This window comes from Phalacrocorax aristotelis, chromosome 7, assembly GCF_949628215.1.
Source record: "Phalacrocorax aristotelis chromosome 7, bGulAri2.1, whole genome shotgun sequence".
Taxonomy (NCBI): domain Eukaryota; kingdom Metazoa; phylum Chordata; class Aves; order Suliformes; family Phalacrocoracidae; genus Phalacrocorax; species Phalacrocorax aristotelis.
The window spans coordinates 28,684,689-28,828,867 of record NC_134282.1 but is presented as its reverse complement, the minus strand read 5'-3'; the positions used below and the strand labels follow the sequence as shown (position 1 = coordinate 28,828,867).

At 49.6% G+C, this 144,179-nt stretch overlaps 1 protein-coding gene across 4 annotated transcripts; it reads right to left on the bottom strand.

The window, feature by feature from the left end:
- Positions 1-45,570: 45,570 nt before the first annotated feature.
- Positions 45,571-132,703, bottom strand: EPHB1 (EPH receptor B1). Of its 4 annotated transcripts, XM_075099531.1 has the most exons (18): positions 132,439-132,621; positions 106,320-106,384; positions 101,339-102,020; positions 77,192-77,347; positions 73,699-74,034; positions 70,631-70,812; positions 69,284-69,446; positions 67,044-67,152; positions 66,769-66,833; positions 62,805-62,927; positions 61,494-61,741; positions 60,976-61,191; positions 58,665-58,814; positions 57,860-58,053; positions 57,204-57,359; positions 55,488-56,833; positions 46,497-46,573; positions 45,609-45,961 (listed from the first exon to the last, which is right to left on the bottom strand). In XM_075099531.1, the coding sequence occupies exons 1-16, from the start codon at positions 132,494-132,496 to the stop codon at positions 56,725-56,727; spliced, it is 3,012 nt and encodes a 1,003-aa protein (XP_074955632.1). In that variant the 5' UTR covers positions 132,497-132,621; the 3' UTR covers positions 45,609-45,961; positions 46,497-46,573; positions 55,488-56,724. The 4 variants fall into 4 exon arrangements, with proteins under 4 accessions (XP_074955631.1, XP_074955634.1, XP_074955633.1 ...); XM_075099530.1 differs by lacking the exon at positions 46,497-46,573 and having other exon boundaries at positions 45,571-45,961; positions 132,439-132,703; XM_075099533.1 differs by lacking the exons at positions 46,497-46,573; positions 132,439-132,621 and adding an exon at positions 110,380-110,399 and having other exon boundaries at positions 45,571-45,961.
- Between the last annotated feature and the right edge of the window lie 11,476 nt (positions 132,704-144,179).

Sequence of the window (144,179 nt, the reverse complement as noted above, 5' to 3'; positions counted from 1 at the left end):
GGCTAACCTCTTTCTCCCAAATAAAACATTTTTCAGAAGGATGTGATTGAAAACAGACAAAGCTGCAGCTGCTAGAGAGGGGTGGGTGGCAGTTTTCTACCTAGTGCTGTCTTCCCCATGCCCTGAATCTCTCAGTCTGACAGCTCAGCATGTCCAGCAGAAAGAGCAAATATAGCCCTGAGCAATCTCTTTTCATCCACCTTAGCCACTGAGGTCAAATAAGGAAAAATCTACTCACTCTTGAAGGCAGGGAAGCTGGGGCAGGGAGAGAAGTTGTTTAAATACTCTCCAAGCTGTAAGCACACAGCAAATCACACTGCAGTCAGTGAGACAAGTGACATATGGAAACCTCTCCCATGCCTAAGCATCCCACTGAGTGCTTCCCCTTGGGATGTGAGCAAGGAGGAGATGCACTCAGTCTAAACAGGCTCACTGTATTTTGGGAAGAGCCAAGATGGGGAGGTCAGAGGTCTCCATGTTCATCCCAGGATGGACAGACATGATGGTCCCATGTCTTGGTTTGGCTTCCATCCTCAATGCATCAACCAAAGCAGAGTCAGTCAAGAAGGGTATAATTTTCTTCAACAAATGTTCTGTGAGCAAGGGGGTAAGTTACAGCCCTAACTTGTTGCCTGCTCTGCTAGAGACTCCTTGGTGCAGCAGAAGCTGTTAGGTCAGGTCACAGCCGCTGCAGTGAAGGGGCTAATCCAGGAAAGCAAATCCTGACTTCATTCACACAGTTAAATGGGGAGAAATCACACACAGAAAGAACCTGACAGTGTAAGTGGAAGGATTATCGTCAAGCACAGGTTTCCAGAAGCTTCAGTGTATATCAGCTTTAAGTCCAGAGAGGATTGGCTTTGGTGTGTTGGAAAGGCCTTTTTTTGTTCCTGTTTTGTTTAGTACAAAACGAGTTCTAAATAAATCAGCAATGTACAGGTTGTGTACGGATCAAGCAACAGAGCCTGTTCCACAAAGGCACTGAATGGCTCTGTCTCCTTGGGGATATGGCAAACAAGCTGCTTCGCCAGCCTGCTTGATCAAGTTAATTTCTCTGCCCTTTTATTACAACCAGCAGCCCCTATGCTCATTTGTGGCATCATACAACAAGAGCTATACAGAATAATCTGGGCTTGGAGAATACTCAATATCCCTACCCTGGAACTAGGCAGCCTTATGGAGCAATATGGGAAAGACCTCAGGATATGACCAGCAGTAAAACAGAGTCCCCACTCCATGAGTCGTACCCACAGTCTAGCATCTGCGGTGCACCAAAATATTAATGAGAGCGCTATAAAATATGGATATAATTCTCCTAATGTCTCCAGCATTTAAAGGCTGATTAGTGTTGCTTCTAATATAGCTGGGCCAGGGACTGAAGTGGCACGAGACATCTGGCCCAGAATTTAAGGGCAGGTGTCAAAGGAGATGCTGCTAGCACAGAGGCAAGGCTCCATCCTCCTCCCTTTTCTCTTGGCTTTGACCCCAAGCCATCAGTAGACCCAGTGGCAGTTCATACACCAGAGACATGAATCCTGTCCCTGCATATCAGATCCTGACCTCCTCCATGCTCAACACACAGCGTCCTGCTAAGACTATTTTGCATGAGGGCAAGTTGTATGGCCAGAAATTTGAGCAGCTCCTATGAAGCCATGAAGGTGACACCCTCTGCCACCCTTGTACATGGAGGGCTGCCACCCAACAGAAGGTGCAGCACTACCAACCTGACCATGTGGCATGTGTTAGAGTAAGTCACACCTTGCACATGCCTGCTTGGGAACCAGTGAGTCTTTCTGAGCACCAGATCCATGCCTCTGGATACAAGAACAGACATCATTAGAGGGATTTGGGGTTTTCCCCTTCAGATAAGCCTAGAAAGCTAGGAAGAGAGCACAACACACAGGGCAAGAAGCACAACCAAGCCCATTCATGGAAACTGCTGCAGACCACACCTCCACCAACTGCAAAATACAGCACAGCACAGGTGATACTTGCCATCAACTGACACATCACCTGGACAAGTTTCTTATCCGAGTTGCAAGCCCTAGAGTGAAAACAGGTAAGCCACTTTGTTACTGGACAGAAAAAGGCCAGATCTGCTTCTTTCCAGAGTTCCCTAGAAGAAGAACATGATTTCATGAGCAGCTGCATTACAAAGTGGACAGCATTTGCTTTGGAGAGTCTCTCTGTTCTGGAAATGCATATGGCTGGCAGCCATCCCACACCTGCCCAAACATACATCTGCTCTGCATCAGAGCAGCAAGAGCTCAAACAGGTGGATTTGGTTTGGATCTCAATGACTGCCTGGGGATGATTTCCCTTTAAGAAGCCCCTTCCTACCTGCCATGGAAAGCTAAGGCCATGGAGCTGGGGTTGGCGCACCTCCTGGGGTACCAGTCATGGAACAACAGAACATGAGGTTGGAGGGCAAGAAGCCCATGCTCAAGGTTTCTGGTCAAGATTATTTTATCAAGTCCAAGGTTCAGCTGCTAATGCTGAGAGTTCAGGTTCTTGAAAATTTAATCCCTTGGTTGAAGCTGAATACAGAGTAAAAGCAGCCAAACCCTCTAACCTGAATTTTCAGAGCAGGGGAAGAAAATCCTTGCCACAGCCCTAATTGAGCCATATCCTGATCCCATAGAACAAGTGAGCACAGCCTGCCCTGCTTTGGTCACCGCCACTAAGGAGCTGGTCTGCCTACCCACACGGAGGAAAGTCACTCCCAACCACCGCCTCCACCATTCCCATCCTTTGTCATGACCAAGCCTCAAGCAACCAGAAGATAGAGTTATGTAGGCACCCTGCTGCATTCAATCACTTCCCGCTCTGATAGGATCCTTCAGTGCATCTCATCGCCAGTTGACAAAGCTAATGCAAACTGCTCTCTAGCACAAGTGCCTAGCCTGTGATTGCATAAAGCCATTATTCCTCTGAGATGCCAATGAAAGCTCTATTATGGGTACGGCCAAATTGGTCTGTCACTCAGGAAGGCAGGTCAGAGAGCTCAGGGAAGAAGAAGGGTTAAAACCAGAGCGCAGACATCACCCACAATCAAAGAAGCTATCATTTCCTCAGGCTTTTCTCCCTGGTATCCAGGGATAGGATGCATAGGGATGGTCCAAAGCTGCATCAGGGGAGATTTAGACTGGACAAGAGGAAGCATTTTTTTACCAAGGGGGTGGTCAGACACTGGAACAGCCTCCCAGGAGAGGTGGTTGATGCCCCAAGCCTGTCAGTGTTTAAGAGGCATTTGGACAATGCCCTCAATAACACGCTTTAACTTTTGGTCAGCCCTGAAGTGGTCAGGCAGTTGGACTAGATGACCAGTTGGATCACCAATCAGTCAGCGGGGGATGCAGCAGCAGCAACAGTAAGTTCCACAGCTGGGCACTAGACTGGAGTAGACAATGGGTTCCTGAAGTCAGGGAAACCCAAGGAAGAACAGAACAGCACGCGAGGTCCCAGAGGCTGGTGTGGCTTGGGCATTGCCAGGAGCAGCTGTGGGAGATTTAAATGGCCCCTGGAAGCACAAGTGACCAGGAGCTCTGCCAACAGGGCGCTGCACCCTTCTTATGGGTCCACAGCCCAGGGAAGTACTCTAGGTCTCTGCCAAAATGGTGGTCACTCACCTCACAGCGTGAAACCAGTGTTGCTATGGAGAAAGCCCCAGAGATGTCTGATGCAATCACCCAGCTGGAACTGGTAAGGAAGGATGCTTCAGTACAGGCGGTGGGTTGCAGTAAGTGCCCAGACACTTCTCCTGGTGAAAAGGACCTGCACAAGGTGTGCACAGGTTGATGATCTGTTGCGTCAGGTGGCTGAGTTGCAGGAAATGGTTAAAAGGCTTGTGCGGTATTTGTGGAGCCAAGACGGAGACAGATAGGTGGTTTTAGAACCACATTCCCATAGTGGACACTGCTGAGAACGAGGCACCTTGGACCCTGGTGACCCACAAAAGCAGGGCTCCGCTTCAGTCTCCACCCTCCAGCATCACTACCAACAACAGATATGAAGCTTTAACAGCTGTGGACACTCAGAGCAAGGTCTGCAAGGTGTAACTGTACCAGTAGCACAGAGCGGATATAGTAAAAATGGGGTCCAAAAACAGACAGGTGCTCGTAGTGAGTGACTTTCTGTTAAAAGGCACCGAGGTGCTCATCTGCTGACCTGACAGATAGTCACAAGAGTTTTGCTCCCTTCTGGGAGCTGTGATCCATGACATCACTGAGAGGGTGCCACAGCTTTTCAAGAGCACAGATCACTATCCATTGTTACTCCTCCATGTGGGCACAAATGGTGCTATGATCCAGAGCCTGGGCAGAACAAGGGAAGACTGTAAAAGCCCTGGGGGAGCAAGTGAAAAATACTGGTGCCCAATTTATCTTCTCCTCTGTTCTACCAGTTGAAGAAAAATACGCAGTCAATAACAGACAATGCAAATCAACTCTTGGCTACGTGGCTGGTGCTGTCTCAAGGGTTTTGGCTTTTATGACAATGGGACTTTCCCCAGGAGCCCTAGCCTGTTAGGAAGGAATGGAATCCACCTCTCTAGAAGGGGCAAGGGAATCTTTGGCAGCAGGCCAGCCAACTTGGTGAGGCAGACTTTAAACTGAAGGACTCTGGGGCTGGGGTCCAAAATGGCAATGCTAACGCCATCACATTCAACTGGGGAATAAGTCAGGCCAACCAAAGCAGCAACAAATATGCCTTAGCTGCCTCACAAGATGGCAGACCAACCACCTCAGGGGTGTGCATGGCTATAGTGGATCCTCAAGCACCCCTCCAGGGAAAGCTGCATGTTCAATTACCTCTCTAAAATGCCTGTACACCAACACACGCAGCGTGGGGAATAAACAGGAGGAACTAGAGGTCTGTGTGCAGTCGCAGGGCCACAATTTCATTGCAGTTACAGAGACATGGTGGGATAGCTCGCATGACTGGAATGCGGTCATGGATGGCTACAGGCTTTTTAGGAAAGACAGGCCAGCAATGCAAGGTGGGAGAGCTGCTTTTTATATGAGGGTGCAACTGGAATGCAGCTAGCTCTGCCTAGGGGTGGAGGAAGAACAAGTCAAGAACTTATGTGTAAAATTAAGGGCAGACAAATATGGGTGACACTATTGTGGGCATTTGCTACAGGCTACCTGATCAAGAAGAGGAAGTTGATGAGTCCTCCTACAGACAGCTAGAAGTAGCCTCACAATCAAAAGCCCTGGTTCTCATGGGGGACCTACCACCCTGATATTTGCTGGAAAAGAAACACGGTGAGGTGCACACAGTCCAGAAGGTTCCTGCAGAGCGTCGAGGATAACCTTTTGACACAGGTGGTGGAAGACCCAAAGAGGCAAGATGTGCTGCTCAACCTTATCCTAACAAAGAAGGTCTGGTTGAGGATGTGAGGATTGGGGGCAGCCTTGACTGCAGTGACCATGAGATGGCAGAGTCCAGGATCCTGAGTGGTAGAAGCAGGGCAACAAGTAGGATTACAACCCTGGATCTCAGGAGAACTAACTTTGGCCTTTTCAAAGTCTTGGAGGAATCCCATGGGCTAGGACTCTAGAAGGTAGTGGGGTCCAGGAGAACTGGTCAATATTCAAGTCTCTCTTCCTCCAAGCTCAAGATCGGTGCATCCCTGTGAGGAATAAGTCAAACAAAGGAGCCAGGAGATCAACATGAATGAGCAAAGAGCTTCTAGAGAAACTCAAATGGAAGAAGGAGGTTTAGAGTATGTGGAAAAACAGACTGGCCACAGGGGAGGAATACAGGAACATTGTAAGGGTAGACAGAGGTGCAACAAGGAAGGCCAAGGGCCACTTGGCACTAAACCTGGCAAGGGATGTCAAGGATAACAAGAAGGGCTTCAGTAGTAAAAGAAAGACTGGAGAAACTGTGGGCCTGCTGCTGAACAAGGTGGGTGCCCTGGCAATGCAGGATGTTAGAAGGCAGAGTTATTGAATCCCTTCTTTTCTTCAGACTTTACTGCTAAGACTGGCCCTTAGGCATTCCAGCCCTCAGAGGAGAGAGATAAAATCTGGAGAAAGGAAAACTTTCCCATGATTGAGGAGGATTGGGTTAGAGATCTTTTAGGCAAACTGGATCCTCACAAATCCATGGGCCCCAATGTGATCCACCCACGAGTGCTGAGGAAGCTGGCAGATGCTGTCACTAACCCACTCTCCATCATCTTTGAAAGGTCATGGAGGACCTGAGAGGGGCCTGAGGACTGGAGAAAAGCAAATGTCACTCCAATCTTCAAAAAGGGCAAGAAGGAGGACCTGGGGAACTATAGGCTAGTCAGCCTCATCTCCATCCCTGGAAAGGTGATGGAGCAGTTCATCCTGGAGGTCACCTCCTGGCATGTAGAGTGAAAGAAGGTTATCAGAAGTAGTCAACATGGATTCACCAAGGGAAGACCATGCTTGACCAACCTGATAGCCTTCTATGATGGTGTGACTGGCTGGGTCAACAAAGGGAGAGCAGTGGATGTTGTCTATCTTGACTTCAGTAAGGCATTCGACACTGTCTCCCATAGCCTCCTCACAGGCAAGCTAAGGAAGTGTGGGTTAGGTGAGTGGACAGTGAGGTGGATGGAGAACTGGCTGAACCACAGAGCTCAGAGGGTTGTGAGCAATGGCAGAGTCTCGTTGGAGGCCTGTAACTAGTGGTGTTTTCTAGGGTCTGTACTGGGTCCAGCCCTGTTCAGCATATTCATCAATGACCTGGACGAAGGGACAGAGAGTACCGCCCACAAGTTCACGGATGATACCAAGCTGGGAGGAGTAGCTGATACACCACAAGGCTGTGCTGACATTCAACGAGACCTGGACAAACTAGAGAGCTGAGCCAAGGGGAACCGCATGAAATTCAACAAAAGCAAGTGTAAGGCCCTGCACCTGGGGAGCAAAAACCCCAGGTGCTAGTACAGGTTGGGGGTTGACCTGCTGGAAAGTGGCTCTGCTGAGAAGGACCTGGGAGTGCTGGTGGGCAGCAGGCTGACCCTGGGCCAGAAATGTGCCCTTGTGGCCAAGAAGGCCAACAGTACCTTGGGCTGCATTAAAAGGAGTGTGGCCAGCAGGTCAAGGGAGGTTATCCTCCCCTTCTATTCCACCCTAGTGAGACCACATCTAGAGTATTGCATCTAGTTCTGGGCTCCCCAGTTCAAGAAAGACAGGAAACTACTGGAGAGTCCAGCGGAGAGCTACAGAGATGATCAGGGGACTTGAGCATCTCTCTTGTTAGGAAAGGGTGAGAAACCTGGGTTTGTTCAGCCTGGAGAAGAGAAGACTGAGGGGGGATCTAATCAATGCTTATCAATATCTGAAGGGTGGGTGTCAAGAGGATGGGACTGGACTCTTTTCAGTGGTACCCAACGACAGGATGAGGGGCAATGGGCACAAGCTGGAACACAGGAAGTTCCAGCTGAACATGAGAAAAAACTTCTTTCCTGTGAGGGTGACAGAGCAGTGGAACAGGCTGCCCAGAGAGGTTGTAGAGTCTCCTTCCCTGGAGACATTCAAAACCTGCCTGGATGTGTTCGTGTGCCCCCTGATCAAAGGGTACCTGCTCAAGCAGGGAGGTTGGACGAGATGATCTCCAGAGGTCCCTTCTAACCCCTAACATTTGGTGATTCTGTGATCTTTGTAGGTCCCTTCCAACTGAATATTCTATTCAGACTATTCTATTCCATGCAGCCACCACCGCTCTAGGGATTTTAGCACAAACCCAGAATAGCAACAGTCAGCGAGGTCAGCTAAACAATAACCAAGACATTGCAGGTTTGGTTTAGTCTGAATAAGCACCCAAGGTCTTAGTACTCACCTGGACCTTGCAGGGGAGTGTGCAGACAGAGAGATGGTAGTCAGCACTCCAAGTACACTGGAAGCAGGGAGTTTTGAATGGTATCTGGGTTCAGCTTGGCAAAGCTGGAATGAGTCTGAAAACCAAGCTAAAAACATGGGCCACATATCAGGGTTTTTGCTTTTTTGTTTGTTTGTTTAACCATTTGTTTTAAACACCTGGCCAAAGTCATCTTCTATATAACTGTTGAAGATGAGTGGCACCTGCCCCTAACCCAGCCCCCTCAGACTTAAATCACCACGGCTGTGAGACCCTGGAGCAATTGCCTCCTCTTTTCAGGTGCTGTGAGAGGCCATGAGATTGAGTTTGTATAAACCACCAGGAAGCAGTGCCCCAAATGTCCCAATCTGTGCTCAGGTCCCAAAGGACCTGACCTGCCATTTCTCCATAAAGCCAGTGCTTCCCTTCTAGCTGTTGCAGGTTCTACTTTCAGCTCAAGGTTCAATCCACATCATGATGAGCAAGGTGGCAGCTGCCATCACCATGTTGCAGCCAGCTAAAATGAAATAAATCTAGTGAATCACTAATATGGATGCAGGGCTAGAATTCATAACTCTGTAGACTGTGACAGGCTCCCCTCCTTCCCCAAACTGCTGAATGCTAAATCTTCCCCTATCTGCCATGTCCGTCATGCAGACTGTGGGCTTCAGCAGCTAGAGATCTGTTTCCTATAAATTTTCTGCTCAGTGCCTACAACACTTGTAGTGTCTCTAAAATAATGATTGGAGGGTGGATAGAGGAGAACAAACAGTTCAGATGAACAGTTTATCTGATTAATTTAGCCTCTTCTCCTGTTCCTGCAATATCAGGTGGACAAATCCAATTTCCTCAAATGCATTTGTTGTTTGAGTTTATTTGACAAATACTTCCTCAAACAATTGCCTCTACATTCACTTAGCAAATATTTAAAATATGAACTGTGCTGTTTAGTGAATCCCCTGGGATTGCACTAGTCCCTAGTAGAGTGGAAATGTTAGTTTTCCCCCAATATTAGTTATTTCTGCATCTCAGATTGAAATTTTGCCAGTTTTCATTCTTTTGCTGATAACACCAGATGATTTGGTGGTGCTTATTAGGAAAGGAGCTGGTCAGTTGTCTTCTGATGAAATCAAATTTTACTGGAAAGCAATAACCCATTGAAGCAGACACATTTCATCAGAAACACCTCACAGTCAAATGACTTGCAGCAGCTGAAGCAAGGATGCCTGTGCAAATTCAGCTCTCAGAAATCTCTGATGGTGGTTTTCCCAGGCTTTGGCTGTGCATTTGTGTCAGTCTCCCATCAGCTCCACATCTCCCATGAAAAGCTGGGAAATTTTGGGCTGATTGACATTCTTTGAGCAGGGGAAGTTCTGTGACAGGTGTGGATCAGGAGAACATACAGGATCCAGAATAATGGTGTCCCAGGCATTTTTTGCCCCATAAGGAGGCCTAGGGAGCTGGGCTTAGGGGTGCCTGACAGCAGATTTTCAGTACCTGTGTGGGGGTTACCAAGAAGATGGAGTCAGGGTTTTACCAGGAAGATGGAGATGGGAGACAACAGGTATAAACTGAAACAACCAGATGTAAAGAACTGGACATAATAACAATCCCCATGAGGACAAACGGTGGGACAGGTTGCCCAGAGAGGCTGTGCAGTCTCCATTCCTTGCAGGACTTCAAACCCTGGTCTGATCTCAAAACTAACCCTGCTTCGAGCAAGGTGTTGGACTAAAGACTTCCTGACTACTTTCTCACCTGAATTATTCCAGCCTACGGCCCTAGGAAACCCTTTACCAGTACAGCTGAAGCTAACAAAAATGATGGTTATACAGAGTGGCAGCAGAGTTTGAGGGATACAACATCATACCTTGGCTAAAGTTGGTTTCTAGAACTTCCTGTTCACAGCAAAGTTTGGGAAAAAAATAGTACCCATTTTTTGTTCCAAACTGGACCAAAACCGACATTTAAAGAAATGCTGAGGGACCAACATCTGCATTTCAGCAAATTCAGCTACAAAGACACATCATTTCAGACCTAGGGAAAAATCAATTTCTCGGCCCATGATTACAAAGAAAAGCTCAAGAGCCTTAAGACTTCAACCAGAACTGGAAGGCAAATAAAAGAAATCACAATTCATTATTCATCAAAATCTTCTCCAATCTGTTTTAAGACCATGTCAGGATATTTTAGCGCTGCAGGTATCAATAGTGGTAAAAAAAAACTCTGCAAATGTGACTTTGAAATTTGCTTTCCATTATTTTTTTTTTTCTTCTGCCAGTAAAAATCTCATTGCTTGAACATTCTTGGAAATGTACCAGGGAAAGGTTGGGAATATCGCCCAAGAAAATTCACTCAAGAATTCAAACAAACACATCAGGACACAATTTTATTTTTGTCACCCAGCTCTGGAGAGAAGCTGAGCAGTTGGGAAGAGGGCAGTAAAAGAACAAATGCTTCATTAAACCTGTTTTCAGGCAGAAGAACAACAGGCAACCTATTACTGGAGACAGCCTTTCCTACTCTTTAGTCAACCAAGAGCCTCTGAATGCAACATTGAGTTGGACAGCAGTTCTTCATATCCCTGTTCTTTATTTTGCAACTCAGAGGGACACAGCCAGGACAACCCATCCTTCTAAGCTGTGTACCAATGCAGGAGAGGGAGAAATTTCACATTCTCACTCCACAAACTCCCACTACTGCCAAGATCAGCAAACGACACAAGAGAATACCAGGCAGGCAGGCAGACAAAAAGAATAAAACAGGCTTTCTGAGACACAGTGAATTCCTTCCCTGATCACCAGAACACAATTTTCATTTAAAAACAAAACAAAACAAAACAAAACAAAAAAAACCCACCCCAAACCACAAAGTACCAGGTGGTTGCTCTGGCAGAGGATTTTTTTTAGTTTTGTGTTGTTTTTTAAACCTTCAGTCCGACTGTGTCAAACGTTCACTGGACTGAGTAAGGGGCAAGATGATGGTTGAGGTTTTAACTTGAAGCTCCACAGCCAGGGCTCACTTTGGATGCAGGTCCAAATCCCTTCCTTGCCTCAAGAGGAGGTAAAACACCGGCAACCATACTTCAAGAACCACAGAGTTTTTCTAGGTTGGGCTTTCAGGAAGCTTACCTACAGAAAGCTGGGTTGTCAGCCAGGCATGGACCAGCACCGTGCCTCCAGCAAGCACCCAGATCTTCAGCTGAGGGTGCCTCATCTCCAGGGAGATGTCATTTGAAAACACTTCCCACCAGCCCATCTCTGGGTCTCACCAGAAATGGGACCTATAGCTCTGAGAAGAGATTTTTCCAATTCTCTGTCACTGGGAAAGGTAATTTTTGTTAGGTGCTTCATAGAAGCCATGCTTTCTTCAAAGGGTCTGCAGTCGCTCCTGGATGTCCTCTAATCCCCAGCTCCATTTCTGACTCAGCCTGCTCTACAGAATACTCCTTAATGGACTGGCTCGCTCCAGCTACACTCTTTATATCTCTTTAGCTCCATGAGCAGATGGAGTCAAGGGACAGCAAGATTTATATTTCTTGCTTGAGTTGCAGCTTGGCTAGGTGGAAATAAAATATGAGAAAGAATGAGGAAATAGCATTGTAACAGCATTTACCTCATGGGCTTTGGTGCCTCTATGTTCTACCTGAGTAGTGTTTGCAGTTGTCAGTATTAATCCCATGCCTTCCTCCTGAGCTGAAGAGGAGGAGACCCAGAGGGATGGTTGTCCTCTCTAGACCATCTGATGGATGGAAGGGAGCTTCCAGAAGCGTGGTGAAATACTCAGCTGGTGAAGTCTATACGTCACGTGCTGATTTACACTGGCAGATAATCTGGCCCAGACCATTTCCTTCAGGGCATGCAAAGGAAAACCAGGAAATGTTTCTGACCTCTGAGGGCTTTAAAGGGAGAGAAAAGGAGGCAGAGGTATGAAAGCAGCCAGGGAGATTGACAAGGGCTTGGGAAAGAACAGTGCAATAGGCTCCTAAACTCCTTACCTTGCTCTGCTTTTCATGCAATCATAGAGGAAAAGTAAAAAGCAGGAGAGGGAGGGAATTATAATGAACAGGAAAGCTTCCCAATTAATTAATTACTTTTTTTATTTTGTGAAAAGGACTCTAGAAATATTCACATCTGCTCCACTTGGAAGGCAACCCTGGCGCTTGCTCCTAACGTCGCCCCCCCCTCGCCCCACCGGTGCAGGGATAATTAATCCATTACGGGATGGAACATGCCGCACTGCTGTAAAAGAGAGAGATCTATTTCTCCTTCACTTTTCCCCTCCTCCCCAAAGAGACATCTGAAACATATCATGTAATAAATGTTTCTTGGATGGAAGGAGAGGTATTGTTCTCCTGCTGTGGAAACAATCCCGTCGATGGGGCCAGCCAGGAGGGAGTGGGGCCAGATACTTCACTCGGCAGCTCTTATGATATCCTGTATGACAGAGCAGCCTCCAAAGCATACATTTCATTATATTCCCTCTGAAAAGCAGCACTCAGAAGAGGGCAGGGTGAACTGTCTGTAACCAAGGGAGGTGAGTGCAGGCTGCCCCCTGGGATGTCTCAAGAGTCGGAGGTGGGCTCCCCCCTGCAAAGGCATCCTTGGCACTGGTGGACATGCAATGAGACACCTCTGGGACCGAGGAAGTGACCTAGAGTCCATCACAACACACCTGAGAGAGTATCTACCACCAAGCCTCTCCATCCCCGGTTCCAGGCCAGTGCAAACAGCACAAACAGCACTGCCTTCTCCGTCATACCCTGACAGAGCAGCTGCTTTGCACAACTCTGGGCAAAGATCAGCCTTTCTACAGGCACCTCTCCTTCAGTTCAACACCTGCCTCTGATCCAAAGTACCTAGAAGAGGACTCACGGTTTCCAGCTATAATAGACTTGATCACCCTCCAGCAAGTATCATGATTTTTTTTCTGTTCCTAGCCAGCCACAATCACTGTCTGGGGTGAGATATTTTGTCCTAACACAGCTTTTTCAACCCCCCGCCTACATGCTATACTGCCACATACTCAGAAGGGCAGGAACTCTCTTCTATTGTGCTCAAATGGCACACAGCACAAAGCCTGCTTCACCAGCGTATGGATTTTCACATCCTCTCTAATTATAAATACCCCACATGCTGTGCGCTTCATGCTCCTTTGCCAGTATTTATGTGGAGCACAAACTATTCCATTAAAGGTTTCTTGAGGAGGATGGGGTAGGTTGTCCATTACCTGCCCAAGACCCTTTGCTCTGTGGTGCTTTGGTAACCTCAAAGCATGGAAATTGCATGAGATCAGAGCTACTCGTTGCTGATCTCACCCCTGATCCTAGAATCCAATTTGCCTCAGTTTATCAAAAACATTTATTCTTTCTGCTGACATCCAAGTATTCTTGCCATGAAGGCGCTGCTGACATTTATTCCTGAACTGTCACATTGCGGAGTTTTGGCTAAGACTAGCGTTACATAGGAGAGTGAAGGGACCTTCCTGGTGAAGATAAGTCTTCTACAGTCTATCGGTCTAGATTAGACTTGGGTCACTTCCTCTATTCATTTCCCCAACTGATTTTCTTTTTTAAGGCTCTTTCAAAGAAACACTTGAGCTCAGTACAATGTTCTTGATTGCAACCAGAACTGGTTGAAAAATGTTTAACTAATTGAACGAAATTTTCTTTTTCACTCCTTCCTCAAAACATTTCCAGGGTTTTTGGTCACTACTTGGAACTGTGAAACCCCCCAAGGCTACACTGTGCAACAGCAAAAGCTTTTTCCACAGCATCAGCAGCATTTTGAAAGCCTGCAAGTTGATCTTATGGCTGAAAAATTACTTCTCTGTCTATCAAAGACAGAGGGATGTCACAACACCTCTTATGTTTTCACCAAGACATCTCACACTGTCATCCAGGTTGTGGAGAACAATTCCCCCATCTTTCCATCAGTACATGGTCTGAGCAGATCCCAAAGTCCTCTAGGAGCAGTTAGCATCATTAGTCCTATCTGCCACATGGGGAAACTGAGGCATGGGGTGGCAGTGGCTCCCACAGCAGCAGAGACCTGCCACTTCCCAAGTCCCCATGTGGAGCTCCACACACTAAACCATGGCAGGGTCTCCTACCACCTGCTATAAACAAACCTCCACATCCACCTTTAAGCACATGCCAGCCAGCCCCCACCCCAAAGCCACGATGCACTGCAGAGCCTGGCAAGACCAGCTGTTTCTCCACCCCATTGTCTCCTCTTGAGGCTCTCATTGACCCATTCCTCCTCACCACCATCTTACTCCGTGGCTCCCAGGAAGACGACATATTTTATCTCAGACAAGAAGCAACACAGCCACCCACCCAAGATGTCCAGTCTCTCTGGCATAGGGGAGAGGTTTCTGCATTGCTTATTTCTTCCTTGTTGAATTAATGCAAGCTAAACAACCTCCTTTCTTCCCCATGCGTTTCTCCTCCAGGCAGCTCTCCCCCTTTTTCTTTTCCATTTCAGCTACCTCAAGCAGAAGGCCCTCTGAGGCACTAGCAACTTCAAAGACACTAGGCCCAATGTGCAGCAAGTGATAAAAACCTACACAGCATGTGTTGGGCAAATTAATATCCCCTCCAGAGCCACTGGCTCCTCAGTCCCAGCAGTACTATAATGAGATGTTATACTGAAGGGGAGGGGGAACCTGATGCAGAAGGGGAGATTTATTTAATGTATGCAAATTGACTAGCATGCAAATTGCCACTAAGTTAAAAATAACACATTGCATGAGGAGTCCATCTTCTAAAACATTTGTTTATTCATTAGGGTAATATCTGGTATCAGTCTCCTCCTCATTTCCGTCCACATCAAGTGCTCACTTTTAGGGAAGTTCGTGTTTTGCAGATTTGGGGGGCAACTGCAATTTCCCACTGATCTCTGCCCACCGCACAGCAACACTAGGTCCTTCCCCTTCCCTTTCCTTCCTTCCTGCTTGTAGGCTGCAGGGATTAAAGTCACCTTTCCTCATAGGGGAGGTGCTCAAAGAAAAGTTATGAACTCCAAGGACAAAAGCCACCCCAGCCACCCAGACCAGCTTCCACTAGCCAGAGCTTTCCCCAGGGCTGGACTAGAGCTGCGCAGCATCTGTCCAGGCTGGGTTCAGCTCAAGGTAGCCAAATCAGATTGAAAGCACAACGTCAGCCTCAGCTTCTGAGAAATCACAGCCTAAGCTCTCCACGACAGCCTTTCTTCCTGAAGGCTTGGCACAATTAGTTAATATTAGAGTCCTACCAGTGATGTTAAGCACTGGGATAGTTCCTGACAGAGGCCAGTGCATCAGACTGACCCTGGCTGACCTTCTCATGGCAAATCCCCTGCTGATAATGTCTGGCATTGCAGAGGAGCAACAGGGTCATCAAATTATAAGCATAGTAAAGCATGGTAACTTGCCATTTCAAAACAGTGGTTGCAGATTAAGTCCTACTGCCTGGGGAGGCATTCGGACACTAAAAGCACTTGCTTTGTCCAGCATTGTGATACTGAGTCTTTCTGTTTGTGGCAGGTTTAGGAAGGATCCCAAGTGGGAAGTATGTGTCTCCTACACACATCTAGAGTAGTTCTTCATCCAGCCTTGCTGGAGTATGTTAACACTTCGCAGTCTTTAGACACACAAGGCCTTGGGAGATAGAGGTGGGGAGTATATCCACTGGACTCAAGCACAGAGGCAGAGGGGGTCCTAGTGAGCTGCAAAGGTCTTACACACAGTTGATGGTGCAGAAGCGGACCAGCAACTAGGCAAAAGCTCCAGCCATCCCCAAACAAGGGAACAACACAGGCAAAACCCTGCTTTAGCTCTAACAAATGGGCCTGGGTTAGAGCTACCACAGCTGGACTGTTTCCAGGTCCGAAAGAAGCATGTTCTGGACTTCCTGTTTTGATCATTTATTATTACTCAGCCAAAGACTGACAAGTTACAGTGCTAGTACAACCCTCCAGCACCTGCCAATAAGCAGGAGATTCATTACTTCACTAGTTAACTCTGCCTCTCTCAGGAACCTTGTTCTGTCCTGTACATGGTAAAAGCTGCAAAATCATATAGAGGCTAGAAGGAGTCTAACTACAGCAATTATCATTACTCCTTTTATTTCAGCTAGAATCCTAAATCAGCACACAAACAGATATTCACACTGCCAAGAACCAGGCTTGGCAGCTGGGCAAAAAGGGAGGCTGTTCTGAGATGCTGGAGCAGCAGGGCTGGGGTCCCCTCTCCAAGCACTGCCCACTGGGAGCAGGCTGCTCCTCTGCCCCACCAAGGGACAGGCCTGTGCAGGGATGGTGATAGAAATCCATCCCCTTAGCAGTGAGGGTAGATTTAAAGTGATTGGGTTAAACTGCATTAACCTCTGTGTGGACATGGTCACTCCAGACTCAAGTGGCCATTGCTCAGTTTAAGGCAAGCCACTCCAATTTGACTTAATTTGCTACCTGAGTAAATAGGCCATACCAAATAAAGGTTAATGACTGTGAATAAATGCCTCCCTAGAGGAGAGGGGTCCACTCAGACTTTACCTATCAAGTCAACACAGATTAACAACAGCCCACTGACAGACACCATCTCTCATCCCTCGGCCTGGAGCTCCAGCTTGGAAGAGCTACAGTATCAGAAGAGCCTGCTGAGTCCTGCATGGCATCAAGACACCGAGAGTCAGGGGGTGACCGTTAATTAAGGCAGAAGCAAAGATCACAAGTCAGATCAGCAAGAACACTTAACCCCACTATACAACACCTTTCTTCCAGGAGCTCTTACCTAAGCCAAAAAGTTTAAGCATGCCAAGAGATGGGAATGGAGCAGGAGAGAGAGAAGATGTTCATACAGCCACTTCCCATACACAGTGGCATGGCAGAGCACCACACAGAGCAGCTCCCTCCAACTGTCAGGCAATGACAAAACTAGCTTCAGCTGAAGACAGCTGAAGTTCAAGACTTGTCATGAAGATGCAGGTAGCCCTGCAATGTTAGCGACCACCCTGCATCACCCAATCTCTTCACCTGGGGAAAGCTGGAAGAGACAGGCTCTTCATCCCTTGTACAGCTGCAATGCTACAACAGCAAGGAGTACAACAACAAACTCACCTGGGTTGTGGGTGATGGTAAATCAGCACCAAAACACAGGGCCACCAGGCAGCAAAATGAGATTAAATGGGTTCATGGAAGGTAGTTTAAAAAAACAAACAAACAGACAAACAAAACCGGAGTCTACAGGGACAAGGCAGAAAGATACCTTCGATACCCCTCTTCCAGTGACTGCGGATGCTGGTCACAGAGGGAACAGAGAGCAAGAGAGGCCGCATGCTCTCTCCACAGGGCACCTGCTGCTGATGATGACAGAGGCAGGCAGCTGGGCTAGATGAACCACTGGTCTGTCTCAGCGAGGCATTTCTGTCCCAAGTGGCCTGGCTTGCAGGCTGGTCTTCCTCATGCCATACCGTCCATAAACTGGTCCCCATGCACACATCCCCACCCCTGTGGCAGGCAGGAGTCTCTTTGCCCGCCTAGCCAGAAGGAGGTGGAGAACAGTACTTATGCGACAGCAGCTGCTCTTTCAACTTTCCCTGAGCTCATCCAAGACAAATGTTTCTTTCATGCACTCCCCAGGCAATCCCCCCCCCCCACCCCATGCTCCTTTTCCCGCAGTTTGTCATTCTCAGCGACATGCCCCCACTGGCAACTGAGAGTTGGTGGCTACCTCTTTCATCACTGAGGGTCGAGGTGAATGATCCTGCCAGGTGGTGCATTTTTTCAGAGGATGAATAGTGACTGAGCACAGCATGGCCCTGAATCCCAATGAGCTGCCACTCTCCCGCAAGCGTTCACTAACGTTTCCCCAGTGTCAATCACATGTAAATAGATTATCCTTCTCAGCCTGAAGCATGTGGGCTGCCTCCCTTTCCCATTCATGGAACCCCAGCAGCTGCTGGTGAGAAAATGCAGAATAAAGAGCACACTTGGACATTGTGTGGTGCTACACCTGCTCCCCTCACTCCACACTCAGGTTGGAGGTACCTTCCTGAATGTTGGAGCTTCTCCAGGAGCTCCAGGACAAAGCCTAATCCCATCACAGAACTCATCCAATCCAAAGGCCATTTAATGCAGTTTGATGTCTGGTATACCAAACCAGTTTGTTTAGCCAACAGTGACTAGCAAGAGCTGCTGTTGACCTGTCATGTGAAGACCATTCAGAGTTGCTGAGTAATTTGTTTCCCCATGAACTCGGTGTCCTCCAACAACTAAGTCCTGCTCCAATTCCTTGACCTAACACACAGTCAGCCAGCTATCCCAGGGCAAGGACAGACCAACCTCTCCGCTTCTAGATACATATTCTTGTTTTATTCTATTAGTACCAACGATTGCAGTCTTGAGACTTAAAAGTTATAGTATGTTGGCTAGTGAATTTGAGCTCATCCCAAATTAGGTAGCAGTATCAGGAATTCCTATTTTCTCTGCAAGGTCTGTTCTCTGCTAGCATCGCTGAACAGCCTGGATATATTCCCCACCAAACGGCACAAACTGGAATGCTTCCTAATTAACTGCACAGGAAAAGATAAAAATTCCCTGCTCTCCCCAGTGCTGCAGAAGTCAGGGGTGCAAAGAGAATTACTGCACAAGCCTGACACCAGGGCAGGGGAGACAGAGCAGCCGTGGTGAAACACATACCCACCAGTGTGACAATTTCAGCTTAATCATCTAGGGCACATTAGGTGGCCATTTTCACAAGGCGGAGCATGCCCACAGGACCAAATAACAGGGCCTGAAAATTATGAGCGTCACAGCTCAAAACACAGAGATATGCTCTGCGAAACTCTAATTGTACAATGCTGCAGTGGCAGGCAGGATGGTCAAACAGCTGGTGAAGCAAACCGGGTCACCTCCAGGCCTGCTGTTACCTGACCCAAGTGCTTCAGCCACGGCATCCTGTCCCAGATCCATTAATTCCTGCCAAAACACAACTCCAAAGAACAGGAGAGAGGGAGCAATGCAGCTTACTAATGTCCATCACATCCCAAGGCCTGCACCGAGCTCTCCACCAGCTCCACACCTAATGCTCAGCTGCTAGATTCAGAGAGGATCTTATTTTTGAAAGGATCTGCTATGGCATGTGACCTTTTGCTCGGGATCAGGAAGGTCACAGCTAAAGGAGACTCCAGGCTCCTTGTGGCCATCATTTTTCCAGCTCCTTGCTGAAGCCATTTCAACAGAGCTGCTCTGGTTGCAGGAGTCGTTGCTTGGTTCAGCTCACAGCTTTCCTTCCTGCTGTCCAACTGCAGCACACCTGCTATGATGGGGAAATCAAGGTACCACAGGAGTAATGAATTATTGCTCACAAAAAGTAAATCATGCCCCAAAGATCCAGGGTGAAGTGACCTCCATGAACATCTTCACACATGCTTCCTTTGAGGATTCAGTGTCTAAGCACCAAGGCTGCACAGTAAACCAGAGATTAATGCAGAGCAGAACAGAGTATTCCTACATGAGAATAGAAAGCAGAACAAAGGCTATCTTGTCATGTCTTCAGGTTTTTTTCCCATACTTCTATTTTATTTATTTTAGGAAAAACTTCTTATGTCCAACTCCCAGCTTTCAACTCTGACTTTGCAAAATGCACAATGCTGCAATAACCTCCCTCCTTTGCAGGAAAGAAAAGCTCCTGGATAGCCAAATCCCTAGCAGTCTTTCCAGGTGGCCAATGCAAGTTCCCTCATGCTGCTTTCAGAGGGTCTAACTAGGCAGAGTCACTCAGGAAATCTCATGCTTAGGCTCTGGCAATAGAGAGGGAGCTCCTGTTCTCTGCAGGTAGAAATACATCAAGTCCCTGCTGAAGGACAGGTGTCACTCCCAGGATTTTCTTTCCCTGAAACTAGAAACCCTTGTATCAGTCATATGGAATTCCTTTAACTGTGCTGGTTTTCCTCAAAACTTCTGGGCTTCACTCTGATGTCAACCACACAAGAAAATCTCCAACTATATAGACCCATGTTGGGGCTGAAAACTATGCCTTAATGCCAGCCATCTGCACCCAGGGAGTCCCACTGAGGTTTACAGAGCACCAGCACTGATTGTTCGGCAAACCACATTAACTACTTTGACCCTTAGCAGGAGCCAGGGAAAGTGTTTGGGTGTCACTGATCCACCCAGCTTCAAAAGACAGCCAGAGAAGCAGAGCCAAGAGCAAGGAAAAAAGCAGAGCCACGTGGTGGGGTTTCACGTTGCATCTTAGAAGGCGATTTATGCAAGTCCTTCTTGGCACATCCTCCTCTGTGCCTTACTCTGCTTATAAAACACTCTGAAGGCCAGTCAAAAGCAGTTGCTATAGAATATTGCTTTTCTTTCAGAACAACATTTTCAAGGTCTTCCCATTGCTTCCACACAGCACAGAATTATCTCCCAGAAGCTGTTAGTAGACCTTCGCAGTCACTGCAGCGACCCATGGCAGAAAGCTACTACCACACTTTGGGGGCCAAGCAAAGAGGGTAAATATATGCTGCCCAACAACTTTATTTTATTGAACTTCTCTCATACATGTTTCACGATCAAGTGCACTGCATGGTACCTATGGCAAAAGTGTTTAATTGAGATACAGTTTTTGAAGATTTTTTTATTTTTAATGGACAAGAAATGAGGTACTATTGCACTGGGCAGGTTGTGGAAGGTGAGGCATCTCTGGGCCATGTGAGGAGGCACCAGGATGAACACAGGAGGGCTTGCAGCTGCAAGGCAGGCTTTGGGACAGCAGCGGGCTGCAGCACAGGTTAAGCATTGGCAAGATGATACACCAAGAGGAACACAGAAACACAAATGCACTTGTATCTATTTTTTAAGTTACAGCAAAGGATAGAAAGCGTTCTTCTGAATTTCAGTGTCGGAGGAGCTGCCATACCAATACAACAGTTGGTTCTGACCTATTGACATTTCTGCTGGTCCACAGTTCATACAGGGGCGCTTTCACTTTAAATTTGAATTGCTTGCTTTTTCTATCACAACAGCCCGATATTTTTTGCTCATGAAGAATAAATATTTACAAACCTTAACTCTCGCCAACAAAGGCATTCTGTTCCAGAATTTTCTTGCGCTTTTGTTCTGTTTTTAAACAGTTTTAGAAATCATTGCCCAACACTTTAATTTCTGTTATTTAAACAAGTGACAGAGTAAAAAGGTATACGAACAAGGGGACAGACCATAGAAGCTCACTGTCAACATTCAAAGGTTTTCAGCAATGCCTTCAAAAACGGCTGGGAGCACTTGCAAGGAATGCAAAGGATAATAGCACAGCAACTCCAGGCAAGGACAGGTCACCAATCTGTAGGAAATACGTTTCCTTGGTAAACTAATAGTGGTTCAACAATTTCATGCAAGCAAACATGAGGTTGTAAACAGACAAAAAAGAAAAAATAAGATTCAAGACAAACACCCAATCAATGCAGCAGCACCTGTCCTCCAGTCAGAGAAGCCAAGTCCACACCACTCAAATACCTAGAGAGCTGCAAACAATGACCAAGACCAGGAAAGAAGCAATCAGCTCACCATTTAACAAGCATTTGTCATCCCTACGTACTTGACAACCCACATGCATGCAACATCATCTCCAAGTGCAATACACTTCACTGGGATGTAGGGATTAGTGAGCCCCATTTTGGGGCAGTGAGCAAAGGTCAGGGTAGACATCTGAATAAACACAAGCTTCCAGCATCAAGCTGAGACTAACCACACTTTCTCTGCCCAGTGGAGTTCAAAGGGATTTGTATTTCACATTGCTACCTGGTGCAGGCAAGAATACTGTGTCCAGTTTTTGCATTCACACTTCCAAAAAAAAAGTGTTAGAAATAGAGAGTTCAAATAATAGCTACATTAATGATTTAGGGTGTGAAAAACCATCCTTAAGGTGAGAACCTTGAGGAGTTCCATCAATATAGTTTCCGAAGAAGGTTAAAAGGCAGCATAACTTGTCCATGCATTCCTACACAAAACAGTTTCTGATATTAGTGGCTCTCTAATCTTGCTAACTGCAATCTAACAGCCAGAGGCTGGAGCTTGAAACATCCAGAAATGGACCTTAGGTGAAAATTGTTGCCATATGGGTCCATGAGATTTAGATGTCTTTCAAGAAGAGGTGTTCCCACTTGATTACAAGTGGTTAGCCATGCGACCAAAATTCAGGGACACATCCTCCTGCCTGAGTTATGCTGAAGCCAAAGCGGCTTTCCCTGATTTACCCAAAGCCCCATTCTTCACCCATCCCAGCTCCAGAGGTGAGGTGGAGCTAAGACCAGTTCTCACCGTACACAGGTTGCCCAACACAGGATGAGAAGGTCACCCAGACCACCCAGCTGCAGGGGCTCTGCTTTCTGGATATTTGTTGCAGGAACACAAATGGGCAAGCAAGGCCACAGGCACGGCTGAGCTGCTGTGAGACAGCAAAGGGAAACCCAGAAGGGGAGGAGATCTCCAGCATGTTTACTTTACAGTCACTGCCAGAAAGGAGCAGCCAGAATGGGCAACCTGGCAGCCTCTGTGGACAGAGAGATGGAGAGGCCAGGCTGGGAGCAATGAGATAAATACTGGAGATAGATGATGCATTGCATGCCCCACACACAATATATAGCTGCTTGACTCTATTAGGTAGATGGATGGCAGGGAATTTAAGAAGAGAAATAGATTTTTTTACTAAGCTAATTAGCTAAAAAGGCTTGTCTGGAAACACGGGCCCCATTGTGTCTGAAGTCTGCTGACACACGGCTCAGAGCAACATTTTTCTTCCCTGTTGTTACTCTGCCTCCCAGAGCATCCCTCACAGGCACACAGAGGGGGATGGTGATCCCTGCAACAAACCATTGGCACCCAAGCCACTGAACAGGATGCTTAAGTGACACAGTAAATACATGTGTGTATGTATGTGTACACATATATAGATGCATACACTTGCATCCACATATATACAGAAACATACATTACTTATAAATACATTCTATACATGTATATATTTCTACATAAAAATAAAAACCACTCAACAGCAAAGATGGCAATCAAAACCAGTTTGCTGCTTCACATTAGCCTGCCCCTTAATTTAAAAGCAAAACAGGGGGTATGTGATGAAACAGAAAGGCTGTAGATTTGAGAGAAATAAAAGAAAAATACGACCTGACCCAGTGCAGTCACTTCTGGAATCCACTACCCCAGGAAGTCCCAGAGACATGCACCAGTGGACCAGACATTTTAAGGGACTGGATAATTTTATGAGCATTAATAACATTTGCAGCTATGCAAGCTAATAAAATGTTACAAGGGTAATCAAACTTCATGCTTCAATGTGTAAGTTGATCACCTGTGAGCGCTGGGGAGGAATTTCCTCTCTGGTGCTCTGTTGCGCTGAGCAAGTAGCCAGCTGCACCGTGGTGGCGCCTTTTAAGAAAAACCAGCCAAACAAACAAACAAAAAAAACCAGTGTCACTGCTGCTGCCACTACGTCTTTGATTTGTTTTTCTCCTTCTGCAGTAGCTTGTATCCAAAGAGACTAAGCTCACAACATCACCGAGATGTTTGCTGTCAACCTCCTAAGGTTTCCTGGTGCAGTTCTGGGACAATGTATCTGCCACAATCCAGAAAATAAATATCACTTTACTCTTGGAGGGTTGTCTCTATATGCTGGCAGTAGGCTTGTACGAAGCTTAATCTGTTGTGCCAGGGCCATGGATCCCATGTTTACTCTTTACTACTTCCATACTGCATGACTTGGGTTGGCCAACGAACCACTGGCTCTTTCATTAGCGTTGCTCTGAGCCCCATTACGGAAGAACTCCAGGTAATACCAGGAGTAATTCCTGGTAATTACCAATTCAGAACTACCCAATATGTTATTTAAAACATCAAGAAGGAACCTTGTTATTTCCAGTGTTTGCTAGTCTCAGAAGTTAATGCACTCCTAATTAATGAACTGACAGAAAACATTGCAATCTGCTGCCCCAGGATTTGCAAAAAGATGACAGACTTTGCTCCTGCCCCTACCCTTCTGTTAGAGGGAATCCAGATACAGTTCAGCCAGCTGGGCGGGAGGGTGAAGGGAGGACAGGATATAGCAGAAGTGTCAAAATAGTCCTTCCACTTAAAAATAAAATAACTACCACACAGGTTTACAGACAGAAGTCCAAAGGGCTGAACAGGACTACTACATGCTGTCAGGCACTTGGTGGGAAAACACAAAAGGCACGGTGATGCTAGCCAGCAAGAGACCTGTTCCAGCAGCCATCCCTCTCCAAAACAAAAGTGCTGGCGTTTATTGGCAAAACATCTGTTCCAGGCTCTCCACTGGCTCGCTGTGGTCAGACCACAGGAGAGACTGGTGTGCTTTCCTGTGAAGTACGGTCCTTGGGAACACAGGATTACAGCCCCCTGCTGTACCCCCCCTCCATCCATCCATCCTGGTTAGAAACCACTCTTATAACCATGGTAACTGAATACCAACCTGAAACGTTCACTAAATCCGAGCAGCCTACGCCCAGGCCTGGCTTCACTGCTTGTGTTCCACCTGCCCTTGGGAGAACCTTTTCTTAGGTCCAAGAGTCAGGGTTCTTCTCTTTCTTCAGTCTTTGTTGGAAGAGCAAGACACTTCCCTAGGACAGGAGGAAAAAACATCTTATTAGATTTTAGAAGTACATCACTTCTCACCTGGGGTCTTTTTTATTCACTCATCCTTCATTTGAGCAGGAGAAGGTATGTTCCAATGAGAACCATAAAGATCAACCTGGCCGTGCATGAGTCTTGGCCCATATTTTTGTCTCTTTCCTGTTTTTTCTTAGAGAACATCAGTTCAATATTTCTCTGGGAGAGAGGAGGCAGAGGACTCAGGGATTAAACACGTTAGTCACCCTTTCATCCCCTATCATTCTCACCCTGACAGTGACCTCCAGGCCACAAAGCCCATATGCTTCTGAGCACACAGCATCTAAGAATGACAATTGCTGCCCTCCAAAGACCTTTCTGATTTACGCTCCTTCCTCAGAAGCGGCAGCAGTTGGTCCAGAATACAATACACCACAAGAAAGCTGTAACTTGCCCCATCAGGACGGGAAAGTGCTTTAAATCACAATTAGAAGAGCGCTGTCATCAGAGACCAGAGCTGACACCACGTGTGATGTCACGCACATGAACCCCAGCACGGTGACAACAGCCATGGGCACAGATAGATTTTTAAATTATAGGCAATAAAGTATGACATCATGATGACATCAGGGAAAGAGAAATTTAATTCACAGCTCAGAGGCTATCAGTTACTGTTTTATTCTAAAACCTGTCATTATCTGCATAAGCAATGAGCAGAATCAATCATTTCCATGGGTCTTTATGGCCACCATAAATTTTTAACACTTATGTCTCAGCCATCTTCTCAAACACATATGAACCCATCTGTCAGCTCCCACAATGCTCCCTCAACATCCCGGCACGACAAAACCCACAATCACATTTCAGGTATAATCACAGCAAATAAAATAAATTCACGTCCGGTATGAGATCACACACATTTGGCTTTGGGGTGTTCAGATACCTGTCAGCTCTGCACATGGTTTTCTTCACCACCACACTGACAAAGGTGTGTACACCGTAGACTAACCCTCCAACACTTACATGACCTTTAAAAAACATTTAAAAATCTGTTTTGACAAGCACTCTAAGACAGATGCTTCAAGAAGATCGCCTGTCGCAGGCTGCCCATCTCCACCCCCATTCTGCCAACACACAAAACAATATATGTTAATAAAGTATTATTTTCACATATATATAAAGCATGCAGCACAGCAGGTTACATCAGAGGCAGAGGTGAACGTGCTTTGCCAGTGAACTTGAAGCAGGTGGAATATTTTGGGTTGTTATTATGAGTAGATGATAGTAATCTGGCTGCTCCCACAAATACGATCTGGCTCATGTGGTCTTACAGACAGTTAACTCAGTCTTCATAAGTCCTCCAGCAGTGATAAGGGATAGATTTTTCATAAGTTTCTTGATATAGGAGAGGTGCCCCTTGTCTCTGCCTCCTTTTTTTTATTTCACCCATTCCCACAAAAAAAACAAAGCAATGACACAACCAATAGATAACTCCTAGAGTATCAAAGTATATCAGAGACGTCTTGAAAGTGTTATTTCCAGTCATAAGCTAGGAAACTTCTCCACAGCAGTGAACTGCCATTTCCAATTTCCTGACCTACATAGTATTAAATTAGGCCAAACAGTCTGATCTTTACCAGATACCTTGGAAATATTCTATTTGCTCCCACCCAGTTGCAAGATACAATTCCCCATATATATTAAAATAGCGGGACTGACTCATTTTCATCAGTTGCAACTGCATTTGTCCCACTAAATGCTTACACATCCCATGCAGAGACTTAGCATATACAAAAATGATCCCCTTATGTTATCGGTGTGATGGGGAAATGTTTGCTAGCCACTTGGGGCCTTTTAGATATCCTTCACTCATTCTCAAAGCGCCTGGGCAGGATGCTTAATGGTGGTGCCTTTAAGGGAGTTTAGCTGATAGGCAGCAAACACAATATGAAGTTTTGACACATTTTTAACTCTTTGTTGATGTATGGAATGACCTTGTTGATGCATAATCCCTGAAAAAAAAATCACAGCAATAGCTGGGCGCAAAACATTCAGCTTCTGCTAAGGGAAACCTCAGTAGCAGTATCAGCTGGATCACAACTCAGTGCACAGTTCACTTCATTTTCAAGATATTTCATAAGATAGTCTTTCCACAATCTCAACTCATTACTTCTGCAGAAAGATCAAGGATAACACTGGGTTTTGGAGATGAAAGAACTTTGCAAGTCACCTTCTCTATTCTCACAAGCAATGAATACCCCCAAGAACAAAGCAATCTCATTTAAAAAGGGCTGATGGACAAGTCACTTGAGGGAATTTGGGGGAGGCTGTTGGTATTCAGGGAGGGCAAAGACCTGCTAAAATTCCTCATGTAACAGCCCACTTCAATTCTCAGGTCTTACAGTCACAAAAATCACTGTATCATTTCAGAGCTGCACCTCTGATTACTTATGGGCTTTCTGGAAGTGTGACTTCACACTAATATACAGCATTGAAAGTGATTTTTAAAAGCCAGTGAGTTTTTCTTAACTCAATTTCCATGGTCTTCATCAGTAACATACGATTAACAGATAATTTTAGGCAACTTCTGAGACAGCAGCCTGCGTGCAACACTCGCCATGCTTAACATGGCTAACACACTGTACAGCTACACATACGCCAACCAAAAGATATAAAAATGGGCAAAGGATTGACTATATTAGCTAAAAGCTGCTGTATAAATGTAGCTCAGAGTTACATGTTCAGAGCTTATGTGAACATAGGGTTAGCAATTACTGGATTTGTTACTGCTTCAACTATGATGACAGGCATTGAAATAAATCTGATTCATATGACATACAGTCACCTAAAAATACTTTTTTTTTTTTTTAAATAAATTCTTCTAGGATGTCAATGTGATACACACGGCTCCATTTTGAGACCTCTCCAGACTGGAGATCAGGCAAGATATACAAGCCCTTCAGCCTGCCAAGTTTCATACTCGTTAAGATTAAGTCTGAATTCTGAACATTTTCTATACAATGCCTCCATGAATGAGATTAAGGAGGGCCTCCTGCCATTAAATGTTGGCTGAGTGCATGCAACACACACCCACTCGATTGCTGCTGCAACCTTTTAAAGCCAGGCGAACAGCTCCCTGCCTGCTGCAGTCACCAAGCGAACAGAATACATGCGGGGAGCGGGTAAGACAATTCGATTTCCTTCCCTGGCTACAGGAATTCAAAACCATCTCTCACATCATCCTGCAGGGTTGCCTAAAGGCTGCATTTGTCACTGCTGTGCTCCAGGAACTAATTTTGTATTTGCATCTGTAGCTTAGGTTCAGGAACTTTCCTTGGAGCATGAACCAGAGCCCAGACATTTCCCCTCCTTCTTCTGCCAATGCCCCAGTCATAATGGAGACAGGCATCCCCACCCGCCTACTGGTACCCTGCATCCCCATCCTCTCAGCACACTGATGCAGCCACACCAAGCCAGAAGACAGGGCAGGCCAAGGAGTTTCCTAATTGTCTTTGTCCAGGATGCCAGACCTCCCAGACTACTGATGTCAAAATCCGCCAGCATCCTCTGCAAGAGGTCCTGCCTCCAAGTTCAGGGTGGTTGCATTCCCGACAGACATGGTCCTAAGGCAATGGCTTCAGCGCATTACTCTTTCCTTAAATACCTAGGAAGGAGACATCATGGCAGATGCCTTAACTGGGACGTATCACATCTACCCACTAAGCAGCAAAGAAAACCACCTGTTATGTTCCTACATTTAAGTATCACGCTACCACAAATTACAGCTCAATTAGTTGTTCCTGGAATCAATCACACATCTCTGTAAGAACGTGGTCCCAGCTATTGTGCTCTCTTGGCAAGTTGAGGCAGTAAATAGAAAAGTCTAATTGGGGAAGGGGGGAGATGCTATTTCCTGATGTTAAAAATATCTGACACTTCCAGGAAATAATAGTATAAATAGAAAATCAAACCATTCCTCCTCCAAAAATATTTCATAATTACATGTCATAAAAATAATTAGGTTATGGTGAATTAGTACAAATGTTTACAACAAAATTGCCATGCAAAACATTATGGGTAATAACATGCTAATTGCTGTAGAAGCAAAAGCTGATTACGTTTCAGCAATATTAAAAGTTGCCAACTCGGCACTTCTATCCAAGCTTCAATATTTCTCAGCGGTATCTATGGACACAAGGAAAACTGGTGATGAGCAAAGGAGATGACAGGTAGGCAGGCCCATGCCCTGCTCTGCCAAGCACTTTCCTCCTTGAGTGTCGATTCCTAGAAAGCTCACACCGGATAATACTCACACAGCATGAGCTGAGTAAGCCTGCATCAGCCCTCGCTCCCTGGGTACAACTTAGTGAACACGGAACAACGGCAGCATCCGGTGTAGGCTGCAGTATGGTCACCTCTCCATCTGCTGCAAGGAGATTATCCAGGCTGGAGGCTGCCCAAGCAGGTCGGAAGTAGCTGAGCTAGCTCCTGCAGAGCCAGCTCCGATGCAAAGCAGTGCAGTCATTCCTGTGGTTGTTAGCTTTGAGCCGGTTCCATGCAGACACCATCTGAGCATCTGCTCCGCTCCATGCAGACAGCTCTGCCTGAAGGCAGGCAGCCAGCCTGTGGCCAGCACAACAGCAGAGCCAGCTCCTGAAGACCCCGTAAGCCTGGGCAACACCCTGCTGCAGAATGGTGCTGAGGCTGAGCTGACGTGGCAATGCTGGTCACGAGGTCCCTGCAGGGTGGATTACTCAGTCTCTGCACTGCCTTCTCCAGCATGTCACACTCCACTGAGTACCTGCTCGACTGCCTGACACTTCCCAGCTCTCCCTAATCTTTAAGGTGTAGGGCACGTTCCTCCTTTCCAGCCAAGAGCTGCCACACCACCTGCCCAGGAGGGACCAGACCCCTGCCACAATATGCACCAAAGGATGCTTTTAGCCCAGGGCTGATCCCAGGGCAACACTCTCCTCTCTGTCTGCTCCTGTCTCTGCTGCCCGGCACTCTGAGGCCTGGGAGGGTAAAGTGCTCCTATTTTGAGACAATCCTACAATCGAGTAAGAGCAGAGGAGCATGCGCAGCTCTGCATGATGAGAAACATTCTGCCAGAGGTGCCCTCTGCTCCATGGAGCATGCTGGTTGTTTGCTCAGGTGCACATCTGGAGCCTTCAGACATGACAACAAGCCCACAGCACCCTGCCTACCACCTGAAGTGTTCTCCCACCTGCTTTTAGGAAAAGCAGGACTTTCCACAGGCTTCCTCCCAACAGACACCATGTGACGAGGCTGAGAAGTTGACTGTTCCTTCTCTCAGATGCTCCTGTGCTGGCCACATCAGAGCAATCTTCTTGGTCACCAACAGGCAGCCAGAGGGTGGCCTCTGCCCATCAAGGGTTTGGGAGCTGCTTTTTTAGCCCAACATTTATTGCCTCCAAACTTCCACTCCACTGAGCTCCTGCCCTACAGGACCACAGGCTGCAACATGGTTTGCAGTAGCAGCAGCTGCTGCCTGAAGATGTGTTTTTGCACTGCATAGATGTCCTCCTGGAAGCTGAACTGTCTGGAGCCCGTATCACCAACCTGCTGCTCAGCTAACTCACATGCCTGATGCTTTTTTATGTGGATTCCCTTGATTTGAGATGTCTCAGAAGAATTGAGGTCTACCTATTTCTACAGCTTGGACAGAGGTCTTTCACACACCCAGATAAATCTGTCGGGTTTCTTATGGGTCACATTTGCTTGTCATCAGATGTGGCTAACCACTCTCTAACAAGGAGCACTAGGTAAAGTTTGGACATGTGAATTTAAAGTGGATTACTTCAAAGCTAGTAAATCCCTGTGGAATGCCCTCATTCAGAATTGAGGTGATATTAATTGGGTTTACCAAACTCATTTCCAACGCAAATTATGATACACTGGATTACATTTGAATGAGGGTGTTCACATAGAAATTTAGCACAGTTTAACTAATCCTCTTTGAGAGCAAATTTGGCTTAAACCCTCTAAGCGCCCCATATTCCAGTTACTCCTGCAGGGGAGGTGCTGAATTTTACCTTTGAAGACTTCATCATCTTTGTCCTTTTTTTTTTTTTTTTTGAAGTTGGAAACAAGGTGCTTTCCAAAAGGTAGAAATTCTTTGTCACCCTTTTACTAGTGCGCAGAGCCAAGGCAATTCTCAGACCATTACAGGAGTGAACGGTCCAACAGCAGGCAAAGCCTGTCTCTTATGAAGGGCTGTGGACCAGCCTGACACCTGCCCCAAACCCTGCATATCTCCACAGACTTCAGCAACAGGCCCTTGTTCTGATGCTGCTAAAGCACCTCCTCATTTTGGCCTCCCAAGTTTGCAAATACTGAATGAAAGCAGTCCTGGAAATGAATTTCAGGGTTTTTTTTAAACAAAGCATCGTTTCAGATGTTAATTCTGACGCTGGTTAATGAGAGGCTTTGCTGTGAATAGACTCAGCAAGTGGTTCAAAGCCCTGCCTCTCCCTCCCGCTCAGCTTTGCAGTGTTAAAAGTGGTGTTTCACAGTGCTGGAGCACTATCATCCGCTGTGCCCTGTTTCACACCGGGCAGCTCCCGGCAGAAAGCTAAGACGAAGGTAAACTAGTATTTGAAAACAAAGGAGTGCTCTCTCCATCCTAATTAGCGGCAGGTTGCAGAGTGCAGCGGCAGAAGGCAAAGGTCACTTCCCACAAGGCTCTGCTCAGGATTCCGAAACACCCACTTAATTCAAGCGGCTCAGCGGGCAGAGCCAGACCAGAGCAATTACTCTCCCTGGATTTCCCTGAGGAAGGTTTTAACAATGCATCTCCTAAAAAAAAACATGACTGCAGGAGCTCTTTATTCTACCACCTTGGAGCAGGAAGAAGCGCAGTCTACCCTGCTACTGACTCCGGGAATGGTGCTTTCTTTGTGCCTCTGCACCAGGAGGCAAGCTCAGAGGATTTTTTGGGGGATTTTTTTCCCTCCCCCTAAACAAATTAATAAGAGCAAATTTTAACATTAAAAAAAAAAAAAAAAAGACCGGAAAACCCACAAACATGAAGACTCTTTGTAGTGGGTTGAATTGCCTCTGAGCGCTCCAGATTTCCTTCCAGATGCTGCCAGTGAGAACTAACCTTTAAAGGAACCATCTAAGCATGAACTCCGGGAGCCTTCCTGGGAGATTCAGCTCCTCTGGCCTGGCTCAGCCCAAGAAGTCAGCTGTTCTGTTATATGATTCACTGTACCCTGGCCACCTCACACGGGCAGCTCTTCCAGTAGGTCAAAGCATCATTTTTAACCTCAGCAGATATTTCCTCCTTGCACACACCCTGGGTTATGTTTGTCCACAGCTACCCTCCTACTCGCACCTCTCACAGCTCCATGATGCAGCAACTCTCCCTTCAAAAGGATCTGCAGAGACATTGACATCTTCTGCTAATGGAAGGAGCATTTTCCAGAGGTGCTGCATAGGAACCCAGCTTCCTTCATCCCTTCCAAAGGCTCCAGAAAGGGGAATGCTTGGTAATTTTCAGTGGGAAGGGAAGACTGAGATTATTTTTTTTTTAATCTATTTTTAACCCCATAAACAAGAGATGCAGACACTATCTGGATCCCTCCTCAAACACTTTGGATACAAAATGTTGTGTAGACCCCTCTTCACTGGTCGAGCTCACAGCAAATGGTCGCCACCCCGCACTCTACAGGATCCACCCCAATCTGTCCTTGGATGGGAAAATACTTCAGACAGCAACTCTGCAGGAGGCAGAATCGCCATAGGTTTAGTGCAGTTTTCTTTAAATCATTTGTCAAATACTTCTCAGAAGACAACCTGCAGCTCTTTCTCTCTGACACACTACCTGCTGTTCAGCAATCAACTCCCAGCACCAAGGAGCCTAACAGACCTACTGCTTTCCAAGCCTGAGTCACAACTGACAGGTGCTGCATAAAGCCACCCTCTGCGTTGTACTAGCAACCCCAACAATCCAGGCAAAATCCTTTAGAGATGCAGTTCCCCCTTATTTCCTCTCCCAGCTACATCAACAGTAACTAATACTCAGCGCTGGCATTACAGAGGTTTCCAACTGTTTATAAGCAGCCCATAAAATAGCCAGCAGTGCTTGTGCATCATAGCTTTGTCCACTGTTTCCAGCAAACAGAGCTGGTTGCATCTTTGCTCTGGCACAGAGCTAGGGGCACCAGACTAATGGGCACAGAGTATGGGTCTCAACTGTGTGCCACCTCTCTTTGGTCACAGGCTGTAAAATCTTCATCTGTCCTGGCACATCTCATGGCATCAGGTTGACATTACAGATCTGGGTGGCTGGAGCTGAAAAGGGATTTTCTTGCCCAGGAGGTGTTTGCCAGGTCCCTTCTGGGAGTGCTAAGAGACAGTTTTAAGTGCAGGTTCAGCCAGGCCTGCCAGAAAACAAGAGTGATTCTCTAGGGTATGTGGGTTGGAGGGTTGGGGGTTTTTTGGCCACAAGGGATGCATGTCTCTCCACTAAACTGGTAACTCCATCGTACTTCCATCGTCCATACTAAAATGCTGAAGCATCCCATTTGCTCTCTGGCTGCACTCCCAGTCACCCCAGGCCACAACACTGGGCACTGCTCTGCTGATGGATCCTGTTGAGATAGCTGCTGCCTCCTTTCTATGGTCACCAAGGTTTGCTCTGCAAACACTTAAGTGATACAACATATAGTCACACAAAATATAACCTATAGTCACAGGAAAGCAACACAGGGCATCAGCACTGCTGTCATACCACCCCAGCACACAGGGCAAACGCTCATTTACCTCCTGGATCTCTATCAGTTCAGGCAGAAGTTAGCTATGGTCAAGAAATCAACACTCAACCACCCAAACTGCAACAAAAGCATCCACGTGCTCAGCTTTTTGCCTCTTCTCTGCGTTAAATGCAAACTCATAAAAGCAGTAAGTACCTCACAATCAGCAATTCAACAAAGTTAGCTCTCTCTAGCCTTCTTTCTCCTGACACTCACTACTTGCAGAGCCAGAGTGAAGAGCTGTTTACTTTCTCCTCTACTCCTCCTCCATATCTGCAGACCCTCCATTTCAATGAAGTTTTAGCTGCTCCCTTTTTTCCGTGCAGGGTGCTTCTTCGCCCATTGTGTTCCTGGTCCCACATGTTGTTGAGAGATCACTCAAGAGACAAGAAGCTGCTCTGCTCACCAAACCTCCTCTAAGCATTTGGCAGGGCATCTGCCAGTCCCAACACAACTCACGCAGTTGTTTTTAAGTACACCCCTCACACTTATCAGGTTTAAGGAGAGGGTAGAAATGGAGCAGTGCAGTCCAGCTCCCTCCCTTCCCACACTGCCAGGGCCAGGGCAGATCCCTGGTGAACTTCTTCCAAGGACAGATGGTGCTGGCAGGAGATGAATGCCAGCAAAGAGAAACGAGTGGCAGAGCATCCCCACATGGCACGGCTGCAGCACTGAGCCAGCACCACCACTCCCGGGGATGCCTCCTGCTCCTCAGGCGCTAGAAACAACCCAGGACTGTGACCTGCGCTCCCTATGGGAAACACTCTGCCTGCGGTCTCCAAACCCACAGGTGAGAGGAGATCCCCATCTTCAGTGCTCTGCTGACACCACAACCCTCCACCCTGATGGACCTTCAGAAACTCCCCTTCCCCTGCGCCCACTCCCCCCTGCAGCAATTAAACCTTTGCTGCCTTGGCTGGGCAAGATAAATGGTGTTTATTGGGATGGCTTTCCTGCATGCCAAACATAAAGCAAAATGCCAATCGATACAGCTGCGTCACCTGATGGTTTTATTTCTCTTATCCCCCCGCCCCTGCTTTTAATTTTGCTGTGTGCCTCAGTGGGGCTTGCACTGAGGTGCTAAACCAACAGATCCCCATTAACCCACACCCCGTGGGCAAGAGCAAGAATTCACCTTTTTAATCTCTCTTTCCTTTTTTTTTAAACTCTCCCTCTATCAATATTTGATGAGGGTAATTTCAAAGACTTGTTTAGTATGATCTCCACATAAGGAGTCCTTCGGAGTGTTTATCACGTTCGAGGTATAATTACATTCAAATCCTGAGACACAGTTGCCAGGGTTACAGCTGCTGGTGGTTCCTCCAGCTTTTGTGTATCTGGAGGTTCTCACCGCCCCCTGCGCACACCCCACGCTCTCTGTTCCTTTTGCTGCTGGGGTAGGAGAGGAGGATTATGGGCAGGTTATGGACGAGCAGTGGCCAGGGCAGGTCACATTAGTCATCTCCCAGCCTGAAGAAGAAGTCAGCATCACCACATGGGGCATATGGAGTGCAGGACTTTGATGCAGCCCTGGGTGGGTCAGGGATGGGGTAGAGGGAGAGCTGAGCAGAGGGTTGAAATTGCTAACAAAAATTAATAAGAAACTCAACAGCTGTGGAAGCTCCATGGAAGGAGAGATGGCAATATCTCTCCTTCATCCCTTGAATCCCAAGTCAGAATGAAATCTAAAGAGCAAAGACAAGAATTGCCATGCAGAGGGCTGCATAATCCCACAGGACAGGTTCAAGAGAGGCCAGCGCTGCTGCTGCTGTGCCAGCCTGGGACCTCCTTGCACACCTGGCTTCCCCCACCGCAAGGGACAGGATGACCACACAGCCCTGCCACAAGGCTCCTCTGGTCTAACCAGGCCAGAAGCTTTCTGAGAGGCACCTGATGCCCAGGGACATGCTTTGCATGCACAAACTCCATCCAACACATTCTTGCATGTATGCCTGGCATTAGCCTGGCTTAAAGCATATATATATATATGTAATGGCTATCTGCTGGAGACCTGGGCTCATGTTACCGGCCATGCAGAAAGGGGAAGGGGCTGCCAGCTGGGGTTCCCTGCCTTCAGCTTAGCAGATGCCCGGCTACAGCAAGGTCATGCGCATGAAACCAGCTGTGACCACCAGAGCTGGCAGCAGCCCTGGCCCTACTCTTAGCTGATGGTATGGACCTATTGAAATGCCCCCAAAACCCTACTGTACTGGAAGTTTTTAGCAAGCCAAAAAGAGAAATTAAAACGTGAGCATTTCCACTGCAACACCATGTCCCCTTCCTGCTACACCAACTACTTTGAGTTCTATAGGTCAACAGCAGTTCTTAACAGGACATTAATAACAACTATCACAACACAGGCAACTCAGGAAAAGCCATTCCCCCCTCTTTCCCAAGCTCTGACACTGAACAGAGGCTGCCCAGCCATGTTTAACTTCCTTCACTAGCCTCAGGACAAGCAGAAACTCAGCTCGTACCTTTTATTTCCTGGACAGCGTCAGTAAATGCTATTTTACCCATACAGCAAGGAACTAGATTTGAATTGCCTTTGTTCCAGTTCCAATTTTAAATAATATGAACCTTCGTACAATAGGCAGTGTTATCACTAATCCCCACAGTTGAGCCTGAAATAAGCTTACAAACCATACAGCAGTCACCGTGGGAAGAACAATTATTCTAACAAAGGATGGAGAAGGGGGGAAACAGCCATGAGCTCCTTGGGACATATGGAAGGTGAACACAACTGTTGTTAATTCACAATAAATAAAAATTAAAATTTTTTAAAAACCACCAACAAACCAAAACAAAAACAAACCTGAAATGTGAAAGCCCTGTAAAATATTTACAAATATTTCATTAACAGAAAAAGCTACAGTCAATAAGTTGTAAAACAAATTCAGATAGAAGCTATTGTTTACCCCTAAATCAGCTCTAATGCACTAGCAAATGTGATTATCAGCATTCTGTGGGGAACAGCAACATCAGCATTCATTACAGGTGTTCTCAGTAAAGGCTCTTTTGGCCATAGGTTCATTTGTAATTATTAAAATGCATCTTGTTAGCCTGCACTGAGCATGCAGCAAGTTCCAAATTTCTGGGCACCGGCATGCAGTATTTGCTTTAATTTATTATGTGTATTTTATGTATTATTTTACTGTGTCAACGCCACAGCACAAATGAGAAACCCCATCGTCAAAGGCACCAAATGGAATATAGCTTAGCATTTACATCACCCATGTACTTGGAGTTGGCACATACTTTGTTTCTAGGGGAAAGCTTTTACACCAAGGACAAGCATCCAGAAAACTGGCAGCAATGGTGGCTATTCTCACTGCCAGGCATGGAAAAGGGACTAGCACAGCACCTGGGTGTACACCAAGGGAAAACAATAATGTAGGAGCAGGAAAGCTATCTCCCTAAGGGCACAAACCAGACCGCTGCTGGTCCGCCCTGAGCAGCACTGTTATCCAAAATAACAGCAAATACAGAGAATTCATAGAACAACAGAAAGGAAAAGGAGTCACAAGATAATTTGCAGCACAAGAAGTGAGAGATGGCTGCAGCACGCCTCATCTCACTTACACAAGAGAAAAGCAAGGACAAAACCACTCAAGAAATCCTGGAGCAACAGTGCCTAACCTGGAGCCTGGGGCTTTTATGGAGAGCTTTCACTTGGACGCAGCTGCAAGGGAAGGCTTGGGTCTGATGATTAAAGGGACCAGCACAGGGACCACCAGAGTCACCGGGGTCTGAACATCTCACCCAAAAGCAGGGGCCCAGGCAAAGATCTGATCCCAAATATTTTCAAGTATCAGGGAGGGAGGATGAAGACACTGGGATGAAGGTCCACAGGGGCATATAAAGCACTGCTCTGTGGTCTTGCCTCAAGACCTTGCCTCTTGCCTGTGGTACAAGGGACACTGCTTATCACAGCAAGAAAATGGGAATGAGATGACCACCAAACATGTCTGAGCATTCAAATTACAAGCAGGGCTTGTAAGGGACAGGATCTGACATTTAATGCCTCTGTTTGTAAAGTGCTTGACATTCACGATAACAGGAGTGGCGCAGATAGGCAGCAAGGCCTTCTGTCTTTCTGGGAAAGCATGTGCTCTGCTAAAAACAGCCTGACTTTCCCCATTTGTTAGCTGGATCCCTGGGAGATGCAAACACAGGGAGCTGCATATGTTACATGAGCAACTGCAGCATCCCTGGGATGGACTGCATTCAGACTCCTGGAAAAGTCACCTCTTCCCCTTGTGCCTTAGCTTTCCTTCCCAGAAGACAGATCACCTATTCTGCTTGCAGGCTCTGCAGGACACGTACGACACTTTGGAGCACACAGCCCAAAAGAGACAGGTTTTGATCTTATTTGGGGCTCTGAGGAGCCATTATAAGAAAAATAAAGTTCAGCATTTGTTCCTCTCTTAGAAAGCTGTACATTACAGCAGACTGGATGGAAATAATTTATTTTAAAAGGTGCCTCATCTGACAGCACCTCAGAAATTGAAGTGGCAGAGAGGGAAAGAAACAGTTGTTCGTGTCCCAGGAAAGCCCATGCTCAGCAGAAACTAGAGCCCTGGAACTAGATTTAATGCAGGACTCAGCTTAGAGCCACGTAGTTGCCACCACTGGTGTCAGCACCTACTTCCCCAGCAAGGAGTCCCAAGTCCTGGGAGATGCCCAGCCTGTCTGCTCTGCAAAGGGATCTCAGTTTGAAAGACAAGATTAACCTGGTGAGCAAAATAAACACAGAACAGGAAAAAAGAAGATAGAGTAAATGAGATCATCTATCATGTAGGTTGAGCATCAGTGGTGCTTTTGGCTTCCCATCCCACCTAATGTTACTTCAAGGACTGCGAAGTGTTCCTACGGGATTTCCACCCCTGGCAGACACCGCTCTGCAAGCTGACTCGTCCTTTCCCATCCCCTTCTCCCAGCACAACTCCCAATCCCACGTTGGCCTCCAGAAGTTCTGCTGCCATGCAGCCAGAGAGCAGTCCACAGGACCAGACAAGTCTCAGGGGTGGTCCCCCAACAGTCCCAGGCTTTACAGGGCAGGTCATGGCAAAGCCAGGCTCGGGAAGGTTGGTGATAAGACTAGTTAGTATTGCCAAATAATAGTATAGGCACCACATGTGACTAGAAACATATTACTTCCGCGGTGTCAACATTTTGCCTGGCGAGAAGAAAGGACACGGGTGGCGACAGAGAAGGGAGCAGACCCCAAGGTCTCTGGAGCACAGCAGAGATCCCTGCTCACTAGCCCATCCATCTAGCTGTATCTTCTCTTAATTACATTAAAATAACACTCTCCCACCTCATTTTTTATTATTAGAAATGAACAGATTTAAAGCTTTTCCGGCTTTTCCCCTCAAATTATGGTTCACCTGAGTAGATAATTAAAAGACTATAAAGGAGATACATTTTTATGTGTAATTACGCCTACTTCTGCTGCTGTATCGGTGCTTCAAAAATATTTGCAAAACAGCTCAAAACTTCTATTTTGTCAGTGCAATAATTGCTGCTTGTCATGGCTATCTGTACAGGTGTCTCTGCTCTAATGAGAGCAGCGTCTCACAGGCAACTTTGCTGAGAGAGGGAGGGTGGGTGGTGGAGCTCTACAGCATCATGGGTGTGCTGATGGCATAACGGCTGTGCACAGTGTGACACCGAGACAGCACAGCCACAGGCTGGCCCAGAGCTCACCCAGATCCCAGGCTGCATTGGGTACGGCTTCAGAAAGGACAAGGATGTTTGTCTGCATTTTATGGGGAGATGGGGGGGTGGAGGGGAGGATGCTCAGGCTCTTTCCCTGAACAGTGCGAGGTCTGTTCCCCATCCATCGTGTTAGTGGGCACACACATGCTGGATCTCCTCCGCACACTGCTGGATGCATCTGGTTTTGTCTGGCACACTGAAGGTTCGATATAGAATTATAGAATGGTTTGGATTGGAAGGGACCTTTAGAGGCCATCTAGTCCAACCCCTGTGCCATAAGCAGGGCCATCTTCAACTAGATCATCTTGCTCAGAGCCTGTCCAACCTGACCTTGAATGTTCCCAGGGATGGGGCATCTACCACCTCTCTGGGGGACCTGGTCCAGTGTTTCACCACCCTCATTGTGAAAAATTTCTTCCTTATATCTAGTCTGAATTCACCTTTTTTAGTTTAAAACCATTACGCCTTGTCCTATCACAGCAGGCCCTGCTAAAATGCTCAGTAATACCAGTGTGGAACCTAGCTGCCACCTTCTTGGACAGGCTCATATCCCAGGCACATGAGGAAGAGGGGTAAGTTTCCCACCACATGCAGGCGTCTCCTGCAGAGGAGCTGAATCTGGCCCTGCGCGTGGTGGTAGCACCTACATGCAGCAGCCCAGGTGCATTCATTTTCCTGATGAGAACAGGCTGGAAATCAGTGTTTACTGCTCCTCAGGAGGCTTCCTCTGGTTTGGGGGATGCAGCACTAACCACCACTTCCAGCAAAGGGTATCAGCTGCTGATACCTAAGTCTGGCTTGGCCCCGTGGAAGCCACAGCTCCCTCCCGGCACCACCCAGCACCCTGCAGGCTTACTGCCTCACAGCACAGTCCAGCAGTGCTAATTAGTTTAGGCTCAGAGGCGACCTTGCCTGTCACTTAGGCTCATTAGCGCAGCTCAGCACCGCGTGAGCAGGGTTCAGTGCTCGTAGCCCCGAGCTGGTTCCCGGCTACTGCACACATCACACCTCAGTTCAGAAATCCTCCCCAAGCTGAAAATGGTGCTGACCTGAGATCTCCTGCCCTGGTACACACTGCTTCTCTCCACTCTCCTGGTCAAGTCAGTTGGGGCTTAGCAGGAGGGAAAATCTAAAAGAAAGGGGTCCAGCAGAGAGCTGAGCAGCGGGGCATGCACAAGGAAGCAAAGAACCGAGCACTGCAAAAAGATGCTGGCTCAGCACAGTGCAAGGCCACCTGAAGAACAAGGGAACGTGGAGAGTTGGGGAAAGCAAGGAGCCTGGGGGCACCAGCAGTGCTGGAGGGCACAGCACCCAGAAAAGAGGTCCAATGGAGTGGCAAATATTGTCTGTGGACCCTGGTATAATTCAGAAAGCAGAGAAGAGGGGAGGGAAGGTTATCTAGCAATGCATGCAGCAGCAAATGGGAACAAGGACCAGGTGAGGAAGTGATCCTCCTGCACCCCAGGTGGCTTTCAGTGCACCCACAGGCAAGCCCAGGGCCACGGTTACAGCTACGGGCAGACCTGAGCTTTGTGCCTGTGTTGGGGTGTTGGGGAGAGCATGTCCCAGACAAATAACCCATAGGGTTCTCCCTGACTTGTCCCAGGAAAAAACCCCACGGTGGTAGATGAAGCTGCTGAGGTGGTTTTATGTTTCGTCTGGTTACACCTGTTTTAAAAGACTGCGTGTGTGTGCTGTCTGGTGACCTTCAGCGATCAACACAGGAGCTACTTTAAGAACAGGCTCAGCTGCATCCCACCAGAACCCGGGTATTAATGCGCTGTAGTTGGACACGCGTATGGGGAGCTATTACAGACCTGGTTGGCGTTCAAAGCTGCACCCTCTTCTGCAGCATTAAGGCAGATGGGCTGCCTCAAGTGCACAGGCAGCAGTCCCATGGTGGAGTCACCACACATGATATTGCACCCATATGTTTGCAGAGCCAAGCAGTCAAATAAGTGCTCAATACAGGAGGGAAGGCAGGTCCCCTGGGAGGAAGGCGCTGCTGGGATGAAGGCTGAGCAGGGACCACCAGCATGGGGGCCAATACTGGGGTGGGCATCATCCGCCCTCCTCCTAGGACACATAGAGCTGGCTGAGTGCTCATAGCCACTGCAGGGTACACTGAAAATGTTGGGTGCCAAACACGACCAGTCCATAGCAAACCAGCACTCCTGGCCTCCTGGGGTGCCTACACCACTTTGAAGTCCCTGAATCTGTGCTCAAATTTGCTGTGTATAAAGAAGATACAATATCCCATCTCCCCTCTTAAGGGCATCAGGAAATAAATTCATTAGTGTTTATAAAGAACTAAGAAACTCTGATTAGAGAGCCATGGAAAAAGCCCACAAGGGAAATGAATAATTCGGTGTGCAGCACTGTGCTGGGAAGGCACGCGGTAAATAATGCATGGGCTGCGCGTGGCACCAGGAGATAAAAGGCTCAGGAGCAGTTCCAGCACCACGTGCCAAGCACGGCAGAGGTCCAGGGAGGGCAAAACTTCTTCTCAGCTGGAGTAACGAATGAGTACCTTGTAGCGCTGGGACGCAAGGGATATTTTGGGGTTTTGGAGAGCCAGCTTTGCACTTTCTGTGGTCCTTCGGTACCAGCTGGCTGGGGAGTGGGCAGCAGCATGTGCCATGCAGGATGCAGCAGCACAACAGGCTTCTTGCTGAGCCTCTGCATTTAGCCCTCCTGGTGCATGACCAGAAAAAGGCCTTGCCTATGCTGCTCCTGTGTGAGCCAGGCTGAAGCTAACACCGTCCCCAACCCCACCCGCAGCACTGCTTTGCCATCAGGCCAGGTGGAAAGGGGCTAGCAAGGAGGCACCAGCATCCCCAGCAGGTCCACAAGAAGCAGGGACAGTTCCCAAGGCTGGGGTGACAGCAGAGACAATTTCCCACCCAGGTTAATGCCAGCACCCTGGTGCACCTCATGGCAGAAAGCATTGCCCACCCTTCCAGGGCCAGATGGGTCCGAGAGGTGCTGCCAAAGGGCTGGTCCTGCAAGGAAGCATCCTGCATCCCCTCCATTGCTTGTGGTGGGGCAGAGGAGCCCAACTCACAGCAGAGTAGCAGCTCAAAGCAGTCTTCCCTCCTGCCCGAATCACAGGAGGTGCACCATTTGCCCAGTTAGCTTGGTGAGAGTGCATTTCTGGGAGCTTCACGCAAAATGCCCAGAAAAATCCTCTGCAGAGGAGAGGTGTTGCAAGTCGAAGCTGTTGCTATCAGTTTTCTCATTCTCTTGCTCTTCATGCCCATGGGCACTAGCACAGACAATGCTGTGGGCAATCCCTTTGCAGAGATGCACAGACGTCCTCACGGCAGAGCGTGAGCAGAAGCAATCACATCAAGGGGTTGCCCAACTGGCTCTGAAACAGGGCTGGGGGTTTCGATTCCCGGCGCCGGTGGTGACTCTGGGGGCAGTGGGGTGGCTGTGCAAGTTTAATCAAGGCAGTAACTGGAAACCATCTAAAAGCAGTTTAGTGAGATAAATCCTGCCCTGTCCCAAGCACCTTGGGGTGCAGGGAGTGTGCAAGCTGTGCGTGGCTGTGCATGCACATACTCGTTCATGCATGTTGCTTAGGAGGTTTGTGCGGTGTGACCTGATAAACAGAAGCAAGAAATTTGTCTGGGACAGGAGGTGGCTTTCTTGAGAGCATGCCCTAAAACCCCTCCCACAGGGCCTGGAGGAGATTTCAACACAGTGGAAGCCTCAGCTTTGCTCCATCTGAGCCTTCCTGGCTCCAGCACAGGCTCTCTAGCACCGCTGCAAGCCTGCCTGGCTTGTCCTCCAGGAAAAACGCAGCACTTTTAATAGGCGATGAGGCATCTCCAGTAATTCCAGCAGATGCTGCCATTTAATGCAGGTTGGCACATAACTTTATAATTTGACCATATTGCTCCAATTACAAATTAGCCAATAGTCCTCTTGGGCTTGTCTTTTATTTGTCTTTCATTGCCAAGCACAGGAGGGAGGGGAGGTGGGAGAGGGCTGGGGATGCGTGTGCCTCTGACCTCCCCCTCTGTCACTGCCACATCTCTTTGTGCGGCCAGTACCTTCCCAATTCCTCTCTTCCCCTGGGCCAGGGCTGTCATCAGGCCAGAGCTGTGCCTCATGCATTGTTTTGCAGGGAGTAACTTGTCCCAGAGGCCTCAAAAAATCACAGGCTGTCACAGGAGAGTGTTTTACAAACCTCTGAAAAGGCAGCTTTTCTCCCCTCGGCAGGGTGCATGATGGGGAAAGCCTATTCAAGCCGCAGTGGGCATCATCTTTGCCCTGGAAGGACAGACAGCCTAGACCATGGAGACCGGGTGGGTCCCTTGCTGAAAACTTGCTGGGTGGGTGGTCCACCACTGGTCCCCATTGCTTTGGCTCCTGAAAAGCCTTTCCCAAACAGAAACCACCTGTTGCAAGGCAGCATCAAAGGAGGCAAAGCTGTGCCAGCCCAGGCAGCTACCAAGCACAAGAGTCTCTCACCAGATCCCAGGGTGACCCTCCCTGGATTAGCCCCCAGTTGCACCCCACAGAACATCATGCCTTCCGGGGAGATGGCCCAGCAGTGCTCCTCCTACCTGCCCTGTGTCAACAGCAGTCCTGGCTCAATTTTCTGCTTGCAGTGGGGTAAACGGGGAGTTACTTTACTTGACAGTGATTGAGTTAGGTTGGCATCAAGCTGGTGTGCTGGAGTATCAGGTATATTGAAATTTCTGGGAGCCGCTGCAGAGTAATTGGAGCCAACACGCTGCTTCCATTTTTCAAACCTGAGAGCCATGAAGGAAAGATTTTTCATTTTGAGGGCTAGTCTCTATTCTGGCTGTGACAGCTGCCTGTATCTATATTCAAAGCTCAGGAAAACTTTTTTGGACTCTGTGTGGCCTTGGTAAATGACATGTCATGCAGGCGAAGCTGGTGACTGGTTACCCCTCCCGGGAAAAAAAAAATGCAGGGGCCAGAGCCTACAGCCATATAAACTGGCATCAGTAAAGTGAGGCTCCATCAGGGACTACCCTGAGACAGGCAGCTGTCCGGCCAGGGCAGGACCAGCTCAAGCTCTGCCCCAGCTGTGCTCTGCTAAGTGGCTCTGGGCTCTGATCGCAACCCCATGCAGCTGCCCAGGCTCCCCAGCCAACCTTCAGATCCCCATTAAGCCATAAAACTGTCAGCAGGGCTCCTCCAGACCCTATTAAAAGGCTATTCCCAGGCAAGCTACTTTGGGAATGTTAAGCACTGGCTATAAATGTCTTTTGGTTACTTAAGGGGAAAACCTCAGGGCGACCTCTATAAGGGGTCCCCCTCTGAGCCAATATCCCAGAGGATTCAAGAAACATGAATATACATTTAAACCACACCGGTAGCACATTAAATCAAATATCTACTTAATTAAGGATGCACAAACAGCTTCAGCTCTGCCCTCCATTAGCCACTGCCCATTTGCATCTTGCAAATGGTCCAAATACCTGCCAGGAGGCTGGATTTTATGGCATGGGTGCTCTAGCTTCATTTGTCAGGATGGGCTTGGCAGAAAAATAAAAAAACCAAATCCCCAAAACCAGTTACTCTGGGTCTGCAGTTCTCCCCCTGTATACAAAGTGTGAGGCAAACCTCACTGTGCATATGTGAGCCTGGGGCAGCAGAGTCCTGCCTGCAAGGACCTGGAGCTGTCACCGTGAGCATATGAAATTCACTTGCTCAAAAAACACTATAGCAAAAAACACCAGCTCTTAAGACACCCGAGATGCAGCAAGAACTCAGAAAGATCTCTTGATAGCAACTGTGAGAAAGCCCCACATCAGCAATACCACAGACCTGTGAATTACAGGGCAGCAGAGACCTCAGGGATGTGCTGGCCCCACCTACAGCTAAACCAGCAGACACCTCCCTCCCTGTGAGATCACCCCAAAACCACAGGGCATGGGAAACCTGTACCCCCCACCTCGAAAGCTCTCCCAGTAGCAGCTCCTCTTTCTGAACCCCAAATACCTGGGTAGTTGTTGCTATTTCTAAATCTATCAATTTACAAAACTTTCCCGTTTTAGCCGTCATCGCTGGCTGGAGGACATTCCCTGTGGTCACCCAATGCCGGCAGGGTCACCAACCCTCAGGTAACATCACCCAGTTGGGCTGCATGGTCCCACCTGGATAAAATGCCCAAGCGCAGCCAATACAAAAAGAAGAATCCATTTTCCTGCAATCATTTACAGTAATCCTTAAAGCAAGCAGGTTCAAGTTGAGCATCAGCCTTTTAATCAACAGGCTCCAGCAAGACTTGGGAATTGAGGAGCTGCTGTGCCCTCCCAGTGCAGACAGCACTTTTGTCCCAGTCAGCACTTCCAGCATGGCTTTCCTGAGCAATTGCACACGAGGGCTTTGAAACATACTTCGCAGAGAAACCCGTGCCAAGAAAATTCCTTCTCCTGGCTTTCTGCAGCAAGCAACCTCCGATAGGGATTGCTGAGAATCAAGTCACTTCATTTACAAACCGGAGAGCCAAATCTGATAGACATCAAAATTTGAGGTAAGTCAAGGAGCGATGGAGCGCTGCCAGTTCCCCAAATGAATATTTATGGCAAAGATTCACCCAGCTCTGAGCTGAAGAGAAACCAGCAGCGGGAAAGGCTACCCCTGGGAAGGGGAAGAAGAAAGATCAGGTTTATTTCATCATTTTTATTGAGTGCAATTTTCTCTTTAGTACAATATTCTCTGAAAGTTACTGTTACAAACTCCAACAATTTCAACACAATCAACAAATTAGGGAAGGGGGGTGGGGAGAAGGGCAAAAAAAAATTACAAGGGGTGAAATCTTTTACAGACATCTCACTGGTTATGTACAGGACAGGTATGGCCGGCTGGCACAGGGAATGCCGCGGCTCGGGGGCAAAGGGGCTCCCGGCGTGCTGCGGAGATCTCCCGGATCATCATCTCGTGGGTGGCAGAGGGGAGCAGTCCCGGCAGACCAGTGGCAACCCCTTTCCGTCGCTGCTGCCCGGCTGCAACGCTGGGCTCACGCCCCTGCAAGGCAAGAGGGAGGGGAACAAGAAAGGGGTGAGAATAAGCACTTCCCATGCTCAGAGAGGCAGCACCGAAAATGCAGGCTGCTCCTTCACAGCTGAGATCCACAGCAATGCCAAGCCCCACCCCAATCCCCTGCCCTGCGGCCGGTGGGGACTGCACCCCCCGAAATCCAAAGACTTCTTACGACACAGCCTCTCTCTCAAAAAAAAAAACAAACCCAAACCAACCCACACCACTAAAAGCAGTAATTAATTAATATGCTGTCAGACAAGTGACAATTTCACTGAAAGCTCCCAATTTTTCCTCAGGGGAAAAAAAAGAAATGGAAGAGACATGTTTCTTTGTGAAGCCAAGATGCTTTGAGGAGGGGAGGTTGAGACTTCATTGTGGGGGCGGGAGGGTTACCGTGTCCCCCAGCCATGAAGATGATTTTTCCCCTCCCTTCCACTGCAATATGAGCACCCCCAGGTCTAAAGCAGGAGCAAACCACCAGGCACCAAGAAATCACTCTTTCCAAAATAACAAAACCCACCCATTTTCTCCACTGCTGGGGTAAAGCAGGTGGTCTCCAAACCAAAAGAGCAGCCCCAAGAGCACCTCCTTCTCACCCTGCAACCAAGAAGTGCCACACAGCAGCAAAATCCCATTATTCAGTCACTTCAGAGAGGCAAAGCTGTTTTTAATATACAATTGCACCTTGGAAACATAAAGACATCACAATAAATAACAAAGCAATTGACCACTGCGTCCCTTTGCCGGGCCACCAATAACCAGGGCTTGCTGGTATAATTATTGCCAGGCATCTCTGTGCCTCTCTGAACATACCCATGCTTCAATAAAAAACTCCAGCTGCGTCTGACATTTTGCTCCTATTAAAATTCATCATTCTGCTGAATGAAAATAATTTTTTTTAGCAAACCCAGCTAGTAACGAAACTTTTATTTAGTAATTTGATGTTTGGCGGAAAAAGGGACATGGGAGAAAGGGTAAGAGAAATTGAGATTATCTTAAAGAAAAAAAAAGAGCTTTGGCTGTGGGAAGAGATATCACTGTGTATTTCTTATGCACCAGGGTCCATTTTCAGTGCCACACTCGGAGATTCAGTCCCATGGCTCCCATTAACATTAATGGGAGCAGAACAGCTAAACAGCTGGGGAAAAGCAACAACAGAAATACAAATGTTTTACGAAAGGCAGTGGATGCAGGGGACAGTAGACGATGCACTGAGCCGGGCAGATCCCCGGGGACTGGTGTAAATTAGGGTGGTTGCACCCAAGTCAGTGGGGTGACAGTGATTTATATCGGCTGCAGATTTGGCCACATTAAAGCTGAAGCCAAGCAATGGCTCCAGCCCCAAGTGCTGCTCCCAGCTCCGCCACCACCTTCCCCCATGGCCTTTCCCAGCTCATTTAGCCACAGCCATCCAACCTGCCTGGAAGCAGTGGAGCCAGGGAAGGCTTTTGGGGTTTTATATTACCCTGGGGAGCCTGCACCTTCCCCGGGGTGGTGGCTGCTCTCCCATGGCAGCTACAGCCCTTCCCTTTGCCCTGGCAAAAATGATCCAGGGGCAGCGACAGATGATTTGGGCCAATCCCAAAGGATCAGTCCCAAAGGACCTGATGGACAGGTCACAAGCAGCCAGGGGAGGACAGGGAGGGGGCAGCACGGTCAAGCATGCCCCAGGTACACAGCCAACGAATCACTACCCTGTCACACATCCTCATCCCTGTGCTCCAGTGTAGGAGCCCCTGCAAAGCAGCGCAGCGGGCTTTGATCTCAGCCTGTAAGTGCTGGCATGACACAAATAGCAATAAAAAGGCCACGTTTGTGAGATGAGAGGGCATCCTGTAAAGGAAGGTGTTATCAGCATCAGCTTGGCTATAGGGGAGCGAATGGCATGGTTGGGATGCAGGCAGCGTGCTGGCCCTGGAGCGCTCTCCCTTTCCATGCTCATGGGAATGGGGCAGTCAGGGCAGAACCCCAAATACCCAAAATGATCAGAGGATGGGCTGCACTGCCAACCCAGCTGCTATTCCTGAGCACTCCCGTGGAAAGGGGGAGCAGCAGGTGGGAGCGGGGGAAGGGATGGAGGCATGCACAGAGCCGCCCCTAGCTCAGGGAGTGTCTCAAAGCCATTGTCATATCACTAACCACTCCTGCGAGCCCTACCCAGGCACCAGCCTGGCTACGGCCCTCACCCAACCCTTTGGCAAAGGGGAGCTGCACCTCGCCGTTTCCCTGGGGCATCGGGGCAGGAGCCTCCCAGCAACCCATCCCCATCTGGGGTCAGGACACAGTGCTGCTGCCCAGGCACTAACCCCAGACAAAAGACCAGAGCCTAAGCCCCAGACCACTGGCAGCCTCCAGCTGTGGAGACCTCCCCAAAATATTTGTGCTCAGGAAACTGAAAAGAGTTCAACCAAAACGTGGCAGGGAAAAATAAACAAACTGATGTGCACATTTTGCAGTCGCCTGCCCGTGGAAGCCCCTGCAAGGCTCCAGTCCATGTTTCCAACACAAGGCTCACCTTGCTCCTTAGACAACACTTGGCATGGTCTGCGCCTCCTGCTGTCAGTCCCGCTCAGTGCTAATTAGCATTGATAATTGCACTGATGGTGACCATAATTTTCCTGCCCTTTCTCCCCACCTTCACGCAAGGGTTCAATTGCATAATGAGACCTCTGAGGATGATCATGGAGAGAGGAGGAGGTTCACCCCCACCGCGATGTCAGCTCCTGGAAAACGTGCAGGGATGGGTGAGCAGAGAAGGGAAAGCCACAGCCCAGGTCAGCAGATGAGGGAAAGCTGCTGAGCCTTGTTTACTTGGGGACACAAAGAAAAGTTTGCTCCAATTAATTTTTTTAAGTGGATAGGCATTAATCCCCCCTAACACTTATCTAGAATTAACGCAGCCTTAAGTAGATTTTGGCCTAATCCACTTCCATGCTGCCCTGAAAGGGCGCGTGCGCCTGTTTTGGGAACTAGCAGAGTTCAGATAATCCACTTAAAATTCAGGTGGCTGGTTTGTTCAGATTAACCTCCTCCAGCATTTCCCTCCAGAGATAGGCCAGGAGCCCTCAGCACCATCCTGCCTCTGCCACCAGCAGGGCCACCCCATCCACAGTCATCTCTCCTAGCAATGGCGCTGGTTTCTCCTCCACTTGCTGTCTGTGTGTTAGGGACAGCTTGGACCCAGCAATGTCCCTAAAACAGCCACTACAGCAGAGCCACACAACGGGGGATGGACAGCCAGGGGCTTCACAATGTTTTTAAATGCTGATAGCCAGAAAGAAGGATAGCAGATGCAGCAGAGATGCTCAGACACAGACAGGGAGGGAGTGAGTAGCTCTGCCCAGGCTGTAGGGATGCTCACAATGCTGCTCTGTGAAGGATGGCCAGCCAAAGCCCTGTGGTACAGGTGGCCCTGAGATACCATCCCCAGAGCAGCTCTGACAACCCAGAAAGGCCCAGGTGAAGGTCAGATGCATCTCCCTGCCCAGCACAGTGTGCTTCTCTGATGCAAACCAAGAGACCAGATTTAACACCATGGATGCTTACAGTCCCCAATGACACATGCCTGCTTCTCATCTCACATCTCTCCTCCCACCACGCACAGCAGAGAGAGTCCTCTCTTGACCAGAGCAGCTGTGTCTGCTCCTTTTTCCATGCCAAGCCTTGGGATGGCAATGCAGTCCATCAGGGTCCAACAACAGACACACACGATCCAGCAGACCACCCCCGAGATGTGGATTCAGAGCCAAAACCTAAGGGCATCAAAATTGGGAGAGCAAAACACAAGAGCGGCTCTCACACCTCCCAGAGACAGGTTTTGAGGAGGCTGAGCTCAGCTAGGACAGGCACAACCAGTCCCTGTCCTTTAAGGGTCCCTTCCAACCCACAACAATTCTGTGAAAAACAAGCCAAAACGGGAGCAGTGGGGAAACCACTGACAGGGTGAAACATGTCTCCACGAGAGTCCCATCGGCGTGGACTTTGCCTCTCCTCTGTCATTGCTCAGGAAGTTTCTGGCTCTTCCAAAATCAAGAGGAACTTCACCAGGAACTGCCAGAGAAGGTCTCCTTCAGGGCCTTTGAAAATAATTTGGAAGGCACCCAAGTTGTAATGAGACCAGCATCCATCCTGGTCTTTCATGCAAGAGCCACCAAAGCAGATGACGACACAGGCATTAAACAACCCTCTGCAGCTCCTCAAGCAGCAGGAACGTTATGGGAGCAGGAGACATGCAGCACCTGGATATGTGCATTAGCTGGACGTGAAGCCCTGGCCCCAACTGCCCGGCTTCCCATCTGCAGTTTAATGAGGACGGGTGGCCTTGGAGCTACGGTACATTTCTGAGAGCTTGAAAATATGCCGCAGGGTTTGTAAATCCATTCCTCATCTTAGAAACCCATTGATCCTTTTTTTTTTTTAAAGTCAAATTCAATGTTTAAGAGTAATGATTTCCAAATGAACACGGAGTGCCTCAAATATATCAGCCGCTTTTATGGATCAGAGGCAAAAGCCTTAGTCTAGACCCTAATGAACGCAAACGTGTCTGTCCCCATCGCAAAACAGCAGCATTTGTGGCAGTGCAAAAAAACCCTTCATCAGTGATGCCCAATGATTTATCCCATGCCACGAGCCAGCTGTGATGCTCCCTTGGTTGCCACAAGGATGTCCTTGGCCAGCAGGCAGGGATGCAGGAGGCTTTACTGATGACACCTCTGCAAATCAACCCCAAAACAACCCCTCCCTCCCTCTGAATCAAACATCCCGGAGCGGCATCCTCCACACCAGCTCATTGCCCTGCAAAGGAGTGGAAATCAGAAGAAAAGTTCCCTCAGGACTCAGGCTGGTGTACGGGGAGCTCCTGGAGCAGAGATGAAGGAGAGTGGAAGGGGAGGCTGGGGGAACAACAGCCCTGTTTTCTCCTAGGGAGAGGAGCGTTACAAGCACCGAAGCTGACAGGCTCAGGAATAATGGTCTGAGCTCGCTCTTATTCAAAAACTGGCTTCCTGCTGTTTTCATCACAAGCCCCACTCTGACTTGCAGCAACATTTAAAATTAAATATACATAAGTGCTTTCAAAGAACTGTTAATTTGAAGGTCATTAAATGGCATAAAATTATATAATTTTTTTTTATTAGAAAGAGGCACATAATAATGCTATTAATACATGCTCCTTTTCCACGTTCAAAAGCTCACTCTCACCCTGGATGTGCGAGTGGCTGAGCTCACCTTTGCTTGCAGCAGCACAACATCTCATTTTAATTACTACTATTGAGAAAGCTGCTGTCTCCTCCATTGCATGTGGCGCAGCCCGCCAGGGATGGCGTTGTATAAAAGACACGGCAACGCCCAGGGAGAAACAATGCAGCTGAATTGCTAATGGGGATTTTTTGGGGGGGGGATGAGTGGAGCAACACAGCAGGGCTGGCACAGGAGGACACAGAAAGGAGGGGGTAATGTGAAGCCAGTTGGCAACACCAAGTCCAGACGTGACCATGTTGCCCACCAATTCTCACACCAAGACCTTGGGCCAAGCTCAGAGCAGGGTTTTTGTAGCAAAAAGTCCCTTATTCATGTAATGCTACATGCAAAAAAGACAAAGCGACACAGACACAAAAAAAACCTCCTAAAAAAGACATGAAAGGGCGGAGGTTTTTGCAGTTGCCATAGAAATGTAGATAAGGAGCTGACAACTGTGAAGTGTTTCCGTGAAAGGACTGGATCAGGGGCGAGCGTGAGGTGGGCTCACTCGAAGGCAACCCAGGCGAGCAGCTGCATCCATGTGCCGCTGCTCAGCACAGAGGCGGAATGCAACCAGAGCAGCAAGATGCCACAGCCAAGCATCAGCTATGAGCAGTGGCCAGGATCTGCCCCAGTGGGGTCTACCAGCAAAGGGCACCTCCCAGCACCAGCACCTGGCAAATGAACCCACCAGGACCTTGCAAGGAACCCCAGCCCAGAGGAAAGGCCTGAGGTGCTGGTTCACTTCAATCAGAAATGCCTTTTTATTTTTTTTGCTGTGCAAACAAAAGCTTTGGGGGGGAAAAAAAATAATTTTTAAGCCCTCCCTTCCCCTTTGGGATCAAAGAAAAACTACAACACCAACCACAGCATGGATCAGAAGAAGGCATGAAATGGGAGCTTCCATTTCTAGACCACACTTAGCGGTTTCATTTTTCTTCTTTTTTTCCACTGGTTCTTTCCCCACATTTGGCAGAGCCCCACCACATTGGCAAAGCATCCAACGGACCAAATCTGCATCAATCCTCTGTCCACAAAAAAAAGCAGCAGTAGCTGTAAAGTAGAGCCTCCTGCCCCACGTCCCACCACTGCCTGCAGGTCCTGCCCCATCTCCACACAAGGCAAAGCCAGAGCATCCCAACAGTTTCTCCATCACATCACCAATGGAAGAGACTTCTTGAATGACTTGGACAGTGCAGCCACTTGGCTACAGCCAAGTGCCTGGGAGTTTCCTGCTGATGCAGAAAGGTGAATGTTGGCAACAAGCCTTGACCTAAGGGGCTCCTCTTTAATGGTGCCCTGCACCTCCTACGCTGGCGAGAACCTCCTCCTTGGCATCTGATGAAGGAAAAGAAGGGCCAGTCCAAGGACACGCTACCCTGCTGTCACGGCCGGGCAGAGCTCATGCTGTCACTCCTGAACAGAAAGACTTCGCAGTTTGGAAAACTTATTTTCCTTGAAATAAAGGGCTCCAAAGAAACAAAACAGTCCAACAGAAGTCTTTGATTTTTTTAATGTTATTTTTTTCAATAAAAAAGCAAAAATCAAATATGGCTACTTTGCACTTTCCTCATAGTTTTCCATTATCAGATCAGAAAACTGACAGCTTTTGGTGAAATCTTCCATTTCGGATGAGAAGCCTTTATTGAAAGACAGGAGAACAGGTGGCCTGTGATAGCCCTTCATCAGGTATCATCTTGACAGCAACCCCCTTGGCCAACTATGCCTCATCATCAAAAGGATGTGTTTGCACCACCTTCTGTCTCCTTGCTCAGCCCTGAGCACCATCAATCTGCTGCTGAGCTCTCGCATGACCCTGGAGGGGACATCTTCAGGCCCCTGAGCCACCGCTGATGGACTCACCCCACTGAGGCAGCGTGAGCAAGAGATGCCACCCTCATGCAACAGGCTGGTTAGAAGAGGTGGGATAGGGGAATCTCCTGCCACAACACAGCCCAGGAAACATCAGATGTTGGCAGGCTGGAAAAGAGCAGCAGGGTGGTGAGACCAACATCCCCAGCATTGCCAACTGTGGCTGTGTCATGGGTGAGCCTAGGATGGTGCATGAAGCTTCTCTGAGGCTGAGACTGGTCTAGGAGACACCACCTCCTCACCCAGCCCATGGAGCACCAGGGAGGCTGCATAAGACCAGCCCCGACACAGCCCTTGACTTCCAGCACAGTGTCATTTTCCTTGTTTTCCAAGCAATAAAGAAGACCGGGCAAGCACTAGGGTGAGTTAGCCATCTGAAAGGCCTAACAAGGGTTTGGAAGGCATCCCACAAATTTTAAGAGGTCAGGATGGACCCTCCTGTTCCTTGTGCTGTGCAAGTGCTGCACCATTCTCAGCTGAAAGCTGCTCCCCTCCTCTATTGGCCGTAGTCCTGGGGCCCAGATCTGTTTCCTTCCCACACTGGCAACCACAGCACAAGTTTCTCCCCAGCCAGAAATCTGCCAACAGCCATCCTCCCACGTGCACAAGAGCGGTGGCACTTCGTCCACAGGCATTTTGCAGCATGGGCAAGTTGACAGCTGGGGAAAGCAACAAGCATCATCTGCCCTGGGCAACCAAACCAAGACGTGAAGCAGGGCTACTCAGCATCTCTTGGAGCATCCAAGCACCTGGGCAGCTGGTTTATCGACTTGTGGGTACTCAGTCTGCTGGGCTGGACAGACAGGACTGAATGCTTTATATTAAAAAAGGGCTGCAGCGTCATTGCATCATCCTGCCAGCCCCAGGCACAGAGTGAGGAGGATGCTGAGCAGGGCTACAGGACCAGCTGCCTTGCAGGTGCTTGCACGGCTGGGCAACACGCAGCAGGGGAGTCATGAAGGTGGAGTTTTGATATTTAGCCTGTGTCACTGTCATTCGTTTCTTTAAATGCCTTTAGCTTCCTTCTAATAAAAGAGAAATCATAAAAAAACCCACAAAGGATCCTTCACTACCGGTGAATATCAATGTGGTGAGGTGGCGTATTAGTATGCATGGCGCCTGCTCCATCTGCATGTTGTATTCAGCGTGACAATATCCTGGAATACAGATTTGGGACGCAAGTATCCCGAGAGGTATTAGCAATCGTCTATCAGACAGGACGAGGAGCAGTCCCTGCTGTTGTAAACAAGGGGTGTTTTTCTCTGCCTCTTTCTCTGGGGGGAGTTCAGTGATTTGAAACAAGCTCATTCCTGCATCTTGTTAGTTCCTGTTCTTCAGCAAAGCAGTAGGTCATCTTCCTCAGACGATTACAGAAATAAAACTGGAGGTGTAAAGAGCACCCCATCACCAGGTTTCTTCATCTGCTGTTGGTGTCAGACGCCATCCTCCCGAACCAAGCACGTGCTCCCCACAGGACACATGGAGGTCCCCACTGCCAGAGAGCGCCCTGATAGCCCCAGCACGGGAGACAAAACGCACACCCAGGACATGTGGACAGGTGCTGGCAGCAGGCAGGGAAAGGGCTCATCCCCTTGTGTTCGGTGGCAGCAAGCAAATCTGGTGAGGCATCTCCGTGGCATGGATGGACATAGGGCAATCCCATGGTGCAGATGGATGTGGGGCATCGCCATGGCAAGGACAAACAAGGGGCAAACTCACGGTGCAGATGGACACGAGGTATCCTTATGGCACTGATGGACATGGGGCACCCCCACGGCACAGACACAATGCATCCCCATGGCACAGATGGATGTGGGGCATCCCTGTGGCACAGGAGGGTGCGTGACATCCCCACAACATGGATGGATGCAGGGCATCCCCACAGCGTAAGCGGATGTGGGGCATCCCCATGGCGGGGATGGATGCATGAGTAGCATGGCAGGTTTCTCGTACACGTATGAGGCACCACACCACCAAATTATGGCAGGGACCAGCAGCCCTCAAGGTGCAACCAGGCAACCTGCCTGCGCCACCGCTCCCCCTGCCACACGGGTGCTGCTTGCTGCCCGCATGGTGCCTGCAAGAGCACGGTGATGGATCATTACAACTCGCACACAACTCTCTAAGTAAAAGCCTTATTAAGAGTTCATTCATTTTATAAACTCTCAGTGCAATCCACAGAGGGAAGTTAGATTGCCCAGTCTTACCATATTCTGTGTAAACACTGACACATGCCTAGTAATTTTAACTAGATCAATTTGCAAAGGAGACCGACAGTGGAACAAATTAAAAAAATTAAATTAAACACGGGGAAACATTCACTGGGAGAGACTTTCAGAAAGTGAGCTGAAAAATACAGAGGATGGATGGACAGAGAGGTACATGAGACAAATGGACCTACCTCTGAAGCCATGAAACCTAAGTCTGTAATTCAATACCAAAATCCTTAGGTCCACAAGATGGGGAAAAAAAGTCCTCCATAGCCATCTTCCACGCATCACCGAGGCTCTGGAGGCCTTAGCAGTCTGTTTCCGAAAGCAACTCTCCTCCTTCTCCAGCAGTCACCAACCCAGTCACAACCACGCAGTGGCTCCTCCGGTCCCGTCCTGTCCTGTCCCCACCGTGCTGGCCAGCCCTTGGGCATCCTCCTCCCCACCTGCAGGATGCTGAGCACTTGCTTCACTGATGGCCGCTTCCCTGCTACCTTCTGCTCCCAGGGGCTGTGGGGGCAACCCTGGGCCCTCTGCACCCCCCAGGTTAGGAGCCAGCTGGCCGCAGGGTTGATGATGATCTTCAGTTAGGGACAAGCAGTGAGTCCACAGTAGGTTGACAACGTACACAAGCGCATGAGCGCACACACAGGGGAACACCTCTTTCTGTTTTCCAGGATGGATTTTTTTTTTAATCCTTTTTTTCCTTTTTGCAAAAAAAATGCAAGCAAAAGAAAAAAAAACCCAAGGTTTTCTATTGAAGGTACATCTCTTCTTCAATATGAAGACATTAACTGGATTGAGTCGGATCTCCCATGCAGTGGTCAGTGAAGTCCTTTGGTAGTTACCAGACCAGCACCCAGGCAGGACAGCAAGGAGCTGCGGAGACGTCTGAAGACACTTCCACCCCATCCATGAGCAGAGAGGGGAGTGGAATGAGCAGGAAGGGCCAGGGCAGGGAGGGAGGGTGAAAGAAAAACAGAAAAGGAAGGTGATTGCTCTGGACAGGACACTCCATCTCGTGCCCCTCCCTTCCCCAACAGCCCCTTTCTCCTTCTCAGTTTTGACCACTGCTCACTGGTGGTGGGATTGGAGTCTGGTCTCTAGGGTTTGCGTTTGCTTCCCCAACGCACATTGGTTTGTCTTCATCGTTTTTTGTAGTTTTTGTTTTGTTTTAAATATATGATTTGTACATATTTATACGTAACGCTGTTCCCCATGACATTGGTAAGTGTGCTTCTGTTGGTGAGGAACGGAAGTCACCAGTTAGAGATGAGTCCCAGGAACATCCTTCGTCTGCAGTCACAGTCCCCAGGCAGCGGCAGCACCTCTCCAAATGCTGTCCCACGGCGCCAGTCATTTCCTCCCCTCCCACCTCTGTCCCTCACTGCGTGCCCTCCCCGTCCCCTCCCCGTCGAACGAGGGACGTCATGCCATTGAGGTTGGAGACTGACTCATCTGTACTCGCATGGACTGGACGCTGTTCAGGATCTTCTTCTGGTGCCCGGCCAAAGTCACCCCTATTCTCAGGAGGTCTCTGGAAGACAGACAGAGAGATGGAAGAGTATCAGTGGGCAGCTGAGGGCTGGTGTATCTATTTTGCCATCTCTAAGTGAGGTGAGGGATGTAAGCTCAGCTGGTCCATGCCTTTCAGAAGAACAAACACAGAGCCCAAGCACAGCCCTGTGAGCATCACTAGGATAAGGAGGGACCAAGACCTGCACGCTGACCCCCAGATGGTGAATGCGGCCACCTCCAGACTCAGGGTGCTTCTGCTGATCAGTGTGAAGGATGCCCACACCCTCCTCTGCAGGTGCCTTGCACCAACCTTCCCACCTCCCCACAACCCCAACCCGCTCCATGCAGCACCCAGCTTTCAGCCAGCCCTGGCACTGCACCCAACTCACTCGGATGTCATCTGGGCAACGAGCTGCAAGGAGGTGAAGCCAGCGGTCAGGAAGCTGTCCCTGTACTGGCTCATCTTCACGGCACTCAGCCAGTCATCTACTGAGGTAAAGGCAGTGAAGTCGGGGATGGAGCGGTCGAGGAGGGGCTGAGAAGGCCTGCAACAGGACACACTGCTGGGGACAAGCCCGGCTGGTGCCAAGGGGCTGCTGTGCACAAGCCTGGCCGGTGCGCAGCAGTGTTCCTCAATCCACCCCTCTGTGCCCTCATGCTCCCCCTAGCACTGCCCTGTTCCTGGCACACACGTGAGACAAGGAAGGCCATGAGGCCTGTCCCAAGCAGCGCTTTGCCACCCCACATGTTGTAAACCAGCTGCAGGAGCTGCAGGGACTGAGCCGCACTGGCAGAGGAGACACTGCACCTGTACGGTCACATGCCATAAAGAATCAATAGCAAAGAATTACTGCTGCTGCTCAGCTGAAGACTACATGTTCTTTGTCTGTCTGTCAGGCAGAGAAAAGACAGAAACCCCCTGCACCTGGTGAATGATTTATGAATTCCTCTTCTTCCCCCCCAGCAGCATGAACTGCTCAGGAAGCCTTTTGCTGCAGCTTGGGATGTCAAACCGAGAGCATCTCCCGCGCGCTCCGAGACTCACACAGCGGTGATGGTAGCCACAGTTTTGAGGCTTGCCGGGTTGCGGATCATTTTATCAAGGGTGTTGACTATCTCAGTGAAGCGCGGGCGGGTGTTGCGGTCTTTCTGCCAGCAGTCCAGCATCAGCTGGTGCAGGGCGGCAGGACAGTCCATGGGCGGCGGGAGCCGGTAATCCTGCTCGATCGCGTTGATGACCTGCAGGGCAGTGGGGGAGAAAGAAGCACAAGGACAAGGGACTCAGAGGTCTCACACAGGGAAAACTGCAGCCACAGTGGGGGGTGAACCACCCCTGCCACTCCTCTCCCTGAGCTGAGCTGCCTGTGTGGGCAGAGGTGTTAAAGGCAGCGCTGCTGCAGGCCAGGAAGGCAGCTGCCAGCCCATTTGATCATCAGCAAAGGGAGCAGGAGGAGACGCTCCCGGCTCCGACGGAACCAGGGCTCTCAAAGGTTAATCTCCGCTCTGATGCTCTGCATGCTGCCGTTCCTCCCAGCGGAGATCTGCCACTCATTATCTCAGCAGATCGCATCGGAGTACAGCAGTCCAACTACCAAAGCTCTTTCCCCGCTCGTAAAACCTCTGAACATTTTCAAAGGCCTTGCAGCTTCCTGAAGTCCAATTACCAGCCTGCTGGCTTTTCTTCCCAATTTCCCTCCTTGCATCCTCTCACTCACCAGCCTGTTTCATCTCCAAAGCCGAGCACTGCCAAGGCTCTGGGAAGGAGCAGAGAGCCATTCAGGCGAGGGCTTTCTTTTGGGAACAAGCCCCCCCACACCTCCTAGAGCTGCGTGGATGACCACAGTGCTTACATCTTGGTTGGACATGTCCCAGTAGGGCCTCTCTCCAAATGACATCACCTCCCACATGACGATGCCGTAGCTCCAGACGTCGCTGGCCGAGGTGAATTTGCGGTAGGCGATGGCCTCCGGTGCCGTCCACCTGACAGGGATCTTTCCCCCCTACAGAAAAAGAGAAGGCAGCTGGGAAACAGCTCCCTTGGCAGAGGAGCCTGGACACCCATGAGCCAAGGTTGCAGCCATCTGCACAACCCTGGCTGCTGGGATCCTGCTGAGGAGTTGGCAGGTCATACCTGATGGGACAAGGAAGCAGGAGCCAAAAAAACCTCCATGAATTTATCTCGTACCTGCACAAAACGATTTAGCTAAACTAAACAAAAGGGTTTATCCAAGGGTTTATCCCACTCAGGTGTCACCCACAAGTGACATCTCCCTTCTCTGGCTGGTCTGCGGGACGTGGGACATCAGTGGCCCATTCCCAGGTCTCATCCCGGGGTAGACATCAGGTGACAAGGGCTACGCAGGACTGCACTAGCACTCAGATAAGGAGCCACAGGTATCCCTGTCCCTCAGTTTTCAATGGAAACAAGGTCTAACCTAAGAGCATCTGCTACAGCATCATCTGGGCTCCCACAGCTGCTGGAAGGTCCTTCTAGCCTCACTACTGGAGTGGGAGGCAAAAAGCATAACACCTTTAAGCCCTGAAGGAGACCTGGAAAGCACTGAAATAAGAAAGTGCCTTTGGCAGAGACACTCTCATTTCTCCTAAAAGCTCAAAACCAGGCTCGGCGTCACAAGTCACCCCATCAAGCCAGGGCAGGTCCCAGCTCCTGGCATGACAGGGAGGGCCTGGAGGTCATGCCGAGAGGGCAGGGATGCTGCAGAGGGGCAGCATGTACAGAGGACTGCTCCCTGGGCAAGCACTGCTAAAATAACAGCAAAGAAAGCCAAGTGACGAAGGAAAACCACAGACGTGCTCAGTATTTACTCTGGGCAGAATTGCATTGTAAATCGTTCAGTGCAATTGTTTTCTGTAGCCTTTCCAATGAAGCATCAGCTGCTCTTGAAGAATGAACAGCAAAAATTTTGATTTGAATAACTACAAATGAAGAAATTAACTGCTTAGGTTGTTTTTCCTGCCTTTTCCCTAGAGCTAAAAACCTGCTGTGGGAAGCAAAGTGATGTAATCGCAGGCACAGCATCACTTCCCAGCTGCCTAGGGAGATCTATTATGGCCTAAATTAAATAAAAACACAGATGAGATAATCTCTTTTATCTCTAGAGGTGGGGAAAGGCTACTTCATGCCTCATTCCAGCAGCTACTGCCAGGGTCTTTGAACAAAAACTATATGATGGGTGTCTGCTCAGAGGCCACTGCCTGCAGGACAGCTGTGAGCAGGAAGTGGGGCCAGGTCCAGGGAGGGGGGAAATGTCCTGTGAGCAGGGGAGGAAGAGCAAGGGGCTGTAGCTGGGCCAAAACACAAAGCCAGCCTCAAAGGCACCTCTGTGAGTTTCCCATTTTGGAGGCTGGAGGCAGCCCCAGTGCCTAGGCACAGCTCGGCAGCCTGAGACTGCTTCTGCAGGAGCCAGTGCAGCCTTGTGCTTGCACCCAACGCATGGTCTTTTCTTTAATTGATTAGATGAGGTCAATGGGTTGCTCATCCCATTCTCCTCCATTCATCCTTAACACCAGTAAGGGTTTCACGAGCCCACTGGCAGGAGGATGGCCATGGTGGGGAGCTAGGCATTCCCCTGGGGCAGTGGGAAGCAAGGGGAGAGTGGGGCTGCCGTTACCTACAAACGAGTTAATTAAGGAGAGGAGGGTGGCTAGGGAATGGCAGAGCTCCCATTATGCTTGTCTTTTTAATTAATGCCTGGAACAAGTTTTCAGAAGAGAAAGGCAGACCAGACCTGGAGCACTGGGGGAAGGGGAGTTAAAACGCCATCGCTGTGCCATTGGGAGATGCTGTGATCTCCCTCCTTCCCCTTCCCAGTCTCTCCAAGGACCCCTCTGTGCACCTTCCCTCCATGGAGAAGAGGGAAGAGTCTTGTCTGGAAACTGTTCAGGGCAGAAAGGTGCTTGGGGTAGGAGGGAGGCAGAAAACTCATAAAAGGGAGGAAGAGAAAGGAGGGAAAAAGGGATGATGGGTGGGAACCAGAACCAGGGTCTCTAGGTGATGAGCCTAGAGTGCTGGGAACCCTCCTGAGATGGTAGAAGCTCCAGGGTGTACATCCAGCACCCTTCTCCCAGGTTCAGCTGGCAGCAGGTGCAAGGCAGGCATGGGGGAGATGAGCAAGACCAAATCTTGCAAGAGGTAAGTACCAAGGAGCTGGTGTAGGTGGGGTCAGATGTATCATCCTGAAGGTAGCGCGAGAGGCCAAAGTCTGACACTTTGCACACCAGGTTGCTGTTGACCAGGATGTTCCTGGCAGCCAGGTCTCGGTGCACATAATTCATCTCTGCAAGGTACTTCATCCCAGCGGCAATTCCTCTGAGCATCCCCACCAGCTGGATCACTGTGAACTGCCCATCGTTTTGCTGCGATAGAAAAGAGCAGGCACCAGGGTGAGTGTGCAGACCCCACCCACGGGACCAGAGCTGCTCACCCCCAACCTTGGGAGGATGACGAACCTCCCAAGAGGACTGCCCAGCTGCCCTGCCCTGCCTGATTGAAGGAGAGGTATGCCAGCACCAAAACACACATGTTTTGGGGTTGTACGGCACACTGCAACCACCTCCTGAGCTAAGGAAACAGACTGGGATTTACAGGATAGGATGCCAACACCTCATTCCCAAATCCCACAGCTGAACAACAGCCTGCACACCCCACCTTGCCTTACCCGCAGGAATGAGTCCAGGGCCCCGTTCTCCATGAACTCTGTGATGATCATGACTGGTCGGCTTTTAGTCACCACCCCTTCCAGCCGAATGATGTTGGGGTGGTCAAACTGCCCCATGATGCTGGCCTCGCTCAGGAAATCCCGGCGCTGCTTCTCAGAGTAGCCGGCCTTGAGTGTTTTGATGGCCACATAGATCTCCCGCTTGCCAGGCAACTTCAGGCGTCCTTTATACACCTCTCCAAACTCCCCTGCAAGTGCAAGAGCATCCGCTACCACCTCCTCCTCTACATAAAACATTGCAAAGAGTAACAGTAGTTTGAGCTGCTTGGTCTCCAAACCAACTGGCTGAGAAATGCCAGCAAGTTAATGCTTCAGCAATACTCTCTATAAATATACTCACCCGTCCTCTTTAAATGGGGCAATGTCTGCTGCTGAGGACATGTTTGGGCTTGTGACCTTCTACAAGGTGGCAGAGCCCAGCACTGACAGAAGCAGAGGCTGAGGGCACTCTTGCAAACCCCCGCAAGAAGGATTTGCAGAGCAAAAGCATCAACATCTAAGGACTACCTCAAAGACAAGGTGTCAGCATTGATAATCTTGGCTGACTTTTTGCACATCACTTATCTTGGAATGGAAAATAATTGGATTGTTTTTATTGCTGTTCTCTGACTTAAAATACAGAGAAAACATACTCTCACTTTCAGTGGGAGAGCTTTTCCTGTGCAAGGTAAAATTTGCCTGTGGAGGGATTACATGTAAGCCAGGTTTGCAGCCACTTTGCCTTGATGAACAGCAAAGGGCAGTGGATACATCACTGAACTTGATCCCGACCAAACTAGCTCATTGTTTCTTTGCAGCTACCCCCCAGCTTCTCACTTTCTCTCTATGAGTACGACATAGTTATTTTAAAATGTCAATAAAAGCAGCACAGATGATATACAGATATGTGCATGCATGTGTATATATACATATGTATGGGAATATGGCACAGACTAAAGCGAGATCTGGATTTTTCTTGTTATCTTGTGGAAAAGCCAAGTAGAAAATCCTGAGAGGCTCCACGGAGACCCAGCAAATATGTTCATGGAGCCTTTCCCACCTCAGAGGAACTTTGAGAGCAGAAACCAACCTTGTGTCCACCCTAACCCATCACAAACCCAGGAAAGCCTGATGTCTCAAGGCTTTGTTGAGAGTTTCCCCGTGAAGGACCAAATGTGCACCCCCAGAAAATTACTCCAGGTGCGTGTCTGGCCATGCAGGAGTGGCAGAGAGGGCAGGGAGAGATGGGTGGCAGGGGACAGCGAGACCCACCTGCTCCAATGACTTCTTCAATCTTTACAAAGGATACATCAATCTCCTTGGCGAACTCTCGGACCGCCTCGTTGGGGTCCTCGTAAGTGAAGGGATCAATGTAGATCTTCATCCCTGGGGACCCTTGTTGCAGGAAACATGGGAATAACAGCAAAAGGGAGAGAAACCAAAAGCAGTCATGCCATGGCGAAGAACTGGAGACCCCCATGTCCTCACACCCTCCATACACCCATTAAGATGGCTGCTATTGCTGTGCTTACTGTGCCACCTCCACAGACTCTTGGTCCACCCACTCCACCAAACCCTCCCCTGCATCCCCTCATCTCCCTCTCTGCTCTCCACTCCTCTGTTGTTATCCTTCCTCTTCCTCCTCCCCAGCGATGGGGGAGCAGTTCCAGACCTGAACTACAATTAGCTGGCTTTTAGGTGAGGACTTTTTGAGGCTCCATGCATTAGTGAAGAAATATTTATTTACCCAAAAAGGCCTCCGATAGCTTTGTGGCAGCCACTAAATTGACAGAGTGCAGCAATTATAATCAACAACCTGTATGGAGCCATAAAATACAGCCTGGCTGGCCTTCATGACAAGTGTGCGGTCCCTTGCTTGGGGGCAATGTGTAGCAGCAGGATCCAGCCACGCCACAGGGAGATGCAGCAAATCTTGCCCTTTTTAAATGGGGGAAAAAACAAAACAGGCCCCCAGATTCCCCAGATGGGGTTTGCAGACATCATGTTTGGATGCCCTAGGGCTTGTAGAGCTGCCAGGCTGCACAGCCACGGGGCAGAGTACAGTCACCACCATCCCCAGGGCTCAGCAGGGCACTGATGTTATACTGCAGTCCCATAGGGGGCTGCAGTGCCCCTTTGGGAGTTCAGCCACCCATGCCATTTCTCACCCAACAAGGGGACCGGGGCTAGCATAGCAGCCCCCTCAAGATCATCTCTGGAGAAGACCAGGAGGGACTTGCTGCCCAGTCCTCCTCTCCAGGGTACCTCGGTGTTATGGTGATTAATGGGTTCTGATTATGCTGCTAAAGACCTTGCCAAGAGCCACAATCCCATGGTGCTGCCGCTTCCCGGGGCCTTTCCAGAGCTGATGCTCAGACAACCGCATGTACGGCAGCATTGCCTCCGCACGGCTCCTCACCGGGAATCTAAATGGGCTCCTGGCTGCTTTGCAAGTTTGCCAGAAAGTAATTCAGGAGGAGGCATGAAAGCCTTACAGTGGGGCACTGGTGGTGCAAAACAGCTGCCAAGGGAGAACCACTTGCAGGGTCCCCAGGACTTGCAAGGGACCAGGCAGGAGCATCCTAGTCCCCAAAACGGGCATCTGGGGCAAAAGCTCTGCGCCTCAGAGGCAGGCAGGGAAGGCTGCAATGAAGCCATCTGTGCATCTCCCAGTTCATAAATCCCTTTACGGCTCTGTCTCATACACTTTAACTGCCCCATAAATTTTTTTACAAGAGCAGCTGATGCTCCAGCCAGGATTACAAAGGGATTTACAGGATCGTAACCGAGACTGACTCACTGATCAAAATATTGAAGAAATAAAGGAGACAATAATGCCAAAGTTTCCTGCCCACTGTCAACACAGGCTGGTTTTCAAATACCCTCTGATGTGCCCCAGGGTCTGCCCATGGGCTCAGTAAACACCAGGTTCAGCTCCCCCGTAATCCGCATCCCATCCAAATGAGTGGGATTAGGGCACCTAAACCCATTACTCATCTCTGCAAACCTCAGCCACTGGCTCATCATCACCACACCAGTGAAAGCTGGGTGAAATGCCAGGTACCAGAGCACAACATCAAAGGCAACCCATGCTGAGCCTGCCTGCAAAGAGAGCTTTGTGCTCTTAAAATCACCCTGAAACTCCTAGAAATTGGATTGGGCCATTTATCACTACCACAGACGATGGCAAATTTTTTATCCCTCTTTGAAAGTTGAAGGACTCTGCACCACTACCCTGACTCCAGCGCTAGATTCCTTCCAACATCGTTTTTCCTTGGGAATAAATATCATCGGGACAGAGGAAAACCTTTGCCTGCTGAATCACTGCTGCTTCAACACAGCGCTTTCCCTGTTTCCCCTATCCCAAAGCTCCTGACGAAGCAGTGGCAGAGGTAAAGCATGAGAAATTGCAACCTGAAAGACCCCATCTCACCCCAAAACCCACCCGGGGAAGTCCTTGCCAGCAGCAGGCAGCCGGCAAACCCCGGGGGGCCCCAGGAAGGTACGGCAGTGCTGCGCCAGGCAGGCTGTAATTGCCATGCCGCTAAACACGCGGGTAATTTGTTCTGGCGGATGCACTCATTACTCCATTAGTTGCTCGCCACAAATTTCCCACCTGTTTTGCTCGAGTGTCTGCAATAATCGAGTGCCTGGAGGCTCGCTAACCTTGAAAGGGTTTTGCTGCACGTCCGGGAGCCCCAGCACCCCTGGCTTTGTGGCACCAATCCTAACATTGCCCAGCTTTAAAAACTAAACACGGACACCCGCTTCATTGCTTTCCTATCTGGTTTGAACACCCTGGGTTTCGGGGTGCTTGGGGTGAGCTAGGGATGCATGCGGCGGTAAAGAATGTTTCAAAACAGGGAAAACAGGAAAAGTAAGTCCACCTGCAGCCTGACAGGGCTTTAGCCATCACACATCAAATAAATCTTCCCTCAGCACCCACAGTGGAGAAATGCAAAGAAAAGAGGGAGGAAAAGCACAGGTCCATCGTATTTAAGTATCACCCGGTGATGTTTGGAAAACAGTTTATCATTCGCTGGGAGGTTTATGGCCCCTCACAGCCCCGCCATCACATTGAGAGGGTTTGGTGTGAAGCTGAGAAGGTCAAAAAAGATCTAGTGCACTGTTGCTGTTTGGCTGGGCTCTCCCGGCTGCCTCCAAACCCCTCCCTTCCCTGTCAGCCCTCCTGTTTTCTCTGCCAGGCTGATCGCTCCATCTCTGTCCCTCCCCTCAGCCATCCTGCTCCCTGCCTTCCCCAGCCATCCTTCATCCATCCCTGCATCCTGCCGCCATCCCTTTTCCCCAAGCAGGTGCCCAGGACCCAGGGACAGTTTCTTCCCACAAGGCAGCAAAATGCAGCTGGGAGGCATCTCTAGGAGGGTATAAATGGGATTTACATCCTGTGGGGACAGGGCACAGAGCCTGCAGGCACCAGGTGGCAACTCTTCACCCCCTGGAGCTGCTGCTTTGCTGCTCTATTATCATTTCCAATGATCGTAACAGCCCCACTGGCTGCTTCACCAGGAGCTGGAGGAGCACCTGAGCACACATTATATACAACAGATGCCTCAAATTTATTCTGGTGCACAGCCCCACCAACCGCAAAGGTGTCTTAGAAAAAGGCTCATCAAGCTCAGGCTCTACTAGTTGTTTGCCATGGGGATCAGCAGCCCAAAGGCAGTTGAACCTTTCTAGGCACTGGGTACACATCCTTCCTGGACCAGGGTGCAGAGAAAGCATCAGCCACATCAGCCTCCAGCCCCCACTCCCCAGCCACTCTCCCCAAATTTGGTGTCCCTTTAGCTGTAAGAGCAACCCAGCACTGATCCTGGCCCAGGTAGAGCATGTGGCAGGAGATTAGGAGCTCATTCCTGCTCCACACACTGCCTCTCTCCTTCCCTTACTCCTCTGGGAGTCTTCACAGCATCTTCTCCCCATGCCTTGTGCCCCTGCGTCACGTCTGCGCCTTACCTCCCTCTGTCTCCCCAAATCCATGCCCATCCCCCAAATCCCCGTTGCTCTTCATTTCCCACCCACAGAGCTGCATCACTGCAAAATCCCCACAGACAGCCTGACACACAGCTGTGGACATCTCTACTCCCACCCTACAGTCCTCTCCACCCACCCCATGGGGCTTTCATTCCCTGACTGTGCACATTTGAGGGTGCAGGAGTAGGACACATGCTGGGTGCAGATTTAGGAGTGCTTCCCCTGCCTGCTTTTCCTTGCTTACCTCGCCCGGTGCTGTAGTGCTGTAATTTGTCACTGTACACTGCCTCCTTGCTGTAGGCACGCTTCCTGGGAGAAGAGGGGAGAAAACAGCTGGGCTTGAGGGATGAGTGGCTCGCGACAGCCCTGAACCACTCCCCTGCCAGCCATACGCAGCAAGCGGTGGCAGCTCAGAGCTCTCTCCAGCTGTGGAGGTCTCCCCTCCCCTCCTACCCCAAATCTCTCCCAGCTACGTTTTACCACCTCCGCCTTGCAGGGAGGCAGCATCCCATGACTCACCTACTGCAGACAATGGAAATGGCCACCAGTGAGACAATGAAGACCACCCCGGCCGCTGCAGACCCCGCAATCAAAGGCAGTTGCTCTCTCAGCTCTGACTTGTAGTCATCTGCAAGAGAAGAGGGATGGGGTGAATTCTCCCTTGCACACTCATGGAATAAGAGCAGCCTCCTGGGAAGCGGTCCCGTAATGCCCCCTCTGACTCCATGGGTGCTGCTCCCATGGAAGGGTGGTGGGAAAAGGGGGAATCCAGATGGGAGCATTGATTGAGGGAGGTGATGAGCCAGTCCTACATTGCACCAGGAAAGATTGTCATGCTTGGCTCACATATACTTGGGGTTAAAAATGTGGAAGAAAAGGTCCTAGGAATGAAGTCAAACTAATGTGTGTGGGCCCCATTTCCCAAAGAAATGAGGTTCACAAGGTGGCTTAATCTGTGCCCCTGGGGTTTCGCTTCCCACAATAAATTTAAACCTATTGGCCATTTTGTCCAAATTTAACACAGGGCCTCACAAACACAAAGTTCCTACAAACTGAAGGAAAAGAGGAAGAGGAAAGACACCATTAATAAACAAACCAGATGGGGAAGGTGTGCCAGGAGTTCACCCATACTAGACACTGGAGAGTCCACCACACAACAGTTAGCCTTGAGAGAGGGGCCCAGGAGAACCCGAGCACCTTTGCTGCAGGTCTGCTTGTAGGTGTTTACATCTCAACAGATGGCATGAGCCAACTTCCTTTACAGAGCCATAGCAACCACAGCATCCCTTCCACACCAAGCATCCCTCAAACTCCCTGCGTCCCCTTGGCCACCCCACTTCAGCAGCAAGCTGGGGTAAAAGCCGAGGTAGCACAGGGAGGACTGGACATGCCTGGAGGAACCCCAAGAACGCCACTTGCAACTTCCATGTGTCCGTCCCCCCCCATTTTCCCCTTCTCCTGCCCTGTCCCATTAGCAGTGCGGGTACTTGCAGTGGGCGCTGTGTGGCAGACCCCACACTCCTGGAGGCTTCTGTAGCCCTCCAGAAACACCCCTCCTCTCCAACTGTCCCCAGCAAGGTCTACCAGGCTGTGCCAGCAGCCACAAGCAAGGGTTAAAGGAAAATTCACTCCAAAAAAAAGCATTTAGCACCCTTTTATCTGTATTTTTCTATTCCATGGTTAATTATTAGCAACTAGATTTATCTCTTGCATGTCGCTTAAATCCTGAGAAATTCTCATCTAACAATCAATTAGTATTTAATAATCTACACTATCCATTCTTATTAAATTTCAATTAATTGCTTATTTGAGGCAGGATTTTTCTTCTCGCTTCTCTAATCCTGAATGTTCCAGGCACTGGCAGAGTTTATTACCATTTCTTTACCTTCGGTTTTCCTCTTCCCGCCCCAGCTGGCACTTGACACAAGTGCAAGCACAGAGTGACCCAGTTTTAGGAAAGAAGAGAAGTTTTAGGCAAGACAGCCAAGCAGGTCTGGGACCCTAGGGTGTCACCTAAGCGAAGCAGGATACATGCCAACAGAGGCAGAGAAGGGACACTCTGCAGGGATTTCTGCTGCTCCAAGGGTAGGAGGTCCACAAAAGGAGCCTTGCTTCACTCAGTGACTCCTGGATTAGTCCTGAAAATGGGATTAATGAAAAACCCTCCCATGAGTTATTAATCTCTAAAGGGATCTAGTATTTGTGGTTGCAGGGAGGGGCTGGGGACAGAACAACAGCAGCACGACTCTGGAAAGCAACCAGAAGAAGCAGCGATGGTTGTGAGCTGACCCTTTTCCTTTGACACACCACCTCGAGGTAGGAAATCAGCTTTAGTGCTGGGTCTGACCCTTCCAGCTTTGCCCTCATGGCTCAGATACAGCTCTGAACACCCCAGGAAAGCACCCCTAGGGAGCATCCCAGGAGTTCTTCCTCCAGGGGTCTACAACCCCCCGCCCCTCCCCGCCCTGCCATGCCAGACTCACAGCCAGTGGCAGGGTGGGTCTGTCACCACAGAGGCAGGAAGGACAAAACCACAGCTAAATAGCAAGTGAGAAAACAGAGAGCTAAGAGATTTAAAGCAGATTACTCCTCCAGCTGGTGATTAATAACACATTGCTGTAAATCACCTGGCTTTTGCCCGCTGCCCACTGGGAGAGAGGTTTGCAGAGACAAGTTCGTTTAATCCAATTAGAGCCCGAAGCTGTTGCTGGAAAGACAACCACCCCCTTCGCCACCCTGTCCCCCTATCCAGCACTCACCGTCCGTCAGCGTCTGGAAGCACATCTTCCCACTGTACTTGCCGTAGCCAGCCACAGTGCGGGCTCGCACCTGCACCACGTACACCATGCCGGGTCGCAGCCCCTCAATCCTGGCTGTGTTGGTCTGGCTGCGTGCCATGGAGGAGTTGTACTCGTTGTGGTCCTGTAGGCACAGCCGAGAAAGATGGTCAGTGGTGGGGATAATGTACCATGCAGCGCACCCGTCCCTGTTAACAGCAGGGATGAGGTTTGTCTGCAGGGGGATAAAGTGGTGGCCCTGGCTCTGCTTCAGAAGGACAAGCACCGGAGCCTGAGCAAGATGGATCAGACCCTCAATCCCTGACAGGGAGGATCCCACAGAAGCAGGATCTGCAAGCTCTGTCTGGCCTCTGGGGAGCTGGAGAGGTCCCTGCAGCATGTGCCTCCCCCGCAGGCCCCTGGTGCACCACAGCAAAGAGCATGGAGCAGCAGGGGAAAACAGTAAGAGCATCCAGAGCAAAAACACCCATGAGGAGCAAATTCTTTTCATCTTCAAACCACTGATGTTCCTGCACAGTTCAGAAATGTCATGCAGTTATAGAAACACTGTAACACACCATACATGATCCCGCTCAGGCAGGTTCAAGGGCAGCTTGCCTCTGCCGAAAGCCTCAGCCTCTACTGCTCTGCTCGCAGGGGTCCTGGTACTAAACCTTGGTGGAGATGTCACGCATCTCAAATCTCATTTTTTGCAACATTCCCCGGTGATTTGCCATAAAGGGGCCGCTGGTGAAATCATCTAATTATTCACATTTAGAGGAATTCATTAAAGCTGGCAAGACACGGGAGGGATGGAACAGCTTGGGCTCGGCACGGTTCACCGCAAGAGTCGAGAGCTTGTCCCCTGCAGGGAAGGACAGCTGCCAGTGAAACAAGCCAGCAGGAGGCAGTGACCTGGGACAGGGACAACCCTAATAACCTTCACCAGTCCTCACCAGCCCCCTCCTTTCCTCCTGACTCTGTCCCCATGCTCCAGGTCCCTGCTCACCCTAGCAGATACCAGAACCAAGGCATTGATGGGCTTTGATGTGCTGGACAAAACGCTGCCCACGGAGAGGGAATTAGCATCTGCATCCACAACATCACTTCCCTTACCCTGGTTGCACATCACTCCCAGCCTCCAGAGCCAGTGTGGGCAACCAGGCACCTGTCCCACCACCCGGACCCTTCCCAGCAAAGAGATTCAGAGCATGTTGATGTTCCCCCTCTTTCAGCAAGCTCAGGACCTGAGAAGCCTCCCAGCAACATGGTATGAAGCTCCACATGCCCCAGCCTACCCTCAGTCACAAGGTTTCCACCTGAGCTTACCGCTGCTGGCCTGGAGCCCACGGTGCTGCTGACATCGGGTGTGCAGATGCGGCTCACCTTCTCATAGTAGCGGATCTCATAGTCCAGGATGATGCCATTGGGCTGCTCAGGCTGAGGCCAGGAGAGCGTGATGCTCCTCATTGTGGCGCTCACCTGATGCATGATGGGGACGGTGGAGGGTGCTGCCGATGAAGCAAGAAGAGAGGGAAAATTACCGGAAAGGGGTAGGACCAACAGCCCTGGGAGAGGGAAAATCTCCTGGGCATATGGAGCATCCCAAATCTCCCATGCCTGCGGTTGTTCATCCCATGGGACAAGCTCATGCATTAGCAGTGGGAAGAGCAGCATTTCAGCAGCTTACATGGAACAGAGCAGTGAGTTGGCAAGGGAATTCTGGTATTTAAACCAATTATTCTTTTTAATTAGGGGCTCAGAAATACTCAGTGTTCCTTCTCCCTGGGATTGCTTGTCTCCCCATGGCAGGGCAAAGACAGCAAAGCTCTCCCCAGCAGGGACAAACCAAGGCTCGATGATGGTCCCCAGCTCTGCTTGCCATCTATTGCTGTAACAGCCTCCTTGGAGGAGCCAGCTCTGCAGGAACCTGCACCACAGCTGCGATTCCATGTGCTGCCAGTAATAGGATGTAGGAGGAAAAATCTGCCCACCCTGGGGACGATGATGGGAAAGCAGGGCAGGGCCACTCCAGTCCAGCAAGGGGACACCAAGGTACTGGAGCTCTAGCATGGCTTCGGCTCAGCCCTGGCCTGGAGGAGCTGTGGGGTCTGCTCTTAGGGGCTCTCTGGGGATGCTCACCATCAGTGTCCAAACATGCTTCTCCCAGGAGCTTTATTTCCAAAGCACAAACACTTGCAGAGCAATCTCAAACCATCCTTCAGGTCTTAGCCCACCTGGGGACCATGGCACAAGGGTGCTCAAAAGGCAGCACCTCCATCCCTGCACCTCCCAGGCAGCAAACCACAGGGGTCCCAGGCAACTTGTCACACCATCCCCGGAGAAAACAAAATGCTCGGCACTGGCCAAGCACGCAATTGACATCGGATCCAAGCCTGGCATGGTTTGTTTGACCCCCTTCACTCCCTGCCATGCACTTCTAATCGGTCTTGCCAGCCACACCACACACCACGTTTGCTCTGTAAAGCCACCCATAGTATTTCAGTTCATACACCAGACTGGAGCTAAGCAAGGAGGTTTCCTAAAATATCTGCCAGGCACATTGTCCCCACTGCAGCTGCTCCCTGCCCTGCTCTCCACATGCACTGGAGCAATCCCAGGGTTGCCCTGCACCTGCCAGGGGGCCCAGCATGCCTGGAGCTGAGCGCCCCAGCAGCAGCAACACCATCCTTCCACCAGCAAGGACACCAAGCTGTTAAATTAGCCAGGAGTCACTTCTCCAAAGGCTTTTTGCCCTCCAAGTTATACTTGAAAGGACCAGAGCCAGCCAATACGGCCCTGATCCTGCACTTAATCCTACCAAAAGCCTCCAGGAAAGGTACCCAAGTCTCTCCACACCTAAACATCGCTGGCATGACCTGCTTGCAGGGTCAGCTCCCTATCCAGTGCAGGCAGCGCTGGGCAGGGAAAATGCCTCCTCCCCATGGATCTGGGACAGAGCTGAGCTCAGCATGACCGGCTTGGCAAGCAGGATTGTGCCACAGAGGGAATTTGGAGGCAGCGGGATCCCCACTCCACGTGGCCACACTGGGAGATGTCAATAGTCCAGCATCACCTTTGTTTACCCGGTGTATTTACTCCCATATATTTTTTTTTCAGTCTCTCCACATCCACCCTGAGAAGATGCTCCTGGGCTGAAATTAAACACTTAGTTTGATTGCTGTTTTGTTAATTGCTGTGTGGTGGAGGCAACCCTGCAGGGTGAGATAAACTAACCAGCCCAGATCCAGCCCCACATGGTGAAAGCAGGTGGAAAAACCCACTGCAAAGCCAAAGGGATTTTAGAGGGACAGCACCGATCCTGCCCTTGACACACCTGATGCATTTCCATCAGGTCATCCCACAGCCTGTCCTGAGGCACTGGGAGCATTTCCACATTAATATTCAGCCTTTGCAAGACAAACAGAGTGGTGGGGTTCAGACACATGGATGCGGGTACCCTTGGTGCTTCCAGCTCCCGGACAGCCCAAGAGTGAGAGACAAGCAAAGAAACACCCCAAAATTCCCACCCCAGAGAAAAGGCTTGGAGACCACAGGCAGGTTTGGTTGCACATAGTTCAGGAGACAGAGGTGCCAGCCAGACACAAGCATAGATTTGCATTCCCCAAAGCTGGGAGACTAAAATATTTATGCCAGGTTTCTGTCTCATGCTGTCCTGAGGGAGCAGGTTGGCAAAGGCTGCCTGCGTTACACCCTTGGCGCAAAGTGGAAATTACCATCCCCTTTCTCCGCCCAAAGCAGACAGGTTTCCATCCCCTCAGCTCCTTGTGTTCCTCATTGCATCCTGGGACTGGGTTCCCCTTACCATCTGCACACCCACCCTGTCAGCACCCTGGTTTGACCCAGAGCTGCTTGATCAGCTCCTGTTGCCTGATTGGGAAGAGGGAGGTAAAGGGGCTGGAGAGTCTGGAAAAGGGGACAAGGGGAAAATGATAGGAGACGAATGTGCCAGAGGAAACAGAGCCTGAACTCAGCCCTGGGATGCTGCTAGCCCCATGCTGCGATGAAGCTGGATTCACCCCATCTCCATGCTCCCACATGGGAAAGGGGGGAAATAGTGATGCTGTTTCAACCCCAAGCAATCTAGAGGGGGATAAAAAGCAGATATCAGTCCTGACCCCCTTCCCTCCCACAACCCAGCTCTAGCTTTGCCCAGGGCGCAGGCACCCCCTACAACTCTCCTATCACTCTCCCTCCCTCTTTTCCTGGCCTTTCTCCCTGCTTGCTGCTTTCCTCCAGCCCGCCCAGCACTGAGTGCAGGTTTACCGCAGCCGTCAGACACCACTCATACCCCCAGGAGCTTTTTCCTTTGGACTCAGAGCCTGCAACTCGTATATGGCTTAAAACCTCTGGCACAGTGCTGTCCCAAGACTCACCAGCTTGGTTGGTGGTGATGTTGACAGAGACATGCTGCGGTGGGAAGGGGCTTTTGTTGGAAACCCCACTGACAGCCTGGATCTCAAAGGTGTATGGCGTGTGCGCCCACAGGTTGCTGATGAAGACTCGGGTCTCCGTCAGCCCCAGCTGCCGGGGAACAAAGTCGACATTGTCATCACAGCGGGAGCAGGCACGTCGGTCTGACCGGCACTTCTTGCAGACAATGTTGTAGGTGACATCGTCCCGACCCCCAGTCTCTCGTGGCGGATGCCACTCCAGGATGATGGATGTCTCATTGACAATGGAGATGACATTGCGGGGGCCAGATGGGACGCCTGTGGAGAAGGAGAGCACTTGAGACAGGCCCTTGCCCAAAATGTACACTCAGCCCTACCAGGGCTCAGTGGGAGCCCTGGGAGGCTCCAGCATGGTTAAGGACACCACACAGCTCCATCTGCCAGTCTACCCATCACCTCCTGGCTCATGAGGGATTCGGTCTTCTTGGCTTTCCCTGATTCAGGGTCATGCTCTCTGCATTGGCAACACTGATTACCCATATTGCCAGCCACTGAGAGAGGTTTCACTGTTGGGGATGGGGACTCCCATGCCACAAACCCACTTAGTCTCCAAAGAAAAACCCTTATGCATGACGCACACAAGATCCATCAGTGAAGATGGACCCATTTTAATGATCAGGAGATACCAAGATAGCTCGAGAGTTCACATGGAGAAGCACCTCAAACAGATTATCACAGCAAGAGAAGCACCACTTAGGCAGCACCATGGAGAAATGGAGGAGCAGCGGGCAAAAAGAGAGTCAAAAATGGAAAGTGGTTATTAACAGTTCAACATCTCAAGTTCAGAGCCTGGGTATTTAACGGCACAAAGGAAGGCTCTCCTCTGTGCCCCACACTGCTCACTGTTTTGCAAGCAGCTCAGACGTTGGCCGAGAGATCAAAATGGCATTGATCAAATCTGCCGGGAGCCATTGCAAATACTTCAGAGGGTGGAGAATTGAACACGGCTCCAATTGCACCTGCTGCCAGAACAGAGCTGGAGTCGATAGGGAGCAATTCAGGAGGAATCCAGGTGGGAGAGCATCGCTGAGGTACATACATACATCTGCCCAGGTCTGGGAAGGATTTGGGGTTAGCCAGGATGGCTCCGCAGCCAAAACCACAACATTCGGCTGCTGGGTTATATTATATAAGGAAAGTGATGAATTACTCATGCCAGCAGGGCTTGGCACTGTGTTTCTGAGGAACAAAAAGGACTTCGCCATAATGGAGGAGGGGCAATAAAAATGATGGAGGACTTGACCTGCAAGGAAAGGTTAAGAGAGCTAAGCATGCTCTGTCTTGGAGAAAATCATCCTGGGGGAGCCCTCCACGTGTCTGTGCTGGGGAACATCATTAGCAGCTGCAGATAAATTAGCCCCATTATTGGGCGGGGGTGGGCTGGGCAGAGGCGGCTTCATCAGCACAGGGGTGACATGGCTGGTGGGATGGAGAGAGTTCACCCCATGTGGAGGACCTGCAGCTGAAAACCCGGCACAGGCCACCACTACCAGCCAGCCCAGGGGGCCATGGGTGGCCAACCCTGTCCAGCCTGTGCTTCGCTCTCCCCCTGCTCCCTTAATTGCATCCAGGCAGGCACTTTGGGAGCCTCTCTGAGCCGTTGCTGGGGATACCACAGATGAAAGCATCTTGTTAAAATGCCAAGAAAAATGACAGGCTTTAAAACAAAATGTTTTGTGGAAGAAAAAAAAAAAAATCTGTTCCCTTTAATTCTTTTCCCCTTTAGCAGAGTAAATGAACATGTTAGGGAGCAGTGGCCAGTGCAGCATCCTCACTGGAAAGGGCTTTTGTGGACTTGAGGCACTACAGATGTCTCATGGTGGGGGTCCCCCCAAAACCCTGATAGCAGGTACCGGAGATGTCAAAGGGGGTTTACAGGAGGGATGGTAGGGGACACATCAGGGGCAGGAGCCAAGGGACAGACATCAGTTCCTCAGGAGCAAACAGATCAGAGTACTCACAAAGGCTGGGGAGAAGGATCAATAAACAGCAAGTCACCCCCAAAAAGCTGCAACCTGTCTTGGGAACCTTAATACAGTCACCTTCTTTGTACCTTAAGCAGACAATATTTTTTCAAGCTTTTTCTCAAGAAAAAGGGAGAAAACCACCTTTCTTCCCTAGCCCAGAGGCAAACCACTGTCTCCCCATATTCCCCCTCCCTTAACTGCAGCCCCTCCCTCCCATGCCAGGGGTAAAGGGCAGGAACCACGCTCGCAGGCATCACCCTCTGGAAGGGCTCTGGTCCAGGGTAGCGCCCGCAGCTCCACACTGTAATTTACTCCTCTGACATGGAAAAACTTTGTTGAACAGCTGGCATCTCAAATTAGAGCATCATAAAATTAAGCGTTGACAAAAAGAAATAAAAATCAGCAAATGGACTTTTTTAATACTGTATTCCTATAGCACAGCAATACTGTAAATCAGCTACATAACAAGAAATAATAAAGATATATAGACTCATCTGCAGTTGTGCTACCTGCCAACTACCTCCACTCTGACAGCTCAAGTGATCCAGCAAAATATGCAAATCCTTCCCTTATTTCTGATGTACGTTTCAGGCACTCCCCAGCACCAAGGGTCCAAAGCATCCTTGTGCTAAAGCTCCCTGATCGACTGACTCAAGGGCCTGGAGCGTATTTTAGTGGGGGAGTTGACAAAGTTGAGACTCACATTCCCAGCGGGCTGAAGAGCACAGCAGCTTTCTTCCCTCCTGGGCTCTTTTCTCACCAAGAGACATGCTTGAGGCTGCAGCTGCCATCCCAGGCAGTGCAGGCAGACAACCGAGCAGTGATGCATCACACACAGTGCCCCATTAAATACCAATGCTTAATGCACCCTTCCCTCCTAAAAAAAGTACTGCATCTGCTGGAGTGTTCATCTATGAACAAGAGAGCAACAGCAGGTAACTTTAAATTCTAATTTACCCTGGGGACTATCTCCCTGCCATCACCACCAATGCCAGGGTGAAGTATAAATTCAAATGGCTGCCAGAGAGCTGGGTTGAAGGACCATCCCATTGGTCATCATTTGGTGCGTGCCATGGCAGTCTGCAGGAAAGCAGAGCAAAAGGTAACGAGACATCATCTGCTTATGCCAACACGGTGGTCAAGGGATTCTTGTTGGTGCGAGGAGTGTTTCTATAGCACGCAGAGGTGGTGCTGAGCCACACAGAGAGGGACAGGTATTCAATATGGGTATCCCAGCTCTCTGCAGAACTAAACCCTTGCAGTGGGTTGACCTCAGCTGGCTGCCAGACACCCACCCAGCTGCTCTCTCACTCCCCTCCACAGCAGGAGAGGGGGAGAAAATAAGATTAAAAAGATCACGGATTGAGACTTTATTCCCACCACTTCCCCAGCAGCAGAGGGGAGTGAGACCCTGCAGCCCCCAATGCCAGCCCTATTCTGTTACTCACTGGTGCAGGCAGCTGCCGGTGGGTCAAAATCTGCCCGGTAGTAACCATTGCGGCATGTGCAGACCGGCGAGGCCTCGGCGGTGGAGCGGCTGTTGGAGGGGCACGGCGCACAGACCCCAGCACCCTGGCTGGCCTTGAACGTCCCCGCTGGGCAGGCTGCAAAAAAAAGGAGAGGAAAGCAGTTGGGTACTGAATCATCCCTGGGCAGAGGCGAAAGCAGGCCCTGTCCTTGAAACAGGACAGAGAGAAAAAGAAAAAAAAGAAAGAAAAGAAGACACATCAAAGCTTCACACCTGTATCAACTAAACAGGGTAGCACCTTCCTGCAAAACCACAATAGCTATAATTTTCCACACTGGCCATGAATTATTTCTGAAGCCACCAGGAAAACACTGAAATCACACAGCAACAATACAGTAATTAGCCAGGGACAGCACAGGGGCTGCAGCAGCTCCTTCGCTCCCCACCACTTGTACCCAGGCAGGGGGATGGCAGGGGGCTGCGGGACCCCCTTCCCTGGCAACACCCATGGGGACACAGACATGCAGGGGCAGCACACCACTCCCCTTCTGCTGATCTGAAACATCCACTTCCACCACCCCAACAGCATGCCTCAGGGCTTGCAACCCTTTTTCCATGCAAAATTTTAATATTTAATTTAAAAGTTGGTGTGACACCCATGACAGTGTCTTACAGGTCCATCCCATTAATCCCCCACAGCCCGGGGCTGGGGCTAACCACCTTCCTGGCCTTCGGCCTCTGAGTTCATTCAAGCAGGAAACAGCAACTAATTCATAAATGAGAAGATGCTCCAGTTACAGTTACGGCAAGGCTTTAGTAAGTGACGGGGAGGTTTCATTAATCAACTGTCTCGCTGCTCTGCAGTTAGAGGGTGAAAATGGAGTGACAAAGATGGGGTCCCTCACTCCTTCCCCACCCCACCAGTCCTCACCAGCTAGGCATTGATGAATGGATGCTCATCCATCCTTGACATGTAACAAAACCCTCAGGTGACCCCTACAAAACTGAAAGCTGCAGAAGGGAACATCTGTATTCTGGCACACATACCCAGGGGACAAGAATTCCATCCAGGCCCAGCACCTGGCAAGGGGCAGCCTGTTCCTGGCCTCGCACACAGGGCGGCCCCACCTCCATTTGGCTCCCAGATCTGCCCCCATGATGCTGTCATCTCCAAGGCAGAGCTCCGCGAAGAAACACCCTAAGTGCCTCATAAACACGGAGATGATTGAGATAATGGAAAGTGCCTCTTAGCCCCTGTCTGCTGCATCAGGATATGAGGCATCTCCTAGCAGCCATGAAGAGGAAATTAATAGGAGCAAGCAGGAGTAACCACTTTGATGCAATTTCCTTAGGAGATAGTGGACCATCTAATCTTTATTGGAGCCCTTTAACCTGTCATTCAAAACTCCTGAAGGCCTCTTGCTCACACAGCCTTTCCAGATATTAAAAGATGATAAAAAAGGATAAATCAAAACAATATTTTACAATTTTATTATTCAGGGGATTCTTTTTCCCCGCCTGAGGCACACAACTAGCTATGATGAACCGTCTCTCCAATGGCACTAACAGCTGAGTGGGGATGTGGCAGCCAGAGGGACCAGCCACCATCTCTTGCTGCCCTTCCTCCTCTCCACCACAGTAGGACCACCAAGTTCTCTGCATCCTACAGCGGCCATCACACACGTATGGCCCCTTACAGAAGTGCTTAGGGCCATAACCCACCACCTCGTGCAGATAGGCAGCTAAGGATGCAGGGTCACCGTGCATTGCAGGACACTGGGTGGGTACATGAGGGTTGGGGTGGAACTTCAGGATGCCGAGCAGAAGGCAGCCATACGCAGATCCTTCCCTGAGCCACACTCACAACAGCATGAAGCAGCAGAGTTAGAGCAGACACACAAGGTAGGAGACACAACCACATGTGGACACCAAGACTTTGAGGTGAATCTTCATTTCTTCACCTCTTCCCTTCCCACCAGCACCTCCCTGCAGTGTCCCAGCAGCATTGCACTCCCACCAGCAAGTGTTAGCAGCCACGAGACATGCAACAGGTGACTTGTGGGCTCTAGAGCTGGAGGATGTGTTCAGAAACATGCCTGAAACATGCTGGGTTCTTTGGAGGAGCAGGAAGGAGAGGACAGCAGTATCAGGGAATGGCCACCTGTGTTTTGATGGAAGGGGATGGGAGAGGGAGGAGGAAGACGAGATGGTCACAGCGCTATGAACACACATTGGTTTTAAGCATAGGGGCACGTTGGTAGGTCGGTTGAAGGGGTTTGTCGATTTTTACTTACAATTAATCCAAGTGATGCTTTGTCAAAATACCTGAACAAAGTACACTCTGCAACCCAGCGTCCTCAGGTTTCTTTTATCACTTCACTTATCCATGAATTCCTCTAATCTGCAGGCACGTGGCTCTTAATTGTTATTATTACCAATTAGCTTTTCTCTCCTGTAATTACAGTGTGCTTGCCTGAAGTCTCCCACAGTTTCAGGGGAGGCTGATGCTTTCTCCTTCCTCCCCAAAATGCCACAGGCTGCAGCCCTCTGCTCTCACTGTTGCTCAGGTCTCCCCTCTTTCTGGGGCAGCTGAACCACAAACCTCACACCAAAGATGAAGCCGAAACCTCCAAGCCCCCGCAATGCCACAGTGGGATTTATAGAGACGCACACAGCATGGGATCCATAATCCTTCAGATGGTAAACATGCAGTCCAAATATAAGACTCAGACAGAGGGCTTGAGCCCACGAGGGAGCAATAAATCACCCCACTAACAGCAAGTGCAATGTTTGCCTTGATTTAAGGGCTGCTGCAAGAAAGTTTCCCAGAGCTGGCAAGATCTGGATCTGCAATAGCACCTCAGACAAGTGCAGGATGAGGCTCTGCCTCAGTTTTCCCTGTGGAAACAGGCTCTTTTTGCCAGTGCCCAGGCTGCGGCGCAATCTGCATCTCTTCAGCCTGGAGAAGAATTAATTGATTGTTGATTACGTGGGCTGGATAAGATTAATGATGTGCTTAACTATCCATTTGCTCGTGTTTAAGCACTAGGGGTGTGTTTGTAAATGATGAGGCACAAAACCCGACTGTGCCACTCAGCGGCTTCAGCGCTCGACAGGGCTGCCTGCTCAGCACTTAAACCCCCCCAAAACCCAAAGCTGCCTGCAGATCTATCATCCTGCCTGCACACCAGGGATGTCGCTCGTCCCCAGGCAGCGAGGGCCAGGGGTTGCTGGCAGGACCCCTTTCCGAGGGCTGATGCAGGCATGTGGGGGTGGGAGAGAGCATGGCTGGAGCGCAGCTTAACGATGTGATGGTAGGGGTGGCAGCCAATCTGCAGTGCCCCAGAGGGCTGGATGCAGCTGGGGAACTCCTGGCCAGGGCTGTCCCTCTTACCCCGCCAAAGGCTTGGGGTGGGGCTGTGGCCATGTCCCACACAGGGCAAAACACCCAGCAAAGGCACCATAGACCTGCATCCCCATCACTGCCTCCCTCCTCACTCTGCAGCTTGCACAGGGTGGGAGGATTTATTGAAGCAGTAGCAGCACACGGTAGCATTGCGAGGCTTTTTGCTGCTGAAAACTCTCCTGCCTTAATGGCATGTGTCCTACACCCTTATGTTTTGGGTGCCAGGGGTCCTAGAAAGAGATAGAGGTAAGCAGGATCTCTATGCCTATCCACCCCTGCTCCTGCCCAAGGCATGCCACTGTCAACAGACCAGATACTCAGTGGAAAGGGTGCAAGCACAGGGGTATCCAAGCATTTCGTTCTTCAAACTATACCCTCTCTGTTAGCACCTAGAACTTATACTTTTTAATTACTCTCTCAGGGAAGCTTCAGTAAAAAAAAAAAAAAACCAAAACCAGAAAGAAAGGAGACACCTCCTCTATATTAAGTTGCTCTAAAGCTCCCTGGGGATGCACAGTGGCATTTTTCCTTCTCAGGTTTTAAAATAGGGACTTCTACAGAGAATTACTGACTTCAGCTCACAATTCCCCATCTCCCCCCACAGCCCTCACCAGCAACCCACCGCAGCTCCCTTCACTCGCAGCACACTGATTCTGTGCCACATCATTCCCACACCCCTGATGTCCCCACTGTGCCAGAGCTAACCGCATTTGCCAGGTTTTCCCATATTCATGCTTTTTTTTTTGCATTCCCTTTTGGGTCCAATACCTCTGCGGGGCAAAAGCAGTGTCTTTAACCATGCCCATAAACATGTCCATGGTCACACCAGCACAGCAGGTGAGGAAAAAATGGGTTAGATGTAATAGTGCTGTGCAAGGCTATGCCCTCAAGTAAGCTCGAGATGTGGAGAGGACTGCCACATGCAAAGGCACTAGAAAAGCCTGGATCATCCAGCCTGCTCTAAAAAGACATATGGCTGGTGCCTACCAGCACCCCAGGAGATGGACAGCGGGGAAGGTGCCTGTTGGGTTTGAGGACACCACAAGCCATGAACAAAGGAGTAATGAGCCGCAGTTCCACTTACAGCCCACTGGAAAAGGATTGAAGGCCATTTCCCCCCTTTCTGTAAATGACAATTTTTCATTAAGGAAAAAACTGGCTCCTAGAACTGACACTATCTACACAAGGTACAAGGTTCATAATTTTGGATTAAAACTTAAAAAAAAAAGAAATGCTTGCTAGAAGCCCCTTAAAACATTTTGCAGACACCTTCAACACAAAATGTATTTATCTCTAAGCGCACCAAAAAAAGAAAAAAACAGTCCATCAGTTTTTGAGCTTTCCAACAGAGGTTTTCTGATTAGCCCCCATTACGAATATTTTAGCGGCAAGGCAGCTCTCCTCCCCGTCCTGCTGCCTCCACGTGTAGCCTGCATGCAGAGTAGGAAGCCCTCCTAGATGCTTTCAGCTGAAAGACACCATCCAGGCAAATAAACACCCACGTGAAATTGCATGCTATAGAAAAACAACATTTCAAGGATGTTGTGATTACAGGGGCAGGCACTCCAGCAGCCGGCACAGCTTTCCAGGGCAGCTGCCGGCTCAGCTTCTGGTCACCCTTCCAGTCAGGCAGCGCCAGGGGACTGGTGGCACCACGTCCCCTGAGGACACACACACCAGCTCTGCTGAGCCCCAACACCACCACAGGCTACAACACAACCAGGGGGTTTGGGTTTCAATCCCTTTGATGTGATGATGACACCAGGGATGTGGGCTGCAGTCTGGGGGAACAAACAGCAGAATCAGGCAAGCTGTCACCCACATGCCACTGCTCCCCGGCAGAGGCTGCAATCTCCCTGTCTTCAGAGGGCTACAAGGGTGCTGCCTTCCCAACCTGCTTTCATCTCCCTCATTATCCTCCCTGCAAACATCCAAGCAGGAAGCGGGTGCCAGTTGCCAGAGGTTTAATTGCATCCCTGACTTGATGCTCTCCCATCATCCCTTTCCTTCTGCATCTCTGTGGGGAGGGGGTTGTGGGGCTGGTTTTTGTTGTGGGTTTGTTTGTTTTTTTTCACCCATTTCTAATTTTTAATGACCCAATTCCCTTTTATATGAAGCCAAGAGCTTCTCCCAAGCACCTCAGCCCTGGCATAGCCGCAGCAAGCTTGGCAGGCAGCCGCCAACGCCAGCAGGTATCCTGCCGCGCCACCCTCCTCAAGACATCCACAAATTAATCTGGAGAGGTTTCTGTATCCAGAACAATGCTGTGCTCCAGCGAGGAAACGTGGGAGGGTACCCATCACGTGTGTCCTTCTTGCCAGCCCATGCCAAGAAGGGAAACGAGGACCAGACTCGGCCCTGAAACACCCCATCAGCCACCAAATCTTCTTTCCTAGATCCAGTCCTTGGGGCAGGGTAAGGAGCAGAATCCAGATGGGGAAACATTAGAGCTCAAGCATCCCCAGCCCCAAAGCATCCTCAGACAGACAGATGGATGCTTGCTCCTCTGGTGAGAGAGCTCAGCACAAGCCCCTGAGCCGTGCCAGAAAACCCTGGCACCCTGGGGATGGGACACCCCGGCAAAGCTTTTTCCCAGTGAGGGATAAAAACCTCATTTTCGTGCAAGCTTCACCATTTCTGCAGCCAAACACACAAATTCTTGTGATTTCAGATTGCCTGGAGCTGCTCCCGCCTTGGGGCCTCGTGCTCGCCCAACCTATTTACAAACAGTGCTTGCCTCGTTGCATTGCATTTCCGTATTTCAACACTGTATAAACAAAAAACTCATGAGATAAACATGAGCCTCCCAGCATCTGGGTTCATATCCTGCAGGCGATGGGCTGTATTTCTCCCCAGTGCACAAAGCAAAGAGGCCCTAGTGCCTCATGATGCAGCCGATTAATTAAACTGGCCCCTCACCTCTGGAGGAATGGGTTTAGATCCATCTTGGGACACATGTAAATTAAAGTTAGCAGCTTCTGAGCCTGGCCCACCATGGTTTATTCATGGAGAAAACACAAAATTCAATGTGGCTTTTCAGGGTCTCTTTTTTTGGCTCTTCTCCTCATGAATGAGAAATGAACCAAAGGGGGAAGGCGTGGGGTAAGATTTCAAAGGTGCTTGTGGGGTAGGTAGCTGTATGAGGCCAATTAGAGGCAACAGGGTGTGGGTACAACCGCATTCGCCTCTCCCAAAAATTCCATCCCTCATCAACCAAGGATTTGCTCCCCTGGGGCAGACCAAGCTGCACATGCTTGGCTACAAGCAAAACACAGCCAATGCTCACCCAGAAGTGTTTCTCCTCCAGGAAGGCAGGCTTGGGAAAATTAAGGGTCTATGGATGCAGAAGAGCTCTGATGCCAACTGTTCAGCTGGTATCATGACCCTAAACAATGAGTCTGAGCGTAGAGCAGGGCATGGAAGCAGCTGGTTTTGGCTCCCACATGCCCTGCTGGTTGCAGCACCTGCCTTCCCAACAGGTCCGTGCTTGCCCCTTTAATCACCACACTGGACTTGACTTTCTCTTTTTTTCATGGTTGGGGGAACTTTTGAAGGTGTAAAGATTAAATCTGTCCCATATCCATTTGCTGGATGAGAAGGGGAAGAGCATGCATGCCCTGGGCAGATGGCGCCATGGGGCTGCCAGCTCACCACAGAGCAGGGAAACTCGCTTTGCTCTCCACAACAGTCAAGGGGGGTGGCGGGGTGAGGAACAACCACCACACTTCTCAAGGTCACTTTTGCAAATCTCTTCTCTCCCACTTGAGCTTTGTTCCACTGTAGTTTCTACTTTGCACTGGGCTGAGGCTGCCCAGTCTCACGTCACAGCTCCCCCATCAGCAGTGTCTTCCCTTCCTTTCCATAAACCAGCCATGGAAATAATGATGTCCAACCTTCTGCTCCAGCACCTTTGCACGTGACATCAGGGGTGAAACACAGCTGACGGGGACATGGTGCAGCTCATGGAGACCCCCCCAGCCCATTTCCATTTCTCCAGGGTGTTTCAGCTCTTCCCCCTTGGGAATTAAAGCACCACTATGGAGAAGAGGACAGGGGCATTGCAGGGAAGGACGAGGCCAGCACTGCCTCTCCAAGCACCCACTTTCAGTGACCAAACACTAATTAATTTGATCAAATGCTAGACAATTCAGGCACATACACAGGGAAGTTTACATGTTCACAGTGATACAAGGAAAGGGGAGAGTGATCTGCCAGTAAATAGACAGTAGTGTTCAACCCCTTACTTTTCCGCCCTGACCGACGCTATGTGAACATTTACATCTCTGCTGTACATTAAAACCAGAGCTAAGGGCTGGGGAGCAAGCCAAGAAATCCATCCTGCAGCAGTGGAAAAAAAACCAGTTTAAGGAGAGAAAGTGTGAGCAGAACAGGTATGCTGCTGGGGAGCCAGATGGCACTGGGAGCAGGGCGCCTGGGGGAAGCACTAGGACTCCAGCAGCAGAGAAGGAAAGCCAAGGGGCTGCTCCTGCCTGACCCCCAGTACCCCCATCCCCACCGCTTCACCCATTTTTAACAAACAGGGTAGTTTATCACAGCTGGGTGCCCCATCTTAACTACAGGCACAACTGTAGCCTGGATTTCAGGTAACCCTTGCAGCCTGGGGCACGCTTGGTCTTAACAAGGGTGATATAACTAAGGCTAAGCATAGGGTGGCTGGTGCCACCAGGGCAAGTGATGTTCGCGTGCTGCCTTGGCAATGCTGATGTGCATCATATTACACCAGTTCTGGTCAACTGGGCCAAGCACAAGCTAGAGAGGGGACCACCAGGACCAGTCCCAGTGAGCAGATGCATCCCCAGCACTGCAATATCATCTGCAATGAACCTCCCAATGAGTTTGGAGCAAAAGACTGGCAGGATCAAGATTCAGGCCAGGACTCATGTCCCAAAAATGCAAGCCCCAAACAGTATTCTACTCGCACCCCATGCATTGGGCTGGATAGAGGAGTCACAGAGCAAAATTATTTCCCCCATGTGGGGACAGCAATGTGGGACACCAGGAGTTGATGGACATGAACTGGAAGCTGTACAGAAGGGGCAATACTTTCATGTATCACTTAACCAACCACATCATGTTTACCCCTCAACGCTTATGAGAGCTATCAAGCCACCTAACGAGCAGGAAAGCGAGCTGCCACCAAAACTCACAGTGGATCTCAGAGAGTGGCTCTTCCCCCAGGTACACAGATGCTGGCAGGGGCTGTAGTTAGAAACACTCTCAAAATGATGCAAAGGCCTCCTGGGGACTTCAGGAACTACCAACGGCACTCTAACTCCAGGCCCTCTTCCAATCACGACAGCATCGCCCCTGGGCTCCCCAAAGCACAAACCCCTCCTGGCTGGGAAGCAAACATCTCCCATTCCTAATAGGAACTAATTAAGCACCTTTTCCTCCTTTGCCAGCTCACACCACACTGTATCCCCTCAATCTAGAGAGCATCAAGTGCTTATTAATTATGTCTGAAGTGGTTCCTCATTAGTGCTGATGCCACAACAGATGAGTCACCCCAGGATGGGGTTGGGGGAGAGCTTCAGCCACAGGGCCAGGCTCACACTGCTGGAGCAGGGATGCCGTCATGGGCAGGGACATACGGACACACGGCTTTCTTGTGCCCATGCCATGGCACTGGAAGACATCATGCCTTGGGTTGCACCGGGGTGGTGGGATGCCCCATCATGGAGCAGGAGCCCCCCATCCTGGCAGACATGAGCCCTGGGGGCTGCCGTTTGGCTGACTACTTGAGGACCGTGCCCAGGGGTGGATTCAGCACGGAAGGATGGATTCGGCAAGGGGAGGGCATCCCAACCAAAGCACAACCACCTCTCCCACATCCCTCATCCACCCCAAGAGCCCCATGCATGGAATCAATTAGAAAAGTAATTAAGAGAGCTCCTCCATAAATATTTATATCAGAATGAGCCATAATTACTATTCCTTGTAGGAAAGGTGCCTTCCTACCCAGCTGCAGAGAAAGGGGAAACAGGCACCGACCAGGGGACCAGAGGCAGCAGCTGCTCCCGCCTTCGCATGTACTTGCTCACACATGGCCCCAGCCCCTGGGAAACTGCCTCCATCATCCCACACAGGCATGAGCAAAGCACTCCCTTTTCCACACATGGGGGTGGCATTTTCAGGAGAAAGCTGCATTTCCTGCAGCTGGGTGCAATGTACTTATTATTTCCATATATGAGCACCACATATATACATTCTGTATGATTTTTCTCTCTTTTAATAACACCTCCTTTCCCACCCTAAGCAGTGAAATGATGGCCGCTGCCATCGACTTGCCCTGCTCCTACTGAGTCGCTCTTATCAGCCCTAATCTCCTGGAGCCAGAAAATGCCTAAAAAGCAAGTTCTGAAAGTTTTACTGGTCTCCCTTCCACTTATTTTTCCCTGTCCATGGTCTACCTCTCTACTCTACTCTTAAAATCTTTCCTGCCCAAACTGCTCCACTTTCAAACACCTTTTCCCAGTAAGCTGCTGGCTGAGTCCCCACCTCACTGCATTCATCCCACTGCTGCCCAACTTTCAAACACCCCCAGTATAACAGCATAGGAAAGCACAGAGGACTATGGAAATTTTTACTTTCCAATTTCCCTCTCTCTGCATATGGCTGAGCTTAAAAACTCTTCCTGACCCCGTTCCAGCTGGCAGGAGAGCTGGTCCCAGGAGCATCCAAACCCCCCAGCAGCCGTGCCCAGCTGCCACTGGGCACTACAACAGCCGACAGCATTCACTACAAAAAGAAATATCTTGGAAAAAAATGCTCTCTCATGGCACTTGGGACCCTCTACCAGATAGAAATAGGAAGCAAGGAAAGATGAAAGAGTAAAAATAACAGACAGGCTCCCGGTGCGTTGCTGCGGTGCAAGGGGCCGAGGAGAAGAGACCGCAAGGAAGACGGAACAGTTGGATCCCCTTCCATGTCCCTCCCCTTTGAGGTTCTCCTGCACCCACCAATGGAAAATATGGCTGGGGCCAAATTTATACTCTCTCCTCCTTGCATGAGGCTGGATTGCAAAAGATGCTCAGTCCCAAGGGCGGAGCCCTCGCTTGCAGATCAAGAGCAAAGTGAGGAGGTGGAGATGAAGTTCATCTCACAGTGGACATGCTGGTGTTTTGGAGACCCCACACACCAGACCCACCTCAGCAGCCACCAGGGCTTGAACAGTACAAACTGAGACCGCAACCTGCAAATTCAAAGGAGAGTTCAAAGCATACAACAGGTTACAGTAATTCGATGCAACTAAGCATCAATATAATTACCATCACATTGTTGGTTGCAAGCATTGCTGGATGGAGCAAGGAGCAGCTGAAGCAGTTTCCAGACTGAAGCACAAGGGTGAAAAGCTATGGTAGGTCATCCTCCACAGCCCACTGACAAGCAAGATGGAGCTGGAGCAGGCAGCATTCCAATAGCTTAATGCCCAAGTGGAAACCAGTAGCTAGTGGTGTCCCTCAAGGCTCCATACTGGGACCAGTACTATGTAATATCTTCATCAATTACATAGACAGTGGGATTGAGTGCACCTTCACAAGTTTGCAGATGACACCAAGCTGAGTGGAGCAGTTGATTCACTAGAAGGAAGGGATGCCATCCAGAGAGACCTTTACAGGCTCAAGGAACAGACCCACACGTACCTCATGAAGTTCAACACAGTCAAGTGCAAGGTCCTGCACTTGGGTCAGGGCAGTCTCCAGTATCCGTACAGGCTAGGGGATGGATGGATTGAGAGCACCCCTGCAGAGAAGGACTTGGTGGACCAGTGGGTAACAAACTGGGCACAAGCCAATAATGTGTGCTTGCAGCCGAGAAAGCCAAGCATATGCTGGGCTTCATCACAAGAAGCTTGGCCACCAGGTCAAGGGAGGTGATTCTGCCCCTCTACTCTGCTCTGTTGAGACCCCACCTGGAGTACTGCATCCAGCTCTGGAGTCTGCTGGAACGGGTCCAGAGGAGGGCCATGAAAAAGCGTCAGAGGGATGGAACATGTCTGGTATGGAGAAAGGCTGAGAGAGTTGGTGGTGTTCAGCCTGGAGAAGAGAAGGCTCCAAGGAGACCTTACTGCAGCCTTTCAATATATAAAGGGGGCTTGTAAGAAAGAGAGACTTTTTATCAAGGCCTATAGTGACAGACCAAGGGGAATGGTTCTAAACTGAAAAAGGGTAGGTTTAGGTTGGACATAAGGAAGAACTTTTTTATTATGAGGGTGGTGAGATACTGGAACAAGTTGCCCAGAGAAATTGTGGATGGCCCATCATTGAAGTGCTCAAGGTCAAGTTGTTCAGGGCTTTGAGCAACCTGACCTAGTGAGAGATGTTCCTGCCCACAGCAGGGGGTTTGGACAGGATGACCTTTGAAGCTCCCTTCCAACCCAAACCATTCTATGATTCTATGATTCTGTGATTTCTGCAGCAGCTCATCCCCATGCTGCAGTGGGCAGGCAGGCAGGCAACCTGCTCAAAAGCTTCCAGGCAGGGAAAGGACCATCTGCAAACAGCATGAACAGACTAGCACTGTGTTTGGTGCCACCACCAGGGACAGGAGAGGTGCCCAAGGCTGTAGGGTGGGACAGCACACACACTGAGCACAGCCAGCTTCTCCCTGCTGAAATCCCCACCCATGTCCCACGCTGGTGGTAGCAACAAGTGGGCAAAAAACAGCCTCCTCCATCCTCAACATCTGTTACACATAAGTCAAAGCCACCCAAGATTGCAGGGATTTACTGTACATAGGCAGCTCTGGAAGCTTTTCTTAGCTGTGAAACATAATTTGCACCTTAGGCTCTCTAAGAGCAAGTTGTCTTAAATAATAATATGTGATTAAGAGCTCATGAGCAGATCAGATAGGGAGGCAGGAGGTCTGTGATAGCTCCAGGTCTCACCCTGTCACCCTCATCCCAGCACCACCGTTCCACTGTGAGCACCGGCCCCGCTCACCCAGCATGCTAAAACAGATGCCCATGGCAGAACTGGAAGATTTGGATTTAGGCAGAAGATGACAGTCCCCAGCGGCACCCAGACAGGCAGAGAATCTTTTTGCCATGCCCAGAACCATTTCAAGCTTTCAAACAAATTACCCATTTTGCAACAGAGCAAAATCCACAAGCATCAAAGTAATCCCTGCTCCCAAGGAGGGCGACCCACTCCTTCTGCAGCACAGAGGGAGAACACATGCCAGCGTGCATCAACCCATCCCAAAACTATGTCCAGGGCAGCTTTATCAATCAATTGGTTTCAAGGGCCTTGGTGACATAATGCCTGGATGCAGACAGATACTATAATATAGTAAAAAATTTTAAAAATCAGATCAAAACAAGTCAATATCAAGTCTCATCTCACAGGCAATTCACCCTCCAGGCTACAGACCCAGCAGGGGAAAGCTGTTCGAACTCGGGCAGAAATTCAATTCCTAATTGCCCTTGTATATCAGTTTCCCAGGATGCCTCTAGCTTTTATAGTCAAGTTTTAGACAGCAAGGCCCAGAAAGCTTGTCCAGGTCTCGCTGGATGGCAGCACAGCCTTCTGGTGTATCAGCCACTCCTCCCAGCTTGGCATCATCAGCAAACTTGTTGAGGTTACCCTCTATCCCATCATCCAGGTCATCGATAAATACGTTGAACAGGACTGGGCTCAGCACACAGACCCCTGGGGAACGCTGCTAGTGACAGGCCTCCATCCAGACTCTGCTCCATTGATCACGACCCTCCGGGTTCTGTTGTTGAGCCAGTTCTCTATCCACCTCACTGTCCACTCATCCAACCCACACTTCCTTAGCTTGCCTGTGAGGAGGCTATGGGAGACAGTGTCGAATGCCTTACTGAAGTCAAGATAGACAACATCCACTGCTCTCCCTTTGTTGACCCAGCCAGTCACACCATCATAGAAGGCTATCAGGTTGGTCAAGCATGGTCTTCCCTTGGTGAATCCATGTTGACTACTTCTGATAACCTTCTTTCACTCTACATGCCAGGAGGTGACCTCCAGGATGAACTGCTCCATCACCTTTCCAGGGATGGAGATGAGGCTGACTAGCCTATAGTTCCCCAGGTCCTCCTTCTTGCCCTTTTTGAAGATTGGAGTGACATTTGCTTTTCTCCAGTCCTCAGGCCCCTCTCAGGTCCTCCATGACCTTTCAAAGATGATGGAGAGTGGGTTAGTGACAGCATCTGCCAGCTCCCTCAGCACTCGTGGGTGGATCACATCGGGGCCCATGGATTTGCGAGGATCCAGTTTGCATAGGTAATCTCTGATGCAATCCTTCTCAACCAATGGTAAGTCTTCCTTTCTCCTAATTTGTCCTCTCTTCTCTGGCGGCTGAGATGCCTGAGGGCCGAGATGCCTGAGTGCCAGCCTTAGCAGTGAAGACCGAGGCAAAGAAGGCATTCAGTAACTGCCTTCTCTGCATCTTGCATCAATGGGGTCCCTTCCTTGTTCAGCAGTGGGCCCACTGCATCCCCAGTCTTCCTTTTACTGCTGATGTATTTAAAGAAGCCCTTCTTAGTATCTTTGACATGCATTGCCAGATTTCATTCCAAGTGGGTCTTGGCCTTCCTCGTCACATCTCTGCATACCCTGACAATGTTCCTATATTCCTCCCAAGTGGCCAGTCTGTTTTTTCACATACTCTAAACTTCCTTCTTCCATTTGAGTTTCTCTAGAAGCTCTTTGCTCATCCATGCAGGTCTCCTGTCTCCTCTGCCTGACTTCTTCCTCCTTGGGATGCACCGATCTTGAGCTTGGAGGAAGAGATACTTGAATACTGTCCAGCTCTCTTGGACCCCACTGCCTTCCAGAGCACTAGCCCATGGGATTCCTCCTAGCAGGTCTTTGAAGATGTCAAAGTTAGCCCTCTTGAAGTCCAAGGTAGTAACCCGACTCGTAGCCCTGCTTCTACCTCTCAGTATCCTAAACTTAACCATCTCATGGTCACTGCAGTCAAGGCTACCCCCCAAATCTCACATCCTCAACCAGCCCTTCCTTGTTTGTTAGGATAAGGTCAAGCAGCACATCTCGCCTTGTTGGCTCCTCCACCACCTGCGTCAAAAAGTTGTCCTCAATGCTCTGCAGGAACCTTCTGGATCATGCATGGCTCGCCGTGTTGCTTTTCCTGCAAATATCAGGGTGGTTGAAGTCCCCCATGAGGTCCAGGGCCCACGATTGCAAGGCTACTTCCAGCTGTCTGCAGAAGGCTTCATCATCTTCCTCTTCTTGATCAGATGGCCTGTAGCAAACACCCACAACAGTGTCACCCGCATTTGCCTGTCCCTTAATTTTTACCCACAATCTCTCGACTTGTTCTCCTTCCACTCCAAAGCAGAGCTCAATGCATTCCAGTTGCTCCCTCACATAAAGAGCAACTCCCCCACCTCACCTTGCTGGTCTGTCTTTCCTGAAAAGCCTGTAGCCATCCATGACCACATTCCAGTCATGCGAGCTATCCCACCATGTCTCTGTAACTGCAATGAAATTATGGCCCTGCGACTGCACACAGACCTCTAGTTCCTCCTGTTTATTCCCCACGCTGCGTGCGTTGGTGTACAGGCATTTCAGAAAGGTGCTTGAGTACACAGGTTTCCCCAGAGGGGTGTACGAGGACCCACTACAGCTATGCAAACCCTCGAGGTGGCTGGTCTCCTGGTTACACTCGCATGAGGCAGCTACAGTACCTTTATCACTGCTCAGGTTGTCCTGTCTTATTCCCCTATTGTGTGTGATGGCGTTAGCATTGCCAGTTTGTCCCCTCCCCCCAAGTTCCTCAGTTTAAAGCCCTCCTCACCGAGTTTGCCAGCCTGCTGTCAAAGATTCCCTTGGCCCTTCCAGACAGGTGGAGTCCATCTCTCCCTAGAAGCCTATGGTTGAAGAACGTCCCATTGCCATAAAAGCCAAAACCCTCACATTGACACCAGCCACGTAGCCAGGAGTTGATTTGTATTATTTGCCTATTTCTAGTCACCCATTTTTCTCCAACAGGTAGTAAGGAGGAAAAGATAAGTTGGGCACCAATATTTTTCACTTGCTTTCCCAGAGCTTTATAGCCTTGCTTAGATCTGCCCAGACTGGCTTGCAGCATCATTTGTGCCCACATGGAAGAGTAGCAGAGGAGGTCAGTGATGACCATGCAGGATGTGGCCACACCGACAGCACTGAGGTGACCAGCTCCTATCCCCAGCCCACAGCTCTCTCCTTCCTAAAAAACATTTTCGTACAAGCAGGTGATGCCTAAGCTTAATATGAAAACAAAGCAATGCAGTTCCATCCCATGCCATAAATTACACTTTCACAGTTGCTGCTCACTGGGCAAGGCTCTCCCGGGAGCCCCACTTGGGGGAGTATCAATTTCCTTCTCATGTAGGTTTGCGCATCTTAATTTGAGGCACCCACAACTGTATGTTTAGTCTGTTTGATGCTCTGATAGACAAGGTGTGGATCATTTCTTAGCCGTGAGTTTGCTGCACCAGCTGAAGACAGATGGATTTTCCCATGGCTCTTCAGGCCTCCTTCGAAGCCCTGCTTAAGTGCACAAGTGATGCTTTGATTTAATCACCACGCTCCTGCTCTCAACACATCCTCTGAGATACAAGCCACCAGGCGTGACAAATGACCCACTTTTAAAACACTTGGAGTTAACACCCACAGCACCGCTCCATTTGTCACCATCCTGGTGCAGAAAAACCCAGGTAGCAGATACAGGGGTTTGGAAAGGGTGGAAAATTAAAGCCTCAGTAATCTGTGCTGATTAATTTTCGGTTTTCCTTCACCCTGGTGGGCTTCATCCTTCCTCTGCATGGACCCACAGTGCTACAGGTCCCAGCTGGCAGGTCCACCCCATGCAGAGCTCCTCTGATGGCCACAGAAGAGCAAGGTGAGTTACAGCAGCATGACTCGCTCACCTAGCCCATGGCTTATTCATGGCTTGCATTTATGTGATGAACCTTTCACTTATTAAAACATCAGCAACAAAGGCCTGTTTCCAGAGAAGAGGTTGCAGGAAACCTACGAAGCCTGACTACTACAACAACTTTTTTTAAAATTAATTATTCTTGCTAGCTAGGCTAGGAGATATGCTGGCTCCCGAAGAGCTTGCCATGGGCTGGGCAGTGCGGTACAGCCCTAAACATGGGCAGGATCCTCTTCCCTTGCAAGCAAACAGCAGCAAAACAGCACCAGCTGAAGCCATTCCCAAAAGAGCTCTCTCATGACTTTAAAAAAAAACAAAAAGGAAAACCAAAAAGGAAAAAGTTATAGAAAGGCTTTAAAACTGCCCGGGCCTGAGTCACTGGGTTTGCCAGGTGCTGGCTGTTTGCAAACAAGGGTGGGAACAATGCAGTCACCGGACACGGGCCGGATCCTGTGCTTCCTTGTGGCTCTCCCATTGTCCAGGAGAACAATCCCCGCTCTGGCCAGAGAGCGAAGGGCCTTCAACATGATGGTGGCAGGGTGAGAACTGGGTCCCCTGGGCTGGTGTAAGCAAGTGAGGTTAGGAAAGCCAGGTGGGTTTTGCAGCCCCACCGCTGCAGGGATGCTCAAGGATCTGTGCTCACAGCAGCCCCTGCAAGCACACATGGAGCTTTGCACCTCGATATCCCCCAAAAAGATGTTTCCCCAAGAACCTCAGCTACCACAGAAAGTTTCCTTGATGGACCATTAACAAGCCAAGGCTTTGGAAACAGATTTATGCCCCCGTTTGTAAATCAACTCATGAAAAGACCCTTGCAGGGAAGGAGGGAGTGGGAAATCAAGGGGGGAATTTTTCTTCCTCTTTTAAGACTGGAATCAGTATAACACTCAAAAGTTCTCATTATGGAGAGGGGAAATACATAAACAGGCCATGGTACAACTTGAGGAGAAAAAAAAGAGATATGCCATACAACACAGCTCAGGCTATTCCCTAATTCCTCCAAGGCCATGTGCAGTGCAAGTCTGGCCAGGGCAGCCCAGCCCTGCAATGTTTGCCCAGCCCTCATCTACCCTTGCCTGGGGAATTTTCCAGGTTTTCTCCTTAATTTCTCCACTGGAGGGGGCTAGGTGGCAGGGATGACCCCCTGTACCTTGCAGACCCCACTCAGGATGTGGGGGAGAGAGCCAGGGAGTGGTGGCTGTGGTGCCTAAGTCTCCCCACTGGCAGCAGCCAGGACATATGGTCCTTCCCCATCCTTGTGCTGGGGGAGACAAAAGGGCCCGAATCCACCGGAGGAACATTTTGGCTAATAATGTCTAATTAAGATTTCCATTAAAACCCATCACACGCATTAGAAAAAAATTTAGCAAGGTTTTCCCAGACATTTTCCTTGCAAAATTATGGGGTTAATGGATGCCTTCATTAAGGCATAATTTAAGAAAAATCACACTTTTTTCTTTTTTTTTTTGGGGGGGGTGGGGTGGGGGGAGGAGGAGCAGGGAGATGCAATGATCAGTGATTCAAATGCTTCTCCTCCACAGCATGGCCATGGTAAAACTGGGCTGCCTGTTCCACCCAGTGGTGGAAGCAGGAAGATTGCAGGGGCTTTGCCTTTGCCCAGCAGCAACAAAGGGGAGCATCCCTCCGGCATCACCACTGAGGTTTGGAAAGAGCTGGGAGAGCTGGCACTTCCCAGAGCAGCCCAGCTGCAGAGAGCAGCTCAGGCTGACACAAGATAGGAGAGGGAGCAGTAAAGTTGATAGCGCCCAAAAAGGAAAAAAAAAAAAAAAAGGTGGGGGGAGGGAGGAAAAGGCCCATTTCGAGCAGTCAGAGGTTTGTGGCTTGGCTAAACCTGAAATAAAACCCCCAGATGTTCCTGCTACCATTAGGGGTGGAAGGTGCCTTGGCTGCGTGGATGCTCTCACTTTGGCTTAAAAGCAGCTTTTTTGATGGTTAGTGTCTGCCAGGTGGCCAAGCCCCAGGGGAGCAGAGGGGCAGCAATACACAGGGAGGAGGAGACTCGCCACAGCCCTGACATGCTGGCACACTGTCCCGCCATCCGTCCTTGGGATGCTAACCAAAAGAAAAGCTTGAAATCCTACTTCCAAACCCACAGAGAAACATTTGCCCTGCAAAGCCACCTAAAGCATCATAAGCATCAGCCGCAGAGACTCCCTTGCACCCGAGCTGCCTGGCAGACATCCCGCCAGTGCATCAACCATTTGTCCACAAGAGCAGACTGAGACAGAAGGGTTTTGGAACAAACTGATTGACCTTGTCCTGGTCCTCTGGGAAGAGCTTGAGGAAGCACTGATGGTTTTTAAGCCCAACTATTTACAATGACAGGCAGGGGTCTCCATTGGCAGTCCAGCCCTCACATGTGCCTACCCTGCTCAGGGACACTGCCAGCCCTGCCAGGCACCATGCCCTGGGACAGAACCAGATGCCAGCATGCCACTGCACCCCAGGGGACACTGAAGCACTCCTCTGCCACCTACCCCTGCCACCAGCTGTTGCAACACCTGCAGCCACCAAACCAGGGACAGGGAGAAGGATGCACTTCCCAGCAAGCTGGAATGCCACAGCTCAACTAAACCAAATCCAAAGGCAGGCAGGAGACACAGACAGGGAAAGCACTTTCTTTTTACCTCTTGTTTTAGAGGAAAAGGCATTCACAAAAAGGGATCACTTGTGGATGAGAGGTAGCGGAGTCAGCAGAGGCTAGAAAAGAGGTGCTTCCCAGACATGGGGAAGTACATAGACCACCAGCATGGAGAAAATAAAAATAAAACCACCATAAAAAGCAAAAAAGGGCCTTTCTGCAGCCTCTGCAATGCTTGGCATGCTCACCCTGACCCAGGCAGAGAGGCTGGGCACAGAGCTGCAGGACCCTGGGACAGGTGCATGCCAAGGAACAAGGGAGCAGGGTCCTGTGTCCCCGCTACATAGCAAGGCAGCCCATGGCCTCCCTTGCTGCCATCTGCCCATGGGACAAAGCCAATATCACCTTTGTCACACAAGCAAACCTCTCCTTCGTGTCCCAACACCGGGGGTGTGTGTGTGTGTGTGTGTGTGTGTGTACTAAGATGGACCATGGCACAGGGAAAAGGCAGGCAAAGGCACAGCCAAAAAGACCAAAAAGATCTAGTTCTCAGCACAAGCAACAATTTGATTGGGAAAACTTGGCATCTCCCTTATTTTAAGTGTTAGCAAATTATTCTACCACTAGTAGTTACAAAATGTTTGTAATTATTATTAAAAAACTTTATAAATCCTGCTCTATGCTATTTTTAATAGCCTTCTGTGATGGATAAATGGAGGAAATCAATAATTATTGCCAGGGCTGCTTGGCAGGAGGGCAGGATAACAGGGGACTCAGCACAGGGCCATTCACTCCTTAACATTCAACCAGCAGGACGTGTCCCACCCCACAGCTAGCCCTTTCCCATATCCAGGCCCCCACATGCAAGGCAGGAGGGAAGGACAAACAGAGGAAGGAGACAAAGAAGCCAAAGGGATGAACAAGGCCAAAATAAACCTACACACAGCTTAAGCGATGGCTCGGCACAGCCTGGTGCATCTGTCAGCAGCTGAAGAAGGGCTGGGGGACACAGAGGGTAGGGGAATGGCTGCCACGGGGAAAGCCAGGGATGCCTGGGAGCAAGGATGCTCAAGGAGCAGCCTCTGCATTGTAGGCATTGCAGCCCAGCTTTGTTCTTATTTTGTGAGAGTTTTTTTTAATTTTGCCATCCCTGCTAGTTCAGATTTCCAGCTGTTGCAAGCAAGCAGGTCGGTTCGTTATCCTGAGCCACAGCAGCTTGGAGGCTCCTGACCACACTACAACAGGAATTTGCCAGGAGGAAAAAAATGAAAGCAAGCCCAGGAAGCAGCAGGTTTGCTCTCTCGCCCCTTCTACCTGGGTTTATAAATACAAAGTAAAAATTCAGCACAAAGCTGATTTAGATCTAGACTTTTTCCTTCACTGGCTTCTCTGCAATTGGGTTATCGCCTGGTACTGGGAAGGTCAGAGAGAGAGTCAGCATTATTCCAGCAGACCCATTCAGTGTCCCATCCTCAGAGTCAAAAGTGATAAAAACTGAGACCCACAACTGCTGTTATTCTAGTGAGGGGTTACCTTGCCATTATTAGGTTTCAGAGTGAAACACCAGCAGAGAAAGGGTTTAATAACTTTCCTTGAGAACAAGTGAACTCCACCCAGCATGCTCATCCAAGGTCTCAAATGATTTCCCTGGCCTCTCAATGATCCCCGCTCCTGCTTTTCCTCCCACCTCCTCCCCAGCATGATGCATTGCACCTTGACCACGCAAGGAAGCCATAAAGCAAGGCTGAGGGACGGGGCAGAGCAAGACGAATGGATTTAATATCAACCCGAACAGAGCGTGGGCTATCACACCAAATGAATTATTCATTTTGGATTCAATAACAGCCTCCATTTCACATTGGCCCAGAGCTCTCACAGGCACGAGGTGCCGAAAAGGATGGGGCAGGCAGTCCCACCAGGTTTTCGGGTACGGCATGCCATCACCCAGCTGAGAGTAACATGGCTTTGCACCAGCCAGGGGGTCTATGCCAAACCCCAAACAGCCTGGGACAGAAACAAACAACAGGGCAGATCAATAAAGCAAATCTCCCTCCCTCACACCCCGCTCTCAGCATTGTGGTGGTAGTGACCCCCCATCACTCTGACCCTAAAACACAACGATAATCTCTTTGGGACTCAAAATGCCCCCGATGAAGACTGCATTCTGCCTGTGCTTTTCGCGAGCAGCTAAGTGTGATAAAAGCTGGTATTAATGAATCCCTGAACAACCCTGAGCTCTGCTGTCAGCGCGAACCGCTCCGGTCTAATAGCCCCATGATAGGCACAGCCTCTATCCCAGGAGTGGGAGGGATGAGAGAGGACTGGGGGAGCTAAACAATTCAACCCTGTTTTTTTCCCCACTGCTGAAGAATAAAGCCCATTTTCTCAGCTTTAAAATACCAAGGGGTTTGGGTTTTTTTTCCTTGGTGACAATTCCCCCAGGCTTGTTAAGTGGCTTATCTCAGATTGATAAAGGCTTTGAGCATATGTCATGAACATGTGCCTCCCGGGAGCTGGGGTGTGATCCTGGCAAGGATCCCTGGATCCCTGCAAGGCAAACCCTGTGGGTGAACAAGGCAGGAGCATATGACCCCTTTGAGAGCACAAAGACAAATAGAAAACAACAAATTATTATTCCTAAACTTTGCAGTGTGTCACCTTCTGCCTGCCAACCTTTGAGAAGTGGGCAGTGGGCTCAGGTCTTCCCTTGTGGTCTCCAAGGTCCATGGGGATACAAGGAGGAGCTTGACAGCCAAAGGGTGCACGTGAGCTATCAAAAAGTGGTCTCCAACCCAAGGTCAGATTTTTTTACCCAAACACAGTTTTCCAACAGTCCTAATGTAAGCCCTGGCTCAGGTTTTTAGGGATGGTTTTAGTGAACTTCTAGGAAGGCCTTGCAGGTTTATGGGTTTTGTGTTCCTTGCCAGCACTGAGCAGGACCTTCAAACATGCAGGTCCTGCTCACCATCCCAGCCTTTCGTGCGTCCCCGACATGGGAACTGGGGAATATTCTCACAGGACTGGGAGAGGGGAGTTATAGGAGCTCTGCTCTGGAAACAGCATTGTACCAGCACCCAACAGGACCCACAGGATCATCAAAAAAGCATTATCTCATCATCACACACGCTTGGTGCCATTTAAACACTTGATTTCTCTGCACCCACAGCATACTTCAGTGCCTTTCAGCATCCCAAATGCTGCTGATCAGTCCATAAAGGACATTTCTACCCCCTTAGACCTGCCAGGATCCTGAGTTTTCCCCTCAGGGAGCCCAAATGCAAAGCATGCTCCCCATGCAAAGGCAAAACGCTCACCGGGAGTTCTGCAGAGCCCACATTCGGGCAGCACAAGGGATTTCTCCTTCGCTGCCAAAGAGTGGGAGCACAGCTGGAGATGGGTGCTGTGGCACAGAAAACTCAGCAAATTCCCAATGCACAGGGGTCTGCTCTGTGCAGCTTTGACTGCACGAACACATCATGACTGTTCTGGGATTTGCACAAGAAAAGGAAACAAATAAAGCCACTGAGATGGTCTAACGCCCACCCTGAGCAGGTTTGCTCCCATGCCTCTCATGTCTTGCTGTCCTCCATCCTCTGCCCTGCCCCAAACTATGAGCACTGGGTAGGTGCAACACGCTCCTCCCGGGGGGTTAGAAGCATTCACGACCCCAACTTCCTACACCATTCCGGATAGAAAAGTCAACACCATGAAGACCTATGACAGTTTTACATTATCATTGTTTTCCTACATTTCTGGCAAAATGACATTACTTCCCAATTCCAGTCTTCAGCTAAAATTAGTATTTATTTTTCCATGATAAAAAATGTCAATTTGCCAAAAACCCTTGTGCACTTTCTGTTTATTTGTTCAATAGCAGAGGAATGTCTCACCAGAAATGTGCCAGTTTGTAAAGAGCCCTCCCTCTGGTGGAGTGCTTCAGCTCCCCACAGGAATAGACCATGCCCTGCTGGGAACAACCACATTCAGGGTCAGCCATGAAACTCTGAGGAATCCACCAGCAATGCTGCTCAATGTGAAAGCAAGCCGTGAGCGCACAGACTCTGGTTTCCCACTTGTCAGAGCCCTTGCACAGGAAGGCATCACCATCTCCACCTTGGCCAGGCAGATATGTGGTTTTTCACAGTGAAAACCTACGCAAGTTCCCAGGTTTAAAGCAAATGAACAAACAAGTTTCTCCATGCTTGAATCCCAGATTTTCCATTTTCATATATCTGGAGTTACAGGTAGAAAAGAAACACTGTGGTGGCTACCCCAAGGAGCATCACAGCCAAGCCTGGTGCTACACACGCTGCCACCTATACCAAAAGAGGTCCAAGTCAGACCTCTTCCCATCACCCCCCTCCCCAAAAACAGCCCTAAAGAACTTTGATACTTAACCTTGACCTTCTCCTCCTTCCCAACCCTTCCTGGACCTGGTGGTGACCATCTTCTAGAAGCTATTTGGAAAGCACCTATGAAATGAAGTTAGCTTCTCATGAAAACACCCCTCTCCTCTTCACTCCTTCCAAGCAGTATATAAAAACAATACCTTAATTTGGGAGAGGAGAAAAGGGCAGCGAGTAAAGCTAATAGGAAAAACAAGTTCTCCAACGTTATTTGGGAAATATTCATTAGAACAGTGCACAGAGATGAAAAATGGTGAGCGCTATTTCCATATTTATCACCCCGTGCTGCAGAGGACTCCAACAGGCAGGAGCACGCTGGCAGTGTGGCTAGGGGAACCCAAAGAACCAGCAAAAAATTCCAGTTAATGCCAAGAATCACAATGACTTCGCTGCAGTCAGGCTCAACAGTGGCTGCCCGGCTACCGCAGCTTTGCTGGGGAAATAACGAGGCAGGTGAAAGCGGCTCTGCCAGCAAGTGCCAGCCTGCACAGCACTTTGAAGGCAGCAGATCACACAGGCAGCTTCCAACAGGCTTGTGGTGGCAGCTGTGTCCTTGCTATGCCACTCATCAACTCTGGCCACTGACCAGAGTGCACCAAGAAGCCACCAGTTGACCGCTGCTCCCAAATCCCTGCCTGGTCCCTGGAGCAAAACCACTTCAGGGCAGGTAAATGGTGAAGGCCCAATTTCAAAACCAATACTGCCCAAAACAGCTTGTTTGAGAATGAACATTTTGTTAGCAAAGCTTAAAAACAATAAAAGCACCTTGTTACCCAAGGGCAACCTTACCTTTACAAGCCACATTGTTTTCTGGCTCATAACCAGCCTTGCATGTACAGCGGCCAATGGGGACCATCCACTCCCCGTCCCCATTGCAGTACAGTTTGATAGGCACGTCCACCTCCTCAGCATTGGGGATGCAGGTGCCACGGGCGGTCACTAAAGAGGTGCTCTCTGCTCCTGTCATTGTCTCTGGGAAGATGGCGAAGTTCTGCACCACACTAGGGCACTTCTTGAAGAAGACCCTGACAGACAGCAGAGACATACAAGCCCCATAGTCCTGGAAAGCCAGGTAAAAGCCATTGCGGGTCAGGGGCCCAAAACTTCTCACTTCTGTGTTCACCTTCATCAACCTGCCACCAAAGTCCACCTGGGAGAAGCTCTCGTCAGCAGCAATGGTGTCCACTTTGAGGTAAGGTGCCTCCGTCCAGAAGGCAGACTTCTTGGTGGCAATGACAGAGTCTGTCTCGTAGTAGTAGAGGTTGAAGGTCTCCTTGCAGGAGCCAGGGACATTGGGGAGGCTGCTGCAGTCCCGCACAGTGAAGCGCATCTCTGTGTAGATGCGGTGAGCTCCACGCCGGTTGATGAACGTGGTAAGGAGCCAGTTGTTCTGGTTGGGCTCGAAGACATTGCACACCTGGTACGTACGGATGGTGTTGAGGTTTTCGTCGTAGCCGCTGACTTCTTCCCACTGTAGAAAGGAGAAGAGGCTGTGAGAGGCTGGCAAACGGACCAGCAGCAGCCAGTGAGCCACACAGGTGCCACTTACCCTGCACAGTACAGGGTTGGGCTAGAATGAGGATCTCAAAGCCCCAAAGAGCAGCAGGAACACGTTTGTGGACACATGATATGCACATGCAGAAGCACCACCTCGGTCAGCACCAGAAGAAATCCTCACCCTCTTGCCCGTGCATGCCTGCTCCCCCTCCCCATCACTCCCAGCTAATATTAAAACATCTTTTCCATGTGGGAAATCACCTTCACTGCCCTGGAAAGGATGTAAAAATGGGAAGAAAGATGGTCCAGGCACTCAGAGGCAGGAGGGAAAGCAGCATACGAGGCTACGGCTTCATTAAAGGATGAGCCAGCACGTGGGCCAGATAGCCAGCCTGACCCCAGGCTCTGGGCATGATCAGATCATTTCCCCCAGCAAAGAAAACTAACTAAATAAAACATTACTGCCACGGAGAGAGAGGGAGAGAGAATATAGATTTGCAATTCGATTTATAGACGGGCATTAATATAATCCAGGCTACAATTTCAATTAAGGGACAGCAGCAAACTGTGAACAGTCTATGATGGCATTAGAGTCCTACAGACAGATTTACAACCTCATAATCCATTCATTTTAACTAATCCATGTTTACAGTCTCCTCATAACAGCATTATTCATATGGCAATCTTTAAGCAGCACTCTGAATATCATGCATAATTTCCAGGAGCGATGCTATAGCAGCAATTGCCCGTGTTTGTGCTTACGCGGGGGCACAACAGCAGATGGATGACACCAACCTGCCCCATAGCGTTGAGTCTTCCCAAAGAGCTGATGCACCACAACACCCCTATAACCTTACAGATTTTGCCCTTTCCCATTTTCCATTAAACAACCAAGCTGCCTCATTGTAGACCACAGCCCTGATGTAAAAAAATACAGGTTTTTATTTTGTTTTCAAAGGAGGCACCTCCACACACTGCCAACAAACACAGCAGAACATTTGCTCCTGGGTCCACCTACTTGGCTCTGCTAAGCTTAAGCAAAGATCACAGCTCATGGCTGCACATTGTTGTTAAGCAATGTTTACCAAACAGCAATAAAACCTCACACATCCAGCCGAGCGCTCTCCCTTCTAATCCCACACCATGAAGGCACTGCAAAAACCCCTCTCCACCATGAACAAGATGTGCAGATTCAATGTCCTTTATTATTAGACACCTTTTCACATGAGAAAGCTGGAAGGTCCTCCCTGACCAAGGGCATTGGCATTGTTTTCCATTCCCACCTGGGCTTTGCATAACAGCCCTGTCATCCAATTAACGCCAGACAATGAGCTCTCTTCTAGCACTCACCCACCAGCATAACAGCCCCACTGCTCCACTATCTTTGCTGCATGAATCCTCCTCTACATCCCACCTGCCAGCTCCCTGCACCCCAGCCAGGTGCACAGGAGGGGACCTGGCCCACTCTGCTTTTATTCACAGTGCCCAGCAGGAAGCTGGCTCTCTCCCTATCTCCTTCCACTGAGCATCCCCTGCACTTTGCTGTGTTTTTTTTTTGCAGACAGAGCCTCAAAACTGAGAGCCAAAACCTGCCAGCAGATCCTGCTGTACTTCAGGTGCCCAGTGCACAGGGCTGCCTGCAGCTGAGAATGACATGAAACACCACTTTGAAAACCCTCGTGAGGGTTTGGGGCCAGATCCTGATGTTCCCTTGGGCATTCCTTGGGTTGAGCACTCCTGCAACCAGGCACTGAAGAGCAGCAGGTCCCCATGGCTAGGAAGACCCACAGTGCCAGTGGCTGCTGCCATCGATGCCCCAACAGTGACAAATGCATCATTTTGACAAGATCCCACTAAATGATTCACAGGGAGCTGGGCATTAAGACAATATTCTCCATCTTTGGTGATATTTAAAGCACATCCATTGGGGAGAGCAGGACAGCCCACGTCCTGCTGCAGCCCATCCCCAGGAACCACAGCCCCTGCTGCCTGGCCAGCCTCTGTGCCCCAACATTAACATCAACAGCCCCACTCAAGCCCCAGGGCACATCTTCCAGGGTGAACTGTCACTCTCAGAGCTCAGCACATCATGGGGATATGCCACCACCCAAAGGGACCCAAAGCCTGCGCACAACCCATGCTGATGGCAACACTGGGGTCAGGAGAGGTGGCTCATCAAATCCCTGTACCTCCAGCCTCAAGACAGATGAGAGGAACCTGGGAGAAGCTGACATCCCAGTAGCAGCCAGAAGCCCCTCTCCCATCCTCCCACCTGCCCCAAGGAGCAGGAAGGTCCCATTTATAGATGGCTACTGCTCTTCTCCCTCTTGTTTCTTTGCTTCCCTCTCTGGTTCCTCTCTTTGCTCGTTCCTGCAATGCTATGGCTTGTTGCTAAGCCCCAAAGCAAGGCTGCCAGCACACTTGTTTTTTCCATGGAGGAAGGCAGGGCAGAGGGGAAGCTTTTGGTTTCCTACCCCAGCTTTCAGCAGTCTGGGCTGAAAAGAAACAGCACAGCCCTAAGGTGGCTGATTTTGGGGAACTGAAGACTAAAACCAAGGAAAGACCAACCAAATTTGGGTTATTCATTGACTCCAACACAAGCAGAAATCCCCACATGTATCTTAGCATCTCTACACCAGGCTGCTTGGATGGGTCACAGTCTGCAAACCCTCCCTGGCACCCACACTCTGGACAAGCCTCACCCAAATACCAGCCATTATCACTGGACAAGCCAATAAGCGACACAAATCTGCCCTCAAATATTCGTTGTGAACTATGAAACAGGACAAACCCTAAAAGTCAGTGCTGTAACTGGGCAGCTTGTAAAGGCTATAGTGTGGTTGGAGCAAGAGGAAGACATTGCTTATTTTCAACTGGTGTCCAACCTACTGCAAAACCTGCCTCACCTGGGACATGATACCGATAGGAGGGTTCACTCCAGGAGTCCAAAATATGCCTTAAGATGCTCCATATCCACCCAGCAAAGCACCTGATGCTACAAATAAAAGCCCAGTCCACAAGCAAGCAGACTTCACAGAGGAAGTCACACTTAAACACATGCTACAGACTGACCCTATGTCTTTTAAATAAAGGACTTGGGACATTAAAATACTTTGTGGAAGATCTAATATATGTCTCTGTAAAGGAGAAGAATCACCAGTAATGCAGGGATGCACACGGAGGGATGCAGGGATGTGGGCCACGGAGAGGCTTCACTCTTCTGCTCCACAGAGGGTGAGACCAGCATGCCTTATGACACAAGCTCCACACCTGCCTTCTGTGGGCCTTCAGCAATAGCAGCTGCAGGCAGCTATTTATATCCCATCTCCATCACCTGCACACAGACCCCCTGCATTTTGCCAGCAGTTTATCTGGGCCCAGATTTTTCCAAAGCAATTCAGTGGCAAAGCCCCATGTTTCAAGGGCCTCTGATGTGCCTGGAGAGGATTTCACGTCCACTGCATGGGTGGTTCAGCTTTGGTGATGGCATGTAACCTTATTTCTTTTGAGGACCCAGACAAGCCAGTCACACCCTAATAAAGATGCAGGCTGGTATCCTTTTCCCTTTGGTGCTATGTCCTGGAAGCCCCAGGGACGGACTCTGCCGCTGTACCCATCCCTGCCCAACCATCTGCCTGTCCTACCATGATGCCCATCCATCAACTCGCATCCCCTCCCACCACCACTCCTCTTCTCCCCAGCTCCATCTCTCACTTTCTCTGTCAGGGGAATGTGAGTCAGGTTATTTTATGCTTCCATTCCTCAAAGACTCGTATTCTATAAAAAAAGATGTTTTAAGTGCCTCAGGGTGTTTTGTTCCTCATTACTTCATAAAAGTGACATTAATAGCCAGGGAAGAGCACTGCCGAGTGCAATTACAGATGATGTTCCAGGTATGAAAGCTGTTTTGAGCCTGCTAATGTTTCCTAATTACAAGCCTTTTGGCACAGGGAGAAGGAAGGCGCGAGCCAGTGGATGGAGAACAGTGATAGGGCTGGACCCTTCACCTGCGAGAAAGACAGACAGAGGAGGACAGCACACAGGGATGGAGAAAAGCTCCATCTTCACAAAGACCCTGGGGCCAGTTCAGACAAGGGACACTCAGCCCTGATCAGCCATGCAGCTCGGCACAGCGATGCCCTGGGCACCCCACGCAAGCCCGATAGGGCATCACTGTTCCCACTGACTTCCCTGGCTCTCCACCAGCATTTTAAGATAAACAGCATGAACCCCACAAGGTCACATAAAAATCAGCTGGACAAGTGGCACTTACCCCTGAAGGAGGGTTGGCAGTCCAGCCCAGCTCGGCCGTTGCCGTCCGTGTATCCATCAAAGTTTCTGAGGAAACACAAGAAAAGGGAAGCAAACTGGTTACTCCCAAAATTTTTGATGACACAAAATTATGAGCAGAGCCACAGAAAAACATTCAGTTGCTTTCATGGAGTGTACATCTGACCCTTGGAGCTGCTCAGAAATGAAGCAGCAGGCACCCTAATACATCTAATAAACTAAGGGCAGCTTCACCCCAGAGGAAATGGTGCAGGACAAGACTCTTTGCAAAGAGTCACAGCCTAAACCCAACCCATGCTGCCATCCATGACCCTCCCAAGCCTAGAAACGGAAAAGCACATTACCAACTAAAAAACATTTAAAAAATTAAGGATGCTGCACTTCATGGAGTCATTATGTGCACATACAAAACCCAGGCAGCAAGTTTGCATTAACTCCCGCAAGCAGCAAGAGGCTGGGGGAAATCTCCTACTGCAGGCAGAGCCCACCCTCTCCCCCAGCACACACATGCAGGCTTTTCAGCAGGTCCCATCCAACTCGCTCACAGCTACTTGCTTTGCTCTGCAACACCAGACATCCCCTTCTATGCAATACATCTTTCTGGTGCCGAGTTGCCATTGCACACAGTTATTACTTTTCAAAGTGATTTCAAATACGCAAATTAAAAAAAAAAAATCATCACATTGTTGGAGCAATGTTCCTCTGCTGGGGGTATTTTGATGGAGGATTTGGTGGGAAATATTTAAGTGCTGTAATACAGCTGACATTTCCCTACTTCTATTCTTAACAAAAATAAAAACACAAAAATAACAGTGAGAGCAAAAACATATAGAAGCAGATGGGGAAAATCCTCAAGGTTTTATTTATTTGTTTGCAGCAAGAAGACAGGCAGATTAATTTCCTTGATTCCTGTGTCCCGACCAAATGGGAGGAGATGTGCCATGGGCAGCTGGTATAGCTGAGCATCCCCCGTACCTCCCCTTTCCTCTGTGGTCCCAGGTACTCATAACAGCTTTACAGCACCAGGAAAACGGATGCAGCCAGAGAAATAAAGGTCAGAAAATAAAAACCAGCCCAGGAATATGAACTGCTGCCGGACTGCTGCTTTTATCTCTGTGCCTGCTCCAGCAATCACAAGTGGGAAACGAGAATCCTATTAATCTTCCCACCCCTCCCTTTGCCGGCTGCTCCGGGATGGGAAGCTGGAGAAGCATGACCGGGAACTCCCCACCCTGCCATGAGTGATAAACACTCCCTCTCCTGAAATCCCCGTCATAGCTGCTGACCCTTCCTGGCTCCCGGAGAGGTGAGCGGCGCCACAGAGGCAGGGAGAACAAGGCAACCCCCCAGAGATGCAGCAAAAAGGCACTTGGGGAGTTTGCAAAGCTCTGCACCCCTAATGGGTCCCAGGATGCTGCTGTGGCGGGGGGGGGTTCAAAGCCCACAGCCCATTGCACCACACTTTGCACAGTGCCAGTCCAATCCTGCTCACAGCACCCTCAGAGAGGAGACACACAGCACCCTTAGAGAGGCCCAGTCCATGCAAGGAACAGAAAAGTGTGGTGGCATTCATGCCACCGCAGCATGTCTCCATCTGCAGCTTCAGCTCCTTTGTTTGGCAAAAGCCAACTGAAAATGACACATCCCATCTGCAACTCCTCCCTGGCCCCAAATGGGACTCAGGGCTCATGCTCCAGATCTCCAGCAAGTTTCTGCTCCCGCCACCCTCCTCCTTCCCCCTTCCACCAACATTTCCTTCCCTTGCAATCAGCCCCGTGCCTTGTTGAGCAGTCATTAATCCTCAGTATGGCCCTTCAGATAAGCAGGCAGATGTGCCCGTGCATAAATTGATGGAAAGGTGTACGCAAAAGGCCATACAGGCATCCCCCAGTCCCTCCTCCCAGCAGGGCTACGTGGGGAGGGATGCTCTGAGAGCTCTAAAATACTTGGGTTTTCCCCCCACAGCAAATGTGGTGCCCTTGTGCCACACAGGGGAAACTGGGGCAGTAGAGCCCAGGGTGACACAGGGAGTGTGGCCAGGCTGGGACCCAGATCTGGCTCACCCACCCTTTGTGCTAAATAAGGTCATGCTTAGTTACAGGAAAGGCACTTCTTGCAAGGGTTTATCCAGAAAGTATTGTCACTCCATCATCTCCCTTCCTGTTCCATGCACTTACAGCTTCCTTCCCCAAGTGTGGTTTTTTTTTTTTTTTCAGTGGGGCAATGACAGAGGAATGTATTTTTGATAAAGTACAGCCGTGGTACAGGATGTTAGCACACGAGGACCAGCTCTGCTCTGAGGTGGCATCCACCAGGATCCCTCCCAGCAGCTCCCTCCCAAAATCTCACCACTTCCCTCCTGTTCTGCTCCTCACCAAAGGCTCCACATTTTGGAAAGAAAGCAGGAAGGCACAGCAGCAGTGCCGGTGCAGCATGTAGCAGCTCCCAAAGCAGGAGTCTCCAGAATAACTCACTAAAATAAATTGAAAAAAAACAGAGAAGCTTTCACTTTGGAGATTTCCTGAGTCCTAAGGGAACTGCGTGGCCTGTGGCCAGAGAAGTCGCGCTCAAAGTTTCCACCACAGATGCATAACTTGCACTTCAACAGCTCCATATTTCTAATGCAATTTGCAATCCAAAGGAAAAAGAGGGGTGAGAGCCACCTCTAAAAGCCTGAGCTTCCACATACCATCTCCTGCTCAGATCCTGCCCTGACTCCCAAAGACACTGCCATATACAAGAAGATCCATAACCTGGCAAAATAGTTTGGTTGGGATTTTTGGTTGTTTGGGTTTTGGGGGGGGTTGGTTTGTTTTGTTTTAAATATAAAGTGGTTAAACCCAAACCCCCCCTTCAGCTCAAATTCCTGCTGAGCTCACCCAAAACCCCATGACTGCAAAGGTACTGGCACCAGGACTCAGCTGAGCAACTTCCCATTGACCTCTGCTATTTCCTCTTGGAGGAAATCTTGGCTTTTTACTTCATTTTCTAGGGCGTACGAGTGATGCTGTGACCACAGGGGAAACCCCTCAGGGACAGTTATGGCCAGGCAACTCGGGGCTAAGGCTCTGCAGAGCACCCTCCTTCAGCAAGCAGGCTGTTTGCAGAGGCCAGTGCCCCTTGCCCCAGAATCCCACAGATAAAGGGGGGACACCCAGCACTCACACGTCCATCTCTCAGCTGCAAAACACTGCTGTTGGTGGTGGGACATGGGGATCAATCCCCCGGCCATCCATCACTTAGTAGCAGGCAAAGGAGGGACAGGCAGTAAAAAACCTCTTTGCTCTGCCTGCTAGCAAGGGGATTACTGTGGACCAGCACCTGAGCGTCACTACCAGCAGAGAATCCACATGGATACCTCACAGCAGCTCTCCTCTTACCTGCCTCATCCTGCTGCAAGGACCAGTCCTTGTTATTTGGCACTGTGTATTGATTAACCAGGGCCCTGCCTAGGACAGGGGGCTCCTGCTGGGAGAGGTGCACTTGTCCCCCCAGCCTGGGCAGCCCCCCAGGAATGTCAGCACAGGGGGACATCATCTCCCCATGCCTCCTACATCTAGCACAGCATCATTAGCCACAATGGGTGAACAACATGCCACCACTTCACCTGCACCAGCCAGTGCCCTGGCCTCCACTGTGCCAGCAGACAGGCTCAGTGCCCAGCAGGCAAGCATGGACAAGATGCTGCCCTCCCCTTGCCTGCTCAGGGTACTGCTCCCCCAGCAGCTCCTTCCTCACCTGACCGCCTGCATGTGGGCATGGCTCATGCCCAGGGGATGCTCTGCCCAGGATGGAGCTAACACTCGCTTGGAGGAGTCTTCACTTCAGGACCTGAGCCTCCAAAGGCAGCTGACCAGGCTGTAACAGCCAAAGCCCTTGTTAGGGAGAAGACAATCTCTGCTACAGCAAGCTGAGCTCTCTTAGAATGAAGAATCTTCAGCTGTATACAGTAGATTTTCTTTAATGGACACATTACTTTAAACTAAGCCTTCGCCATCTGTTCCAGTCCCTAATTATCAATACAAAAACAAACGTCTACTCACAATTACACTCGTAACGAGTAAAGATGCCAGCAATTAGAATGCACCAGCATCCTCGCCGCCGAGCAGCACATCCATCTGTGATGGCACTCGCGCAATCCAGGCGGAGAGGACTCGCTGCCATCGCAGGCTCCCCGCACCCTCCCAGGCAAATGGGTGCAAGATGTGTCTGGAGCTGATACCTGCAGCAGGATAAGCTGTGTCTCAGAGCAGCGAAGGGTGCGCTGGAGTCATTCAAACAGCAGGGGGAAGATAAGTTATTTGGGGTGAGAGTAGCCAGGCATATAGCAGGGCAGCACAGGATCCGCTGCAGGAGCCTTCATTTCACACCAGCTGATGCTGTCTCACCAACCAACCTTCCCAACAGGTTTTTCTGGAAGAGGCTTAAATCCTTTCTGAACTACCCAAAACAAAGTAGAACTTATTTCCTGAAATCCCCAGCCTGAAACTAGTATTTCAAGATCTCCCCAATGTGGAGGGCTCCTGCTGATTATACAGTGAGAAAGTGCGACTTCTGCCTGACAGGGAGTAGGGTCTGGCTACAGGCAGAGAGAGATGGAGGCAAGGAGGCCAACCCAACTTGATCACATTTCAACACTGTCATCTGGAAAGAAAGATATGACAAATTTTCTGCTCAGGGAGGCCACAAAGAAACTTGTACAAGTGCTGCACTCCTCAATAGGTGCCTTGGAGACATGGTCCCTTTCCCAAGACAAGAGGCAGCAGCTCTTGCTCCTGCAAGATGATAACGGCAGGAACCAGCCTAAGGCACTCAAAACGCTCAGGCATATGCAAACAGACGCAGGCATGTCTAAGACAACCAAGAGGAAAAAGACAGAAATTAAGCAAAATAAGGAGAGAGGAGGCTTGATAACAACAGATGGATAGAGGGAGATTTGGAAAGGATGCCAGCTGCTGGAAATAAGCCCCCCCCAAGATGCGTGGGGAGCGGAGAGGTGCATATCAATAGTTGGACTTTCAGAGGGATAGGGCAGCCATTGAGGGAGGGGCAGGGTGCATGTGGGGCTCAGGTCTAGAGTCCAAAGGGACAGAGGATGGTCTGCAGGTAGGATCTTTAGAGACTCATCCCAATGTGCCCTCACAGAGCACAAAGCAAGCCTGAGCAAGCAAGCACCGATGGGGTCAGTGCACACACTGTCCAGACCCAGGGCACATCCCCTGGGCAGTCCCAGCCCATAGCATGACTTTCTGAAGGGGAACAACAGCACAACTTTTTTCTACAACCAAAGCTCTGTATTTTCCCCTCTATTTCATGCTCATAAATGCCAAACTTTCTTTCTACCCCTATTTCTCTCTTGAGAGCTTCAGTAAAATCAGCCCAAGGCAAATGCACAGCTTGGAAAGCGTCTGTCCAAGTTTGGTGACATTACCAGAGAATGGGAACAATAGAGAAACAGAGCCAAGATGCTTTGTTACAAAGACAAGTGCTAAATAACATTAACTGCTATGATTCTGCAAGCTCTACTTTCCCATGCTTGTCGTGAGTTCAAGTCGAGCCCAAATTGCATCATGGCTTTTATCACCGCTACCTACACACTTGTGATTTGCGTCACGCCTCTCAATGTCAATGGAAAGAAAGTTCCACAGGTGCCTGTGGAATAATTTGAATTTAATTCTTACTGTTCCCCATAGATGATGGGGTTCAGGCACACACCAGGAGGTTGCCTGAGTAATTCCAGGTTGTTCTCCATGACCATGCTTCTGACCAGAACATCCCATGAGTGCAGCCCAGGTTCATCTGTGCAAGGTTTCGATATATCCTGAACTTTGGACTAAGCTGGGAAAAAGCAGGAACACAAGATCCATGCGCTCTGCTGCATGGACCAAGGTGGCAAGCTGCTGGGTGCACATCCCACCCAAAAAGTCTCTTCTGTGGGACTCCACTCACACACCCCGGTTCCTGCTCCTAATTAGGAGGGAGCACCACTGCTTGCCCCTTTTGCCATGAAGGAGCTGGTAGCTGCATGGCATGAACACTGTGATATCTCCCAAACGGTTTAGTTATGGCCCTGGGGAGGCGGGCAAGGTGAGAGCAGGATCAGCCTCTCCCCTTTGATAAGCACTGCTTTTCTTAAGTTTCCTGAGAGCACCGGCTTCCAAAAGAGCCGCTTACAGTATCTATACACTTTCAATCAAAAACATTACAGCAACAACTAATTATGTCCCATCATTCCCATGGCTCTCTGCCTTTAATGGTGCATTTTTCTGGTACAGAATGATGGTGCAACTGCTCTGGAAGTGCATAACGAGCTCTCCCCATCAGTCTCCTGCGGGTTCATTATGAAGGATTACCCGCTAAACAACAAACCCAGTCAAGAAGGGAGACAATGCTCCAAACAACAAAACAAGTCAACACGAAACATTTTCTGGCTGTATTTAGAAGGAAACAGCTGACGCTTTGGGGTCTCTATGAACCTCTCAGGGGAAAGGAGCAGCCGTGCCTGCTCTGCAAAGAGATCTGAGCTGTGACACCACCGTCCACAGCCACCAGCCAGCAGAAGATGATCTGCAGTGGCCAAAAAAAACCCCCACTTTCAGTCAGAAAGGGAAAGAATTTTTATAAATATATATATATATATCAGAATATATATATATCAGCCAAGGACAAGCGTGCTGTGTCAATTTGTGACGGGATGCATTAAGCTGCAGCCACACAGCATAGCCCCGGACCTCCTCCGGGATCTCCCGTCAATGGCATAGATTTCAGCACGCAATGAAGATGCATCGCAGCAGGGCAGGCAATAACTTAATGAAGCTCAGATTTGGGGGTGTTTGCTCAGCAACATTATAACAACTTTATCAATAAACTGCTGCCTGCTGTGACTGTGGGATGAAACGGTCTAATTACAAGCAGGAAACACTATCCATATCAGGATATAGTAAATTGAAATATGTTGGCTGATGTGCCAGAAAGCACACAATAAAATAACCTGCCTAGATTTTTGCAAGCATATGTGCATTTGCACACACATGGTAAACCCAGAATATCAGGCAAGAGAAAAGCACAGGCAAAAATCTCTCCACCAAGCCCCATGCCTAACAGGCTGAAAAAGTTCAGGAGGTGATGTGAAGTGTGGACAAGGTCCCATTTACTAACAGTCGTTCCTCCCTGTAGACCACACAGAGGAGATCCAATACTAGCATCTCTCATTGGTTTTCACACTTGACCCAGCATGGCTACATGGGGTTGGACAAGCTCAGCCAGAGCCATACAATCCATTTATCATAATCCTACCAAGGAGAGGTACAGTAAATCAAAGAGACAACCTGCTTGCACATGAACTGGGAGGGGGGGGGGGGGGGAGGGAAGGAACGGGACAGATGGGGGATGGACACAGAATAGAGTGTAAAAGAGAACTGCAGAGTGAGAGATAAAGAAAGGGAAGGAAATGACAGACAACTACCAAAAAAAGCACACATCATGGGATAAAAAGGACAAGGGGACCAAATCAAATATCAAGAGGGAAAAGATAGGGCTTTCAACACCTTTTGTTTTCCAAATTGTAAACTTATTTTAGAAAATTTGGGAACCAGTTTTAATTCACTGAGCTCAAACCAGACATCAGAGGCAATGGGAAGAGTCTTAGGATATCATGGTACAGGTAACCCAATATTTTCCAAATACAAGGATTTCATTTGCTCCCCTAGTGACAAAGCAAGTCACCAATAGCATAAATTTTGTAATTGCACACAGGCCACAGATATACAAAATCCACATATATTATATGCATAGATTATAGTCCATATGTATTTACCAATGGGTTCAGATGAGTTTGACAACTCAGAGTCAAGCAGTGCCAAGGGCTGAGAGAGCACTTTAATGAATGCTCTGGCCCACCGAGACAGGCCCAGCCATCCCAAGAGCCCAGCTCCTCCACCACACCACCACCAGAGGAGCAATCCAGGGCTGTAAGATGACAAGGCTATCTTTCAGGAGAACATTTTCCAGAACAACATCACTATACGTTTAAATCCTCATCTTTGCTTTCTCAAGGCTGGGTTACCAGCAAGCATCACTGAACACCACAGACTGCCCTGAAAAATCATTGTATGTCAAGCTTGGCAGTTACTTGCTTCATCCTCCAGAAGATGTGGAACAGGAACTCAGCCACCCAGTGGATAGGCAGAGGCTTTCACAGAAACCTTACCCTCCAAAAAGCTTGTGATGCTGCCCAGGAATAGTACACTTCAACTCGAGGTCCGGCTAAGTGGTGTGAGGTCTGGCTTGAATGAGGAATTGCTTAGGTTGGGCAAAGGCAATCACCTGCTCTTCACCATCCAATGTTATCACCACCCAGGAAAATACACCAAAGCAGATGAACACTGAAAGTCAGGAGCCTGAGGAAACTATCCCTTGTCACACAGCTGGGTGGCTTCAGCAAGAGCTGGGCACAGCAGCCTCACACCACTGGAATGTCTTGGGTGGAGACCAGCTGGCTTGGACAACCATCTCACCAGCCAAGTGAGGGAGGAGGATCCAGGACCCCACACCCATCACACAGCCCAGCAGAAGCGCAGTGCCTTGAGGGATAGCAAGGATAAACCAAACGCCAGGGAGCTATGTCAACAACTTTGTATTTTTTTCTACTTTTCTGTAGCTCACTTCTTGATCAACAGCCATGTACCAGCATTTGCTGCACATGGCGTGCTCCAGCCAGGCTGAATGAAAGCAAGTGAGCTCACCACAGAGGAGGACATTCTGCCAGGAGCTCTTCTCTTGGGAAGAGGGGGCTTGATCATCATGCTATGAGAAACCAAGGAGCCCCAAAAAGAAGAAAAAAAAAAAAAGGGCAGGGTTTGAGATTTCACAGGCAAAGGCCATGGAAGCTTAACAAGTTCAGTGGAACTGGGCTCTTAATCAACTGGGATTCCCTTGGAAGTGATAGCCTCTAAATACAGAATTAGTCAACTGAGAAGACAGAGCAGCCGTAAATATCAACAGCATCCACAATCACGTGTGCTAGGATAAATTGAAAGGACATTCAGTCTTCATGCCTGGATATGCACAGGGTGTTCACCCATGGGACTGCAGGAGGGTCTCCCCAGCAGTGTGTTCACACGTGTCTTATGGCTGCACCATGTTCAGCTACAAAGCCAACCTTCAAGGCCACCGGCACAGAGGCAACAATGGAGTAGGTGCAATAAGTTTTGCTGAACTAATGCACGAGATCTGTCCCGCCTTTCCCTGCGGCTCTCCTTCCCCACTAATCTATTTTGCCTTACTCTGGGATAGCACTATGAGGAAAGCTCTAAAAATCAAAACATTTATCCTGCATTTCCCTACACGCCATCACTTCTTTACATATTCGGAATGAGTCATTGTCTTGGACCATGTTCTGCAGAAAAGCTTCACGCTCACTACAAAAACATGCATCTCAGAGCCCTAGATCTAAAATGCCAGCCGTGCTGTCAAAGAGCCCTCACGACGAGGGATGCACCTGGTATCGTCCAGCTCCTATTTACTAGATCTTATTTTAAAATGTCAAAGGGATTCTGCATGAGCTACAAACATGACAGACTGCTCAGACAGCAAGCAAGTGCTGTCAGGGGACTCGGGGTTAGAGAACAGCATCCCTTCCCAAACACATCCAAGTCCTCGGCATTTTTCCCCCAACACCAAAATTCTGGTGAAAAGCCTCCCTTTTTTTCCCCGACAAACCTCCTGGCTGCTGACAGCCAAAGCCAGAGTGCTCAGTCAAGCCAGAAACTGAATCCCCCACCAAAATTAGAGGCTTACAAAGAAAAACCCTGGCTCTAGAAAAGTGAGCACAAAGCAAGCTTGCCAGCATGGCCCCAACACATTACCACTGCAGCCAGACTGGTCGTGTAGTTTTTAATGCACCATTCAACACATACTAAACCTTCAGGGATGCCAGCCCATTATTTTCAGGTGTAAATAAGAACTGAACAACAGCAACAGCATCACTGGTCTGAGGATGTATCCTCAGATACCCCAGCTTGTATCTCCCAGATCCCCAGCTTGTGCACTGGGGGTCTCAGGGCGGAGAAGGGGTAGGCAGGGGAGTAAGGGCAGAAACACACAGGGATGCTTTGGCTGCCGTTGGAGAGGACGAGCTCAGCCCTGGCCACTGCAGCAGAGCCGTCGGGGGGAGGAGGTGGAAATATTGAACCTCAAATGGAAGAAACTGCAAAAGCTCGTCAGCAAGCGGCTCCCCACACCACCTCCCCTCCCAGTGCTGGCCGCCGTGCCGAGCATCGTCTCTCCAGTTTTTGCACCATATGGAGTCAGCTTGAGAGTGCAAATGAGGCAAAGAGCGTGAGAGGCAAAGGGAAATAAATCTGTGCTACCGCGGCAGCACACAGAGCTGCTAGCAGCACGGGGAAGCCTCTGTCAGGACGCAGCAGAGATGGGGGAAGGTTCTGCCTGCATCCCCTGGGGATGCCTTGGCAGAGAGCCCCATCACCTCCCTAGCCCTCCCTGCCATAAGGCTGCATGCATGGGAAAGGGGGGGAAAAGGGATGTGGCAAAGCCAAGAGGTCCCTCACAAAGGGCAGAGGGCCCCATGAGCAGACCCCACTGGGTTTTTTTTGTCTGGCCCCACATCCAAATGCTGCTTCCCAAAATGCCCTGCAATCCCATCCCTTGGCTCTCCCAGCCTTGCCTGGGACTTCTTTTTCTTCTTTTTGCACTTTCAGATTTGGTCAAAGCAGCCAACAGCCAGGATCTGTAACTATCCCGCATCTGAACATATGGCCCACTGTTAAAAAGAAAAGGATAGTCAATCACCAACGATGCTGAAAAGGCAGAGGTCCTCAACACTTTCTTCACCTCTCTCTTTACCAGCACTGTCAGGCTTGAGGCTTTGGGAACAAAATTGCCGATTGATCCAAACACCGACCCACCATCAGTGAAGGAATAGTACATGAATTGCTACAGGAGCTTGACCCCTACAAATCGACGGGCCCTGACACCATCCACCTGAGGGTGTTGAGAGAGCTGGCTGACATCATTGCAAGGCCACTCTCCATAACCTTCGAGAAGTCGTGGAGAACCGGGGGTGTCCCAGAGGATGGGAGAAAGGCAAATGTTACCCCTATCTACAAGAAAGGCTCCAGGGAGGATCTATAGTAACTCTATGGGTAACTACAGGCCCATCAGCCTTACTTCAATCCCTAGGAAAGTTATGGAACGAATCCTCCTGGGGGCCATCAGAAGTCAAATGAAGCACATGATTGGGAAAAGCCAACGTGGCTTCACTAAAGGCAGATAGTGCTTGACAAACCTGGTAGCCTTCTATGACAAAGTGACTTGCCTGGTTGACATGGGGCAGGCAGTGGACATTGTCTACCTGGACTTCTCCAAGGCCTTTGATACGGTCCCCCACAGCCTCCTCCTGGAGAAATTAACGCGTTATGGCCTAGACAAGTGGTCTGTGCAGTGGGTGGGGAACTGGCTGACAGGCTGCACCAAAGGGTGGTGATAAATAGCTCCTTTTCCAAAGTGCCACCGGCCCCGGCACCTACACGGGTGCAAGCTGGGAAAAGGCTCTAGCATGAGGACAGCCATCTGTGTGCCGGGAGACATGTCAAGGCAGGTTCAGGGGATTATTTACCCTCTGCTCCTCACCAGGATGGTCTCCTTCCTGAGTGCACAGGTAGAGCTGACTTAACACACAAGTGACACCTCACCAGAAGACTTCAGCATGGGATTGCAGGGAGGTAAGCAAGAAGTCCACCAGAGCCACCTCCAGCAACCTGCCAGCCCAATCACTGGCTGACCCCTGGAAGGTGCCTACAGTCTAACACAAGTGAGGGATTGTCCTGGCATGACCAGTGCAGCTCCATTTCACGGAACGCCAGCTCTGCTCATTTTCAAAGCAGCACCAGCTGATGATAAAGTTCCCCCTAAGCTCATCTCCATATCCACCTCTTCTCCAATGACACTGACCCATCCTCCCTGATTGTGGTTTCCTTACTGAAATAAATCAGTTTTAGTGCACGTTATGCTCTGGGTCTCATTACTGTCCATCATCTTCTGTGCAACAGAGCTGTCGCATCCTCAAACTCTATCACCTGGACTACACAGGAGCAATTTGGCAGGGGAGGCAAGTGGGGAGAAAGCATCTGCAGCTTGCCAGGGAGCTCCCCACCCCTCTCTTCCACAGCTTATGGATGGTGGGCTCACTCCTTCAGCCCCATGCACCCCTTGTGGTACAAAAGCTCAGGAGAACAAAAGCAAGAAGCTGCAACACACGTGCAAGATGGGATTGTTACACACAAGCACCCAGAAGATGGCAGGAACTACAGCAGATGCACTTTGATGTCCAAGAGCATCTTCCTTCAGCAAGGTACATCCCTGCAGGGAAACCTTCTCCAGAAGGGGTGTCAGAAACTCTCTCTCCTCCCCAGATTTAAACACCTAAGCAAGGGAAGGATGAAGAAGTGGGTATGAGGGCAGCAAGATGGTCACCAAACCTTTTCCACCCTGGATCCTAGGCAGTACTGTATTTAACTCCTCTTCAGAGACAGGCACTTCAACTCCACAAGGTTACTCCAGATTAATCCAGAACAGAAGATCACAGTTGTACTGTACACAAATTGAAAGCTCCATGCCAAAATCCCACAAGGACCGTTCAGGCAATAGCAACGCAAAGGCATCGTTTGTCTGTCACATCGTTTTTGAAAGCCAAACACTCAGAAAGCAAGAAAGGGAGCAATTAAGGCTGCCGCTAATCTTGTAGTGTCCACAAAGACGGGTCTGTTGGTTTTTTAATCAAGGAAGGAGCGTAAGTGCTGCCAGCTTCCAGATGGCCAGTGGCCCTGAAAGGGGCTGGGACCTGCCTGGTATGAACGGCCAACCCAGCTGGCAAGGAAGGAGCTGCTCACCCACCACCACATAGGTGACACCTGCACCCCTGTGCATCAGCACAGCTCCCTAGGAAAAGGGTCTGTTTCCCAATACGATATTTGGGAGGGTGCAAAGGTTCAGGTTTCCCACCAAGTACACAACACCTACATATACCCTTGAGTGTGGCCGTGGAGAAGACATGTGGCTTTCATACCTTCCATAAGGTCAACACTTGCATTTGTCCCTCCATCTCCCCCATCCCATCTCAGCTTCACAGAAAAAACACCAGTGACCATAGGTGGAAGAGACCCATGGAGACGCAGGAGAAGACTCCAAGATGCATGTGCACCAGGACATCCATTGCTACTGGGAAGGTCACCCCAAGTGGTCCCACAGCCTTTGTTCAGCTCTCCCAGCACCCCAACCCTCCCCAAAAACCCAACCAGCCTGCCACAGCCCCACGTGGAGACTTCACGTCCCCCCACCTTGCCCAGGGCACTTGCATACATGTTCACACATGCCAGCACAGAGCAGGAGGGGAAGCCACGCTGCAGAAATAACACAGGCACACAAACAAAAGAGCACAAGCCATTAATCTGGGTGAACCGGAGGAAATGAAATCATTATGTCTGCAGCTACAACATCCCAAAGAACAAATTTCCTGCCTGGATAATAAATGGATTCTTTTGTTTCACATTGGCCCCAACCACGTGACTGTCTTGGCCTATTCCTCATCCAAAACATCTTGCCGTATAAATACCCAGACAGGCTCAAATTTCAGCTGCTAAAAATATGTTTAATTATAATAATATATAATAACAACAACCAAAAAAATCTAGATCTACAGGCTCCTTTTGCCTCCTAAACAACCTCTGAAGGCTTTCCAGCACACAGGCAAGCAAACAAAAAGTCCAGAAGTTGCCAATTACAGCTGAACAGCACAAATGCAATCTTTGAAAGACCAAAGCACACAAACAGTGGCTCTAGGGTAATACCCTCAATAAATAACCCCTGCCAGAAGGAAAAATGATGGGTGCATGAGCATTTTAAGCACCAATGGCCCAGGAGTACCTTATGAGCACCTCCCAGCAGCAGGATAGGAACCAAAGCCACACAGCACACCAGTGATGGCTTCTGACCTCCAAACCTTGGGGCCAGGCAGGTTTTCTTCTGAGCCAGCTTTTCCCCTGGTGCCTTTCTGATACCACACTAGGGCTTGGTATTTATTCATTAGATGGATGGGGAATGCAATTTCTAGCCTCCGCTGGCTTGGCGAGGGTATTTGTTTGCTGTAGGAACAGCTCTGGGGGTCTCGAGGGATGCAGACTTCTAGGAAAGTTGCATGAATTATTGGTTTCAAACTTTCCTTTAATCTGCAACTCTATCAGATCACTCAGTTAAAGCCATTTTTGCATCTAACTACATATTTTACTTTGATTTCAGCTTCTTTTTGCTCATCTTCCCAGCTTTACAAACACATAGCAAATGCTGCAACAAGTTTCAAAACAAGACATGGTTTTGAATCCAAGCACCAAAGCGCCTTGGTGCAAAAAGTCTAAATTGTTTGGATGATAGAGAGACCTCCATGAATGGAAATGAGCTCAAAAATCCCCCCGAGCTAGCAGGCAGCTAGAGAAGGAAGATTCAGCCAAGCCCCCCACGCTCAGACATAGCTCTGACTTACTACTTTTTCTCCATCACCCCCAGCATCCTGAGGCAAAACCTCTTCTCTTCAACTTCAAATATAAACAGAGAAAACCCTCATTTTAAAAGCCCGCTTGGTGCATTGTGCCAGCAAAACTTCAATTTCATTTTCCTTTGTGGGTCATCTTTAATTTCTATTGTATTTTGGATGCTAGGGAAAGTGTCCAAGCATAACTTCTGCCTCATTTCAATCACTTATCATTGCTGTTTCTTCAAGGAAGGGGGGGGGGGAAGTCCTTGGAAATTAAATGTTTACATACCCACATACGCCAATCCCAGCAGATCCAAGGGTGGGAAGCCTATTTAAAAAAACATCCCTAATTACTTTCCCTAATGTAATGGAAGTAGGAATAATCATAGAAATAATCTGGCAATTAGCTAGAATGCTTTACTTAAGTAATCACATTTTTTGAAGAGGAATAATCTGCCAGCATGCACATACACAGGACACAGATTTGACAAACCATTTTTATATGCTTCCCTCATGCATAGCCACCGACAGCAGACAGGAGCTGGAGGCACAGTGGGTGGGTCATTAAATGCCACCCTCAAGAAGCCACCCCCAGGATGACATCCACCATGGAGGGGGACACCAAAGCCAGCTCAGCTAGCAATGTGTCGCCACTCCATGAATTGCACCCCAAGAAAACCTTCTTGCTGGGAAAATGGCAAAAAAAAAAAAACCAAGTGCCTTGAAAGGGCACGATGCCCCAGCAAGTGCTCATGTCCCCCCCAGCAGTGCCACAAGCAGGGAAACACAGAGGTTTAATTAGTGCAACAAGCTGGTTTATCAGGAACAACTTTCAGTCTGTTTTTGCTGAAGATTTAACAAAGACAAAACTTATTATTTTATCAGACAGTAGAATAGTTTCTGCTGGAAAAATCTAAGTAATCCAGACCAGGGGATGTATGCAGGATTTCCAAGGTCGCCCCTGACACAGCAAAGCAAGTAGCAGCTATTTGCTAATTAGCAACAGCCACTGCGCTGCTCAAGGAAAGGGCTGAAGTCTTCAGGATAGTTGAAACCGAGACTTGCACAGCAGATCATTTAGAAACATAAAACCACATTTGCTCTGCCGCAGCCAGCTATTAAAAGTGGAGAATGTTATTTCAGGTAATAAAGAGCAAGACCTGAGGACCAGCCTGGGAATTCAAATTTACAACTTGTATCAAATTCATATGCTGTAAAACTTCACCTAGTTTATAAGTTTCTCACCAACTTCATAAAACACAGTTTATTATTATTGTTTTCTGACTCTCCTGCCTTAATAAAATTCCTCTCCCAGCCTGCGTGGGTGTTGCATTATAAACATTTGCACTTTGATTCATTCAAGACTGAAGAAAGCTTTCAGGATAACCTATTAGGAATACTTTAAATGTTTCAAAGACACCCCAGTTTCCCCTGAGCATCACAAAGCTTTAAAGAAATAAATAAAAGCATGCCTTGCCACAAACTACCTCCAAAAATCTGCTGGGATGGTGATTCAAGATATTGCATTTGGGACTGACCGAGTCGCACACCAGCCGGTGGGTTCCATGCCTGGCATGGGGTGAGAGAACACAGGGGTTATTGGGGCACAGGATACAGCAGGTACCCACCAATCGCTCCCCAAGTCCCCTCAGCAGGGAGCCCAGGGGATGTCACTGAGTGTGTCCCTCTGGTCAGAGGCAGCCAGACCATTTTCTCACAAGTTAAAGACCAGACTGTGCAAAAGTAGTGGTTTCCCTGTCCCCCATCTGCCCCAGCAACTTAAGGCCAGCACTGACACACAAAGGCAGAGCTGGAGGGTGCTCTAAGCCAGCATCCTTCTCAAAGCAGCCCATTTTCCCTGGCCTCAGCCAAAGCCCATTGAAGTTAATGAGCGTCTTTTTATAGCCTTAGGCAAGCTTTCGAGCAAGCCTTTCAGCGCAGCAGACTCCCGCGTGTGCGCAGTGGTGCCAGCCATTTCAGTAATAACCCACGCACAGTGCGAGGAGGGATAATAAAAGCCAATTTTTAGAAAGATACCGAACATAACTAGCTCACAATCTTACAGCTCCCACCAGCCTGAATCCACCTCCTCTCCTCTGCAAGACCACCTTCAGCATCCACGGGTCAGGGGGCCATCGCCAGCTTATGGCCAGAGCTCGGGAGGTGGGTTCAAAGAAAAGGGCACTTGTACCTTTAATTCCTGCACAGCTGATGCTCTTCTCCATTTCACCGAGCAAAAGTAAGGTTACCTGGTGTGATGCGCATGGCTTAGAGCCGTGTGTCCCTCCCCAGGAAACGCAGCATAGGCTTGATCCTCCTATATTTTATTAAACCAGAAATTACTGTCTTACAGCTTCATATCTTGTCCCAATAAGGTCATTATATGTGATTTCACGGTGCCTCTGTCAAGAGCCTGATGGGCTTAAACAACTTAGACCCCCCACAAACAATTTCATCCGAAGGGGCAAAGCATGGACAGCAAAGTCTGTCGTCTCCAAAGGGGTTCACCGCTTGTGTGAAGCTTCTGGACAGCTTCAGCCAAACCCCACAGGCTGGGGAGCAGCTATATGCATCTCAAGCTCGCTTGCAGCCAGGTCATGCCCATAATATCCAGCACTCAATAATACGTCAGAGACCCAACATCACTGCTTTAAAAGTAACTACAGGAGAAGTGCAGGGACGGAGCAGCCATGTGGTGATGGCATCTCCGTGATGCTACACACTGCAGGCCAACACCACCTATGGAGCAACTTTGCTGGCACCACAGGTACACTACGTGAAACAAAGGTACTGAACTAGTCAAAAACATTGCAAGAAGTACTTCTGCCAATACACTGGTCATCTTGACAAGTCAAATTTTGGGGTTTTTTTCAAACACATTTGTTTCAAGTGAAAAGCAGAGCTGATGCCTCGTGGAGCACTCAGAGCATCCCACTCCTGCTCCATCCCTATGCATCCATCTCATTCCTGGGCATTTGGAAATACAAAGCTACAGGTGTTCGGTAAAAAAAGATAAAATTAAAGGGCTCAGTCACCTAGCAAGGCCAGCTCCTGGCTATTTCTTTAGGCCACCCCAGCCTGTCGCCAGTACATCAGACTGTCCCTCTCTGAGCTCCCCCCAGCAAGAGGGCAGGAGGCTGCCCAGCGGGACAGGAACAGACCACCACAGCCAGCCCTGCTCTCCTCCTGCCTCACAAGGATGGCATTTCCTTTTCAACTCTTCTGCTGGGCTCCTGGTTTTCCCAGGGAAGATGTAATTCACACTATTCCGCCTCTTCCGCAGTGATTTAATGTCTTTTGAGCAAAAAGCAATTATCCTCATATCAACAGGACCCTAGCAAGGATGACAATGAGTCGGCTCTGACCCTGCAGCTAAGGAAGCAGCTGAAGCAAGTGGAGGCCTCTAGTAATCAAAGGCCCATCCTCAGCCTCTGATTGAAGAAAAAAAAAAATTAGAAAACCTCCATAAAACTTCAAATGTTGTCATTCCCTGCTCCGTTCCTCCAACCACAGCATAGGTTTTAGCACCAGGAGAAATGGGGACCAACACCAGTCCCAGGTCCCTCCCACTTTACCACCTGGCCGCATTTTGGGTATTGTTGCTGGCTCACCCACAGCCCCCCACAGCAGGCAGCAGGCCCAGGGGGATTGATCTTGTGCTCAAAAGCAAACACCACAGCCTTGTTTTCCCAGGTTTTGGGGCTCAAGGAGAAGCACCACCCCCATCCAGAGCCAAGCCCAGAGGATGACAGGAAGGCAACCTGCCCTGCCCCAGACTAGCAAGCAAGGCCAGGCAAAAAACAGGTGTCCCCAGACTCTGCCTTGCAAATGGAAAGAAAATCAGAAAAGGGAAGCAAAGATGTGGACACGCAACAGGTCTTGGGCTTTGCAGGACTGGAAGGGCTCCCTAGGAGATGGCAGAGCCAGGAGCAGGGAGCATCCCATGCTGTCAAACAGCGGGGCAGTGGGCTGAGCTACCCCGCCCCTCAAAAAAACACAGCCAGGCAAAGACACCAAAACCCAGCTATGCTCAAAGGAATCCAAGGAACATGCTGGTTGGGTTTGAACAATCCCAAACTTGGTGCCTGGTTGCTGCTGGGATGCAGTACACAGGGTACCAGTGCACCAGAGAGGTGGGCAGGATGAGAGAAGGACTTTTGAGGAGAAAAATATCATGAAACAATCCTTTAAAGTCATGACAAAGCCCCCATCTGGGATGGGAGGAAACAGCCTGAAAGCAAGGATTTCCACAGCCTCTTACCTATTTTCAGCCACCACTTTTATTTGCTGCATAACAAATTAAAACTTAATCAGCTTCAAACACCAGTAACACTGACTGGATGCCTCCCCAGATATTAAACGTTTTTCTCACTACACTAACAAGCACATACCTGAGGCTTTATTAATCCCTAATTACTTGGCATGGCTATTTCCAAGTTAAAAACACTTAACAGTGAAAAACACCATTATAAACTTAATACTACTTTTTTTTTTCTCCTCCCATCTGCAAAGACCTTGAAAGGACTCCACCTGCTTATTAAGGGGTACCACTTAGAAGAGAAAACAAACAAATTACAACCATTATCTAAAGCCACTTCTAAGCCTCTCCCCCTTCCAGGCAACTGCTTTCCACCTGCCCTGAAAGTGGACAGCACAGAGATGCCAGCCTCAAGGATGCTCTGGGGCTTCTCACCTCACCTTGGGAGCATCCTACCCACCAGGTTTAGGATGGAAGAAGCAAGGCTGAAGGAAAGGTGTCTTCTTCAGCTGGGTCTCAGCACAGAGCCCCTTCCCCTTTGAAATGTTGTTTCTGTGATTTTTCACTGTGGGGCTCCCAGCAGGAACTTATTAAAGCCAGACCAAAGTACGTATGCTTTAATAGTAATTAGGTCACCCTGGGTTGTGGGCTTAGCAGGCAAAACTATAATTATTTAGAAACATCAAGTTTAAATGCCAAAGAGTCTTAATGGAACCGAGCTAATTAACCAATTTCAACTGAGTAACTGATTAGCTTAAAAAAAATAAAAAATCAATGATCATAGACAACATTTTCTTTTAACAGGTTGTTTTCTTGCAGCAATTCTCAATTGCACAAAAGGAGACCAACAACCGCTGCTAACCAAATATTATTGTAATTAAATATTCAACAGAAAGCCTCTTCAATTATTCAAAAGACTGATAACACTTATTTGTAATTGGGGTGGTGGGAGAGGTTTCCAGAAGCAGAGATTTTATACAACAGACTCCGGTTGCAGATGCAAACCCACATGGGCGAATGGGTTGCGGCATCGGCACGCAGTGCCGGCTCTGGCCACCACTTCCAACCCTACTGCAGAAACTGAACTCAGGGGAGACAGACGCTTCCCAGCCCAGACATGAGAAAACAGACCATATGGTCCACACGCTTTCTGAATTTTTGTTATTAGACCAAAAATTTAGGGGACTAATGGCCAGTTTCCAGGTTTCACACCATTTTCCAATGGTAGCATTATTCCTCCAGCAGGGAAGCAGGGGGAAAAGCAGACCCTGGTGTATCATTATAATTCACTAAGCGGCATTACCATAGGAAATTACAAATTAGCTTTTCAACAAAGGATACGGGGATATTTAGATTAGCTATAGAGAAACTACAGAATCTTTCAGTCCATTTATCAAAGCTCTTGTAGCTCCAACTTCCAAGGAAATGAAACAATAATAAATATTGAGCAGGGAAAGTTAATCTCCGCTGAATGTGCTTTAATAATTCAAAAGTTATGAGAAATAAATAAATAAAGCACAGACCCTTTAGCTCCTACAAACACACATCGTTTTTCTCACCATTTCCCATGATGCGACTGTGGAAAATGGATGGTGACCAGAAAAAAATAAAAAACAACAAAAAAATTAGCTGTGGCTGGGAGCAACTGCACTTATGGTGCAGGAAGGGGGGAGCTCATCCACTTCTGCCACTTACCTGGAAAGCCATAGAGCTGATTTGGGCAAGAGTTTGCTCTCATTGTCCCCAAAGAAAGGGCTCTGTTGCCTCTACCTGTACTGGGTGGTGTCTGCATCAGCCCCGCACCCGCTCCCTCACCTGCATGCTCCCAAGCAGCCTCTTAAGCCGCTTGCTTTTGGAAAGACTATTTTTAGCCCCTAATAGCTGGACTGTGCAATAACCAGCTTGGTGCCCCAGGGCCACCCAAGGTCCCAGCTCTCTCCAGACACTGCTCTGATATCGCTCCATCCCTTTCTACACACTTCTGCTCCTGCACCAACCTCTGCCAAGAGGGGAAGAGGGGGTGCCAGGGGCTGAGCTAACAGAGGCACACTGCATTCACAGGTGGACCACGATGCATGTGAACGTCTTCTGGATTCATGTTCACTTGCCACTCCTACTACCCAGCACCACTTTGCAACGTGCTCTCAGTCACCAGTGGACTCAAATTCCCACCAGTTTCTTAACATTACAACCGAGGCTATGCCTTCCAAAATTGCTACCCAGCAAATATCCAAGCTTAACATTTGCCTTGCGCAAGTATTCATGCGTGCAATGCTTGATAGCTTGAATGTTTGCAGAAAGAGAACAAGGTCAAATTGAAATGAGCTTTCAAATTCTAATGAACATTTGGGGAAAACATTCCCTCCCCCAACCCCAACTATTTACTCAGCCTCACTGTGCTGTTAAATCACTGCTTATACTGACCATATCTGTTTAGAGAGAATGGAGTGCTGAAGCACCCTTTGGCCAATATCATACAAGTTTGGGTCTCCTGCATGAAGCCATTTCCATGCCAGGGTATGATGAGCTTGTACCCACAGCTGGAAGAGGTAAGAAACACCTCCTCAAGCTGGCTGGACCTCAGATGGAGCAGTGCAGCACACACCACAGGCATTACAAGAACAGCACTCTGCGAGCCTCAGCCTTGCTCCGAACATCTCTTCCATCAGCCTCATCCCACAGCACTCCCACTGCATCAGGGATCAGAGTCTCCAAGACTTTGCTGACCTGATTAGCAGTGAGTTACCCATTGTCCAAGGTACTACTTTCCCCTTTTCACCAAATCTGAGTATTTCTTTAGCTTGCAGAACCCATCTTTGTTAGAAACCTCCATTATTCAGCACCAAGGCCTGGATCCACAGCCAGATGAAGACATTCAGGCTACTTCAAACACCAGTATTTTCATATTTCAGTATTTTCTTCTTTTAACACCAGTGGAAGGTTTTTGCTCTGTCCTGTTGTGTCAGGAGCTGCACCCGGCATGGGCCAGAGGCCACCTTGCAAACCCCGCAGGCAGCTCATGCCACAGCAGACAGGGTAGCAACCCGATTTCCATACAGAGATGGTGAACAGACAGAGCAGAAAAATAAATATATTTATCACAGACCCCACCTTCTCCACACCTGCCTATCACGTAGCTCCTTCGGGGACTTTATTTGCATTAACTGCTCCAAGACCATCTTCGGCATCAAATAAATACTGACAGCCCAACTGGCAGGCTTTCCATTTTCAGCACTGCTTTTCCAATCTCTCCATCATTGCCAGAGCTCATTTCTATCTCTGATAGGCTCCCAGAGCTGTGCTGCCAGAGCACTGTAAGTTATTCAACTTTCAGCTGCACTCCTATTCAGAGAAGGTGAAATCCAAAGCTTTAATTAAGGCAAAAAAAATCAAGACCTCCACCTTAAGGAAGGAGACCAACATGAAATTCAGATGGACGTGAAGTTACCCATAAGATGGGTTCAAGTGGGACTGCCACCAATTCAGGGGCAGGCATGCCACAGCCATCTCCACCAGGACTTGAGCCATGTTTGTACATCCCAGGGATAAAAATCCCCTTTTTCAGGTTTTCCAGCACTTTGCCATTCGGCATAGCGTGAGCCACCAGGGTCACCTGCAGCTTTAGGCCAGCAGGACCTTTGGAGACATTGCCTTTCCTGCATCTCCACCTCCAAGCCCAAAGCGCAAGGGAAATAGGAAAGGAGGAAGAAGACTGATGCAAGGCATAATGAGTCAGTAATACCAGCAATTACTCAAAAAAAAAGCAACATAGGCATCCGCAGTCTCAGTCCCCTTTTCCATGACTTGACAAAACAGTTTCCCTTCAGGCTGACAAGACCTGGGCTCACTCACTCATGCCAAGAACAATTTTTTCCCTCTCTTAGGGTTTTCTGCCCCCCGCCCCCCCAGGTAGTTTGTGCAAAAAAGGTAGAAGTAAGGGATGGCTGGATACTAACACTTGCAAATTCCCATGCAGGATACTAGCACTTACAAATTCTCTCTTGAAGACTTATTTCTAGCTTCTCCTTGAAAAACAGCTCTGCTCAGGGTGAAGCAGCTAGGCCAAAGGTGGAAGCCCACGTGGTAATGGTGATTGTGGCGATGGGAAGGGCGGCTGGGCGGCCACCAGCTCTCAGCCTGCTCGGCACAGGCACCGCTCCAGCGCCTGGCGGAAGCAGAGGAAGCCCAAAGGATGCCTGCAACAGATGTGCACATCCCAAGCCAAAACAGGAGGAGAGGGCTCCCAGGGCAGGCAGCATGCAAGGAGCAGGAGCCAGGGATGTCGTTCTCAAACCAACCCCCCCTTCCCAGTCCTCTCCCAGGCTGGGTTTCCAAAGACCAGGAGGGCAAGTAAGCAGATAAGCACAGGAAGCAAAATTAAGCCGGATCCACAAGTACCAAGCAGGGCTTTGCACCTCCCTGCCCATGCTTTGCTTATTGCGATGCTGCAAGCAGCAATACAGGAGATGGAGAGAAAAACCTCATTTTTAAAAGAGCAGGCGCCAGGCAGGGAGCTGATAGATAGGTAAGCAGGTACGCAGATTAAACAGCATATGTGGAAGGGCTGCACCAAAATGGACATCCGCCCCACCTGACCTACTGACACCTCAAACTCCAACAGCTCCAGAGTTAAAGCGTGTAACGTCGGCCCATTACCACCCTCTCCATATGCTAAATGTGATTATATTTGGTTCATCTAACATGAGAGAGCACGCGAGCAGCTCCTGAGTGATTGCAGGGTGTGGGAAAGAGAGTATTTGTTCCTGTCATCTTCTCACATCCCTCTTCCTCTTCACAAGCCACAAAAAAAAACCCCAACATGACTATAAACATCCAGGTGCTCAGCAGAAAACGGTCAGCTAAGCCATAGGATTTAGTGAAAATAAAGTAACTATAACAAAACTCAGATAAGTGACTCTACTATCTCTGGGTTCACGTGCCGCAGGCAATGAGCTAGCAAGGTTTTACAGAGGGTAACGAGATATGTTTGCAGGCAGCCCTGGCCCTGACCCCAGCTGCATTCTCCTCCCCCCCACCACTGGGTCCAGACCCCCAAATGTCTCCCCCCCACCATCCTGGAAAAAAAGACTTTGTGTCTCCATGGATTATTTGGGATGCAGGGAGCCATCCCTCTTAGCTGCTTCTGCAGCCTGTGGCAGAGCTGGGCTCCAGCCTTGCTGCTGGAGAGGGCTGCTGGCAAAACCGGTCTCACGGCCGCTCCAGGGGGAAAGCCAGACCCCAGGGTAGGTCAGGTTCTCAGAGATGCTTCAGCTCGGTTACAGAAACCCATGTTTTAATCTAGCAAATTCAACCCCTGCACCAGGAGGATCCATAAGATTTAAATAAGCTCCATAAAAAGGTGTTTTCTTTATAAGACCACACCAGGAGACTGTCATCATAACTCCAAATCAGACTTAATTGCTCTGCTTCAGAAATTCCCTATTTAAAATTTTCCCTTAAATCCAAGTTCTCTCCCAGGATGCTACTTTACTGTTCAAGTAATTTCCTCAGCAGAGTAAAAATAGCACCAATCTTCAACTGGTTCTGTCCCAGTCAGAGATACTGGCTCTGCCAGTCCAGCACATGTTCCCAGGGGTGGCTTGGGGCAAGCTGAGGAAGACCCTGCACAACACATGGACACAACACCCAGGAGAGCTCTCAGACAGGGACCAAGCCAAGGTCTCCCAGACAGCCACGATTTCAGCAATGCCTCAAGCAGCTGACACTGCAAATGCCAGCTAGCAAAGCACTGTTAACAGGTCTTGCATTTTCACGTGCAGCTTTGCAGGCAAACAAACATACGCATGTTTGCATCGCGCTTAGGCAAGGCATCAGCATTTCCATGTCAAGATATTTTTAAGGAGATGAGAGGAGGAAGGAAGCCCAAAAAGAAAAGCAAACACCTGGATCAGCCAAAAGCTGGTAAAAAGCAGACGCCGCAGCAAGTGGGCCTGCCCACCGCGATCCCGCAGGCACACTTGCAAGTGGAGGGCAAACACAGCCAACACTGCTCCCACTCCATCGGAGACCATCGCAGCAGCATTTCAGCTCCTGAACCAGCTCTGCACTGCCCAGAGCTGAGCCACTGGTCTCTAGCCAGCTCCGGCAGCTTCCAGTTCAGCTACAACCACGCTCACATCAGCTAAATCCCCCCAAGGAGGGGCCAAGCCCCACGCCAGCCAGCAGCTCAGCTCGCCCACAAGACCTCGCGCATCATTTCTCTGCAACCACGCATTTCTTGCTGCCAACAGGCAAGGGGCCACACTGCATGCCCAGCTCACGGCCACCACTCAAGCGCTGGGCAATCCCTGCCTCAAGACGTTTCACGTGCGTTGTACAGGGAATAATGGAGGCAATGGCAAAATAAAGAAAAAAAAAAAATAATACAAGCAACACTTCTGAAAGCCATGCTGTCCACAAAGCAGCAATGCACCACCAGCATGAGCCTGGGGTGATCTGGTAGTCTGGCCAGGCCCACCGCCCAGAGGCTGGGTCTCAGCTGCGGGCACCGTCCCGGTGCACAGCAAGTCCCACGACCAGGTGGGTGACGGGGAAAAAAGACTTTACCCCAGCAGCATGAACCTTGCTGAAGGGACGGCCACACATCTGCCCCATGACTCCACCAATGGGCCAAGCACCTCCCCACCCTATCCATCCCAAAGGGAAGGAAAACCCCTGCCCACACCTCCTGCTGCATCCATCCCCCTCCTCTGCAAAGCGCCCCTGAGCTCCCATGGGTGCTGGGAGGCACGAGAGGAGGAGGATGGCCAGAAGCAGTCCTCTGCACAGCCACGGCCCCGGGACATCCCGCACCGTGACCGCGAGCAGAGCCCTGCCGGGGATGGGATCCAGAGGGGACCCTGGGGGGGTGCCCCACCGCGACCCCGGGTAGGGCTCTACCAAGGAAAGGATCCAGAGGAGCCGTCCGCCCCAGGCAGATCCAGAAGGGTTTCCCAGAGCCGTCCCCGAGAGCTGGAAACCCCCCTGCCCCTTCCCGAGGCCACCCACGGCCCGTGGGCGAGCCTCAGGCTGCCAGCACCGCCCGCGGGCCGGTTCCCCGGGGCTGCCGGAGGATGGCTGCCTCAACCGGCCGGGTGCCAAGGGGAGCTCCGCGCCCTCTGAAGCGGACGGGGAGGGCAGCCAGCCCCATCTCGGTTCGCAGCGCCTGGTAGGCTGCACGGCGGGAAGCCGGTTCCCCGGTCGCAGACCCCGCGGGCGGCGCTCCTAACCCACGCGTGAAGGCGGCGAGCGCAGGCACTCGCGGCTTGACATCCCCCACCCGTCACGGTCCCGCCTCACCTTCCACGGCGGCCGCGGCGGCGGCCAGGCAGAGCAGCACCACCAGATCCGCAGCCATCGCCTCCCCGGGCCCCGCGCGTCGCTGCTCCGCAGGCGTCAGCCGCTACCGGCGGGCGGCCGTGAGCGGGCATGGGGGTGCGTCCACGGGACGGGACGGGACGGGACGGAGACGGGGCCGGGCAGGGCCGGGACGGGGCCGCGGGACGGGACGAGCCGAGGCCGCGCCGCCTCCCCGCGCCGCCCGGGTCACATCGCCGCCGCGAGTGGGGCGCCCGGGCACGCCGCCGCCGGCCCCCGCCGCCGCCCGGCCACGCCCCCGCCGCCACCTCGCCAATCCCCGCGACGCGCCCCGCCTCCGCCCCGCCCCCGCCCCGCGCTGCCGTCCGAAGGGGGACGGCGCCCCCTGGCGGCCCGCCGCCGCCCCCCTCAGCGGGACCCCCGACGGGGCGGACCCCGAGCCCGCACCGCAGGGACCCAGGCTGGGGGACGAGGCGGGGGTGGGTGGGCCGGCTGGCTCAGACCACCGCAATCTAGTCCTCCTCTTTTACCCCCAAAAAGGAAGCTGGAACAAAAAGGCAGCCCCACACCGAGGGGTGGCCCCGGCCCCTCAAAACATGGCTGCTCCCACCTTAGGCTCAGAGCACAGTGGCCACACAAGTCAGTGAGGGACGGGGGGTTCTCCTCAGCCCCTTGCCTCCTCCCGGCACCCTCACCATGTGCTGGGCATTGCTGCAGGGCCTGAAGCAAGATGGGCACCCAGGAGCACCAGGCTGTCCTCCCTGCCTCAGGAGACACCAGGGTCCCCAGCCCTTGGCACCCCCCATCACCACCAGCCCAAGGCTCCTGCCCCCAAAGCCACCCACACACAGGGCTGCGGCCTTGTGCCTACGAGCCTTTGGCAACATGGGATGTCACCCCTGCGCAGCTGGGAGCTATTTACACATGCAGCTGCTGAAAGGAGCCCTCCAGAAAGAGACTCACCCCATCCTGCTCATCCCATGCGCTGCACCAAGCCAGCTCTGGTTGCCCTTCCCAGGGATTAGCATCCCCCTTAGCTCCTCTCCCCAACCAAGCAACTCCTTCACCTGGTGCAAAGCCAACCGCATCCCTCCCTCCTTCCTCCTGCCAGGTTCATGCATCCCAGCACACAGAGGAGAGGGGAAAACGTGAGGGCAGGGAGGGCACCAAGGGCTTGTTTGGATCATGGTTGCCTGCCTGCATCCAGGGCTCATGTCTGCTACTGCGGCAGGACCAGCAACCCCACAGAGGTACCGAGCACTGGAAAATCATCAGCTTTTCAGTGAAAGAGCACAAAAAATATTCAGCGGCGCCACGGGAACAAGAGTTTTCTTCTGCGGTTGTGCAAAATATATTTCAAGCAGCTCCTATTCAGCTGAGCAAATAACAGAAAAAATTGCCAAGAACATTCTGGCTAAGTTTTAAGGAAATTTGCTTTCATCGTGACAACCCTTCTTCATTTCCTTCCCATGAATATCTCAGCAATCCAGTTTACTCACTCAGAGGATCACAGAAAGAAAACTGTGAAGTAAATGTCAGTATTATTTGCATCTTTATCCAGTCTGCCACAAAAGCAACACCATGTTATTTATCTGATCTAGCACAACTCAGTAACAGCTCAAATATAGAATATTCATGATGTGCAAAGCAAAAAAAAAAAAAATGTTAATCGTTTGAAAATACAAGAGGCAAAGAGCTGAGCCTGTGACTTATCCAGACAACTGCCTCAGTTGGTTGGTTTTTTTTTTTTTCCCCAAAATAATTGTTATCAACTGAAAAACTTGCATTCAGAAACTAATGTTTGACCAAAAAAAGCCTGACCATTGGGGGGGGGGGGGGGGGAGAGAGAGAAAAATACATCAATATTCTTCTGATTTCTTTTCAGCTGGCCAAAGAGTTGGCTGCGCTGGGTAAAAGCCAGCTGTGTTTGTTCAAAAAGCTTTCTATTCTCTCAGCCTTGCTCCGAGTCTCTGAATACCAACACTTTGCTTCTCCTGGAACAAGCGGCTCAGAAAAACCTCTTGGCCACATCACCAGCGAGAGGGCAGGTGCAGGAAGAGAGCATCATCATGCCGCAGGACCACTCTTTCTTGCCGACCCAATGGGATTGTAGCCACTGGCCACCTCAGAGATGTGCCCACCATTATCCCTTTGGAGGAAGCTCCAAGGACATTGAATCCAGCCCTTCTTTGGGCACATTTTGCTCTGTCTCCCCCTCTGAGCTGGCCATTTGGTGGGACTCCTCTCCCACAGCACCCTATCAATCACCTGGTCCCCACCGTAGGACCAGAAAGCCACCAGTGAGGTCCCGTCTCACTTGCTTCTCCCCAGGACCCCGTGTCCCAGAGGTGACACCATCCCCAGCAGAGCAAAATGCCACAAACTCAAGGCAAGGGCAGCACCATGCTGCAGCTCTCAGAAAGCATGCTGCAGAAAGCAAAACCACCCCTCTAGGCCATGAGTAACCTCCAGTTCTGTCCACCAGTCACCCATGCAGGAAGGACACAGGGCAAAGCCCTGATACAAGCACAAAACAACCTCCAAGAAGGCTTTTGACAGCCCCATGCCCAGTGAGCACTGCAGGTCCCTCTGTTCCCACAGCACACAGCCGTCAGCACATCGAGATGGCAGCAGTTGGCTGCCGAAATTAGCTCCGTCTTAATTAACAGCTTTGCCTTTGTTCTTTGATGATGCTTCAGGCAATGCCAAACTCTTTCTAGAAGATGAAGATCTGGGGTTCCAGCAAAAGGAAACATCAAGAGTTCTCTGCCGCAACGTATGATAACTCTTCAAAAAAATTCCTTGAAACCGTTTTTGGGACCAAAGGTGTCACAGCCTGCGACTGTCCCCATCCTCCCCCACCACACTGCACCAGCTGCGAAGGGACCAGCTGAAGCACAAAGAATCCCAACCAGGCATCCCTGTCCGTGTGGTGGCAGGTCCACGCTGCAAGGGAGGCTCTAGAGGGGGTCACCCCAAACCCTTTGAGCTGCAAATCAGCAAAGCTGAGCCCTGGGAGTCTGACACCTCCTGTGACATTAGGTGCATCACCCAGCAGGTGACCAAGGCTCCTATCCTGCACCAGAGCTACCACCCTGCTCAGAGCAGTGGGCTCATGGGCAAGGTCCCCTTCCATGTAGGAGGTCCCCAGCAAGCTGCTTACTAATGTAGGAGCAGCTCAGAGCAGCACAAAGGTCAAACAAGCCTTCCCCTGTGTCAGCCTCACAGAGCAGAGGACACAGGAGCCTCCCCTAGCCAGAATAAGCACAGGCACTAAAGCAGCCCTGACACTCCCAGTTTATTTTCCAAGCCGAGGCCAGGCCTGCAGGGAGGGCAGGAAGATTGCCACATGGCACACTAGCCATCCTCAGCAGCGCTCTTGCATCCCTAATCCTGCCAAGACAGTGCAGGCTGCTGCCGGCAGCTTGCCTGTGCATTAATTGCAGAGAAAAAGCATGCACCTACAGCATCCTCCCAGAAGTCAAAGCCTGAGGAGCTGATAAATCCTCTCTCTGATAAGAAAAGCAAATTCCTTCCATTTTCCAGCATTTCAGACTTGTCTAGTGAGCCACAACATGCAATCCGGGTGAGACAGGTAAGCACAGGCAATGCTAGTGAGCAGCATCCAGCCCCTGCAGCACCACCTGTGCAGTTGAACCCTCTCCTCTGAGTCCAAATAAATGTAATATGATAGAATAACATTAATTAGCACCAGTAAACACTCGGTGTATTCAGGACACAACTCAGTCACTTGGCACAGTGCAGTCCAAACTGCTTACTGTACTCCCAGGAGAAATAACCTCAGGGAGATTTCTGGACTTAAAATACCATATGGAAACTAAAGGGAGAGAAAGAAGTTATTCTCTTCAGGCATTCACAGAAAAGTCAGGTATCTTATCAGAGCAGAAGTAGAGGCTGTGGGAAGGACAACTCCTTTGTCATGTGAACAATTTGAGGACTAAATTGAAGCGAGACGTGAAGAAAAAGGAGGTGAGATGAAGGTTAATTTGGCAACTGGAGTGAGAACAGAGGGAGCTAGGGTATGGAAGAGTTTAAAAAAGATTAATTCCCTGGGCAAAAGAGAGATGCAGTCAGAGCCAGGACTCAGAGTAACTCCCTGCAAAGTAGCGAAAGATAAATTGAAAGTTCTTCTTGTGGAATATTCTGTTTATTAAGTACAGAAATAGGAGACAGTCAAGTGCCAAGTGCCTCAAGCCTCTCAGTGCCTGAGAACATATTAATCACTACACATGATTGAACAAGAGATGAGAGCGGTATTAAGACAGGCTCTGGTGCGACATCAGGCATCATATAATGCGATGGAGCCAGTTTTCTCCGCTCCACCCTGCCACCAGCTGCAGAGGCAGGGAAGGTGCCTGCTCCTCTAGCAATGGACAGCAGGACAACCTTTCTCTGCAGGACAAGGTAAAGATCAATGAGTTCTCTTAGGAGGAGAAAAAAAATCACTTCGATTTCCTAGATGCTGCAATTTCTGCTTCCTGGGTTTTCCCTTTAATTTAGTTTTTCAGGATGGTTGCAAGTCGCAGTAAACATCCCAGCCACAGGACAACAGGAACACAGATCAGGCATACTACTTGCTCCACGTCTTTGCCTTTTTACCTCCAGTCTTTCCAGGTGGAAGGATCTCTTTGTTCCCTTTGAAGGCAGAGGCTTAACAAAGGCAAATGCAAAAGAAAAAAAACAAAACCTCCTTTGTCTGCAGATGGATGACTTTTTAATCTGTTTCTAATCTGGCTTCAACTTTCATTTCTTTAGGATGAAAAAATCTGAAGATTAAATTTTATGCCAAGGCAAGCTATAGTAGGTGACAGAAACACTCCGTCTCAGGTTCTCCACTGGCTCTGTGAAGTCAGAGCATTCACAGTGAAGAAAGCAAAACATAGACAAACACTTTCAACAGAGATTTAAAATAAAAACTCTTCTTATGTTCTGAATGAAAAAGCTACAGAAAAATATGTCTCTCCTCCAAGGAAATTTCATTATCTTGAAGCAAAATGCAATTTATCTTTGGAAGCTTTAAAAAAAGTGGGGAGGGGAACCTGCCACAGGAGTTTCACTATCACAGCCTTTGGCTTGTTGCAGTCTAAGCTGTGGTTCTACTTCTGGAAGCAAACAAGAGACGTTAAGTTTAAGGTGCAAGTCTACCTAAAGCAGCAGGCAAGAGGGAGAATGGTGCAGCCTGTTCCATATCTGCTGCTTCAGGGTGCCGTTCAGATGTTTCCCTACTGAAATCACCCATTAGAGAGCAAAAAGCTGGTTGCGGTGGCTGGTTTGGATAAGCTTCCCATCTCATGCACAGGAAAGTTCCCATTTTTCCTACTACACCATGATGAATTTCTAGTTGTCACCTTGATCAATGGTCCCCTGAACACTATCATAAGGGTAATATGAATTTTTTTCCCTTTTTCTTATCACTCACAGGGTAATTACATGGATGATTACACTCAAGGGCAAGAGCATGTGTCCTGCACCCTTGCACACCTGGTACTGCTGTCTTCACCAGGGCAGAACAGCACAAGTTTTTGCCCAGGTAGAGGAAAAACATCAGGAATATTCAAACCTGCCAACTCACATGCTAGACACATACACAAGCAAATGAATATCACTGCAGGCACCATAGCCTGCCTGCTGTATTTATCTTTGATCTCACAGACAGGTGTGGAGGCCAGAAGGACCTACTGCACCCCCCTAACCTGACAGCATAGACACTAAATCTCACCCAGCAAATTTTACCTTGATCATTTGACTGCTTGCAAGAGAAACCTGCATATTGACAAAGTCTTTACAAAGATACGCATCCCAGGTGCACACTCAAACTGCCCCAGCAGCACCCGTGGGCCCCTTCACATAGGGATGATGGGCACCACAGGGCTGGTTGGCAACATGCAGGCTGCCCTTCTGCAGCCCCTCCTGGGGAACCATTTGCCAAGTCCATGAGATGCACATCCTGGCTCCTGCCGTGCATAACCTCCTGCTTGGGCAGCTAGGGTCTACATGTTCATAACCCTGCTAGTGACCTGCACATCCTTAGCTCCGTTTCGCACCAGGAACAAGGTGGGGAGGAAGACTGTCTCACTACTCTGACAGGCAGGAAAGGACACTTATCTTCAAGGCATGTGATAACTGCCCAGTTCTCAGCTCCATGCCTCAGCTCACAACGCCCAGGCACTTTACACAGCCACATTCAAGTGTAATTCTTAAGTCAAATAGCTGGAAAAGGAATGAAGCAAGTCTGTCAGGCTTGATTGGCAAGAGACATCAAGAACCCTGCAAGAGGGGATGTGAGGAAGTTTTGCATTTCAAACAGGGAAAGCAGGCAGAGGTTTACCCAGAGTAAAGAGGGAAACAGCAAGACTGTCGTTTCATCAGTTAACATCTGGCAGCTGCAAAGCTCAGAGATAATTCTGCCTCCATCCTCCAGAGAGTTCAGATCTGGGAGAGATGCCAGAGATGCAGCAACCAGGAAAGGATGAAATTCCTTCACAGAATCCAAAACAGCCAGACAAACACCACAATATTCTTCCTCCCTTTAAATAAGTGTCTCTTCGATGCTAATTGAGCCCGTGGAACTTTTTTTTGTCTAAGTGGAAGAGGGGAGGAAAGCAGAGAGGGAGACACAGGTAGGGTAAGGAGAAACACAGACACAGCTTTTTTGACCCAAATCACAGCTTTTTGATCAAAACCTGCAAAGACTTTTGATCAAAGACTGCAAAGAAAGCTTTTAACTGTTACCTATATTTCCCTTTTAAAAAAAGCCAACAAGGAAAGCAAATTGTTTCCATTTACAAATCCAGGGCTTGGTTACAGAAAACCAACAGAAAAATCTGGATTTAGATAAAAAGAAAGCTAAGCCTGCTCTGATCTTTCAGCCAAAACTTGAAACTTATTCAGGAGTAATTCTGAAAATTAACAAGCAAGTGCTATAATGCCTTTTGTAAGATCATCACTTGTGACCAGATTATTTTATTGTGGGCAAAAGGATACTCTCCACCTGAGTGGCATCCTGTCCCTGCCTCTCTGCCAGCTTTGCACTTGAGATGACCGCAGCCCAGCCTGGGAAGGTGATGGCCTTCGCCAGGAAGGGCTTATAGAGCAGGGAGGCAGATTTTTCACTTAAAGGAAATTGCCCTAATGAAATCTGAACACATATCCTGCCTCTCTGCAGTCATTCCTCATGGATATGGCACTGGGTTCATCCCAGACCCCTTTTCAGGTTGCACATCCCTGGCTCAGGGGCACAAGCCCTAGGAAGAGGCCACTTAGCAGCTCCATCCCATGGAGAGCAGCATTTGCAGAGGTTCTCAAGAAGAGCTGCGCATCTCAGCACAGGTTACCAGGAAGGTCTGTCCCCACTCCTACAGTCTCAGCATACCCCAAATCCCCAAGCCTGAGCAGCAGCTGCCAGCCCTAACCTTGGGTGGGCCCACACAGAGACCCCTCAGTCCAGAGACGGGCTCCTTGCTGGTACAAAGTAGATGAGAACCCTTGGGGAGCACAAAAGCTAAGAGAGCTGCTCTGGGCTTCATCCAGGCTAGCTGTCTCCTCTCCCCAGTTATTCATCAACAAGCAGCAGTGCTCGGCTGAGTCCAGAACTCCCATGTTGCTGCTCTCTGCGCTGCACCCCTGGCTAGGAACCAGGACACCCGATACCCCTCTGGCCATGCAGGTGGCTGAGGTTTTCTCCCACCAACCTCTGGAGGTCAGCAACCAGCAGCGCTGGGGCTCTGCCTTAGCGGCTGTCTTTAAAAAAAAAAAAAAAAAAGAAAGAAAAGACAGAGACAGACCCAGGAAAGCAATGCAATGTGAGGAAGGACCCAGTGGTCTGGGCACAAGATGCTCCCTCCATTCCATAGGTGACCCCAAATATTTGCAGGGGCCAGGCACACATGCCCCCTGCACTACTCTCCTTCCCCACAGGCATGCAGGAGTGCAGAACCTTTCTCCTTAATAGGAAGTGATTCATTTCTAAAGCCTGCTTTGCCCATTTAAAAGCTATGGGTCTCATGCCAATTTGTCCACAAGTAAGCCCCATTTCTGGGAACAGAAATGAATCCACATTTCACTTTTCCAACCTCCAATGTCATTTTCTCATTTCATATCTGAAGGACACTACAGCAAACCCTTTACAGCTAAATCATTACTGAATTTACAGAGGTTAGAAGTAGCTGGTAATGTAAAAAAACTCTTGGTAAATTTATTACATAGAATCTGACATCGTCCTGCATAAATCTCAGCGTTCCTAGTAAATACAAAGATTTCCAGTAAATGAAAGACACTAACAAGAGCATAGGCAAGTGAACTGGAGGGTTACCTGGTATGGAGGGGAAGCAGGGCAGGGACCACGTCCCCCAGAAAAAGCCACTGTGCAGAACAGGAAAGGTCAACCTCTCCTTCACCTGCTCCAGAAAGGTAAATACTGAAGGAGTATTTCCCCAGCCACACAGGGAAAGGCAGCAGCTCTGCCAGGACAAGGCTGACATCTCATCCCAGGGACACATTTCCTTGGGCATTGGCAGGCAAGCCACCAGCCAGCATCCCTCCGAGCAACAGCTCTGCTGTGTGCCAGAAGCTAAATATTAAACAAAAAGGAGGACTGCCCCCCCAAGATGGGGTTGTGGCAGGGTGTGAGGGCTACAACTCACTGTCTGATGGCTGGAAAAAAGTTTTCCTGCCCACTGGGAAAGAGTTTTCATTGCTGTTTTTCATCCAGCTCTCTAGAAAAGCTAAAGTGAGGATTATTAATCTCGTTATTTTTAGGCGACATTTCTAGGTGTGTTCTCAAAACTCCAGGCTCATAGCAGAAGCACAAACAAGAGGATAGGTCCATCGTTCACTGATATGAGATCACTCCTGAAAATGAGGGGAAGCACATGAAAGGTACCAAGTCTGGGACTGGGGACATCAAAGAGGAGAGCTAGAGGATATCTGGCAGAGGACAGCCAATCGCTCTTTCCTCTCCCCATCAAGGGAGGGCTTTGACAGCCCAAAAGCTCACTGGCAGTCAGCACAGGCTATGGGACATTGGGTCCAGCATGTTGCTGACACACAGGTTCCTCTTTGCGAGCAAGCAGTTGCACTTAATTTCCATGCCCAAAATGGTCCCATACCACAGCCTCCCAACAGCTCACTCCCTAACTCAGTCTCAGGGTTTTAAGGCATGGATACTCCAGTCAAGCCACCACTCTGGTGGAAGGAACAAACAGCCCCATCTTTGTCAGAGGGGGAAATAAGCACTTTATCCATCCACAGCCTCTGCCACAGTACCAGGAGTTAGCCCTAGCCAGCAGCAGGCCCACCCTACCTGCCCCTAGCCCTGTTCCTCTCTGAAGCACCCAATATAGGACCTCAGCCTCTGCAGCAGCACACCACCTCTGCCCCTGCCTGCACCATCTTTTCTGGGAAGCACCAAGGAAAACCTGATGTGATATCCAAGGGGAAAGGGCAGGCACGATACGTTTTCTCATAACCCCATCACCATAAGGGATGTGTTCACAGCCACTAAGACAAAGGCTCCTGCTGTTCCCATCAGGTATTGTCCACACAGCAAAAGCTCTCTGCTACACAACAGCACAATGTTATCAGACACCCAGATTTCCCAAATCAAGAGAAGCTTCCTCAAATGCTCACCCACAGCAGGCACTTCACTCCTGCACACAATCCCCATCACATCTCCAGAACTGCTTGCAATACCAAGCACCACAGCAGCTAGCCAGAACTTTTTGCAGTGTACCTAGGTTCTTATTTATCCTGTGACCACATCTCAGCTGCAGCTCATTTCTTTCTAACAGGGCCTCGCTGCAGCTGGGCTGGAGAGTTGAGCTGGAGAGCCCAGCTGAGGTACAGTAGTGGGCAAAACCTCTCTGTATTGGCCCACCTTCAGCTCTTCCTCACCAAGTGACAGCCAGCTGCAGAGGAGCTCCTGGGCTGTCTAAGCTGAGGAAAAGGCTTCAAAAGCAGCAGGAAGGGAGACTGGGCTGGGTTTAGAGGTTGTGACATGCTCACAACCCAAACTGCTCCACACTGTGAATGTGGCCTGGCAGCCACAGGGCTGCCACCAGAATCTTTGCTGCTCCCATCCATCAGCATCTCCTTAAAACCCAGCAACTTGCATTCACCCATAGTATTGCTCCCACTTTCTCTCCAGGAGCTTTAAGCACCTCCCGGTGTCATCACACTACACCCCCTTCCTCTCCCTGCCCCTTCATTTCTCTCATCAAAGTTTCCTTTCATCTCCCACCTCCTTGCTTCAGGGGGGTTATTGTTCACATCTCAGCAGCCCACAGAGCCATGACGCTGCACTGGGAAATGTTTTGTGCCCAGCAGCATGGAGGTGGGAAGCAGGCACTGGCATGGTGCCCTCCTGGGGGGAGTGAATGCCAGCACCAGCGCAGCTCAAAGCCCCCCTGAGCCTCATGAGCTCCCAAACAGAGTTACAATAGAGTTATGTGGGATGAGGTGTGTGTCTGCATCTATCAGGCAAGCACATGCATATAAAAAGGAAGACACAGCACAGGCTCAAAACACAACGTTTAATCTGTGGGAGTCTACACACACACACAAACGTGCTCGTGTCACGCTAGCACAGTGAAGAGCTGCGATCCTAAATGCTAAAGGAAGAAGTGGGGAAATTGCACCAGTGTAGGATGAAGATCCCCCAAGCTGGACAGGCAGGCACAGCCAGAGGCACAGAGGTTATCTCCAGATTACAGGTGCAAAGCTCCCACCATCAGGGTGCAGAGACAGTACAACACGAAAGCAAGACATGGGAGAGGGAGAAGAGATAACAGCTTGAGCGAAGCGATGTTTTCCAGCCTCTTTGGCAACAGCAAAATCATCCCTTCATTTCAGATTAGCTGATTTTTGTGTCTGTTTGGTTTCTTTCAAAGGTCAGAAGACCTGTGCAGGTTTGCTTGTGTGTGTTTGAAGCAAAACATTGACCCTTTTTGAGGCTATTCAGTGTTACGTTTAGTTCATTCCCTTCATCTCTCTCTAAATAATTTGGAAAATCTTTAAAATCATTCACAGACAAACACAAACTGTTCACTGAAACTTCTTTGGTTTTTTAACCGTTTAATTGTTCCTTGTGCCCTAGGGTGTCACCAGACGGCCCCCAAACTAGTGCCAGCCTTCTTCAGCCCTCAGCTGCTTGCCTCTGCCTTCCCAAGGAGAGCGAAGGCTTTCAGCAATAGTGGTGTTTTCTGCAGCATCAAGGATGCCGAGGCCTGACCCAAAGCCACCAGCAAATACCCACTGTGCCATCCCATGGGCAGTCCTCACCACAGACAACCTGCAACTGGAATAAAAGATGAAGTATGCAAGATGTGCTGGCTTGGAAGCACAAGAGGGGAGATGCTGTGCAGAGACATTTCTCTTTTCAGCTAGAATTAAGTGTGCCCTGCACTCAGTTTGCAGCATGCCTGCTTGAAGAGCATGCCCAAGCCCCACTATGGTGTAAAACATGGGCTTTGCCCTGCTTTTGCTGCTCCAGCCCACATGGCTGGCAGCCAGAGGCTGCAGCACGCAGGCTAGACTGAACTGGGGGCGCTGGGACGAAAATACGCTTTTTCCCCATTGGCACTGAATGTTTACATTTTGCCAGAATCCAAGCCCCCGCAGTTGGTTGTACATCATCCATCAATCACTATTTAAAAAGGAAAAAACCCTTTGCTGCCCCTCACCACTAGCAAGCCAGGCCAACACAT

Coding starts and splice junctions, on each gene's coding strand:
- EPHB1 (XM_075099530.1), bottom strand. CDS start 132,496: ATGGCTGCGGATCTGGTGGTGCTGCTCTGCCTGGCCGCCGCCGCGGCC. Junction 106,385..132,438: donor CGCCGCGGCCGCCGTGGAAG/GTGAGGCGGGAC, acceptor GTGTTTCCTCAG/AAACTTTGATGGATACACGG. Junction 61,742..62,804: donor TGAAGAAGTCATTGGAGCAG/GTGGGTCTCGCT, acceptor TTGCACTTGCAG/GGGAGTTTGGAGAGGTGTAT.